The sequence below is a fragment of the Cheilinus undulatus genome, linkage group 13 (genome assembly GCF_018320785.1).
Source record: "Cheilinus undulatus linkage group 13, ASM1832078v1, whole genome shotgun sequence".
Lineage (NCBI taxonomy): Eukaryota > Metazoa > Chordata > Actinopteri > Labriformes > Labridae > Cheilinus > Cheilinus undulatus.
Genome location: NC_054877.1, coordinates 11,588,745 through 11,732,923, shown reverse-complemented (window position 1 = coordinate 11,732,923; position 144,179 = coordinate 11,588,745). Strand labels below are relative to the sequence as shown.

Here is a 144,179-nt window from a genome sequence, read left to right as displayed (position 1 = left end):
CTAATCCAGGGAGCATCTTTAAAGCAAAATTGTATGTCCATTTTGCAATAAAATGGTTAAATATATGATGAGAGTGTTCCTGACTGTTCAAATGACTAACTTTAACTTTAAAATGATGTTTTCCCCTGAAATATAACACATACGGCAAATCTGGAAATTAAAGGGACCAAAAAACAGGAGTGTTGGCAGGTACACTTTGAGTGACTCCAAAATACAGACTGAAGGTTCTATACTGTGGCAATTTATACTCTGGATATTACAGTAAAAGAAGCTTAAAGTCCTGCCAGAGTACTCAGCAAGATTGGACACATGCATGGGGGTAACATGCAAACATTAGCAAGGCGTTGTCTGGTGGGGACTGGAACCAGGAACCTTCCTGCTGAGAGAAGACAGTGCTAACTACTGTAAGACCTTGGTAATAAGATCAAATGGAGCAACTGGAGCTAAGCAATAATAGTCCAAGTAGACGTCATTCATATTTATCTAATAGATTGTAATTTTCTGATTTTAAAGAAAAATGACTGCTCTGTGTGTACACTGTATATCTTATTTGTATTCTTTAGTTGATGTTGTTTAAAAATGTCGTAATTTGATTGATAATGTGAAACTGTTTGCAGAATTGTTTTGTTAGCTTGTCACAACAGGTGACATAAAGAAATTGAGTGTTACTTGATCGTAGTCAAACATTTACAGCCTCAGCAGCCTACATTCATATAAATCTTAACACACTATGTTTTTCTTATAAATAACAAAGTGCCTGCTCCATATCGACACAACATATCTGTATCTTCTTATCTACATATCTGTACACAGCTCTGCAAACAGCCCTGATAGTAGAGGAATGCCCGACATCTTATCATCCTTTGGCTGCTGCACATTGAAATTATCCCATTACTCACTCTGTGATTAACCGTGCAATTAGCAAACACCATGTGGGTGCCAAAGGTCTGCTCCATGACTTCCTGTGAAGTGTCCTGAACTTGGTCTGAGGACACAGCCGAGCTCAGCGCGAGGACCGTGACCTCCCAGGCAGTGTTTGCTCTCTGGTGTAGCACGGACATGTTTTCACTGTGGATCCTTGGCTCATAAAGCGCACTAATTAGAGGGCATCTTTAAGCAAGTGCAGCTATCAGTCACTCATTTTATGTTTATGGCTGGTTTTTTCTGTCGCTATAAAATCTTGTAGCCAAAGTGGTGTAAAGCTGACTCGAGGAGCCAGAGGCAGAGATAAGACACCTATAATGTCTCCGTATCAGCAATGGGGTAAAAAGTGTCTCCATCCTGCTATAACCCTTGGTCGCACTCCGATACATGGCGGTGACAGTCGCCCACACAAGTTTCCAAAGTCAAGAACTGTGTGTGCTTGTGCAGAAGTGAGTGAATTATCCCTGCTCTCCAAAAGTAAAGGACATCTTCGTCTTGCATGTGCAGATTTCAGGATAAAAGAGTAGAGTGACACGCAAGATGCAGATTTCAACAAAAGACAGAGTTAGAGCGGGGCGTTTTGTTGGCTTTGAGATATATGTGAGCATGTTAGCATGCAAAAAACGCATAGGAATACCTTACAAAAGCTCAAGTCAAACAGATAGTCTACTTAAGGCATGAGAAAAGATCTACAGTCCCGGTCCCATCCAGAAAGCACGCAGTGAGTCACGGCAGCTTGAGCAAACAACGTTGTCTGGTGTGACTCATAACCACTGACACATGGGGATGCAGAACACGTGGATGGGCACACAACAGACAAGCCCAGGCAGAAGAGTTGCATCCAGTCTTACTGCCATTTACACCCGGCTTAATCCTACGACTTATCTTGCACCGAATCATCCTCTTTATCCTACGAATGTAAGGGTGTATTTGCACGTGACGTTTTGCAGGTATTGCATGCTTTTTCTCTGCATCTCGATTGGTCTTTAACTTACCTGCAGCAAATATCTGGCTTCTCCACCCGCTCACATGGCCTTATTCTCTTGTGATTAATAACCAAGTGCAAACAGCAACAATCCTTAAGTGAGTCACTAAGTCAACACGAAAGTTGTCGTCTTGTCGGCTCTTAAAATTCCTATCTAAGTCTCTGTGCAGCACCTCAGAAAGACTGGCAGAGTTATTAGTGCAAAAGTATGTAAAACATGCACAAAGCCTGTTGAAATAAATGTTTTTTTAATCAGTTTTGTCTTGTCTTTGAGTTTGAAGTCAAATTTCCAAAGCAAACACGCACACCTGTCAACCCTGGCAGTTACGCAGGCTTTGCATATCCTGTCTTCTTTTTCAAACAGGATTTAAAGATTAATATTTCACAATGAGTACAGTAACCAACATCATCGGCAAATTTTATGCAACACTATATTTGTTCAGCTGGAACATGCAGCTCTTGCAGCGTAGTATTGTAAAGGCTTCTGTTTAGACTGCCTTCGTCTTTTTTTTTTTTTTTTTTTGGTGCATGCTGCGACCACAAAAAGAAGCAGAACGAGCTTTCTTCAGCCCGACATTAGACAGGACTTGGTGCCAAACATGAATGGCTTGGGAACGTTCAGTCCTCCTGGTTAGAGCTCTTTGTTGTATTATGTTTGCCTGCAAAGCTGGTTGATTCTTTCGGTGGAATGTGGCAAATCCTGCTGGTGCCTTCAGGGGAATAAAAGAAAACCACCTGACAAACCATCAAAGTTTTTCATTTTATATTCTTACGAATTCAGATTGGCAACGAGGAAGAGAATCTTCTAATGGTGGTATAAAGTTTGATGTTTGCTTTTAGAGGTTAATTTTAACTTATGTCTCAAAATCAGAAGAGCTGTAACAACAAGAGCAACAGTCCTGATATAAAGTCATGTTCCTGTTGAAGTAAGCCAGTAAGAAGGTTCTCTTTTTGCTCTGCAAAGGAGCAAGCTTGTCTTATTTTGCATGTGCAGGTTTGTCATATTACAAAGCAGAGTACTTTATGTTTCTGTGGACTAGCTCCATATGAAACTAATAAAGCATTCCTCTATACTTGATTTGATAACAGTGCAATAGCTATTACAAAAAGTATGCAAGATAAAACATAGATAATCTTCTACAATCATTATTTTCATTGTTCATTGTTTCTGGCCGATATTTGAACCTTGATAAAGTCAATCTTTCTATTTTTTGATAACTGATAAACATGTTGTATATAATCCATATCATGACTCTCGTTGGTCACTCTAAGTTTGGCATGCTGTTTTATAGCATTGAGTCATATTAAGTGTGAAATGGAAAGAATAATTTAATTTCTGGAGGACAGAAACTTAAAGCCAAACTAGATCTCAACCTACCAGGCACCTTTCATTAGCCGGGTATAGCAGGTAAGAGAGTGTAGAGCTAAATGACCTGGCCTATTCCAGGTAAATGAGCAGTTTTAGTTGCTGCTTTGTAAGCAATGAGTAGGATTTTGAATTTGACGTGAGCCGCAAATGGAAGCCAGAGTAGAGACATAACCACTGGAGTGACGTGCTGTCTTAGGTTGGTTAAAGACCAGGGGTCTCATTTATACAGAACATAACATTGTTTTTATGTCCTTTTTTGTAAAATGTGTGCAAGATATCATGCTGCTGTCTTGCACTCCCTCGTAAAAGAGATTTTTGTATCTCAGTGAAAAAATACAATAGTACATAGAATCCAGAGTAACTGTGCATGTACCCAAACATCAGAAATTATTCAGATTTATACATCATTCCCAGTGCATATCTTAACACGATTCTTTCTCTGTAAATACCAATCCGCCTGGAACTATGCACAAAGACCTGCCTCCTGTTCCACCAATATTTAACCTTAAACTTCATTGGCAATAAAAAAACACAGTGCCATAAGATCAAAAGATTTTGATGGTGAATCACAGCAGCAACCAGAATAGCATTGAAGGAAATAAACTTTCTGTCACCAAAACTGCTAGTGAATGAAAGTGTGGTTAGAAAACATTCATTGTTATCCATAATTTAGGGTTAGGGTGAATGGTGAAGCGATTTGCTCTGCAGTTCATTTCACTGGCAGATCCTGGTAAAGCCATTTATGTACACAGTTAACCATGTCTTTTACATTATTTTTATGCCATAATGTTGCTGATTTGTTCACAAAATGTTAGATCTGTCTTCTAGGAGAGAATATTGTTAAATAATTGTGGTTGATCATGACGGGATATTGATTTTTAAAAAGTTAAATGAAGTACAAAGGCTCATATTTATTTACTTTATGCTGTTCTAGCAAGCTTAGCACAAGTATGACTGATATGATCATTTATGATGGTTGTGTTAGAGCTGCCCAAGCCTTATTTTCAAACTAAGCTCAATTGTATGGTGAAATACATGCAGGTATAAAGATGTGCTCAATTTCCCCCTGCCTCCAAAATTTTCATACGTATGGGTCATAGTCTGCTTACAGGTGCACACATTTCACCGTCAGGTCTGTTTTTTTTATAGATGATTATGCTCTTCAGGAGTAAAGTGGTGCACACCAACTCAGACCCTGTTTTGTGCGTATGCAACATTTATAAATGAGATCCCAGAGCTGCTGTAGCCGATGTCCAGTATTTCAAGAGCCTGTACCAGGAGCTGTGTTGCTCTAGTCAAGTAGCATCTGATCCTCCTGTATTATAGAGGGTAAATTGGCATGACCGAGCAATCAAGGCAACATGAACCTTAAAGATAAGCTGGCCATTAATAATGACATCCAGATTCAAGGCAGACTCAGCTTTTTAGATCCAAGCTTAGTATTGATCCTAGGTTGTAAGGTGGGACTGGCCAGGTTGAAGCTTAGGTACAAGTACAAGTTGTACAGGATAAAGTTCAAATGTTTCTGAGCAGTGATGCTCACAACACAGCTGCTCCATGTTAAAGCCATGCTCGACAGAAATGTCAGCTGTGTTGAGCCAAGAAGTTCAGTAATAAAATTTATGCAGCTGATAAAGGGAAATTCTAATCATGAACACATGTTTTACCACAAATGAACCAGAAAAGCAGCTGCCAGTGACATGTGCAATGAGAAGTCTTTATCCAAAGGAATCTGACAGGATGACTTAAGATATTTCATGTTATTTTGTCCCTTATAGCTCTGGTTTAGTATACATTTTTCATCTGTTGTACTCTCCACAGAAATCCACCCCGCAGCCACAAACTCTCTGCAGCCGGTCACTCGGGGTCTTAAGAGGAAGACGAGGTCCCTGGGGTCCTGATGTGGGTGCTACACTGGACACCACAGCTCAGAGGCCTCCGCAAAGAATAGGAACCAACTTTTCCCTTTCTCCTTTTTTTTCAAACTCCAGGGTCGCGTAAACACGAGCGCCAGACCTGAGTGGGATCAAAGTGCTCATTAAAGAAGCCCACAACCCTGAGAAATGGCAGACCAAATAGCAGCCCATGGTGGCGGGCAAAAACTAAATTTGGAACAAGGGCACACATTCATTTCCCAGGAATGGGGTGTCTTAGGCAATTGCCATTGAGCAACAACAGTGTTTGAAACAGTCGTTTTTTTTAAGGCTACAGTCACAAACAGCTGGGTTTGATGCAAAAATTAGGAAAGAGTTAAACTATAATGATATAAAGACAAAGATAACAGTCATACAGGTGAAATTCTGTTTTTCAAAGTGATGCTTTAAAGCGCTTTATGCAAAACTTCTGGAAATTTTTCATGATGAGCTGCACATGTGCATGCAAGCAGACAAAATTTTCATCCTGGTCTTTTTCCTGCAAACTCCTAGTAAATTTCCGTATAAGGTCGGGTAAACCGATGTGAGACGGAGAAGGAAATGTTCGGGAATATTCACCATGAGTGAGAGGGACAAAGTGATGACATTTATACCCTGCAACTGACACAAGACCATAGACTGTATGCACACTATTGCTGCAGAATTAATGCACATGATGAAACTGTTATATGTTTTATGGTCTCTGGTATGCAAGGCCACCCATAAGGAGGGAAAGGGGAACACTTTCTGGGGCCCAGAGTTATAAAGGGGCGCATTGAGGTTAGCGAAGATATGGTCCATCCTAAATTTAAGCAGTAATTGCCTTTTTTGAGCTAAATGCCCATCATTACTAAATAAAGCAACCAAAAATACTATTTTTATGTATTGCTGCCTGTGCCAAAATGTAAACCCCTTCTTTCTGTAATGTTCAGAGCAATTATTTTTGTAAAGCTAACATTGTAGATGGGCCCACTGGAGCAGGACATTACACAATACTGTTAGTTATTATACCCATGCTAACACCTGCAACATTTTTTCTAGATTGCTCCAAATCTGACTGAAGGCAGGCCCAGAGCGCAAATGTTAACCAGGGCACTAAAGCTAACACTGCAGATCAAATGTGCATGCTTTGCTATTATTAAATTGCATCTGGGAAGGGCCCATTGACAGGGCCTTTCAGGCGCCCAGCCATTACTGTGGGCCAGCCTGCTGGTATGGCTTTCTTCTCTGTTTTGTTGATACTCTGAATGTGTAGAACTACAGGAAGCATTGATATTAAGGTAAAAATCTCATTAACCCTCTAAGACCAACATTGTTGTATACAAAATGTTAGAAAAAGTTAAATAACTTTCATGCCTTTGTAACATTTACTGATGCTTCACTAGGGAGCCTGGAACTTGGGTGACTTTTTGGGGTCTTCAAAGCAACATTTTTGAATCCAAGCAACATTTTTTTTTTATCTATGCCGTGTAAAGCCTTCAAAAGCAACAAAATAAGCGGGGCAAAAAGTGGCATAAATGGGTTCAAAGTGGAAAAAAGCTTTAAAAATATGGGCAAAGATTGGCAAAATGGGTGAAAAGTAGCTAAAAAGTTTAATTTGAAGGTAGAACAGTGGCAAAAACGTGGTTAAATATGGCAAATTATGACAGAAATTGGCAAAAAAAAAACTGCAAAAGTTGGTAAAAATGGTTTAGAAAAGGTGAAATAGGAATAAAAATTGGGTCAAACAAGGCAAAAATGAGTAAACAGCATACTCAGTCACTTAGCATATCTTAACCTATGTTAGATTGGTTTTACTATCTTTAATATCCTCAAGACAAGGTGTATGCAAGCTGCCCCACCACTGTCCTACATCATTTGATATTTCATAAACAGTACCTTAAATCAGTAAATTCAGCCTAGGTCCAGAGTACTGAGAAATTTTACATGACTTTCATTTTTGACTGTGCGCTGCAAAAAAGGTGGCAGACATTTTTCCAGTACAAGTCTTGAAAATGTCTTATATCAGATTTTTAAAGTGTATAGGAACCCTGTGTTAAATAAATCTGATCAGTCCAGAAATCTGTGTCACAGTTTCTTCATAATGAGTGGATGCTGGGTCCTGAGGAGTGTACAGTTGAGAACCACTGATGGATGGCATGTTGCCCAGGTGGATCTGAAACAGTCTATCTGGTGTGCTATATTAATGTTGCTTTGTATCTAAAACAGCCGTAGCAGTGAAAGGAAATTAAAGGTTTATGTCAGAATGCGTCATTAAGAGGCTAAATGGTCCAAATAAAGAGAAAACTCAGCCAGCTATTCATTCTTCAGGTCAGAGCAGCTCGTGCATGATCAACAAGTCTATAAACAGGTGACAGAACTGGTTAAAATAACACTCACCTCTATGGAAAGAAAAAAGTGCAATTTTCACCCATGGAGGTGTCATAGTTTCTGCTCATTTAACGGTTTCCGCCAGCTGCTCTGAAATAGTGGAAATGCATGTGCAGAGCAGAAACACACTGAGGCATGTGTTGTGAGCCGTGAATACAGGAGCGTGATTCAGGGTTTTTTTTTCTTTGGGTGATGATCAGAATCAAACTGCCTTCTTCTATCGACACAGAAAAACAGCTTTGATGTGGCTTCTGGGTGAAAGTAAATACACAAAAGCACAATTGCATGTCACTGCTTACAGGCTTCTTAAAGGCTCAATCAAAGAAATGTTAACAATTGCACCAGGGACAATAGGCTCTCAAAGTCGTACGTAAATCAAGATGGCCTTGTGTAAACAGAGGGAACGAGTCAATCTGGAATAATCTGTTGATTCAGATTTCTATTTGAGTCTTTGTGATTATGGCTTCCCCACCATGGCTCTGTAATTATAGGCCTGCTCTCCTCAGCAGTAAGGTTCACATTACAAGTGCGGTTATCGACATGTGTGTGAGAGCGAGTGAGAATGTGTGAGAGTGAGTGTACGTGACGGGCTGTCAGAGCAGCCTGAGCGTGCCTGTGGTTGACCTGTTAGCCTTAATGTCCACTGTGGACGCTTCATTATCAGGAATAATGCCCCTGCTGAGAGTTTGGAGTGAATCATGAGCAAGCTGATGACAGGAGAGTGGGAGCTCAGTGTTGGAAATAAACATGTTTACACGAGGGCTGCTGAAGCCCACTTTGGACATAGTTGTTGTTCACTTTAGTGATTATTTTGGGGCTGTTGTGTGCTGAATATCAAAGGTTGCTTAACTCATTGAGTGCCATTGATGTATATATACATCTAAGTGTTTTTTCAGTGGCTGGCACAAGGGGGCGCTCTAACACTCCCTGTGAGTAATTTTGGGGCTTCTGGGATACGTAGTCGGAACACTACAGTCGGAGGTGACGGTAGATCAAACATCAGAGGTGGAGACCCTGGGGTCAAAGAGCAGAGCAATCGTTACAGAGGTAATCTAAGCTAAAAGTTCTAACTTAGACGCTGGAAGAAACTTTAAACTTTTGCCTGAGAAATCGTTTACTCACTGAAACCTGCCTTGGCCGGCAAAGAGGCTAAAGATGCCTAAAGGTCTTCCCCGTGCATCGGAGAAATAAGGCAGCCTCTCGACAGCTGGATGCATACAGTGACAAGCAGGAGAGGGTGTGGGCGTATAGGGAGGTCCCATGGAGGCCATCCAGTTCCAGAGTGTGAATGACAGTAACTGGAAGCATTGTCATTTATTTTACAATAAAATAACATGTGTAATACAATTTTCAGATGTCTTTTATGTCATTGAAGGCAAACTTATAACATTCAAATCATTGTTCTGCTTGACAGACTCTCTTTCACAAAAATGCATTTTTCTCAGCTTTCTAGAAAAAAAGTGGTCTTTTTGGTGAAACTAGCCTTTATTCAACTTAAGATAAATCAAGAACAGAACAAGCTACAAAGAAATGGCTTTTTCCCATGATGAAATAAAGAGTTTCTTCTTTCATCTGAGCTATTTGGTGTTTTCAGAGTCATAGTACAAAATATTCTGTGGGTCTTGAAAGATGACTCAAAATGGCCAAAAACGCTGGCACAAGCCACTTTCCATTTTATAAAAGGGCTGGCACTCAATGAGTTAACTATTTTTACTGAGGGTCACATACTAACAAATACAGATGGCTGGGTCACTTTGATATACCTCATATTTAATGTTTTGAAATTGTTTTGAATTTATATTTCTTAACATGAGATCTTGCTTTGGGGCACTATTTTGACAGTGCTGAGCACATTGTCTGAAGTTTGTGATACAGTGTGATTTGGGGCACGGCTGTTGGTATCAATATTGTTTCTTTCATAGCCTGAACTCTAGCCGGCTCTCTAAACTTCACTCCTTTTGTCATGCTATAAACACAAAACAACAATGTATGAAATATGTTATATTTTACTGAAACGTTCCCACAACATCAGAAACAATAAAAAAAGACAGTGAACATTTAGGCATTATGCATAAATGCATAACCTCATCAATTATTCCAGTCTCCAGACATGGATAGGATATATGTTCATTACTCAAGCTGAGTATCTAATAAAGGTAGGCTGTAAGAAACATATTTTCTCTGCTGGAATCCCTGGCTGTATTGATAGCTTTAAGTCATGTGACCATGGGCCAAAAGAAGCTTGGAACAGTGGTAGCCAACCTCCAAAATCATTACGTTGTAGCCCCAGCATTCTAGTCTCAAAATATGTTTCAAAAGCAGCATATTTACAATGATCACAGACAAGATTTTATCAATCGATCAGTTGGTCATTATTTGTATAATGCCAATTCATGATTGAAGTTTTCTCGAGATACTTTACAAAGAGGGCAGGCATTATTATGAAGACCCAGCGCAAGGAAAACCTTCCCTTTAGGGGGCAGGAACCTCAATCATTGTACTTCATAGTTTCAGCACAAGACAGTGCCTCCCCGCTTATTCTGGAAAACAAACATCTCAACAAGAAGAATTTAATCATTTGTGTTTTGTGACTAAACTGAGGCAATACTGTACATGGTAAAAAATATTGGCAATCAAAATAATACCATCTTATTTCCTAACTCCCTGATGAGTTTCAGCAGCAAATAGCAGTACCAGCAATATTCCAGGGGCTGAGCCAATGGCAGCTATGGCCAAACAGGCCCCTCTAAAATCTGACTGGCATCCCCAAAAACCTGGAATTGATTGTCTATTTGCCATGTCAGCCATTAAATCAAACATTTAGTGTTAGTTCAAGAAGGCCACAGAGTCAAGCTCTGCTCCAATCAGCTGATCTAATGCAAGCCCAAATCAGCTGACAGCCAGCTGATTTGCTGTAAGCATGCTATTGACCAATCACTCTCATGCTGCCTTATTTGAACTGCTCTTGCCTGGCTACGCTCTGCCGCTCTCTCTGCAATCTGCTTTTCCTCCACCCCAGCTCCTCCTTTATTCTGCTTCTGACTTTGTCAATGTCATATATCTCATCTTCTGAATATCAAAGTGGCCTCAACATCCTTATACATTTCTGTATGTGACCTTCAGTGTTAGAAGTCTGGACACCCCTGAGTCAGAGCATCAATTTGCACAACAAGTTACAGGTTAAAGCACACAAGCTGCAACCAAGACTGTCAACTTTGCAGTAGTTGGAACCTTTTATTACGTGCCAGTGTGCAGTTCCATGTGAGTGTGTGACGTCACATTGCAGCTACTAAATCTCAAACTTGTTTATAATGGACACTTGACTGCACAAAGATGTTGAAAACATGTTGTTTTCTGTACAATTTCTGTCATTTTTGCTAATTTAATAAAGACATTACCCAATATTAAGGGCCTATGGGCTATATGGTATGAAAGCAGGAATCAGTATCATTGGAATTTCACTGGCAGTATTATTTTCAACTTTAAAATTCCAGTGTTGTGACCGCCCTATACGGACAGGATTTACTCCTGGCCCAAACATTCAATCTGCATTTGATAAATGCCTGGAGTTAAAGACAAATATTCATGTATTTTTCACTTTCTAAAGAATATTTTACATGGTATTATTTCATGATTCCCTGGTTTAAGAATCTGGCTTCTCATTTCTGTAAATGCAGCCAAAAATCTGAAGGCTTAAACAAAATGCTGTTCCCCCGTCAGGCAGAAAGACTTAAGAGGAGAAAGTGAGGCTCTCTGCTTTCAGGGATAAAACCCACTTTAACTGTGGAATTTTGATTCTCCAGAGAAGTCATCAGTCAAACCCAGGACAGGACTGAGTAGTAGTTTCTCTAAGCTCAAGAGACAGCGCCAACAGTCCCGCTTTTTCAGCCTAGATAGAGATATTCCCCGATGAGGCTTAGACAGGCCGAACCCCAAATGATGAATTAGGCTATTCACCTCTCCCAAATCCACACAGACCTCTGTGTGTTTTGTCACATGAAAACACAAGGTTGCCTCTTGTACCCCAGGTCCAAGTATGTAAAAACAGAGGAAATAGCTGAAAGAAAAGGTGTCATTTTTCTTCATCTGAAAGAGTCCATGTGTGTGTATGCGTAGGGCTCAGAGAGTGAGAAAAAGTGAGAGGCTGCATGCGTGAGAAGCACACGCAGGAAAAGTGAGAGTGCGAATAGGAGAAAAAGAAAGCGGCCTCTAATTCGCTGATCTCAGCTGATTACATTTTCCCGTCCAGACGGTAGACATTCCTCCAACCTGCGGCCGAAACCATCGGGCCCCTCGGTTTTCACTCCACAGCAGAGTCCCATTAGAGGTAAACAAGCTTGAGCCTATGCAGGCTGCAGAAACAGGTGGGCGTGAGGGGTGAGACTGGTCACTGTAACCCTGGTGGATGTCAGTGGACCGAAAAACACCGAAAACTTTACCATGAGAATCCAAACCTCAACGATTTTTCACTTTATTTACGTCTGATTTCTCACGGGCATCAAACTGGAGGAAAAAACATCTCAGTGTGGTTTCAGTTTGTTGACATGGCTGTGAAAACACAACATCAGGGCCACAAAGAGTTAAACATCGGATCTGTTTGCTGCTCTAAATACAGCTCTGGACCGTGAGTTGATCAGAGTGAAGTTGTCATTCCCACAGGGAGGGAACCACTTCAGATCTCAACGTTTGCATGTAAACACGAGGATCTGCCGTCAGCCCCGATCAGTGACACTGGGAAGACGTGACATGGCAGGAGTTCATAGTAAATCCATGATGTGTGAGCATGGATCTCATAGCACCAGGACTGTGTCAGGGCACTAAAATTATAGAGGAACTACTCAGATCACATGCTAAACAAATACTAAGAACACAATCAAAACAAGGTGGCTCATGGGAGTAAAACATTTGTGTTTAGCTTGATTCATCAGTTTGTAAGCAGCTCTGTATTGAGTTAGTTAACCCAGAGGTGAATTTCTTTTTAAAGGACACAATCAGGAGGAGCGCTGGCTCACACTGAAGGGTCTTTGGTTGGGAACTGGAGAGTTGACGACTCAAGACACAGACTGAACAGACTATTCCTCTTGGTTTGAAGGAAAATCATAGCACTGACAGCTCTTTTAAAGGTTCTTAATGATTTGTTTTTAGCAGCAGACAATGGAGACTGTGCCATTTTAATCCTTTTAGACTTAAGCGCCGCCTTCGACACAGTCGATCACAAGCTGCTCATTGCTAGACTCGAAGGCTGGGTTGGGATACAGGGGCTGGCTCTTAACTTTTTTAAATCTTACCTGAACAACAGAAGTTTTAATGTGACCTGGAAAAATAAATTTTCCCTGTCGCTGTCCATTTTAAAATTTTATTACTTGTTTTTAAATCACTCCATGGTTCAGCTCCTTCCTATTTATCTGACCTTTTAACCCCCTACACTCCAACACGACCCCTCCGGTCCTCTGATCAGTCTCTCCTGGTCATCCCTCAGACTTTAAGGAAAATTTAGAGGTGACTATTCTTTTTCAGTTGCAGGCCCTCGTCTATAGAATCAACTGCCTCCTCACATTAGATCTGCCAACTCACTGTGTTCCTTTAAGGCACAGCTAAAAACACATCTTTTTTTCCTTGGCCTTAGAGTCAAATTACATCGCTCTCTCATATCCCTTTTCTGTTAAACCAACACTCCCGGTATTAACGTCTCTTCACACTTCGTGTTTATTGTCTATTGTTCATTGCTCTTTTGTCTATGTGGTTATTTGTATCTTGCCTCTCTCTGTACAGCACTTTGGTCAGCTCGTGCTTTTTTTAAATGTGCTATATAAATAAATTTGACTTGACTTGACTCTTGAGCAAGGCACTGAACCCTAACATCTTAATAGTGCCAATCCCTCTGCAGCCTCTTAACTATGCCATCTCTCCATGGTTCCATGTTAACACTTTCAGGTCCTGTTTGTGCTTGTGATTAATTTGAGACTATTTGTGATTAGCATGTCTCACAATAACAGAATGAAAGGTTGAATTACCCCTCTGAGGATATTATGGTAAATTCCATTGTAACATAGCCCCTTTTGCCACTTTTGAAACAAAACTGACACTTTTTTTTTCACAAAAAAAGCCACAAGCATTGCACTCCTAAAATCATCCAATAGTCAGGTCACACAAAATGATCAGGATAGCTGCATGTTTGAATGATAGAGTTAACTTCTCAATGTCTCAAGAAAACCCCTGAAATTCTTCTGTTATCAGGAGGAAAACAGACTTATTTAACCTAAGATAAATGCGTCCATATCTCAAGAAATGCACTTGTCATCACAGAAAAGCTGAGTTAGACAAACTCAATAGATGTCCTTTTAGGGCCTCCATACTTGCAGCAATGTAGGACATCATAGATATAAATCTGAGGACTCAGGGGATGCTTAACAAAGTCAGAGAAAATATGTGCTACATAGAGATATGATTCTTTTTTTTATTAATTTTCTGCCCTTCTGCCTTTAGAACAGCTGAAGTAAGACAGCAAACACAGGGACAGATAGTGGAGGAAGAAATGCACCAAACAGCCCAGTGACCAACGTGTCAAGGACTGTAGCCTCTGTCTGTGTACTCTAAGATGAGCAAAACCAGCCCTATACAGGTTCTGTTATAATCCTAAAAGCAGTAGAGGGGTCTGGCTGCAGACCACAGATCTCAGATGCCTCCTCTTGCTGACCACTAATATAAAACACTGCATCTATCAGAACAGAAGGGATGTAATTTGCCGGTACAATTTTAAGGAGGTTTTTTTTTTTAAATTCAACTTTATTCATGATCAAGGTCTATCAGTTACATTCATGGCATAACCACATTGCAAACACTACAGACTAAGCACTATCTCATAAATAAAACAGGTTAAAAGGTCAGAGCTCCATACTGATTAAATTATGTTAAGACTTGTTTTAGAAGTATTTATGTGAATGGTTGCTTGCTTTAGCTTCCTGTGCTTTAGCTGAAGCTAACAGAGCTTTGCAAGCTATGTAGTTAACTGCTATATAAGTCAAGGTAGCTACATTAGATTTAGCTGATGCTAACAAAGCTAAAAAGAACCACCATTCACACAACTAGGTCTGAAATGGGTCTAACTTCAGCAAACTTAGCACTATCTGATGTAGCTAATGTAGCATAATTTGATTTTGCTACATTAGTTATGTTGCTGCATTAGCTATGCTGTTTACATTGTTAGCTGTTAATTTAATTATGTGACTACATTACCTACATAACCTACATAGCTAATGTAGCTTTGTTAGCTTTAGATGTAGCTACATAGCTATATAAACTATGTATCTCACATAGCTTTGTTAGCTTTGAATTTGGCTATGTAGCTATGTAATCTATGTAGCTAACATAGTTTTGTAACCTTTAAATATTGCTATGAAGCCATGTAATCTACATAGCTAACATAGCTTTGTAAGCTTTACATTTACTACATACTAATGTAATATCACTTTTGATTTAGCTACCTTAGCTTTGTTAGCATTAGATTTACCATGTAGTTATGTAATATCACTTTTGATTTAGCTACTTTTAGCTAAGGTAGCTTTAAATTTGCTATGTAGTTATGTAATATCACTTTTGATTCAGCTACCTTAGCTTTGTTACCTTTAGATTTACTACGTAGTTATGTAAATCACTTTTGATTTAGCTACCTTAGCTGCATATCTTTGTAATCTACATAGCTAACACAGCTTTGTTAGCTTTAGCCTTAGCTTCATTTGCTACAGTAGAGTGTTTTGATGGAGGACAAGCCTTTTTTCCTGTAATCAGACTGTTTACTCTGCTTTATTAAATGTTTTATAATTATGTTTTGTAGGTCAGGTTTTTAACTTTTAACATTTGGTATCCTAACTGTCACCTTAACTTTTACCATAACCTTAACCAGAAGTTTAATCCAATTTTATTTTGAGCGTTTAAGTGTGTATATCCGTTCTGACAGATGCAATGTCTCACAGCAGTGGTCTGCAAGGGGTTGTCTAAGATCTGCTTCTGCAGTTAGACTGTCTTGAAAAAAATGGCTTCTATTTTGAAGTTAAATACAAATGTCTGGCAAATCCGTGCTGAGGACATTGACCACAGAAAAAAAAAAAACTCACAAAGGATTATTAAGTAAGAGAGGACTTATGGTGTTTGACTCATTCATGTAAGTGGGAATGGTACTCTTCCTTGGTCCTGGAATAGAGGGAAAATGTGGGCTTTGACACAATACAATCACTCACCCATGCACATAAGCCCAAGTCTCCAACTTGTATGTGGTGTATAATTGATACCGCCATACCTCTAGACAATCATTAAAAGCAATAGCAGTGTTAGACTGTCATATCTGACTAAATCTACCCAAAATAAGCCACAAAGTCAGTAAAGTTGCTCTCACTGTCTGTGTATTTCTCCACTGGGCTGAATCGTTTAGAGCTTATATCTTGTCAACAGTGTGTGTCATCTCTACATGATGACAAATCCACTCTCAGGCTCTGTTGGGCTCAGAGCAATGTGAGCACAGGCCAGTGGAGGACTAGGGGGGACAAGTGTGCTTCAGCATGGTACAGGGGATCTGGGCCTAGTGTGAATGCATCCCAAATAAAATAGGTAAAAAGGTGAATGTTTGATGTCACAAAGCTGGATGATAAGTTTTTTTGAATGGAAGTGATGATGATGTGCTTTTTACTTTGGACACCTGGGGATACTGTTATGACCCGGAGTACACAAAGGAACTATTTGTGCCCATGGAGATTTAGTGGATAGAATCAGAACCTGTTACCTGGTGGTGTAGGTGTGCAAACTGTGAGCCCATGTCTAAGAACTCGGAGAGCTACTGCTTTCATGAGTGGGATGTAGTCACAAATCTTCTTCTGGATATTTCAGATCAAAGGATAGAGGCTCAGAGATGCCTGCAGCCTGCATCACTCCCCAACCAGAGTTCAGGGTTTTACCAACCCTCCTAGACTTTCTGAAGATAAATTGGACAAACCAACCCTGACTAGAAAAGTCGAATGAAAAATTGTCTTCCAAGTAAGTTTATGGCGGTTGCTTTATTCCTATAATGGCTGATAACTACAAGCTACAGTCAGGGCGATATGTTTACTTTATGAAAACATTTTGTCAGCTGATGAAGTTGAAAACTGAGCTGAAATACCTAGTTTAAGTTTAGTTTGTTGTTGTCTCTGACAAAGCCTGCAGACTCCAAAAGCTGATCAGGTGACAAAACGCTGAGCCAGAAGAATATATGCAAATTAGTGCCAAACAGCAGCTTTTCTGGGTGAAAAATAAGCTCTTTAAAAAATTCATTATGGGTGTGCAGATGGCCTAGCAGTGTAAATCACTAGCCATGTAGCGGGCGGCCCGGGATCGAATCCGGCCTGTGATCCTTTGCCGCACGTCTCTCCCTACTCTCATCCCATTTCTGACTCTATCCACTGTCCTCCTCTGTCCAATAAAGGCACTAAAAGGCCCAAAAATAAATATTTAAAAACAAACAAACAAAAAAAAATCATTAGCAGGTAAAATTGAGCCAAAATTGTTTTTGGCAAATTTTTCCCTAAAATTTACAAAAATAGGCAGAGCAACTGTACCTGTCTGAACTGCTGTACAGCCAATAGCTCCCTGTACACTCTCCTTAAAGGGGCATGTACACTGAAATCTCTGGAGGCTAAATTAAAATGTTTGAGTGTGTAGGCTTGAACCAACGTTGTTTTTCAGGCCCATTTTTACCCAAAACTACATGGAGCGTCTCCTGTCTGCACTGCTGTACGGCTTAGCTTCCTTGCTGATGCCCCCAGTGCGCTGTCCTTAAAAGAGCATTGCACACTTAGCAAACTTAGCTTTATCTGATGTAGCTAACATAGCTTCATTTGCTTTTGCTACATTAGTTATGTAGTTACATTAGCTTTGCAGTTTAGATTGTTAGCTGTAAATTATGTTATGTGACTGCATAACCTAAATAGCTAATGTAGCTCATATAGCTTTGTTAGCTTTAGATTTAGCTACATAGCTATGCAAACTATGTAACTAACATAGCTTTGTCAGCTTTAAATTTTGCTAAATAGCTATGTAATCTGTGTAGCTAACATAGCGTTGTTAGCTTTAAATGTTGTTACATAGCCATGTAATCTGTGTAGCTAATGCAGCTTTGTTAGCTTTAGATTTGCTACATAGATATGCAATCTATGTAGCTTAATTTTTTCTATGTAGCTATGTAATCTATGTAGCTTGGTTAGCTTTCAATTTATCTTAGCTGCATAGCTTTGCTATCTACATAGCTAACACAGCTAAGTTAGCTTTAGCCATAGCTATATCTATTGTTAGCTTTAAGGGGATAAAACAGCATTGAATGAGAGGGATATTTCAGGTTTTTTGAAGTTAGGCTGTAAAGTGTATTATGTAATAGAGGTGGAATTAGGCTTCAGAGATCCCAGTGTGCATCAGCCCTTAAAGAGCACACTAGGGGACAATGACAAGGAAGCTAGGCAGTGCTGAAATAGCTAATGCCACTACTATTGCTAAATCCTTTAGCAACTCTTTAAAGAGTACAGAAATATTCCATATAATGCATTAATTAAGGACCTTCAACACTGATAACTCTCATTTCCTTTGATTAGACTGTAATTTACAACCATGTGTGCAAGTTTAAAGTGGACTTTTGCCTTTTTTTGAACTGCTGAAGGCTCCATCAAACCAGGTAGTCTGCCAGTTGGCTTTTCCTGCACCTTTCCAAAGTCCAGATACTGTATTCGATCATTTCTTCGTCTTTTAGAACCTCATGGTCCAACTTTATCTCACTTTAAGCAATGACTGACAAGATAGGAGCGACTTGAACATCTTTCTTTGGCTCACTCTGGCTTTTATAATCCTCAGTACAACTATTTCTGTCATGTTTCCCACGCACAAAACAAACTCATACTTGATTAAACATACTCAGTTACTTTCCAGCACCGCTGCTCACCCGCCAACACATCCACTCAGTCAAAACACACCTCAGCCAACGACAGCATCAGTTTTTCCGCCATGAGGGCCACGAAGGTCAGGGATACACTGGCGGCATTTCAACAAGCCCCCCCCCCCCACTCCACAGCCCCCCTCTCTTTCTCTGTTCCTCAGCAGGCCACACGTTTACTATCAACAGGAAACATCTTTCACGGCAGAGGAAGTGTTACACTCTAATTGGCCTGATGTGATTCAATGACCGGTCCAAGCTCAGCCAATGGGAGGGGGCTTATTTTAAGAGGAGGTATAAAAGGGAACTGCGGCCCTTTCAGAAAGCTTAGACGGCACAAAGTTCTCACACTGACTACATGGTGTGCTCTCTCCTCTCCACTTCTGCAAAAAAAGAGACTGTACAGAGACACATTACTAAGCACATCTGGTTTCATTGTTGTTTCATGGATCCCATAACACATCGTGAAACCACAGTCTAAGCAAAAGAAGATGGGGAAACCCAGAGTGTAAAAAAACTGACACATTATTATTCCCCACACTTGGCGGGTGCGTTTGTCTTGTGCTTTTTATGAGCAGAGAAAAACGATCCATGCATACAGTAGCCTGAAATATTCTAACCATTAATCATAAAGGAGCTATAAAGGTGAGAAAAAGTCCAGTCAAGAGGAATTTAATGTTATTTTTCTACCCTCTAAACTCCCATAATTTCATTTTTAGTCCCTGCAATCCTAATGCCAATTGTTCAACTTTGACATTTTTCTCCCCCTTCAGTGGACTGCAAGAGGGATGACAGCAGAGCCAAAAATACCATAACACAGAGGGTGACATTAAGGGGGGGAGCACAGCCCAGCGACGGGGAGCTATGACGGAGTTCCCTGATTAGTGAGTGAGCACGCAGAGACAAAGGGCCTCTGAAATCACAGGAAACAGAACAATCAAAGGGCCAGCACACATTCCAAGAAAAGCAGAAACACAACATGATCCAGGACGTCGCTGCGCCTCAGCATCTGATGAAAGCTTCAGCACAGCGAGTGTGGCGAATTATTAAAGAATGACGACAAAAGGACGGGGCTGAAACCTTAACTTGCTGGAACGCAAACATCAGATGCTATCTTCTTGCTGAGAGAGTGAAAATCAAAAAGAGGCAGGAGAATGAGCAAGCGTTACCACAATTATAACTTTTAACCATTGGTATCCGTCTTACAACATCACTGACAGGTATATTCATATACTTCCTATCCCAAAAAACCCTCAGAAATGTGAGGTCCTCGCCCCCGTCAGGCCCACACAGCCTCCCCAGGATCCATTAGATCTCGGCCTGAACTCAGGAAATAACTGGCTCCCTCTTTTTCTCCCGCTCTGTTTCCGCAGCATTGGTTTTCTGGATTAGAACAATTCCCCCACCAGCCCATAATTTGTGGGATTCTCATAACACGCCACACCCTGTCATACGTTTCCATTATAACCCCATTTTGTACCCCAATGAGGGTATTTCGAGAGTAAAGAGGGCATCTAATCCGCTCTGGTGAAGGAGTCTTTGGGGTGCTGCTACAAGGATGAGCTCTCTGCCTCCCTCTCAGTTTCTCAGCAGCAGGTAACAACAGGGTTTCAGTGGAGAGCCCTCAATGTGGGAGCACAAATTCTAGGTCAAGCAGACATGAAGGGGATCTATTTTGAGCCAAATGTGCTGTTTATCTCTGTGTGTAAAACCAGCAAGGAACCTCTTCCCCCACAAGTCAGGCCCACTTCTCTAACTTGTGGCAAGTGTGGCTACCTGTGTAGCGGTCGCTAGATTATCTGTTTTCTTCTTCTCTTCAGTGAGATCCGTTCCATGTGTGATACAAACAGCAGCAAAGATTAATAATAATGCATTGGTGTTCATGATAAACACATCACAAGACTCTGAACTTCAAAAAGCTGACTATCACCTTCCCTCAGATACTGATTTAGACCACAGATTTACTTCCTTTTTCACCTTGTATTCACATGTGTCCGACTGCATCAGGAGTGTTCTTGTATACTATGTGTGTTACTGAAGGCTACTACTAAGATGTCAAAATTTCACTTAAAGTGGCAAAAATGGGCAGTCAAAATGGCAAAAAAGCAGGTAAAAAGTGGCAGAAATAGGTTGAAAGGGGCAAAATTGTATTAAAAGTTGCACCAGAGAACTACTGTGTGGGATGTAAACTACAAACATGGTGACACTCAAGAATGCTACTATAATGTAAATTCAGGGATCAGAACTCAATAGTGGCATTAATAATCAATTGTAAAAGCAGATCAGCTCAAATTGATGAGCACACAGCAAAGAAAATGGCAGAGTGGTTCAGTTAAGGACATGTTTAGATGCTGTAATGTAACTAAGTAATGTAACATATTCAAGGCCACCCATATGAGGGGATAAAGGGGAGAACTTTCTGCTGAAGTACAATATTACCTTTTTCAAAATGTAATATCTTTGTTCGTTTCTTTGTTTCTTTGTTTGTATGTGTACAAGATAACTCAAGAACGGAAAGTCGGATCTTCACCAAACTTTCAAGGAATATTGGGATAGTGACAGGGAAGAGTTGATTCGATTTTGATGATGATCCGCGCACCCGTTCGATTTTTCTTGGACTTCAAAATTTTGAACACCATAGTAATCAATGGGAGCGTAAGTTCCTCGGTGGCGCTGCTTAGGCGTGGGTCTGCCGCCTCAGACGGCCATTCTAGTTTTGTAATGCTAACAATGTGGATGAGCACATTGATCTAAATAGTTTGGAAAGTAATGTTCCTAATATTTTTTCCTTTGAGCCTCCTCTACTTGTATCTAAGCACTAATTCTTTTACCCAAAAACATTGTATGAATTATTTAGAAGTGCTATACCATGATTTCTGTTAATATGTGCACATCTAATTTTAACAACCTCAAGGCAGATAGAGCCTCGCGCCCCCTCTGAGATCTCTGGCGCTGCCCAAGGGGGGGAACCTAGGGCCTATACACACACATGCAGTGCACATACAGTATGTCACCACATCAGGTAATAAAATAGTTTAATTTGAGATAGCTTTGAGAGGGAAAAAATTGTTAATAATGACTAAAAAAGGACAAAAATGGGCTAAAAGTTGCAAAAATAGCTTAAGGTGTTAACCCCTTAATGCCTGTTGTCGCATATTTCATACATACTTTTATGATACCTCTATCTAATCAATATGCTCAATAAATTACTCAAAAAAACTTATGAATACAATCTGATAAATGATAAAAAATGCCCTCAAGTGGAATATCAGTTACCAAAAACACCTAATGAATGAAATGAGATACTAAAAATATAATTGTTACATTTTATGGAAATTTGGATTTTTTTTAAATTTCAGTAGAAAGTTAAATGAACATTTCAGTTCCAAAAGATTAGAATTTGCTGGCTATTATTTGTGTATTCAGGCTTTAAGGTGTTAAAGTACAAAAGGCAGTTAAAAAGTGGCAAAAAAATTGCTAAGAGTGGCAAAATTTTAGGAAAAGTAGCAATAACTGGCTACAAGTGGTAAAAAAATGGAAGCAAAAAGGGTAAAAAGTGGCAAAAATTGGTTAAAAGTGGCAAAGATGTCTTGTAAGTTGGACAACTTGCTACAAAGTGCAAAAAATGAGCAGTAAAATGGTTACAATGTTATAATGTTATTTTGGTGAAATGGTGAAAAACTGTTAAAAAATGGCCACAGAGAAAAGATGCAAAATGAGTGGCTAAAGTAGAGAAAAGGTTTACAATTAGCAAAAAATGGCTAAAAGTGGCAAAAATTGGTTTAATGTTGGAGCAGTTTGGGCAAAATGGGCAGAAACAGTGATGAAAAGGGGTTAAAATGGCATGAATAAATAATTCGAACATCAGAAGCCAGTGAAAGCTTGGCACAGCTCCAAAATGAAGAAACTGCTAGCCAGGATGCTAGCACCAATGTGACTGATCCAGCACACGTGCATCGATAATATCAATAAAATAAAACACAACTGGGACGGCCCACTCACAGGGGCCCAGCCAACCCTGTGGGTGGGCCTGAACATATTACAGACAAGGGCCTAACCCATCAGTCTGTGAGATGTCAGAGGCTAACTGTCTGCATTGATCAGATAGGTATTTAATGTCAAACTAATACAGAATGATAAATAAAGCCATGGTCACACTTGACTGAAAACTATTAGTGTGAATGGTCACTGTTGAACTGTCTGAATTTATTTTTTTAACAGGTTTAAAAATCCGCTCTAAAACAGAATTCCTCTGTCTCCAGCTGGTTTGACAGAAGTTTGTCTCTTTGTGATGTAACAATGCATTGTTCAGAGGTGCACAACTGTGGGCCTGGTTTATCAATTTGTCTTTAAAACTTTCAGGTGTTCAGCTTTTGGTGGATTTCAAGTAAAGCCAAATGAAAGAAAACTTAAGGTAGCATTTCATAATGCATTTTGAACAGTTCAAAAGATATTGAGGTGGATGAGTGCAGTAATTTGCTCATGATAAACTTAAAAACAGGGAGCCTGATTTACAAAGAATTGACTGCAAACAGCTACAAAAATTGTGCATCATCTGCTCCTGCCACCTGTTAAATCAAAGTTTGATTCATAAAGCAAACAGTGCTAGGGTTATTCAGGATTAGAGCTGTGATGCTCCATGTTCTAGTTCAGGAGCAAATTATTTGGGTCTAAAATTTAAATAATAAAATAAGAGGCTCCATTTAGCCCAAATCAAGTTTCACACAGTACTCAAGTTGATAAGAAAGTAAGGTAAGTAAGCCCTTGATGGAGAGTTTCCACATCCCCTGAGTATTTCTGTGGATTCAAAACATAATTTCTTACATCTCATCCATCATCTGCAGCTGTGAGATCTCTTAGCGTTTTCAAGCCAACAGCATATCATTCAAGCTTGTGCAACCCAATGGGGCAAGGCATGTAAAACACCAGAGGAGTATAAATCTCGTCACCCTCAGAGTCTGTGAAAACAAATAAGAACAGTAACAGTCCTGTGGCCCACTCAAAGACAGTTACAATGTAAACACAACCGGTTTGCATGTGTTTCTGTTAATCGCTGATTTTAGAGACAACATTCGGCTCAGAGCTAAGCTCAGACAGGAATGTTGTATCTCTAAAGGTCTGGGCTGCTGAGCTGATTGCAGACAAAGCACAAGAGCAGAGCTGCAGAGAAGAAGAAATGATCAGTGTGTGGAGATGCACAATCAAGTCAAGCCATGGTTAGGGCTCTATAACCTTTCCTTGGACTGTTGTCCTTCTTCCGTTACACAAGCACAGGGGGAGAATCAATGTAAAGTATGTCCGCCTCTGGCAGTGGTGTTGATGTGCATTCTTTAAGCCTGTTATTGACAAGTAGCAGAGAGCAACAGGTTGTATGTTGGACAGTGAACACATGGACATCTCTGCTTTCTTTTGGTATAAATGTGATGCATGCTATTCCTTGGGGTTAAGTTGATATCCAAAGGCAGACGACAACTCAACTTCTGCAGTGCTTTTGACTTCTGGGTCAAAGCCAATGCAAGTTAAGCATCTACCATGCAAAAACAAAAAACAAAAAAAAAAAACACACATATCACCAACAACCAGAGGAGCTGCCAACTCCTCTGAGCCCGAGTTCTACTAAGATGGACTGACCTGGAGTTGAAAGGTATTCTGTGGTCTGATGTGTCCAATTTTCAAATTGTTTTTGGATTTATTAACCATCCAGTCCCCTGGATAAAGACATAAAGGAACTTTCAGACTGATATTAAGGACAAGTTGAAAAATCAGCATCTGTGATGGTGTGGGGGTGTATCATGGCATGGGTTACTTGCACATCTGTGGTTGCACCATTAATGCTTGGAGGCACATACAGGTTTTGAAGCAGCATGCTTCCATCCAGATGATGTCTTTTGCAGGGACAATCCCAAGCCACATTCTGCAAGAGTTACAACAGCATGGCTTCACAATGAAACAGAATGGGTACCAGACCAGCCTGCATACATGTATATCTTATTTAAGATGTACAGCTCCTGTCCACACTTTTTTGGGACATATTGCAGGTTCAGAATATGTGTATATTTTCAAGAACAATAAAGTTTATCTTTTGAACATTTAACATCTTGTCTTTGTGCTGAAATCAACTAGTGGTAGGTTGAAAAGAATTTACAAATCACTGTATTCTGTTTCCATTTTTATTTTACACATTGTCTTAGAATCTGGGTTTGTTTTAACACAATAAATCGACATTTTCCAACTGTAATTGTTTTGAATGTAAATGCAGCTCTCTCATGTTGCTCTTCAGCTGAGCAGGAAGATTGCACTATGAAGCCACAATAGAGGATGATGCATCAGTTTCCTGAAAGACAAAAAGACTTCAAAACATGCCAGTCAGGCAAAAAGGGGCATACATGTATTTTATTTTACCACACTATCCCTCCAGAAATACCTGCAGATGAAGCTCCACTTGCCTTCATATTTGCATGGCAGCACACACAGAAATCAACACTTAAACCAGCAGGTGTTTCAGTGCTTTATTGGCAGAAAATTCTAGTGAAAAGAAAGATTGTGTATGCAGCTCATAAAGATGCACAGCGTAGAGTAGAGAGGAACTGTGATTGTTCACTGCAAACACTGCACGCCGTCTCAGTTTGCGTTAACCCACAACACACACGAACGCCCGCGCTTACACACACGAAACACACTTCAGGAAATTATGGCCAAACTGTGAGAAGATTCACTGTTCCAAAAACAGGAAGTGGTTACCAGCTGCATTAAAACCCATGCACACCTCTGAAATACTAAAACACCCAAATACGCTGACGAGCTGCTGTATCTGACTGCTCTAAAAGTTTAAAGCAGAACCGAGAGACAAAACTGTTACAACCACAGCTTCAATTTTAATTTTTATCAGCTTATTTGCATTTGAGACCTACGTTAAAAAGTGTCTTATTCATTTGGAGTTTCTCAAAGAAGCAGACACATCATTAAAAAGTCAGACTCATTCACATGCATGCAGACTTTTGTCAAAGACCATCTCTATCCCTTTAACAAAAGAATGCCTGAATTGTATAATATGCCAGCCAGGTAGATTAGCAGAGGCTTATTCTCCTGCAACCATGTCTGTGCCTCAGGTTAAACAGAGCAGCTGCTTTTAAGAATGTCACCCAGAGCTGCAGGGCTCTCCTTCCTAATGAGCACACATGCATTTATGGATCAAGTGTGTTTATCCCCTCAGCCTGCCGCAGGTTGAAGTACACGACCTGAGAAGTGCCCGGGCACGCTGACAACTGTGGGGGCTTACACCGCAAGAAACACAAGGTGGGAATTAATCGAGCCAGGAGTCATTATCTGTGAGGTTAGTGTCAGCGGCGACAGGCTGCAGGTTACGTGAATAACAGGTTCTGACAAACAAGATGGGCCTGATAAGAGCTGAAGAGAGGGCTCAGGTGAGTTTTAAGTGGTCAGTCAAGGTTGAGAGGGTGGAGACCTTAAGCTCTTCAGAGGTCATGGACTCAGAGGAGCAGCCACTTAGACCTCTGACCCCTTCAAGAGGCCTATGGGTATGTCCCAAATTATCCAAAACTAGCTACAGAAAGCATTATAGAGTGAATGCTGTGTAAAATATAATTTTGGGAGCATTTAATTTGGTTTCAGGTATTTGGCACTAAAGCTGCAGAGGAAACAGAGAACATCGGAAGAGAGAGTTATGCTCCAAACAGTGACAGGGTCAGAACCAAAACCTGCAACTAGAGTGACAAATGGTGCTGACATATTGTTTGCCATTTGAGAATGGAATACTTAACATTCCCATTTAGGCTCATTTATGCTCCACAGTCTAGACTCTGGGGTATTTAGGTGGTTTGTGCTGTGGTCATACTGTTCATTTTGTAGATTGTAGTCATTTAAGAATTGCCAGTAGGCCAACACTGCTCGTACTAAGAAACAAGTTCTATGACTTTATAAGTCAGGGTTTTTAAAGAACCATCTTTATTGACTTAAATATAGTAGGACTTTGACTCTAATATAGCCAATCGCAATGAGTCATGCCATCATACCAGTGAATGGCATATCATTTTGTATAACATCACTGGCAGATGCAGGACCCCAAGCACATCTAGTATCTTCACTGGCAGGGTGGAACACCAATGTGCATGTGCAAATCATATGGCTCATTTATGCTGCCTTTATGTACAAAAATGGATCAATGTGCTTTCAAGCACTCCTTTAAGTTGGGATTAGAAGATGAATCTACTACACCTGCACTACCCCTATGTTTCTGCTCTGTCCATCCTCCGTCCAGCTTTTCTGTTGTAGAAGGTAAGCTGACATCACATATCTTTGTAGTAAACGGCGAAATGCTGCTGAGGACTCCAGCCTCTACAAAAAGGATGCTCACTACACCAACCAAGCCAAAAAAAAAAATTGGCCTATGAGTTGGAATTTTTATATTATATTCAATATAGTATGCTCATTGTATCCCACAATGCATTTAGAAAAGAAAGAAGTGCACAACCAATGCTCACCACTTAAGCAGTACGTACCACCATACACTGGGGGCAACACTTTTGCAAGTGCCTTTGGTTGGGCAGTTCTCATCCATTGAGGGTGACTGTGGCTCAGTAGATAGAGTCTGTTGTCTGCCGATCAGGCAGACCAGTTTGCTCCAACTGCTTTGTCAGTGTAAATGGGTATTGGTAAGTTTGAATGGGATTAGCTAATACTAAAGGCCAGTTCTCCACAGCAAACTCTGCCATCAGTGTGTGAATGTGTAAATGGGTAGATGTGATCTGCGGTGAAAAAGCACTTTGAGTAGTCAGGCGACAACCATTCCATTTACCACTAGGTATGACAAGTAGAGCATGAAACACAGGATAGTTTATCTTTGGTGGCAAATGTATTTTGATTCTGTTTTAACAAAGAATAGAGGATTTTAAATGGATCAGCTGTTTTAAAATTGTAGTGACAAGCATGATGCTATATTCTGTATGTTCAGATAATCAGGTTTTGGCATAGAAATACAGCACTGCGCAGGCCATGCTCTGGATATCCTTACATATAACCAATGCCGCCCATGAGGGGGGATAAAGGGAGCGCTTTCTGGAGCCCAGCCAAACTGAGAGGCCCATGGAGGTCAGCAAAATCATGGTCCACCATAAAGTTAAGCTGTGATAACCATAATTTTTATTTGACCTAAATAAAAACCGCTCTAATCAAAGCAACAAAAATTATATTTTTAAATTACATATATACAAAATATAATCATATTGCCTTTTTCAAAATTGAAACCCCTTTTCTTGAAACAGAACTACTTTTTTTGCTGGTGATGATAACAATGTGGACGGGCATATAGAACTAAACAATTTAAAACCTTGTATAAAGTCACACTTTATAGCTAAGCCATGATGTGAACAAATGTAAGGATGCCAGAATATAAAGCAGAAAAAACTGGGTCAACTTTAATAGAGAATATTTACTTAATTGTGAAAAGAGGCTTTGCCGTAGGAGGAAAAGTGGCAAAAATGGGTTAAAACGAGCAAAAAGAAGTGGCAAACATGGGCGAAAAGGGACGGGGTGAAAGTGGTGAAAACAGACAAAAAGCAGGTTTGAAATGGCAAAACAGTGGCAAGAATGGGCAAAAAGGGACACAAATTGGAAAAAAACTGTGGTAGAAAGAAATGAAATAGGGCAAAAAGAGGCTAAAAAGGTGAAATTGTCATAAAAGGCATAAAACAACAAAACTGGGTTAAATGTAGCAAAAAAAGAGACAAAAACCAGCAAAAATTGGTTGTAAGTGGCAATTAAGTTGCAAAACAGTGTCAAATTTGTTCAGAGGTGGCAAAAAAGAAGTAGCTCAAGTTGACAGAATCGTGCTGAAAAGGGTTTAAATATTTCACTGGTAAGTTTGACCCACATTTCAGGTCCAAAAGGAGGGAGCCAGCACGCTAGCAACAATGCTTCTGATTGGATCCAACACACATGCTTTGATGTCATCAGTAAATTACAAATGAGGAGAGCCTTTTCCCTGGGTTCTTCATGGGCACAGCCAATTTTGTGGGCAGCCCTGCGTAGATCTAGGGGGCATGTAAAAATAATGTGGCAATAAAAAATGAAGTCTGCACCTTTATGACAGAGTAAGGGGTGGATGTGGGGAGTAAGCATGGCCTAGGGGACTGTCCAGGTGACACCTCCACCACCCTGTTGCACGAGGTTCTATTACCAAACCCTGGCTTGTGTTGCTGCGTGTTTGAACTCTGACAGCATTGACACCTGTGCTGGTGCTCAGTGAGTAGTCATGTCTAACAGTATGTGTGGTTTTGTTTTTCCTAAATAATGTGAACACTACAGAAAAGGGAGTGATGAGTGGGTGTTTGGTTTGTGACACAGCCTGTGAGACTGTGTCACAGTCTCAGATGTTGAGGAAGAAGAGTTGCTCTGTTTAGGCTTTCCCCACTCTCTCAGCTGTTGCTAAGCACTGGGTGTGTGTGGTGTGTTACAGTCACTATAAAATGTGAAAGCACAACTTGATCGCATATTTTGGGAACAGTTGGTTGATGAATAAGAGACTCAGTCATTCAGAACTGCCGTGCGGTTACGTCAGCAGACCCTCCTTGTACTAATAACACTGGTCATTCACAAATAGACGTGACCCTGCTGTGACTTATTACCAAAATATGCACTGAGGCCTGAGCTGAGCATACATGGTGAATATATAGGCATGTAATAATTGTCATTTTGATGTCAGACTGTGTTATCTTCTTAAATTTCCCCTCATTCATCACTCCTCTGCATTTCAGCTATGATAAGAACCAGCCCCCGTTTATTTTCCCCCTACAGAGAGCCCATAAATTACAGCCTGATCAATGGTGGGCCTCATTCAGGAAGCAAGAGAGGAGGCACAGATGATACGAGAGATACAGGTTATTAAAGAGCAGGGGGAAGAAGCTGGGGGGGAGTTTGAAGTTAACCAGTCGGGTGAGGCCCCTGAGCCATTACAGCAGGTTAATTACACCTCAGTTGAAGTGTTAAAGAGTCCAGTAACCTGCGCTTTGTGCAGTTTATTGAAGCCAGGTGTGGTAAATAAATCAACTAGGTATGTGGGCTCAGGAGTAATTTGACTCACTCTACATTTTGGAGGAGATTTTGAAGCTTTCTTTGACTTTATGTTGTGCAATGTGTGGGTGTTTTAGCTCTACTACAGCGGTAAAGCACAGTCCTGTTTAAATATACCCAAGCTCTCCATGGAGCTGGGAAATGTAAGGAGTTTTAGAGATGTATATGCATATATTCAAATAAGATGAGGGATAAGATTGTATTGTTCATAGATATATATAAAAATATGATGCATATGACTACTCAAAGTGCTTTTAACATCACAGGTCACACCATTCATGCCTATTCACTCAATATTCACACAATGAAGGCGAGACCTGCTATATAGAGGGGCCATCCGTGTTGACTAATCCCAGACACATTCATACACCACTGATGTAGCAGAGGGAGAAATTTGGGCATAAATGTCCAAGGAAACAAAGACTTAGGACTGTATAAATTGGGGTTATAACTCCAAAAGTTCCAGTTGAGAGACAACCAACTCTACCCACTGAGTCAGTCATCCTACAGAGGGTTTATGCCAACTAGAAGATTGCACTTGCTGACCAGGGGAACTATAGTAGTGGGTCAAGAATTGGGGCTGTGGTGTTTTCTGTGGTAGAAATGTTATAATCAGTGTATGCACATGACCTTTGACCTGTTGCTTCCAAAATCAAATTTGTTTAGTCTCGGGTCACAGTGGACATTAGTGCAAAAAGTTTGATGAACTTTTGATGAAAATCCGTCAATGCGTTCTTGAGATATCTTATTTTACCTGAATGGGTAGCAGTTGCAGCATCATGCTGTGGGGATGCTTCTCAGCAGCTGGCCCTGAAAGGCTGGTAAAGGTAGAGGGTAAATGAATATAGGAAAATGCTGAAGGACAATCTTATTCAGTATGTAAGAGAACTACAGCTTGGAAGAAGATTTATATTCCACCAAAACAATGACCTGAATCATACAGCGCAAGCTACAAAGAAATGGTTTAAAAACAACAAGGTGAATGTTCTGGAGTGGCCGAGTCAAAGCCTCAATCCGATAGAACATTTGTGACTGGACCTGAAAAGGGATGTTCATGCCTGATTCCCTTGCAAACTGTCAGAGCTTGAGAAGCTTTGCAAAGAAGAATGGAGTAAAATTGCAGTCTAGATGTGTCCAGATGTGACAGTGCTGTGAATGCAACCAAAGGTGCATCTACTAAATATTGACTTGAAAGGGGGTGAGTATTCATGCAGTAGTTTATTTTACATTACATATTTCTATTAATTTGACATTACTTATTAGGATTCACTTTGACATCAAGGAAGTTAACTTGTAATTTTGTCTTTGACAAAAAGGCCAAACTATATTGACACGTTTCATTTATAAAATCAATAAAAGGATAAAACCTTTAAAGGGTTGAATCCTTCTTATAGGCTCTGTGAGGTAAGCAGGTCGTGCGAAGGTGTATGAGTAAAAAGCAGCAGAATTAAGTGCTTACAATGTGTCACTGTTATGACTGTTACTGCAGACTCATTGACAGATTTCTCATAAAGTCAGATGTTACTGTTTACTGCATTGTCTAAGAGCAGTGTGATCTGGTCTGTGGAGGAGTTGACAGCAATGGCTAAATAAAGTTTGGACCGTCTTGTTCATGCAGTGTTGATGTTTTCTTTATATTTATATAGTTTCAGCACAACTAATAATCCTCTGTTACATTATAATTTCTTTTTATTTTACTCAGAACTCAGGTTTGAAGGAGTGATCAGAGGTGTACCACAGAAAACAAAGTGGGCAACCAGTAGCTCTGTGTGCAACATCTTTGTGCTTTACTTAGAGAGTCCTGGAAAGTTGGAAAGTTATGAAATTACAGTGAATTCACATTCACACATCCCTGCTTTGTAGGGTGCAACCAAACCGCTGGGCTATCTGTGCCCCAGTAATTTAGATTTGATCTTTGGATTTAGGAGCAGGCCTGTCCATGGAGTTGGCTGGGCCCCTAAAAACTCAGAGAATGGGCTCTACCCAGTTGTCATGTATTGATGATGTCAGTGCATGTGTGTTGGATCAGTAGTATTAGCACTAACACCCTGGTTAACAGTTCATTCATTTTGGAGTTGAAAAGGGTGTCAAGCTATTACTGGGTTCTGATGTTCGACTAACATATTCATCCCACTTTTAGACCCCTTTCCATCACTGTTTCTGTCTGTTTTTGCCTGTTTTTCATATTTTTGCCTCTGTAATCCATTCTTGCCACTATTCAATCCTTTAAGGCACTTTTTTGCCGCTTTTCACAATTTTTTCCCATCCATATTTAACCCTTTTTCACTTTTCTTAGCCCATGTTTGCTGCCATTATCCAATTCTTTGCCTCTTATAACCCACTGTTGCTGCTTTTTGCCTATTTTTGCCACATTTAATCCTTTTTAGGCACTTTTTAACTGCTTTTCACCATTTTCTGCCAACCATGTTTGCCCCCTTTGGCCTTTCTTAGACCATTTTTGCCACTGTAATGCCATTTTCCTCTTTTTTTAAGCCATTTTTTGTCCTTATTCAACTGCTTTCCACCAAATTTTTCCCACCTATATTTACCCCCCTCCACTTTTTTAGCCTATTTTTGCCACTGTTATTCCATTTTTGCCCTTTAACCCATTTTTTTGCAACTGTTTTGACTTTTTATGGCATGTATCCCACGTGTGCCTTTTTTTAACTACATTTAACCATTTTTCCCACCCATGTTTAACCCTTTTTGCCTTTTCTTGGCCCATTTTTGCCGATTTTATCCCATTGTTGCACATTTTAACCCACTGTTGCCACATTTGTTTTGAATTCTTTTAAGGCACTTTTTAACTGTTTTTCCATCATTTTCTCCTACCAATGTTTGCCTCTTTTTGCCTTTCTAAGCCCATTTTTGCCACTGTAATGCCATTTTTTCTCTCTTTTTCAGCCATTTTTGCCCCTAATCAACTGCTTTCCACCAAATTTTCCCCACCTATATTCACCCCTTTTTGCCCTTCTTAGCCCATTTTTTGCAGCTGTTCCGTTATTGTCTTTTAACCCTTTTTACCCCAACAATCCTCATTTGCCACTTTTTACTGCTTTCCACAATTTTCCCCTGCCTATTATTGCCCCTTCTTGTCTTTTCTTAGCCCATATTTGCTGCTGTTGTGCCATTTTGTCCCTTTTAACCCATTTTTTGCCATGCTGTGACCAATTTTTACCACTTTTTCCACCAGTTTTTGAAAGCTGCCATTTATCCCATCTTATAGCTGGCCTTGTTAAAGAGATTTTTGGACACTTCAGTATTGGCCACCGTTTTTAGGAGTTTTTCTGCAGTTTTTGATGTATAAAAATGAAAAAAAATGGCCCAAAATTGTGTGTTTAGACTTCTACTGATGTTGCTTTGGTAGAAAACCGTTGTCAATATGATTTGATCTTTACAAGAATCACATCAAAGTTTATAATTATGGTTTTGTGACAAGGAATTGTTTTGGGGGGTTTTTTTACAGAAAAATATCATATAATTGTTGGTCATGCCTTGGTTCCCCTGCTGTTGACTATCAGTTTGTATCAGTGGATTGCACACAGCCACAAAAGAAACTGCTGAAAGTCGGAGAGGAAACCGACGTGCGGCTCTGCAAACCACTCTCTCCGTTGAGGTAGCACACTTCACACATGATGAGCTGAATATTTTGCATTGCAGACCCACCTGGTTAAACCACACTACAAACACCAGTTCCTGTCAGCAGGCTAAGAGTGAAAGAGGGACACATCAGAACCTGAATGCAACGCGTGCCAAATGGTCGGTACGCACCGGATCTCGTTTGTTTGTCAACCACAGAGTGTTATCTTCTCTGTCTTTATGGAACCAAACCCAAAAATCTAAATTACTCAGCTGTAGATACACCCTCAGCACCTGAACACTCCCTCCAACTGTTCTAACTGTCCAAAGTAGAAATACATTGATTTAGTACGGGTTACACCCATAAATCACTACACCAGCTGTGTTTTTCTCAATCTGAAACCAACATTTAAAGGATGATATTTCTCACAATCTCACTATTTAACTGCTGTTTTCCTGAGTCATCAATAAGGAAACTACACGAGACAGTATCTGTCAGCATCTTTCTCACCCCTCACCCCCCTTAGAAAGCAGGGTGTTTTATGACAGTTTAACTCTGGGTTAATGTCCCTGAGCTCCTTTGAGATAGCATCTAAAATGTGCCGGAGAACCTGTCTGACCTCTGAGCGCCAGGGTCTGATGAGTTATTGACTAAGAGAGTGTCGGACGGCTTTAAGGCAGACCCCTGGCTCATCCTGGCCTTGAGACAAGGAAGGGAAAAGTCATCACCTGCGTGGATTTGTTCTTACTAAAACCTGCAACATGACATATTTTAAAAAGACTTTCTTCAAATAAAGGTCTTGTTAATTTGACTGTTTCACCACAAGGCATGGTAGAAATCTGCCTAGGGCTCCATGCCCCAAGGAGCCTTGAAATATACCATAAAATCTGGACTATAAGTCCCACAAGCAGAGTCCCCAAAGGGGTAAAAAGGTTTAAACTGTCATCTTTCCATTTTGCTCAGCAATGTCCACAATGTGCAGTTCCTGTGCAGCTGTGTGGCTCTTTCAGTTTTTGCCTTATGGAGTTTGTGCATCTTTGAGCTATAATAGATTAATTCGGCTCTCAGCCTTTGGTGATTGTTGTGGCAGACTTAAAGATAACTGCCCTCCACTGCCGGTCACTTGTCCATAACTGAGGATTATTTTCAACCGAACCAGCACTCCATATTCAAACCATATCCTGCTTTCTTTAAATGCATGGTGAAAGCCTAAAAGAGAGAAAAGTGGTTAAAAAGTGGCCGCCTATTATGTTCTAGCATGACTAAACTCATTTAAAAGCCATATTATTGCAGCTGTGGCAAAGCTTTAACATGAGAGTCATCACCTGAATCAGCAGCTCCCCTCAGCTTTATGAAGCTTTTCTGCAAGTTTCAGATCATTATTTAGATGCCGTTAGATTTTTCCTGTTTCTGTTCACACCTTGTTCTCTTGCTGCTGCAGCAGACTGCTGTTTTCTGCTTTTACCACTGGCCCAGCATCAAACACAAGTACATGGGATGTATTTCACATTTTCTTTGGTAGAAACCTTCCTCTACAAAATGTTTTGTCAGGACTTTACAAAAAAAAAAGAAAAAAAATCTCGTAAAATGATTAGACAAAAGTTCTATTTGTCACATTCATAATGGGGCAATTAGAGCAACAAGACAAAATGAGGTTGTAGGCAGTGTTAATTTAGTCGACTAAAACTATGACTAAAAATGTTTGTCAACAGCCTTTTCTTTCATGACAAAAACTAGACTAAGACTAATAATAATAGATCTTTGATGACTAAAACTGGAAAAAAGTAAGTCTAGTTTCCATCAAGATGACTAAAACTACACTAAAATGTAGTGTAGTTTTCATCGGACATTCAATATTCATGATATTTCTCCTCTGTGGGTAAATCTGTAAAAAAAAAAAACAATACATCTGTATCTATTCTGCCTCTCAGCTGTAGAAAGCAGGGACCCCCGGTCTGGTAGAGTGCCTAGAGCACACTACCATGACTTGGTACCAGATTTAGGCAAGAAAATAAATGCTCTGACCAAAAGTTAAGACTAAAATGTGAGAACTTTTTATGGACTAAAACTAGACTAAAATGTTTTTGAGTTTTCATAGACTAAAACTAGACTAAAGTGTGACTAAAACTAAAAGACATGCAGTCAAATGACTAAGACTAAAACTAAAATTAAAAATAGCTGTCAAAATTAACACCGGCTCCAGGCATGCACATTCCAGTAAGTAATGTGGGATCAGCAGGAAGGTGGTGTTGTGGTTTACCAGTGGTGTGTCTTGTTGTTGGATAAAACTCATGCTGAAATCAGTAGAGCAAAAACATCTTCCCTGCCAAGAAGAGCTTACAGTGTGGTTCTTTGCTCATGTTTTAATAAAGAAATGCAATCCAGATCTGATCAAAACTGCCAAAGCGGGGCACACACAAGGATTTTCTAAATCTTAAGAGAGTTTTTATCTGTTAGAGACCCCACACATGAAGATAAAAAATCAGGCATTGAACAGTTTTGATAGTACTGTGTGCGGTGTGCTCCGATAATCTCAAAACAGCACACCACACACATCATGATTCTGTCCCACCACCGATCTAGAATCTCGTCCTCCAAGCCAGAAATCTCGCGTGATCACACGTGATCTAACAAAAAAGAAGAAGAAACATAGCAACAACCGGACAAAACAACACGCAACATGGAAGAGGACATACAAGAAGAGGGAATGATGGTGTTCTTGGGACGATTTTGAATGGAAAATCCCGAACTGAAAAAGGAAAAGCCTGTGGAGAAAATCCTGGAGACAGTGCGAACACTGACTTTTTTTCTACTGGGCAAGCTAGGGATGAGTTGTTGTCAAATGATGCTAATGTCTGGTGTTATTAGCCTAGTAACACTAAAGCCTACACGTAGCTTAGCTAAATAAATCTAAATGATGCTTCAGCAGGTCAGCCATGCTTGTTTTTATTTACGCCTCCTTCCTTGTTCCTCAGTCAGCTCGGTTCTTGATTGGCTACATTCCGTTCCATGTCACAATTCGTGAGGTTTCACAAACCACTTCTAAAAATACACCGACTTACAGCCAATCACAATGTGCCACGTCATCATACCAGCATAAAGCCAATTATATTACAGCGTCACTGATACAGGACCCCGTAAAGATCTGGTACCTGCGCTAGCTTCAGCTGTCACGGTGTTGATTTTTAATGTCTTGTGTTTCTGAGTTAGATTTGTTTCCTGTTTTATTGTCTTGCAGGCATTCTCCCCTCCTTGTGTTCCTTGTGTGTTTCTATGTTTTTATGCTGTCATTTAACCCTCTTGTTTTCCAATTTTCTCTGTGTTTCTAGTATTTAATGGGTTCTTTTGTCATCTTTCTCTCACAGTGTTGTGAGTTTCTTGAATTTCTTTTTTAGTGTTGTAATCCTCGTCTGTCATGTTTCATACGTTTTACTTCCTTGTGTTTCCCTCCACTGTGATTGTGTAGTAAGTACATTTTTTTGTTATTTTTGTCACTTTGACTTTTGTTATATAAACACACGTGTCTTACTTTTGCAGTTGGGTCCTTTTCCTCTGTTTTAACCTTTAACTTTATGTTGTATATTACCATTGTCTTCCCCCATGACATCAGTCCATGGCTGATCAGTTGTAGGAGGACTCCACCCCACTATTTCACCACTAAATATCCCATCTTCAACCAGCAATGTGTAAAGGGCTAAAAACAACAACTAGATAGTGAATATATTGCTACTTTTACCAAATAAATACACTTATATTTCCATCTGGAGTTAATTGAGATTAAAAAAAAAAATGACTTAAAAGAAAATATACTCAGACCTTAAGATACAGGTGACCAAATTACGTCTAGCAAGAATGTTTTTATTGTGTCATTCCATCTAGATTTTATATATAAAGATAAAAACCCTGAAATAAGGTATTTGGTAGCAGAAGCAGGAGATATCTGCAAACCATCCCTTTAAAAAAAAATTACGAATCAACAACTGACAACCTTCAATGCCCTACCTTGGGACTGAGAAGCTTGTCACGTTCACCTCTGCCTTTACTCACACTGACAAATCCAGACCTTTTGACCCCTAGTCATGACACAAGAGCTGAGAACAGCCTCCCACCTATTTCCATACACAGTGACCTTTACTCACTCTTTACGTCCATTCATTTCACCATTTCACTCATACTCACTAATTTCCCCAGAACCTCACCGATAAGCTCATAACAGTTTGTGAGGAAATGGCGTCAAGCTTTGGCCTCACGTGTTTTCAATGTCATCCATTTAAGAAAACACAACACCATTCACGAGTACAGGATCAATATCCACTCTCTGAAAGACTGTGGTTCTGTGAAAACAGACGAGTGCACTCAAGGAATAGTAACCAGGTGTAGGAGAGGAAATACCTGGTGCATTCCTTGCTGGAGGAATGTTTTTATTAGCCTTTTTACAAATGTCGCCATTTCGAGGTGTGTACACTATAAAGTGCACTGCAGGCTGGATCACTCCATCAAGCGGAGCGTGGCTTCAATGGGGAACCTGTGTCGAGGCCGGGGTTATGCTATTTGAACAGCTGGCACAGTTTAGTTCGGCATGTTCAAATGCGCGCAGGTCTGAGGCTGTTGTACCACACAGAGGAGAAAAACACAGGCCTCCTCCAGCTTTCAGCAGGATAGACTCTGCTTTGTACAGTGTCATCTTTCTGAAAGTGAAACAGTTGAGTTAACCTGCTGACATTAGAAGAATCACAAATCAGAGCAAAAGAAAAGGCTTTAAAATGACTTAAACTCTTATCTGAACAAAACTAGTTAGATTACAAGTTTTAAAAAGGAGAAGTTACGCATTTTTGAAGCACAGTTGTTCACTTTTTTCCAAAAAGGCACAGCAGGATATCTGAGTATTTGGCATCATCCATTAACTAAAGTTAGCATGGAGGCACCCAGTCTAACTGCTTCAAAACTAAATATCTTCCAATGTATTCTTTGATCTTAGAAAAACAAAAAACATCTACTGGGCATCTTCACATTTCAATCCCAAGATCTTGGGTCCATACTTAATTTCTTCAAAAGCATAAGATGGGATAGAAACACATTTTTAGCAAAGGATAGGGGCTGCTAGCTAGAGCTAGCTTAACCTCTACTGTTTACACTCAGCACTAATAAGTTAGTGGTTTCCAGGATAAAACAGTATATTAACCTAAGTTGTTAAGGAAACAGAACTACAACATTGTAGGTCACTGTCTTATTTTTCTTTCCAGAAGGTTAGATGAGAAGGTTAGCACCTCTAAGCCTACTCAGTTTTTTTTTGCCCTAAACTTCGTAGCATTAATTTAGCGAAAAGTTTCAGGAAACAGCTAGCCTGGAAGAGTAAACAGAAAATTAAATAATTTTCAATGCTGTTTATTTCCTGTTTGTTTTACAGTTTTTCTCAGTCGCTTTGGTACATTTCTCAGATCAGAATTGAAATTCTCGAAACTACTTGTTCAGTCTTCACATCATTGTGTCACTTTTACACATCAAAAAAGCAGCTCCTCATTTCTTTGAACAAGTTGCAAATGCTTTGGTACATCTATGTACCAATTCTCTGCCGTTTCCTACATTATCAGTTGCTTATGTCATGTTGAACAAAATGTATTATAATGGGTCTCTGCTGAATAGTCTCACCTCCCACAACATTTGGGCATTAGTTCATCTCATAAGTCTTTACATGCAAAATAGTTGAACATGGTGTCATGATATGTCAAGCGTATTTCTATACATTTCCATTAGACTTTTTTTCCTAAGTCTGTCCTGAATTGGTAAATTGCTCCCAGGTGAATCTTGACTTTCTCTAACAAAGGGAAATGTGTGAAGCATTAGATCAACCAATGATCAAGGAATTTGACTGAGGAGAATTTGATGATTGAGGAATTTTCTCTGCATGGAGATGGAAAGAATATGATCGCCAGCCACATACACAGATGACCCTTCTGGCTGCCATGGGTGCAGCGTGTGATGACGTCACAGCAGATACCTGCAGAGGCTGGATAAGACACTCTAAAAGATTCCTTCCACGCTGCATCGCAGGAGAAGATATTTGTTGTGATGTGGATGAGAATTTGTGGCCCAACAGACAGGAACGTCAGGGGGTGAAGGAAGACTGCACTGTAATTCCTACAGGAGTACATGTACAGTTTTCTCTAAGAAGATTGTCCTATGTTCACATTTCTACTTTTGTTTTTTGGGGTTTTTTTCTTTGTGCTATGCAGTGCTGTCTTTTCCTTTCTGTATCGCAATGACAGTCTGTCAACAAATTACAGTACAAACAGTAAAAGCGTAAATGTGAATCTTTCCAGTCTCTTGCAATCAATCTCCCACATACACTGAGGTGTAACTTACAATTTACAATAAGTGTCATCAAAACTTTAGCCCTAGTTTACATCAGAACATCCCCTCCAGAATACACTGTTATACTGACTAAGCAATACATGACTAGGCAATCTGACTGTCTTATCTGTAAACAATGACACAAGCACTTGTCATTCTGACATGTTCTTTGGCACAGATATTTACTTTTGAGAGATGAACTAAGGATTTTGAGCAAGAGGCTGGCTTTTGCAGATAATCCATGGTGTTTTGCTATTTGTACGAATTGTTTTGAGAAATGCAATTACTGTTTTGCAAATGTCGAGGATGATTCAAGAAATGTACCAAAGCGGCGGAGTAAAACTGTATTACTAATCATAACAGTATATTTAAAAAGTAGAAAAGCTAGCTTGAAATTTGACATCTTGGCTTCCTGTTTCTTTTTCTTTGTGCTTTTCCACAATGTGGTTTGAGTTCAACTCTACTTGGTGGTTCTGTGTTTGTTTTTGTTTGTTTCTCATCACTTTTGGCAAACTAAGCATGATAAGCGAAAATTAAAATGTGACATGAGGAGACTTGGTTTGTCGGTAAATTGAGTACTTGTTTAGGTATATTGTATTACAGTACACTTAAATGCCTTTGTCTTGATTGAAATGTGCTGCTGTTACTAATAACACATTAACTAGCTAAAGGATGCTAACATTAGCTAGGACATTTGCATGCTAACAGTGCAACATCTGTTACATTACCAAAATGGCAATCATTTAGGGTACAAAGCATCCATCGTTACACACTCACCTCTGAATGTTTTAAATGGAAAATAAAGTGACTGGTTCAAAAAGCAAGTAGATTCAAGCCAAGCCAAGCCAGTACCACAGGTAGAAATGGCCCATAAGTCTACACAAGTCTACCCTGAAAACAAAGCAGTGGTATTGGTCTTTATAATCTAAGAAAGCAAATGAGAGTATCAAACTAGAGTTCTACTTATGAAGTTAGAAGAAAAAAAGCCCTTCCAATTGGGAAATGTTCTGTATTTCATAAGTATCCCTGAGCCATGGCCTGCACCTTGAATCATCGTGTGACCAAAGACAAGTCTGAAACGTTCCAGTCTTTCTCGTAGCAGCCCACTTCTAGATCCCGAGAGCCTGTCTATTCTCATTTATCAAATAGAAAGCACCTTTCTTAGCACTTTGGAGGGAAAAAACAACATTTTCATAGCCAGTGAAGCCATGTGTGTGTGGTATGACGAGTGGGACCGGTATGATTCCTGGTGTTAACAGCTAATAAATTGAGGCCCATCCCCCCGGTGCTCTTCTGGCTCAATTATATCCACATGTAGCCATTATTCCTGCCATGTTAGCCCGAGTGAGCTGCATATTTTTAAAAGGTGGGTTTCCATAACACTTGCTGAAAGCTACATTGGTTGTCGAGACACATGTTTGGGTTCTGTTGAAGCCAGACGCTGGCTGTTTTAAAGCAGAGGTACTGTGGAGCACAGCAGGGGCTGGTATGAACCCTTTGTTTTCCAAATGCTCACCTTTTTTATTTGTGTAGAAGCAGGTTTATGACCTGGAGAATTTCTCCACAGAATTGTACCTATCAGTAACAGACTGTCCGTAAGTTTCCTCCAGTCCTAACATTGACACAACAATACAGCAAGAAATAGCCTACCTTGAAAAGGACGATAAAACGTTTTTATTGTTTCTGAAAGATGATAAGCAGGGAAGTGCTTGCATCCATCTATCCTCATGAATAAAAAGATAAAGGGACATTATTTGTGTTTGTGTCCACCTAGCTAAGTTAAGTGGGCCAGTACAACATGTAGCCAGAAATAAGTCTCTTGTAACATAAAAGCTGAACTTGGTTGTCATTTTTGCAGTTTTATAGTTTGTTTACTGTATGACAATTTACTTAAATGTGTTTTATATTGGCTAAGTCTATCGCCTGATATCATGTAACAACGGCCGCTAGCTTTTAGCCCACATAGCTAAAACCAAATCTGGCTAATACAACAATGCTGCTAAAAACATCAGTCCTTCTAACATTTGTGAATCTAAACTTTATTTTCATTTTTTTAGTTTGTAGTGTATTTGAACTGCATCAGAATTAACAAAAGTGTTTCACATATATCAAATCTGTTTGTATAAAATAGTAATAGTGTTTGCTAGCTAGAGCAGACAAAACTTAGCTAACACTGAATAGACTTGTTTAACTATCTTGCTACACATCCTACCTTTGGTAAATGTACAAAAGCTTAACTTCATGGACTATTCCAGTTTTTGGTGCTCTTTAACAGTGAAACTACAATGGAAAGAGTTCCTGTTTTCCATACTCAGTGGAGCTAGAGCATTATTACATGTATGTAAGAAAGAAATTAATCCTGTTTCTTTACAACGTGCTAGTAAAACTGCCAGTTTCCAGTCCCCTCACGTTGTCTGCTTGTTTGTGTTCAAGACAACATGGCGACTAAAACCAAGCAGATTATGATGGAGCTAATGAACACTGTGAGCAGTTGATTAAACTGTTTTATTGTAAAGCGAAAGATAAAAAGAGGAGATATTAAGGGATGCTAAATAAGATAGGCAGAAGAGGGGGTATTTTTCATGCCTGTTCTGAAAACAAGAGACAAGGACGAGGAGATGCACTTCTGATATTTATGTATATAGCAAGCAGATTTGACTAATTGTTAACATCTACAGACATAGAGCAAAGTAAAATCCTATTGAATTTCTCCGTAACAAATTTGATTATTAGCAATTATATATAAACTATATAGATAGACTTAACATGTCTGAGTTTGAGACTCAGCCGTTTATAAATCTTTATATCCATTAATATAAGTAAAATACTCCATAAAAGTTGTTTTTTGGTGTATCTTTACATAATTAATGACAAAAACACTATAAAATACTCTTTGTCTGATGCCAGAACTGTAAAGAGTTAAATTTGCGCCTCTTTAGTTACCATCTTGTATTCTTCTACAGCTTAACAATGTAAACAACCAGGCAGTGTCATTCAACACGTTATTCAAATGAGCTCAGCACAATTAGTGAGAATCCTCTGTGGGTTACTGGCAGCTCTGTTTGGTGACAGTTATCTTTAACAGTGAAACTCAACTGATCTTTGGTTATGCTAATTCACAGAAACCTGGCTGAATGCTGTGCTTCAGGTAAAAAATTCCGGCCTGTCTGCCCTGTCCGTGTGCTGTTATTTTAACAAATGTTTGAGGTTTTCTGAAATTGGAGTGGGACAAGAGCCAGCGCTTTGAACGTCAAGCTGATGGCGCGTGCCAAACTTTTCTGCTGAACATTTCTCTCCCCACCTTGTCCCGCTCCCCCCTTCTTTTTCCAACAGGGGGGTTGGAGAGCCTCAATGCTATCTTTCTTTGATTCTGTTTGAATCTGGCCGCATGTGAGCAGGAAAAGGAGCCAAACGTGCTTCCTGAGTGGTCGAGGGGGGGGGGGCGACTCTGTAATAAGCAAAGGGGTGGGAGTTTAAAAATAACTGGGGTATATAAGCATGGAGCAGGATCCCACTCACTCTCAAACTCTCCTCGACTCGGGCTCGGGCAGGACGTCCCGTGCAGGCCCGCCACTACTTCTCACACTCACACACTTTTTCCATGGACGTTAGTGGAGTGTGCCACATGAGGCAGAGCTGATGTGTCCAAAATCCTCACCACAGTGACGAAACACTCTCAGGCCTGACACAGACATAATGCACACTTGTTTTCATGACAGCGGCTTAAATATTTATTAATGACAACACCAGTTTCATCATGGAGAAAATGAGACACCAATGTTTATGAAAGGCCAAGTAATCCAACCTCTGTGCTGGGTTTTGGCAGGAAAAGTAAGAAAATAGGAAAATCTCAGGAGATTCACTGTAATTTTTTGACTTGTAAGCTTGTAAGTGGTTCTCTAATTTGAATAAAATATAGTCATATGAGCTCTTCTTACTTTCTTTGGCTTATTTTCATTGTCCTATTATCTTATTACTTTAATGCCTCCATGCTGGTGATAGCTAAGGTCAGAGGCATTATGTTTCTGATTGTCAAGCCCTTTTTTTGTGAACACGACACCTCAAAAACACTTTGAGTGATTTTCTTTAAAGTTTACACAAACATCCACTCCGACTCAAGGATGAACTGACTAGATTTTGAACTTTTAGAGTTCACATTCTGTATGAGATTTCTATGAAATGAACTACCACAGAAACCACCCCTGCCCTTCTTCTTTAGGACTTTCTCTCTCTGGCAATTGTATATCTTGAAGAGGCAGTTTATATCCAGGTGGCTGTTCCAGATCTAGCCTCAGGCCTCTTTGGAAAGTGCCCTCTTGGTTCTGTTTTAGGTGGGTTGTGATTAGTACCTTAAAATTCAAAATATAAGTCTTTTTTTTTTTTTTTTTTAAAGAGAAAAATAATCTGACATCCATTGCATGGACATATTTCACATTCATCAGGGAAATTTCCCATTTTTGTTTCAAATACATGGACCAGACATGGCCATCGAACAGGCCGGGTGGATCTGGCACCTTGTACTTCCTAGAGCACCTCGTCTTCTTTTTTTTTTTTTTTTTTTTGCATTCTTCGTATGGGATGGAAATAAAGTAACGTTGATTTAGCACGTCGATCAAAGGTTGGTAATTGTAAAGCAGAAAGCCTTCTACAATAAGGATGTGAGTCTCCCCCCTCCTCAGTGTCAGACTTTGGGATGATCTCAGTGTCCAGGGTGTTTTTAACACCATGAGATTTCTCAAACTTCACCAGGTTCTCCAACCACGCATAGATCGTACTCTTCATGGCATCCATGTCAAGAGCAGTGATGACATCATACTGCTTAAAGCCATCTTTACCAACTTCAATCTGATCATGGGGCTTGAAGAAGTCATCCTGATGGACCACACAACAATTTGGCAGGTTTTTGATCAGTCAGTCATTCTGTCATATAACAGGCCAATCACAGTAACAAGACAAAATGAGGTAGCTGACATGGGCAGCTCCACTGCTAATCCGATCAATATATAGAGTGTTTGAACAGCAAAGCATGCTAGTGGCTAAAATTTATGCCAAAGCCTATCTGAAGACATGCAAAAACGTTGTCTCTGCCAAGTGGAGCTTTCGGCATGGGTTTTTGCTCTTGTTTTAAAGGGATATCAGCATTAGCATTGCTCCTTTAGGTAGGACTCGCTGGTTATACTGGCCAGGAAGCTAGGCTATACAGCGTATCAGATGGGTACAGTTTCTCCACGGAATTTAGCTTTAAAACTTTTTGAAGCATCTTATTTTTCACCCAGAAACCCTCTGTGTTTTTGTCTCTATTTTGCAATGCAAGAGCATGTAACAGGTAACCAAAGCCTGCTTTGCAAAATACTGACAAAAACACAGAGGCTTTCTGGGTAACAAATGTACCACATCAAAAATTTTCAACGGTGTGTACGACATTGTTTTGTGGCCCATTTTTACTAATCGCTAAATTCCGTGAAGAAACAAAACTGTACCCATGTGTTACAATGCTTCGCTTCCTAGCCAGTATAACCAGGAGTTCTTCTTAAAGAAGCAATGCTCACTGAAATCACTGGAGGCTAACGCCACCTCCACTGCTCATTCTCTCAGCCTTCAATGATTGCTGTGAGACAGACTCACCGCCTTTAAACGCATGATTATGACTGAACAGGGAAGAAAGCGGTTAAAAAAACCAGCAGTCTGCTCTGTGTAGTTATATATTCCAGCACATTCTGAGCATTGCTGCAGCTGCCTGCAAAACACAACAACTGGGGTGAATTTTCAGTCTCAATAGGTCTCATGTATTGTATGCAATGTATTGTGGGAATGACTTTTTGTCTCTCAGTACTTTATACTGGGATGTAGGCTGTATATAAGCTTTACATTTTACATGTATTTATTTTAATCTATTTAGCCTTTATTTAACCAGGTAGTCCACTGAGATCAAGATCTCTTTAACTAAGGAGACCTGACGAAGATAGCACACCAGTCACAACAAAAGGAACATCAAGATACAACAAATATGTCGAACAAACACGGGAAACAGAGAAAAGAATAAAACCAGCTAAATGGAGCAATCTTTCTTCTTTTTTTCTAGATAAACAGCCGGTCAACTTAGTTTAAAATGATGCAATGGGACTAGATTTTTTCCAATGTAGGCTCTGCAAATTATGCCAGGTCCAGGGTACAAAGTAAGCATGGACCTTTTTTTACCCAGCTCAGACCAAACCTTTAGAACTGGGTAAGAAATCCACCTGGAAGAACAAAGCTGAGAAGATCTGGAGGTTAATACATGTTTTGGGCATTCAGATATCAAGTGACTATGCATTAACAATATGCCATCAATGACCACCTGATACTGGAACTCATTTGCCCACCTCTAATGTAAACAACAGCCAATATATTTGTGGCTTTCTTACCGTGGCTTGTCATCTCTGCATGCTGTGTGCAGTGAAGCTGGTGCGTTTTAAAACAGGACAACATGGTTAGACTGAAATAATAATCAGTCTAAGGCAACAAATTACAGATGTGTTGTGATGTGTCGTTCGTTGACTAACTGGTTGTCAGAGTTGGTTCGTTTAAGAGGGGATTGCAGTGTTTTCCATTTTTGTTGTCATTTTGAAGATGCAAAAAAAGGCAAAATAAAGAGCTGTCAGGGAGCTGAAAGCCCAGCTCTTATTCCTGAGTTGAGCTGAATAATTCAAATCTCTACATAAAGTCAGTAAAGTCATGCTTTTTCTTTACTAGTGGAATACAGCAGATCACATCAGTTCACAGATTGGTCTTTAATGCGTGCCAGTATGTTGTCTCTACACTAACAATCCAGTTCAAATGAAGGCCTTCCAGACCGCCTCCATGCAGTCTGAGCTATCTGATATCAAATCGTTTCCAGTGTGTTCATCAACACAAAGCATTGGTACAGTGTGTGAATGGAACTGGGTTTAAATCCCTGTTAAAGCGCTGTCTAAACAGGATAAAGGATTAAAACAGAGTCTTAAAGTTGTATCATTGTTTTAAATTCTGATGAAAAGCATCTGTAAGAACAAGTGCACAAAGACAACAGAATATCTGTGAGTCCAGCAGCAATCTGACAACCTGTTGATAACTTGGCTGCTTTAAGGCACTGATAAGTCAGAAAACCAACAGTTCAGGACTTACAATTGTGAAATGACATGCCGGTTGCCCAATTTACATGATTGTGCAAATCTCATTTCAGGGAAGGACATATCCTGAGGCTTCTGTGGAAATTCTTCTCATCTACATTCATTTTTTTCCCCCGATACATCTTAAGTGGTTCCTCTTCTGCAGGGAAAGTTTGATGTGTGGCTCACTTTGTGGCTGCAGACGTATTTTTGACCTCTGATCTCAAAAGGAGAACTCTTTCAGGGATCACTAAGTTTCGGCTTTCTATGAACATTTTTAGAAATGACTTTAACATCCACAGAGGAATGTTTTAAACTTGGCCGCTGCAGTCAAAGCGTGTCCCACCCATTGTAAGCGAGCTCCTGTAGTTAATTTGCTGAAATGAAATTCTCTCGGCGGGTACGTACACTTCCCCACAGGAAGTGACGGATTTGAGTGAAATACAAACCTGTCTCTTAAGCGTCGTTCGAATTAGTGAGGGCTGCCTACGGGGAAACACCGGACTTGCCAGCTACAGCTCTCTTGTTTGGCTTTCTCATCCCTTTGCTGCACGTCATGGAGCAGAGCCCTGCTGTGTTGCAGTTTCACATGATTTCAGGGTACTCAAGTGCAAAGTTTTCAGTTCTGTCTGGCTGACATTTGAATCCACCAGGTGCACAGTTTGTCTAGTAAAGTTTTTATGTAGTTGAGTTGAAAATCATCTGTTAACAAGGTCTGCTTGAATCATGGCACTGAACTCAGTGAACTGCAAATAAAGCTGAAACATCCAAGCTGAAATACTATTTCCAAATGTTGGTTCAAGGAACAAAATGATCTTTCTTCTTAATTTAGTTAAATGCTGGTTCTGCAAAGCTGAAGGCAATTATACATAAATTCAGCAGCTGGTGCAGACAGTTGATGCTTCATCTCTGACCATTTTTGTATCAACATGGAATAAAATCTGTTGTTTTGTTATCACATGTTAAATTCAGGGGATAGTGGTATTATGACTATTGTGGAGCTCTAAAAGTTGCAGTTTTCTTGTCATATCCTTGAGTAAGACATTAAACTCCAAATGTTACAGCCAGTGGTGTATGCATGCCATCATTGTATGAACATGTGTGTGAATGGTAAGTGTAATGTAATGTAATATACTTAATACCCATTTACACAGTGCATAAACAGTGATTTATATCCGTGTTCTGATAAAATCTGTTAATCCTTTATGCATGAAGTGGACCCGCCGCAATGCATAATGACAATAAATGAATATTTGAGAGCTCAGACTGCTTACAAAGGTGGTCTGAGATGTTTCATATGGATTGGATCAGTGTGTGGATGCTAAAGCTGTTAAAGAGCTACATAGATAATGTAGCTGGAGCTAAGCTCACAAAGCAGTGATGTAAGCTACATAGATGTTATCCACATAGCTACATTAGCTTTAGCTATGTTTGCTAAAGCTCACATTGCTAGAGCAAAATTAGCTATAAATAACAGAGCTACGTAGTTAACATAGCTAAAGATAAGCTCACAAAGCAGATATGTAAGCTATGTAGCTACATTATCCACTTAGCCACATTAGCTATAGCCATGTCTGCCAGAGTCAAATGTAATCTCACAAAGCAGCTATGTAAGCTATATATCTCCATTGTCTACATAGCTATGTTCACTCTAGGTATGTACTAAAGCTCATGGTGCTAAAGCTTAGTTAGATAAAATAAGGGAGCTCCGTAGCAAATGTTGTAAACAAAGCTAAAACTAAGCTCACAAAGCAGCTATGTAAGCTAAGTAGATATGTTATCCACACAGCTATGTTAGCTTTGTTTGCTAAAGCTTACGTTGCTAAAGATAAGCTCAGAAAGCAACCATGTAAGCTACATGTCTATGTTATCAACATAGCTATGTTTGCTTTGGCTTTGTTTGCTACAGGTCTTGCTACTAAAGATAACTACCTATAATGGAGCCAAATAGCTAATGTAGCTAAAGCTAAGCTCACAAAGCAGCTATATAAGATTTGTATCTATGTTAACTACGTAGCTATGTTAGCTTTAGCTATGATTGCTAAAGCTTACACAACAAAGAGAAGCTTAGTTTTATATATGGTAAATATATATATGTAGCAACATAGCTATATAAGCTAAAGCTAAGCTCACAAAGCAGCTATGTTAGCTATGTAGCTACATTATCTACACATCTAAGTTCACTTTTGCCATGTTTTCAAAAGCTCACCTTGCCAAAGTTCACTTAGCTATATAAATGTAGCTAATGTAGCTAAAGCTAAGCTCACAAAGCATCAATGTAAGCTACATAGATATGTTCTTCATTTAACTACATTTGCTTGGGCTCATGTTGCTATCTTGGCTATATTGGTTCATGTTGTATTGTGTATTATGTAGCTAGCATAGCTGTGGTAGCTTTAGCTAACGCCAACAAAGTTAAAGCTAGCTGCTGTTCGTTTATCCACTTCTAAAACAAATCTATAGATAATTTAATCCCAGTTTTATTGATTTTATTTGTTGTAAACATTGCTTAGTCTGTTGTGTTTGCAATGTGGTTGTTTCATGAATGTAACTGACAGACTTTGTTGATTTATAAAGTTGAACTTTAAAAATGAATCTAAAACAATTAACAAATTAAGGCATATGCGTATTGTGTCTGAGATGAACAGTCTGGAAACGTGGCAGCCAGACTGTCTTATTTATCTCAGCAGCAAGAGTTGGGCTTTGGTTAACAAGCATCTCTCTTCATTTGCCACTTTTTCGATTCTGATGTCCTCAAACATCAAAAATAGAAATGAAGATACCATCTGTCAAATGGGAGTAAACTACTAAAAATGCCAGCTCTTAGAACTGGCTCATCTGCGAATGACGTGTCATAATTTTCTTGTAATGTGTTGCCTTGAATTGAGTTGTCATTTCAATTTAACCAGACCTAATAGGATTTATTTCCTAAAAATAGTGTATTACTTAAAGCATGTCCATGATGAACTGAAATTTAAAAAAGCTGTCAGCTGTGGCCTTTTGGCTCCTGGCTTATTCGCTCCCATTCATTCTTATTGGCAGTGGCTTCACTGCATACAGCATGTTGGATACCAAGCCATAGTAAGAGAGTCATAGAGGTCTGTATGCAAAACAGGCTGGCATTTGAACTCAGATACCAGGTCATCACTGATCAGGTAATGTTAATGAATAGTATGGACTCAAGTACTAAAGTGCAGTCATTTGGTATTTGAATGCCCTAAAGACATTGTTGAGTCAGTGGCTAGGACAAGAAAAGAACAGTACTATTTACAGGTTGCAGTTTTGCCTTTAAGTTTCCTTTGCACTACATTTACACCATGTCTTAATTCTAACGTAGTACATCCTATGTAGCATCATGGTCCTAGAAACAACTGATGAAATTTCATTGCTTACAGTGGTTCAGGACATATTTAAAGCACTGAGGTCCAAAAATCCTGAATAGATAAAACACTCTGTAAACAAATTAGGGAACAAACTCTTATAACCCATCTAGAAATACCCACCAACTTTTCCCATTTGCACTTTTGTATAAATGCAAATCAAGATAAGCTATAAACTATTTATTAAGTGTTTTCTACAGTTAATAGTATAATATAATAGTGAACCAGTGAGAGCTTCTTCGCCATCAGGGAGTGAAAAATGTTGCAAAATGCTTCTGATGCAACAAAAAAAAAAAAAAAGTTTTTTCAGGGTAATTTTTGAGATTTGACAGTGACTCCGCAGTGGATAAAGTTCCCTAAACTGAAGCTATGGATCATTACAGAGCATTAAAGGTAGCTGGGTAACGTGGAAGTGAGAGTGCTCTCCCTGGCAGCAGAGCAGAGGCCACACAGAGCCGGGGGTCAGAGTCAGTGGTCAGGGGTTCAGACATCAGGCTGGCGTCTCTGTCCGCTGCCACTGAAAACACACTTCCTCTCCAGCACTTACTGGACTGCTGCCATGTGACGCACTTTCCAGGGACGAGGATGTGGAAACCTCTCAGCTCCACTCACAGAGTTTAGCGGTGGACGTGACAAGCTGAGGAGAGCCGATGAGTCTGTCATGTGTCTCTGAGTTCACAGCTTGTGTTCACTTGTCATCGTCGTCACACTGAAGGCTTTTACTTGTTTTCACGGCACCTAGTACAGAGGAGGAGTGATTTTCTTGTCTTCAGCATTACACAGCAAGAGTGTAGTTCTAGGAAATCTATGTACTCATATTCTAGTTTAGAAACAGTACAAGCTTTGTCAGAACTCACTGCACGACACATTAACTCATTAACTACACCGTTAGGCAACTTTATGACAACAATGAAATACAAGTCATGAGGCACTCGCTGTACAACACAGTTCTTAAAAAGTCTAAGCTAAAATGTATGTAAAAGTAAGCCCTTATTTAGACATTACATAGCATGTCAAAATCTTTTAATGAAATGTTTCAGTTTCTCCATGTTGTCTTCATGCTATTTTCAGTTAAATGTGGAGTCTGTGTCCTGCAAATCATTTCATTCCAGTTTTATTTACATTATGCGCACTGTTCTGGTTTTAGTCTATTGGTGACGGATACGTATTACCAGTTGGAGTAAGATAAAAGCTTTACACTGTATAAAATATTTGACAAATTCCAAGTGACTTCCCCATTAGTTACTGAAGACGTCTTTTGAAGCCAGTCCACAGCGGTCACCATTGGAAACACTGTCTCAGGTAAACTTACAGTTAACCAGGAGAGGAGACAAAGAGCCGGAGCTGAGCCAGGCAGTAAGCCTCCTGAAAATCATTGTATTAGCTTGTAGTCGTGTCTGCCATGCCCATAACTGTGCATAACTGTATCTCTCTTAAAACCAAAACAGCTACGTTAAAATAAATATCTACCCTTTTTTGTGTGTGCCTATGAAAACATGAGCCATCTCTACCAAAACTACTCTGAAACAGGCTGTAATCATGCTTATTTCTGCTGTAAAAACTAGGCACTTTAACATGCAGCATTTGTGACTTGTAGCACTTTCACAAACTGCCTCAACTGGACACTTGAGGGGCTGCAGTGCTGCATCAGTAAACATAATCATTCTCAATATCATTAAATAATAATAATAATTATGCTATTAAACTACAGTAATAATGTTAAAGCTGGGCTTTTGTTGAGTATTTTCACTGAGGATAGCACCAGAAGTGTCAGATACTCTGGGTTTAGTCCAAACTTGGGAAAGTCTGAGGACACAGAAGAGTTTTGTTAATCAGACTGTTGTATGTGCACTTCTTCTATGCCATTTATAGTGATTTAGATTTAAATTCTAACCAACCTATTCATCATCCAGGAAAAGTGATAGACTTCAAACAGTCTTAAGAGCAGTGATACTCACCACTTGGCTCTTGAGCCACATGCGGCTCTTCTGTGATGATTTGTGGCTCTGTGTCTTAATTTGGCATATTATTCCCCAGAAAACCTTAAAAATGAAAACTCTGACCTCAGAAATTATCCATTGCAAGTCACACTAATCAGTTTATTTCCCACACTTGTACAGTAGTTTTTAATGGTCAGACTTAATTGTCAACCTTTGTTTTTCTCTATATATTTCCATTGCCCTTATTTGCAATTTTTGCCCCCTTTTTACATTTTTTGCCACTTTTAATCAATTTCTGTGGCTTTTAGCACATTTTTACCACTTCTTTTAGCCACTTTTGCCCATTTTTGCCACTTTTATCCCCTTTTGCCCTTTTTCACCAGTTGTAGCCACTTTCATCCTGCTTTTATTTTGCATTTTTTCCCTCATTTTGCCACTTTTGGCCCATTTAAGCTGCCCTTTTCCATTTAATGCCATTTTCCCCCATTTTCCCACCTCCTTACAGCTTTCTTGCCCATTTAGTCACTTTTCGCTCATTTTTTGCTGCTTTTTGACAATCTATAACTCAATTTTTTGTGACTTTGCACCCATTTTTGCCACTTTTCACACTTTTATCTATTGTATACCTATTTTGACCCCTTTCCACCCATTTTTGCCTGTATTTACCGTGTTTTGACCATTTTTGTCACCTTTCACTTACTTTTATTGTCACTTTCACTATTTAGATTGTGGCTCTTGCAAAGGCATTTTTCAACAATTTGGCTTTTTGGTTGAGCAGGATTAAGTAACACTGCTTTAGAGCCAACATCATTTTTATAGCAGTTGTTTTCAGAGTGCCCTCATCATCATTTTGAAACCACACGTTTAAGAGCAATAGTTTTCACCTCTCTATCCATCCATTATCTACATCATTGCTTATCTTATTCATTTTCACTTCTACCTCCTATAAAAGGGAAGAACTTGTTTTTGTTTGTTTTTCCCTTATTAGTTGCATAACACTGGGAGGTTAACTTTAGTATAAAAGTTCATAACAGGCTGTTTTCATTTTTAAGGAACATAGAGCAAACTTCTTCACATGTAGATTTAGATGGAAATGCAGAAATGGTTCCTATCTGGTAAAATGTTAATAGCACTTTTAAAGGGGCCAGTTTGTGTATAAAATCTTAGAAATAAAAAATGGTTTGATTTGGTTTGGTTGGTTATGGGAATGAAACTTCCATGTTGTTATTATCAGAATCCATTTCTGTATTTATTACCATCTATTTCTTTTTGGATTTATCTATTATGCACACAACACTTAGCAGAAACGGACATTTTACCAACATGAGAGATTTGAGGAAACTTTCAGGGCTTTAGCCGTGTACAATTGCCTCTGGTTTTATCTTCTATGATATTTGTTAAGTGGGCAAAAGTTCCTGTTCTGTCACAATTGTTAAGGGTTGTGAAATGTCATGACATTTTGACCCACGGCCATCTATGTTATGAAAATAATGACTCAAATTTCTTTCTTTTTCTTAAAGATATGTTTTGGCCTTTCTTATAACTTTATTTTAAGAGGCAGACAGTGGGTAGAGTTGGAGATAAGCATGAGAGATTGGGGAAGAGACATGCAGGAAAGGAGCGACAGGCCAGACTTGAACCTGGGCCGCCCGGGAAAACGGGGCTCAACCTAACCACTGGGACACCTCTGCCCCACCCAGGACTCAAATTTCTGAACATTTTCAGCCAATCAGAGTTATTCAGTTAGAAATGTCGAGGTTGAATCCTGATTGAATAAAACACAACTAAGTGCATCATTGCAGAAGCCCTCCGAAGACATGCATGCATACATTTTATTTTACATAATTTCCAATGTTAACATTTTAATTTTGGCTGTCTAGAAATGTTGAGAAATTCAGAAAACTTTGTTGTCTGTCGTAACAGAAAATTGCCTTAGGCGTGGCTCAACTATCAGCATTAGAACCAAAGACAATGACGTGTAAAGAGTAAAATGTCTGCCACATTAGAGTAGACTGGATGAAAAGATATATTCAAAATACTTTGTGCAAATGTGCTTTGTTTATTTATTGATAGCAGTAGATGTAGGGGGAATAATTATTGCTTATTCAAGCTATTTATGGCTGTACAGAATAATCAACACATAACAATGGGATAAACTGTTTTTTATTCTAAAATAAGGGATAAAGAAGTTAAAATCTTAAGAAGACAACCAAAATGTATTAGAGTAAAATAAAATACATGGATGTATGTCTGCTTTGGGCTTCCTTACATCATGGGATTTTGGACCCTTTTTTTTCCAGGCACAAATTTGTGACCCATTTTTCGGTCCCGATCCACCAACTGAGAACCACTGAGATGTTTTTAAAGATATTTTGTATCTATAAGAGACTTCATACATGACTTAAAGGCTGACACTCAAAAAGGAATAAGCGATTTTAGACCCATTTTTTTGGAAGCTCAAGCACACAGGAAAGATGTAAATATTTTCTTTAGAGTAACTATGTAGGGATGTGCTATTGCTGTAAAAGTCCTGCATTTTAAATTGTATTGATTTATTAGTATTACTGTATAGTGTTGGAATATGGCTCAATAATAAACAGAATACCTTTTGCAAAACTGCATATTAGGGCTTTCTTGCAAACTATTGTGTAGCATAAACTCCCATTATAACAGGTTTCTTTCCTGTTAATATAATATCCCTATGTAAAAAATTATTAGTCTGGCCTATCAGAAGGACTTTAACCATGCTCAGAATTCTACATGTGACTTATTTTTAGGAGCCGAGTCCCTCTACAAGTCTGATCCTAAAAACACCCCTTCAAGAGGGCCTTAAAATGTAGGATTTCATGTATTTTTACCTGCTGCTTAAATCAAGACATCAAACCTTCATTCAGGTTTGCATGTCTGTTTTCACATGTATGTACTGCAAGCTTTCTAAGCAGGACCACAGTGCAGTGTTACAGTTGGCCCTCATGACCTCAGGAGTCAGAGGAGTCCTGCTGAGAAAACAGACCGACTGTCTTCACGTCAGAAACCAGATCCCTTCAGCAGAAACAGCAACAAGCCCATCCGAGTTGTGATGTAAATTTGAGCTCCAATCGACACCGCGGCCTCCCCCCTCCGTCCGCCATTTCCACCTGAATGGGATGTTACCTGAAATCATGTTTACATCACCAGCGGTTAGAGCGTTAAAACGCGTTTCAGACGAGCCTGGCGCCTGTTTGGACAAGCCTGCTGAGAGGGAACAAAAGCATCATGTATTCATGAGAATGAGCCGAGAGCGAGACGCGCCAAGCAGGTGGAGGAGGCAGCAGCACGCGCAGCTTCATCTGCATGTACAGTCAGTGATGGCTCTCATCGAGAGTAGGACCATCGCTACTAACTTCACATAGAAAGAGACCGACGACAACACGGAGATGTTTCTTTCTTATCACAGAAAAAAAAAATCATCTTTAGGTCTCACAAAATGATGCAGCTTATAAAGAACTTAAGCTAACATGTCGTGCAGAATCCCTCATATCAGTCATGATGTTTGTGGGCAGATTTTGTCCTGCTCAGTAAGATTTACGCGCCAAAATCTCCATTTATGAAATGTTATTGTCTTATTTCTCTGCCTGGCTTTACAGCTTTCCAATCCAAATGTTAAGATATATTGGGATATTTTTGAATAAGATAAAAGGTAAGACTACATTACTGACAACTATATAGTTTAGTTCAGGATGCCATGCGTAATACTCAGTGAAAGTACTGTTTACAGTAAGAACCACCATGCTTATTGGCCACTTAATAATCTGTTTTAAACTGTCTATTTATTCAGAATATGATCACATAAATTATTATTAAAAATCTAACCATAATGATGCCCATTTGTTAACATAGCTGCGTTAATAAAAGTCAGAAACACTAGTGATGGGAATCCTGGCTCTTTGATTAATCTGGATCATTGAGCTCAGCTCAGCATGAAGATCCAGCACCCATTCTGGCTTTTCATTTGCCAGTTTCATCAGAACAGCTACATTTAGCAGTAGGCATATGATTAGCATTAGTGCTTGTGTTTTTCTCTAATTATGCTTTTTTAAATTGAAGGAAAATCTCATGCAATCATATCCTGGAATAAATGGTCTGTCCAAAATGCCTTGCAGGCTAGATGAAGCCTTCTAATTTGCTGATCAGTATGATCCCGCCTTTAATGCAACTGTCAAAGATCATATCTGTTCTGTCAACCAAATTTTAGAAAGAAAAGAAAACAGCTATCAAACACGATCTGGATCCCTTCAGTCACATAAAAGATCCACTCATTCACAAACAATCACTACTAAACACCCAGTACCAGGTGATTTATTGGTTCAGATGATCAGAAATTGCAGGTAAACTCCTACACTGTGTTTAAATTGTGCTAAAAATGACCTGTCCAGTGTCAGGGATTTCAGTGTCAGCTTTTTAGTTGCAGTGCTAACAGTGGACTGGTGCAGCATCAGCAGTACTGCAGATGTACGAGACAGGGAAGCCAAAGCTTTCAATTTACCTGTTGATTTTTATTCCAACCCTCACCTACGGTCATGAGCTTTAGGTAGTGATCAAAAGACAAATGAGATTTCTCAGGAGGGTATCTGGGCTCAGCTTTAAGAGACAGGGCGAGGAGCTCGGACATTCAGAGAGATCTCGAAGTAGAGCCACTCTAAAGGTGCCAGTTGAGGAGGTTCGGACATCTGATTAGGATCACCTCCTTGTGGAGGTCTTCCAGGTGCGTCCAAATGGGAGGAGACCTCAGGGTACACCCAGAATGTATACACTGGCTTTGGAACGCCTCAGAATCCCTCAGGAAGAGAGGAGTTAAGGGGAAGTTAAGACAAGTTAAGGGGCTCAACTCAATACACTATGTTGTCACTGCTGACGTAACATGCTCATAGCAAGAAAGGTTGAGTTGGTAGAAATGTTTTCATTAAAAATGTATAAAACAGTTGGCTGCACTTAAATCTATGTTCACTTGGCATATAGCTTGCATGGTTTAAGATACTCAGTATAATGTGTTGTAATTTGTTCTCTCAGCATTAATCAAGCTGGATTTTTTACAGTGTGTCTGCGCTGACCTGCTTAGCCTGCTGACATGATAAGCAGATGAAAATGGATGGATGGATGTACAAACAGCACTCTCAGCTGAAACAGGTTCAGATTTTGGAACAGTGCTACAGCATCAATGTCGCTTTCCCCTCACTGACCAATCAAAATGAAGAAGGGGCGGGACTTCTGATGATAGGGAAAGATAATCTGGTTTGACTCCTTTTTCTTTCAAGGGTAAAGTTTCCAGGTTGACAGCTGCTGCCTCTGTCAGAACGGGATTCGTTTACAATGTTTTCATATTTTCTTGTTAATATTTCATAAAAATGGAAATATGATGCATACAGATCTATTTTTAAACATGACAGATAGTACTGAGGAAAAGCAGAAGACAATGTTTGTTACCTAGCAATAAAAAAGCAATAAACCCTGGTGAAAAATGCTCTAAAACTGAAGTCAGTGCTAAAAACAGTGGCTGTGGATGTGGACAGGATTTGGAAATGTTGTTTAAAGGAGGATTAAATGAGTTTCACACACTTTTCCAAATGTTGCTAACAGATTTGTGCAATTTAGACAGTGATGTCACGTTCCTTTGGTTAAAAACATAACTGAAGATGAACAAGTTTCTGTACTTTTTTGATATTCCAAGCCGGGGGTGTAGCTGGGGATTATGGGCCCCCAGGAAGGATATTACACAGGCTCCCCTTAACCGGCTAGCCAAGCAACAAATGTTGCATCATTTTTACACATACCTCTGCATTTTAATATATTTTTGAATCATAATTTCCCCATTCATGAGCAATAATTGGTTAAATTAAATTTACTTGCATCATTTTGCAGTGCTGGACATTTGGACATTTTTAAGGGAGGAGCAGGAGCCCCCTGTATTTGACTCTATTTGATATAAATTTCAGTCTGTTGATCAGTTTTTGTAGTTGCCTTTGATTCAATAATGACTCTCATTACTAAGAAAGAATAAATAAAAACACACTTTTCATTGCAGGCTTCTCACAGGTCCCAGCTACCCTTTTCCCCTTTGTGCTACACCCATATTCCAAGCAACAATGATAAAGATTTCACCATTTTCAAAGACAAGCTATATAGAAGTAGAGAGTGCAGATGTTAATCTGCCATATTTTGATAATAATAAATAATAAATAATAAATGAGCCTGTGTTGGGTGTCTAGGACTTAACTGACTTGGTATCAAACAGGTTTGAATATCATTTGAGTTCCACTACAATCAAATCAAAGCTGACAATTCTGGATTTTTGACAACCGTTTTTGTTATTTTTTTTTTACAGTAAAAAAAATTCTGTGCTCTGCCCTTGATTAAAAAAAAGTTTGAGAGAAGATTTCTGGCTCAGCCCTCTGCCTCACCCTCACTCATCTGACTGGTATTACAGTTTTATTAGTGGCAATCAAAAAGCCCTATCTGCTCAGATTAAATGAGGCGCTGACAGCCTCTGATATTAAAGAGCTGTTGTGGCTTAGCCTGCAGCAGTTTCTGTCATTAGGCTCGTTCTTTTCACAGTATTACGTAAGAATCTATGGTTGCTATATTGTCGGTGTGTTTGTGATTTGCCAGCAACTTGCAACAGAGTAGAAAAAAAACTCAAACTTCAGTGGGCGTGTCTTTTGGTTTCTGCGTCATCACATGAAGGCGGTCCTACTCTTTATAGGCTCCTCTGCGCTGCTCTGCCTGTCATACAGCGAACTGAGCGGCTCTGACTGCACAATCCGCTTTATAAAGAGCTAAATTTACCGAACTTTACGTTGTTTCCTGAGCTCTCACAATTGGCCGAGCGCGGAGGGCTCAGACAGTTATAAGGTTTGAGGGACCTCCTACCACTTACAAACTTGTTCATGTCTTGTGAGCGCAGCTGTGGAGAGGCACAGACGGTCAGATAGGCGCACGGACCCGCGCGGCTGACGCTCAACACCACGAGACTTTAACGAGAGATAACTTATTCTTATTTCATCCAACGATGGCCTTATCCGGAGTGATGCTACCGTCATTTTCCACATTCTCAACCCAAAGAGAGAAACCCTGGGAAAATGTAAGTTAAAAACATCTTATCTGGTAAAATGTGAGAGTTTTGTGCCACTTTGTTTCACCTGTAGATTGGAATGTAAAACTGCTGTACCTGACTTACTCGCTTTAGTGCAACAAGACAAGCAAATATATCTCTTTGTTAAAGTTAATAAAACATTTTAGACAGGATTACCTGTCCAGGAGAATGTCATCTGCAGCTTTCTTGCAACTTTTCCTAAAAGTTTTTTTACGCATCATATCTGACAGTATGTTGTCTTTTCTTTCAGAGGTGGAAAGGAGACACGGACAAACTGATCTCCAGCAGCTGCTCCATGCTTGAAATGGTACACAACCTGGACAATTACACCAAAAAGGACGACGAGGATCTGAGCAATTATTTGGATCTGGATTTTATTCTCTCTAACACGACTGGCTCTGAGAGCACGCCGGACTTTGCTGGCACAGTTGACCCCAGCATGTACACGCCGGGACACTCAGTACCATCCTTCCCAGCAGAGGAGCACCGCTCCCCGCCGCCCCCATACGCCAGCCTCATGACAGAGCTGCTCCGCTCAGATGGACCAAACAGCTATGGCATTACGCGCAACCAAGGCGTTCAGGGGAGATTTTACGTCAACACGGTGCCTTTTCCCCGCCAGGAAATCAAAGTTGAGCCCCCCATGGACGGTTACGGCCCCGTGATGGGCATGGTGCCCCAAAGCTGCAGCAAAATCAAGCAGGAAGGGAACGTTTCGTGCATGATGTCCTTCGAGCAGCCCCGGGTTGCTATCTCTCCGCGGGCAGCGAGCAACATGACCCCTCCTCTCAGCCCCGACGACCAGGGAGCTTCGGACTGCCAGGCACAGCTGTGCCAGCCCATGAACTTCTCCCAGAAATATCACACACCGACGGCTTTCCCGCACCACCCTCAGGCTCCGCAGATGCAGATGCCCTACCACGCTCCACACACTGCCTTTGGCATGTACGATGAAGGTCTCAGCCTGCAGCCAGGCGCGCAGAGGGTGATGCTCACACCGCCCTCTTCTCCCCTTGAGCTGATGGAGTCAAAACCAAAGAGAGGGCGACGCACCTGGCCGCGCAAGCGCACTGCCACGCACACCTGCACCTTCGCTGGCTGCGGGAAAACTTACACCAAAAGTTCCCACCTAAAGGCACATCTCAGAACTCACACTGGTAAGTTTAAGCCTATTTCAAACATAATGGGAAGGTGATGGCTGTGCGTAATTACGCACAATCTCTCTTAGCTTTGAATCCTTTTCCCCTTAAACAAAGTCTGATGATCTTGTATTTCTCTGTCCACGCAGGTGAGAAGCCCTATCACTGCAGCTGGGAAGGCTGTGGATGGAAATTCGCCCGCAGTGATGAGCTCACTCGTCATTTCCGGAAACACACAGGTCACAGGCCCTTTCAGTGCCACCTGTGCGAGCGCGCCTTCTCCAGGTCTGACCACCTGGCTCTCCACATGAAGAGGCACATGTGAAGGAAGCCCACATGCAGACTGAGGGTTCATGGGGGGGTTGTGTTATTTTTTATTGTGATTAACTGATGTATTTTTATTTAAATTGTTCTCCACCTGACCAAAGTCTTTTTTATATAATATTGAATTTAAAGTTTTAGTGTTATTATTTTCTAATAATGTAGCTGGTACTACTTTGGTTGTATGAAAGCTTTAGAAAAGCTTTGTTTGCTTTCGAGCAGGCAGACCAAGAAGGGGCTGGCCCTGTACATACTACTCTTCTTTGACAGAACTGGAATGCTGTGTTTGACACAAAGTGCCTTTCTATGACTGTGCTACTGTAAAACTCTTCGTGACAGAACGACAGGGCCACAAAACAGAACATGTCCTTGTTGACAGGAGTGAGGTGCACATACAGTTGCCTAACATGTGCAAAGACAATGTTTTATTTAAACTGCCTCAATGTCTGAATGGCCTGTGCTTTTCCTGTTTCTCACTCTTTGGAGTTGATTTTGTCTCCTTGTGTGTGAAACTCTCAGATCCAGCTCCTCTGTTCACTATCAGGGCTTGATGTCCTGTGCATTATTTTCACTTAAATTTATATAAATATGTACATGGATTTTATACTGTCAAATGTATTTATTGTAAATATTAAAAACAATGAAATTGAACTCTTTGACTGTGGGGATTCTTTACTTTTCATGCATGCTTAGTCATTGCAGATACATCTTGTTCACACTTTTAGTTCAATGAACCACATCCACCCACCCATCAAAAGGCTCTTAGACTGTGTTTACAGCCAGTGTAAGTAGAAGCAGCAGACCTGCACACCATCAGATCAGTTCAACTAAATAGGTTATACATGTTGCCATAGTATACCCAATTTAATTCAAAACATGGGCACTTGATTTCCACTGTGATGTCTTGCAGCTGCACGACAGAGAAGGGCAGCCGCTTGTGGGCTTAGCCTATAAATACAAACACTCCATTTCCATAATTACAGAGTGAGCCCGGAGCCGTCTGGACAGAGGGGCACAGCAAAAACCCTCATCAGGGAGCCCTTAGACTCCCTTTCTGATGGGTAGAAATTATAGCAGGACATCAAAGAGCCTTAATACTACAATTACACAGAGTAACTCTGCTCTGCAGTTTCAAAGTATCTCAGTCCGTGCATATTATGTCTGCGTGTTGTCACTGAGCATTTGTTTCCAGTGCATCAAAGCCAACAGCACATGTAGAGTCCATGTACCAAACCCATTTAAAAAAATAAATTCATCATCTTTCTCACTGTTCTGATGCATTCTGCTTAGTGGGAGTGGTGCCTCACAGTTTGAGACTTATCTTAAAGTACATCATTTAAACAAAGTACATGCTGAGTGTGACTTGGATGTGTCAACACTTTACTAGAATTTATCATCATATTTTTAAAAAAGAGGAAGTGCAAATGAGGTAAAAATATCTGCAGTGGTTGATGCAAATGTATCACTCTCATTTCACCATTTTTGTTCTAATATTACTACAGAGCTTCAAGATGTAAACAATAGATTTTAAGGTACTTTTTTGGTGTGGGCGAGGTCAGGTAAAACACAGACGTGTAGTGTATTACCTGTGTGTGGGTAGTCAAGTATGAAAACATACATCCTTGGTAAAAAGGAACAGCATCTCAGTGAGTGCACACAATATTTTCTGTCAAAATAATAACTAAATAAGCACATAAGTGCATGGATGTGTTAAGAGACAGTGTGCTGCTTATAAGATCATTTGAAAAACATGATTATCTGGAGCAGCTGAATAAACTGGGAAATAACTGATCGCTAAGTCAGGCACTGAATAATTCATGAGTGGCATGTCACATACGTCATAAGCATATCAGTAGATTTAGTTGGAGGAAAGTGTGAATATGCTCAACACAGAGGAGGAAATTTTGATGTCAGTGATTGAGATTTTGTATGGAACTTATAGAATCAGAACTGAACTTGGAAAAAGGGCCTTAAGATATGCTGCTCCTCCTGACTGAAATGATAGACTTGGTTAGCTGGTCTCATTGGATGCTTTTAGGAGGAGGTTGGTTGATTTGGAGGCAGAGACGTCTGGCTGCGGATGTTTTGAAAGATGTATTTAAATACTTGCTGTTTCTCTTGTTAAGTCATACTTTATCAATCTTAAAGGTGTGTAAAATTTACAGTTCACACTCTATTGTTGAGCATGCTACACACATAAGCTGAATTACATGCAAAAACAATCCCCATGGACATGCACCAATGGAGAGATGCCAGAGTTATGGCCATGCTGCTAGTGTTGAAGTGCTGCTGTGAGCTGTTAGGGGTTCAGTGCCTTGCTCAGTGGCACTTTAACAGTACTCAGATGACCTGACACCTAACTAGATATGCTCAGACCGGGACCCTTCAATTCCCAGCCCAAGTCCTTCCAGACTGAGCTACTGCCGCCCCAAACTTGTCCTTCAGTGTATTGACTGTTTCTGACATTTTGTTTGTGTGGCTGCTCATTGTTTGTCTCTTTAACTTTGTAGTTTTAACTGTGCTGCTGCCTGTCCTGGCCAGGATTTCCTTGAAAAAGAGACTTTTAATCTCAATTAGTTATTTCTACGTTAAAAACACAGACTTAATGCTGCCTCAGCATTTATTTTTGGTTAATAAATCATCCTTGCACTGAGAATACCATCTTTGAGAAATCAGCTCATTACGACATTGAACTAAAAGAGTTCACCAGTCTTTACTTCAAGGATTCAAGAAGCGTCATTCTGCAACATGAAGCACAAGAGGAGAACAAAATTTGCTACCCAGGTCCTGAACGAGAGTTCTGTTGTGCACTCCTACTGTTCCCTGAAGTCATCTATCTGACATCTTTAAAGAACTGAGGTGAAACATGAGTAACTCCTCACTTCTTTCTGTTGTAAATGTAATTAAAAAAGACTTACCTTACTCCAGGAATTTCAAAAATCACTTTTATTTCGTTAAAAGTTACAACAGTTCTGAGCAGGTCAAAGCTCAGAAGGTATTTTTAGAATCACATACATACTGTGCAATATTTTATAAACGTTACAATGCTGATATGTTGATAAATAAGGCGCCACCACTTTGTACATGTCCAGTAAGCTCTGGAATATACAAGTGTATACATTATGTGCCAAATAAACCTGATTAGTGTTAAGATACAAAATCTTAAGGCTTTTAAAGAAATGTCCTCCAACTGGATCATAAGACATTGCTGAACAGAAACAATAATCCAACATTGAAAAGGAAAGATCCACTGGTTGATTTGAGAGCCGAGGCAAAGAGTTGGACGCAGGAGTAACCATGCGTCAGTGGAAGTAAAGGATGAGCAGCGCCTAACAGCACCAGAAAAACACAGGTTTACACTAAGTCCATTTTATAGAGGCTTTAGTTTTATGGGAGTGCAAGTTGTTGTTGGGCGTGATGATTAAGTAACCAATGATAAACAACATGACAGACACAAGAGAGAGATGGTGCAACAGCGCTGCAGGTGGGCTGAACTTTGTTCAGAGAGGAAGACATTAATGATTATCACAAGCATTTGAGCTGACAAGAATAAGGCAGAAATTCTATTTTACTACATTTATGAACGGGCTAAAATGCATTTAAGGCTACATAAAGCAACAATTTCTACTTGGAATTATACTTATCCAGGTTAAGGGTTTGATAATGGTCTCACTAGTTGACTTTAAGGCCAAAAATAGTTGATAAAGTCAGCACGAATGGTTAAAAACACATTGGAAATAAATACTAAATCCTAGCATTGATTAACTGATCACTCAGCATTGGTCCTCTAAGGCAGGTTTTGCTTTAAAAACTGCAAAAGGCATTTTTAAAGGTTTTAAACCATCATCTATCAGTATTTATAGAGTTACAGGAGTTCTTTAAAACCGTTGAATTTGGGCAACAAAGTAGTAAGCCTGACATTCAATGTGATTTTTAGGCAAAATTCAAGGTTATATAAAAGAGTTTATACATTCCATTTACAAAGTCCTTCTTACACAACAGAACTGTTGCTTTTGCATATAAATAAAATCGTAGAACATTCTTAAAGGCTATTTTTTCAAAGTGGAAGGCTTTCAGATATTCATGGTGATGAGACATGAAGATATAGTTAGAAAGGCTATAGTAGAGCACCCAAGATTGCATTAACTGGCTACTGTTTTGCAGGATGAGCGGAGCTTGAATAAAGCTTGCCATGTATTGTCCCTGATTATAGTCGTCTTGCAGTTTTGGAGCTTTAAATTTAAACCATTTGCTAAATGTGGAGTTGTTTGACAGGAGTCCAGTCGGGGCTGAGAACCACTGGTCTCTTACACGCATTGGTAACAGAAGCTGCTAGTCATATTGGGCCAGTGTGGGTTTGAGTTGTCATGAGCCTGAGGACTGAGGGACTGTAAGGCAGAGCTAAAAGCTGTTTTATGGGGGTATGCCTGGTCAGGAACTGGGCATGTCAGCCTTGCTCAGAGCGATGGCCAGCTCCAGGTCCTGCTGCTCCTGGAGCCGCAGCCTCCTCAGCCTCTCCTGCTCTTCACGCTCGCTCTCACGCTTGGCCCACTCCAACTGCTGGTTCTCACTTCCAAACTGCAGCAGAAAAACAAGCATTAGACATGAAAAAAAGGGCAGAAATACAGGCTGAAATGCAACACAGAGAGGACGTCATTAGGCGTAGGAAAGACGTAAAAGTAACACTGAATGCAAATTTTAAATCATGATTCTACTTCAGGAAATATACTTTAAATGACAGATAGTTGATGGCTGTAAATTTAGAAGATTTATAACAATTTAGATGTTTCAATTTAGCTTGGACATCACAAAAAAGCAGAAAAAAGCAACACTAAAAGCTTCACAGAAAGCTTCCTATACACAATATGCAGATATACTCTAGTGCCACAATTACTACTTACATATTACCCATAAACATCCAGCACGTGAATCACTGTGACTGTGGATATACATGTGAAAAAGTCATGCTCATGAATCAGCGGACTCAGATTACGCAGTGCGGACAGGTTTTTCACATGCAAAAGACTGACCACCACACCCTTTTATAGACTTACCTCGCCATATTCGTTTCCTGGCAGAAAAACAAAAATTACAATACAGAGCTCCATATAAAAAAGAACCCACAAATCCCTTTCACAGCTCTCATGCTGGCATGAGGGATAACATAAATGCATGTCATGTCAAATGAGATGAACTAGACACAAAAAGCTGCCAAGCATGCATCATCCTTCCAAATTCAGGCTATACACGAAGGCAAAGAAGCGGAAGATGTGGGACAAAGAGAAAGATTTACTCTGTTGTGCTCTGCTTTGAGGCATATCATGCTTGACAGCAAATAAGCCTTTAGCTTGTACTTCCAAGACTTGAAAAATGCTCCTCCAGTGCTACCTGACCAGACAAGTTCACTAAATTGCTGATTCAGAGTTGAATCAATCCTGCAAGCATGCAAAAGCCCCTCTACCAAGACAGACGATCGACTTAATGGACACAAGTACGGGGATGTCAATTAAGCCGGTAAACATTTAACTTCCGTTCTCAACAAGCTTTAAAGGAGCTCTCAGATGTTCTGTCAGTTGTTAGTTGACAGCCAGTAAGCATGACATCTTGTGATCGGTTGCTGTGTGAGGCGAAGTTAACAGAAAGTGGCCCCGTGACAAAACTGTCACCTCCGAGCCTTCAGCACGGTTATCTGAAGAGTGACATCATACGGTCAGCAGCTCATGCAGACAAAACTACCAACAGAAAACTGTAACCTGACTAAACTTACAGAGACAAAATCTGCAAAACCCACAGCACTGTCTTTGGATTTGCTACTCAAGTGAGTTGTAAGAAACGAGGCCGTATGGTCTGCTGTAGAGTCAGCGCTCGGGAACGGATCTGAGGCCGTCAAATTGAGCATACCTACCAAAAAAGGGAAACATTAACATGAATTCACTAAAGATAATCGATTTCTGCTTTACTAATGATACAATCTTTTTGATAAAAAGTACAGAACAGATAAAGAACAACAGCTCTCCTGTCGTTTTTTTTTTTTTTAACCACAAGCCAGAGAAAAGAATTTCAACGTATCTTGGTTGCCTGAGACCTCTATTTTTGTTGCTGTGGTATCACAACAAGTATTCAAGTCACTGGATTTAACTAGAAGTTTAAAATTCTCATATTGTGACAACTCAACTGCAGATGCCAACAGCTGATAGTCTCTTGGGAGAACAATGTCACACTTTAAAAGGCTGGTGTGTAATATTTTGTGGCAAAACTGTAACAGGAAGCCAGCAGCTTCAGCCTGATGGTGTGCACAGCGCTTACCAAAGGGAAAGCGATATTGATTTGAAAAAAGGTGTTAACCACTGCTTTGAGTAAGACTCAGCGATGCATTGAAGCTTAACAAGCAAAGTGCGGCTCTTTTGGAAATATGATGATTATAAAAGAAGGGCACACCCTTGTATACAGCATGAGCACATGCCCTATAATTCACAGCTTTGTAATGTGTTTATAATTATTTACGCATCAACATTTGCGGAAAAAGCCACACTGGCTGGATCTGCACTCAGAATTAGAAATATTTAATAAATAGCAGTGAGGAATATAGGTTTATAAATAGAATATGGATGAAATAAGAAGTATGCATTAAGTATAAAAAGCACAGGTAATTGGCAAAGTAAGCAGTGTAAGAGGGGTAGTATTACAGAATAAGCTATGCACAAAAATGCAAATTGAAGGGCTTAAAGAAATTAAAGAGTATGGTACATTTTAATATTTTTAAAAAAAATTTAAACTACACAGTATTACAGTAAACCAAAAGCCACCTTACACCTACTAGACTAAAATGATTGTGCAATTGTCCCTTAGATGCAGACTTTCAGATCAGCCTGTGACTCCCACAGAGGGCCTCTCACTTATCACATACGAAGCACATCTCTGCAGCTGGCCAGCTGCTTCACTTGTGCCACTTATCTCTTCTCTTCTCTGTGCGGTAAAGCAAAGAGGAACACTGACTTTCTCACGCTGTGGTTCCTGCCTACAAATAAGTGTAAGGTCACAGAGGAAGGGCACATGTTGGGCATGGCCTGTGGGTGGTGGTTGAGTGTGCGAACGTGCACCCACACTAAGAAAAAAAAAACTGAACATGAGGCTTAATGAACCCGAGGCAGAGAGGTGTTCTAAATGTTCTTCCTATACTGAACAAGTTTAACCTACACTGCTGTAACTACATTAATGCTCATTAGAAAGAACACATCACTGTGAAAACTGACAGTATATCTCACCCCTGCCAGTTTCTTTCCTGTTTACAAGTTCAAAAGGGAAAAAAAGTTTCTTTTCAACTTCACACCTCAACAGGGAAGTTATTTGTTTCTGTAAAACATCAGGGCACACACGTTTTTAAATAGACAACATCACTAGTCGACTCAGATGGGAAGCACTCACCCACACTGGTGAAATCATGTTTGAAAAACTGTGCAAGTGCCCTCTTGGATGCTGACATAGTAGAGAGACATAATAAAGTGCCCTCTAAGGAGCTGACCCAGTAGACAAAATGTGGTAAATTGCCCTCTTGGATGCCCTTACAGTGGATCGTTTATGGCTTCTATCCAGTGGAAAATACGTTTTATAGTGACCTTACAGTGCCCTTCCAGTTGGTCAAATGCTGTAAAGTGCACCCAGGGATGCCCTCTACATTGACAAAATGTGGTAAACTGCCCCTAGGTGCCCTTCCAATGGATCAAGCATGGTGAAATGTCACTACGGTACCCATCCAGTGGAAACAATGTGGTAAAGTGCCCCCTAGGGCGCCCTTCTAGTAGACAAAATATAGTAAATAGTCCTCTAGGGCAGTGGTTCTCAACTGGTGGGTCGGGACCCAAAGGTGGGTCGCAGAGCAGTTTTCAGTGGGTTGAAACTAGGTGTCTGAAAAAAAGGTGGCAAAAGTCATGAAGTCCTTATTGGACATGCATTGATACCCTTTATTTTACCCTGTTTTACTGTGAAATTGGGTAAATTTAAATGTTTGATCACTATTTTGACTAATTTATCTCCTCTTCTTGCAAGAAAATGGCTACTTTTCCCATGAAAATGAAGTAATTTCACAAGTTCTCTGAAAAATTGGCAAAAATTGAAACATAATGATGGGGAAAAGGGTGTAACATTTGTCAGTTTTGTCCATTTTCTTTTTACATCAGGCATTTTGTTCCAATCATGCCCCAAACTGCTACATATTCAATTAACGAAACATGCACTGTTGAAAATTGTTTGAAAACTTGGGTCGCGATCTGACGTAAGGCAGACTGGTGGGTCCTGAGGCCAGACCAGTTGAGAACCACTGCTCTAAGGTGCCCTTCCAGTGGATCAAGCATGGTAGTGCCATCTAAGTTGCCCTTCTATTGGAAAATATGTGTTAAATTTCCCCCAGGGTGCGCTTCCAGTGGATCAGTCATAGGAAAGTGCCATCTGTGGTGCCTTTCCAGTAGAAATAATGTGGTAAAGTTCTCTTAGGTATGACGTTCTAGTGAATCAATTGTGGCAAAGTGTCCCCAGAGATGCCCTTTAAGTGGACAAAACAAGGAAAAACGTCTTCTAGGTTGCCTTTCCAGTGGATCAAATGTGATGAAGTGCCTTCTATGGCACCTGTCCAGCGGGAAAAAAGGTAAAGTGCCCTCTAGGGGCCCTTCTAGTAGAGAAATGTGGTAAAGTGCCCCCAAGAATGCCCTTACATAAGACCAAATGTGACAAAGTGCTCTCTAAGGTGCCATCTGAATGGACGAAACCTAATGAAGTGCATCCCAGAGGGCACTATACAAGCTCAAGTCTGTTTACATGCGGTAATACAAAATATTAATTCTTACCCAGGTTTGACAGTCAGCGCATGGCAACCTTTTGTGCCCAGAGACATATGCCTGTACAATATTACTGTTTCTGTCCCTGCCTTCAAACATCTTGAGTCTGCTACAGGACAATGGTTCTTTACAATGACTGTCATTACATTAATGTGACACGTAAAGTGGCAAAAATCTAAATAAAGGTCTTTTTAAAATAGAGCAGATGATATTAGCACAATAGACGGTATCTATTTGAACTGGACTGAACCAACATAACATAGCAAACATAAATGTAACTGAAAGATTAATGTCAAGTTGAGTTGCAAGCTCAGTCATGTTCAAGCTCACTCACACACATGTATAAAATTAGGGCTTACCATAGGGAGGCGCCGGCCGATTAGGCACATTTTTCTTTGATGGGAGCACGGGGTTGTCCGACTTCTGTTCACACACAAGGGAGAGGACAAGAAAAAAAAAATCCTTCAGCTATCGCACAAAATGATGACCCTGACAGAAATGTGAGCCAAGAGCTAAAGTCCTTGGCTTCATTCCAGAGAGATTGTTTTCATAGAGGTGATAAATTGGCAGAAAAGCAAGAAATCACTCATGATGAGAGTAAAAATAACAACACAGCTTTCTACAGCATAAGTGGAAAATGATGCTTTATGGCAGAACTGATTCAGAACTCCAGAGCGTACCTTTGACATCTGACTAAAGTCAGCAAATCCTCCCCCCTTACTTCCAAAAGAGTTGCTTCCAAAAGGGTCCGTTGTCCCAAATACATCTGTGACGAGTACATTGAAATACATTAGGAACATTTGAGTGTTTATGGAAAAAGCCAGAAACTATAATACAGTTCAGTCCCAAACCACACATTCAAAGTCATCTCTGCATCTTGCTTACACTGACAGGGTCTGTGTGCTATTTTTAGGGAGGAGAATGTGGCATGACCATTTAATTTTCCGTGACATTTCTCAAAAACCTGGAAAGCAGAGGTTTTGTTAGACCTGACGTATGCATCTGATCAGCTAATTAAAGGCGTCACTTAGCGCACTGTTAACCAGAACTGTGCCCGGGTTGTTTTTAAGCTCAGTTGATATGCAGCTTAATGAAAAAAAATGGCCTTGCTGTAGATGGTTACAGTGGAAAAACAAAACATTGTAATAGAATATGTTTGTTGTGAGTGTGCAATCACAAGAGACCCCATTCATGTGAAGTACGTGGTGTTTTCTTTTACGCACAGTAACTCAGCTCAGGGCCTACAGTTGCCTCTGTGTTCCTCTGAAGGTGTGTAGCATGGCAGAGCACTGACCAGAAGTAGCCACTAACTTAAAACAACTTCCGTAACGAATGAGGCAGAGCATTTCAATAGCTGCAGATATAAAGAAAGGACAGAGGCAGCAAGCTGAGGACTGGTTAAAGGAGTGGCAGTGTATTCTAGTAGAGCAGGACCAACAGACACAAAGTTTCTGTTATGTTTGGCTCCTGCAGGCCTCCTGTTTTTCCAGGGTAGGGGGAGTATTTTTAGTTGGCCAGTAGTTAAATGCGTAGGTACTGGACTAAAAATAGCTTCAAACCACAGGAAAAATTGAAGCCACAGTAAGTAAAAATTGTTTGCCCTTGATGCTCCCCCAAAATAAAATCTAAATCTAAAACGTCACCCAAAATGGCAAAGAATGACTCTTTGAGATGTGTTTCCCAACTAAAACGTTCTTCTTTCATTAATAGAAACACCTTCTGGGAAATCTGCAAGGAACATCTACACATGCTGTTTTAGGTACAGGGATACGTTTGTGCTTGTTTCTTAAAACTGAAATCACACGAAGTAAAAAGATGTTTACACAGTTATGGTTTGTAGCTTAATGAGTAGATCGTCTTTATCCTTTACAGCTGTTGTGTTGTCTATTTTTCAAATATTTTGACACCTTATATCTTGTTTATAACATGAAATTCCTGTTATCTTAGTAATTAATGGCATTGAAATGTATGTACCAAATCATTTAAACTTTAGCTCTGAAGTAATACTTTTTTTTTTTTAAGATTTATTTTTGGGCCTTTTCATGCCTTTATTGGATAGAGGAAGGACAGTGGATAGGAGAGTGGAACAGGGAAGAGAGTGGGGAGAGATATGCGGTGAAGGGGCCACAGGCTGGATTCGAACCCGGGCATGGGTACATGGGTAGCACCTTAAACCACTTGACCTTAAGTAATACTTTTAGCTAAATACTGCTGCAAGGGAAAGAGAGAGTGCTATCTAAATTCCACAAACACAACTACATCTAAAAAAATAGAATATTTTTCCTGTGATTTAATTCAAGAAGTGAACCTCCCATATAATCTGGATTCATCTCAAACAAAGAAATTTTTTCAAGACGTCTCTTGCTTAAATCTCAATGAATACAGCTTACAGTTCATAAAAATAAAAAATCCATTATCTCAGAATATTAGAATATCACAAAACATCAGTCCAAAAAATGATTTATAATACAGAAATGTCAGCCTTTTGGAAAATTATGCTCATTTATGCACTCAGCAATTGGTTTGAGCTCCTTTTCCACAAATTACCATACCTATGCAACGTGGCATGGAGCCAGTCAATCCATGTCACTGTTTGGGTGTTATGAAGCTCAGGTTGCTTTGATAGCTGCCTTAAGATTGTCTGTATTTTTGAGTCCAGTGTCTCTCATCCTTTTAACAACAAGCGCAGTAAAACCATGGTCAGCAAACCAGGTTTTCATGTTTTGGCTTCACTGTATGCAGGCGCCAAGTCCTGCTGTAAATAGAAATCTCCATAAAGCTTCTCAGTAGATGGAAGCATGAAGTGCTCTAAAATCTCCTGGTAGATGGATGACAGTGTTAACTCTGGACTTGACAAAGCACAGAGGACCAACAGCAGCAGATGGCATGGCACCTCAAACCATCATTGACCGTGGAAACTGAAAACACTGGACTTCAAGCACATTGGATTCTGTGCCTCTCTCATCTTCCTCCAGACTCTGGGACCTTGATTTACAAATAAAATTAGAAACTTGCTTTCATCTGAAACAGGACTTTGGACAGCTGAGCAACCATCCAGTTCTTTTTCTCCTTGGCCCAGGTGAGACACTTATGATCTTGTCTGCGGTTCAGGAGTGACTCGACACTGAGAACATGACACTTGTAGTCCAGTTCCTTGACCTGTCTGTGTGGTGGCTCTTGATCCACTGACTCCAGCCTCAGTCCACTACTTGTGAAGCTCCCCTAAATTCTTGAATCTGCTTTGTTTAACAATCCTCTAAAGGCTGAGCTCATCCCTGTTGCTTGTGCACCTTTTCTTACCATATTTTTCCCTTCTAGTCAACTTTCTATGAATATGCTTTATTAAGCCTCTGAGAACAGCCTACTCTTTCAGTGACCTTCTGTGGCTTACCCTCCTTGTGGAGGGTGTCAATGATTGTCCTCTGGACAACAGTCATGTCAGCAGTCTTCCCCATGATTGCAGCTGTGTGCCGAACCAGAGTGAGAGAATGAAGGCTCCGGAAACCTTTGCAAATTGGACTTTTCCACAATATTCTAATAATTTTAAATTGTGGGCTTTTTAATTTTTTTGAGCTGTACACCGTAATCATTAAGATTAAAACAAAAAAGCCTTGAAATATTTCACTTTTTATGAGATGAATCCAGAATTTTAAAAAGTTTAACTTTTTGAAGTAAATCACAGGAACAAAATAAACTTTTACATGACTCCTTGTAAGTGAGCTACTTAAGTTTAATCTTGTCATTTTCAACATGGATTTCAACATGTGGTTCATATTTTTAACTAAGAGGACTTAAATCAAAGCTTGGGTGTGTTTACTACGGCTGCTTTGAGCGAGGATAGCGAAGAGGAATGTCCTCCAGCTGTAGCCAGTATTATGAGTCTGAATGTTACTACTACCAGAAAGCAGAGTTGAGTTTTTTCAACTAGGTACAGCATCTTGGTTTAACTTGATACAACTATTACCCAAAGCATACACAGAAGAGCCACAAATACCACCTCCTAACAGCTCATGCTTTCTCACAGACACATGCACTCCTTCTGCTTTCTAACCCCATCTCTGCTTCTGTTTTGACAGATTATACACAACGTGGAGAAATATCATTGATTATGAGCGTCTAACAGTCTAGCAATAACAGTTAGTCTTACTCAGTCTCTTTGACGGAAACTAAACTAAGTTTATCAGTTTTAATGATCAAAGACCTATTTTTAGCTTGTTATTGTCTGTCTACCTCTTGGAAAAAAAAGGCTGCCAATAACCACTTTTAGACAAGAAAATTAACACAACTCCACACAAGGGTTATTCAAATACGAAAAAGAAATACACCTGATACATCCACACTGACTTAAAAAAAAAACTTCATTTCTATGTTTTTATTTTCTAAATTTATTGGAAGAGTTTGTGTGTACCTTTGCACAGAAAACTGGATATAACCGACTGCTGTGAAAGGATATAAAGAAGAGCTCAGACGTACCAGGGTCCTTTGGTTTGGGGCTGTTTGATTTGAAAGGGTCGCCACTACTGAAGGCACTTGGCTGAGAGAGACAAAGGCAAAAAGCAAAAGGACAGCAGACAAGCCATTCAAAAGATCTTATTTGAAAAACACACAATGACAACGTCAGCAAAACCACCAAAAATCTCTTTGTGTAGATGTAGACAATGGTGAGAAGAGTTCAGAGATGATCCTGTCAGCATCCACAACTACAGCAAACTATGAACCCAGAATAGAAAGAATCATTTTGATCCTTTGACTAAACAGCATTGATTGTTCCACTATAATATATCACAAAACTATGATAAGTACTTCAACAAATATAGCTGAGTAAAAGAAAAAAAGAGGGTTTGATACCTTTGCTGGTGGTGTTGGTTTTCTACCAAATGGGTCTGAGGATCCAAACATGTTTGACTTGTCTGTACTCCTAAAAAAATCATCGGATGTGGTGCCTTTGAAGGGATCACTTTCTTTGAAAGGATCTCCAAACGGGTCTAAAAAAACAACAATGAGAATACAGTGACTTTTATGGTTATGTTTGGACTTCACAATGATATTCTGCCTATTAAGATGAATCATTAGAGCTTTTACTTTTTTATCAGCACAAAGACAGACATCATTTCCCATTAATAAAACAAAAACTCAAAAGTAGAAACATATACCCATACACAGGGCTTGACATTTACACTCACCAACTAGCCAAATGCGGGTGGATATCGGCCACGACGGGCAGCAGCGTGACTCTAACTTGCCATGATGGCGGGTTGAATTTATCAGTGTGACAACCAATGCTTCACTCTGACCGTGCTTGTCTGTTAGCTATTATGATGTGGGCTTACAGAGAGCCCGTTCGGCACACAAAGGCTCAAATTTCCCTCCAAAATAATTAAAAAGGATGGTCTCTTCATCCATTCGTGCGTTTTTACGCAGCACCGAGGGCTTTGATGCTGCATGACAAACATATACTGATACACACTTGCACTGACGTGTTGGTAATGTAGACTGAAGGCTTCTATCTGTTTAAGGAAAATGTTTCAGAATGTTGGAGGATGAGCTCAGACCTGAACTTTCTCCTTCTGCTTTAAAGCTTCTCTCTGTCCATGGAGGATCAGTGCATCAGTACCATTTGTGCATGTGTGTGCTCCAGCTGTGTGTATCTGTCACTTGTGCGAGCCAGGGTGTGTAGTGTGTCTGAACACTGTTTGATTAATGTTCTCCATCTATATTCTTTGTTTGTTAAGGGCGGTCTAAATGATAAAACCTCTGAAAATGCGAGCATAATTTAAATGTTATTAAAACCTTTGATATGTTTGTATAATGATATGTCATATATCGATAATTAACGGATATAAAAGACGAGAGAAACTCCAAAACTTTAAATCAGTTCACTGAGGCAGTGAGAAACTGAGACAGAAGGATAAAAGTCTGTAACTGTTCACTTGGGAGTCAAACAGAATTCAGCTTAACAGGGATTGTTTTTGCTTCTAATATTAAACAACAGACAGTACAGTTGATTAATGTTCTCCAAATGTGACCTTCATGCACAAAATGTAAGTCATCTATTAATTAAACAGATATTTTAATTAATTTTAGAGACTTATGAAGACATTTCCACCATATAGTTTAAAGGAGAATAGAGCAGAGGACAGGAGAAGTTTGACACTTAACATTCTCTGGAAGAGATTTGTCAGAGTGAAAATTAGAAATGTTCTTCTAATCTGCTGTAGTTTTTTCCTAATAAACAGCCAATTAACAGTATTTTAATATTAGCATAAACTTAATATCCATTGAAGAAAATACAAATCTAAGAGTCCTGACTCTTAGATGACTGTCTCTAACAGTGAAGTATGACATCTCTGTAGTGTGCTGTGTACAGGGAGAGGTGCTTTATTAAGAGGAGAGCTGATAAATTTGGCATATAGCTCATAGTTTCCAAATAATAATATTGTGGCTAGTGGAAATACAGAGTGGCTAGTAAGTTTGCAAAACCACTAGCCACTGTGGCTGGTGAGCAAAAAGTTAATCTCAAGCCCTGCCCATACAGATGACTGCCAATTGTGAAAACTGTATGATTCTTGCAGAAAAGGAGTGGAGAATAAAAAGGGAGCTTACAAACCTTTGAAAGGGTCGCTCTTAAAGGGGTCTTCTGTCTGGAAGGGGTCTACCGGCTGCTCTTTAGCACTGTTGTTGTTGAACATGGCTAACTTTGATTTAAAAGACTCATCCTGATGAATGGATCCAGAAAAAAACAATCAGTACAGTGGAAAAACTATCATCATTTATCATTTACAAGCCTCTGGGTCACAGCAGAACACAGTGGGACAGTTGTAAGCAAAAACAAACAAAAAAAAAGACTCAACGAAAAGACCTTTAAAACATGGAAATGCATGTCAAAAGGTCTCTTTCACCATAATAGGTGGAAAAATATCAGTCTAAAAACTTCAGAGACCATGAAAATGAGAAAAAAAAATAAGGTAATGAGCACATCAGAGCTTCAGTCCTTCAGGTATTTGAATAATCATGAAACAGGCATATTAGCACTAGATGGTTTTACATATGAGTGCTGCATTACTGCATTTTTATTCATTGCAATAACTAGGTTTTGAATGGAAAATGCTTTATTCTAATTTCAGATATCCAAGCAAGATCTTCATTCTATATTGTATGGTCTTTTTCAGTTCTTGTTTGTGTTTCCTTGCATCCCTAACTTGCATCTTTTGGTTGCATCTTAGCTTTGCCCAGTTTGCCCAGTCAAGACTCAAAAGAGAGATGTTGGAAGAGACATGAGTACAGAAGAGGATTATTTACCAAAAGAAAAATCCTTGGCCTGACAGCACTGATCTGAGCAACATCATATACCACAACACCTCAGTTAAAAAAGTATTTCACAACATTTCAGGTTAATTCACAAAAATATGATATTATTTTCTTTTTTTAAAGATAATTTTTGTTTGGTTTTTTTTGCCTTGAACTTAAGATAGACAGCTGTTCTATCTACTTCCTGTGAACACTGGGAGAGAGAGTGGGGGAAGACATGCACCAAACGTGTGCTGAGACCAGGAATTCGTCCCGGGACCAGTCTGTCAAGGACTACATCCTCAGATAAAGGGGGCCTGCTCTACCAACAGAGCTAAACTTGTACCCATTATATCAATTTTTAGTCATAAATTATCTCAAACAAGAAACGATTATCTATTTCTTATTCTATTGATTTTAATAGTGGGTCGCAAACAACTTTAAGTTGCATACCAGCATTATTATTTGTTTACATGAAGCACTTATTTTCATTTACATTGCTTGTTATCAGTGGTATTCAGCGCCAGACTAGGAAGAAAATTTGGCCTAAGCATCTTTAGGTGTGAACACGACATAACTACACTGTTTTCTCACTACTTTTCTAGCAGATCAATACCCCAACTACTGGAGGGCTGAGCTGTAAATGGCACAGACTAATAAAATTATGTGTATTATCTCTTTCAATTGTTTAATCTTCCTTTGAATTTTCTTCCTGTTTGTTATTAGGTATGATATATGAGGCTTTTTATGTTATTTATATTCTTTTGATCTGCACAATAACCGGAACTTTGTGAGTTAATACTGATGCTGTTGTTAAAGAAAGTCAAAGAAATTACACAGTTGCCTCCTTATATTGATGCAGGGTACTCTGAGATATTTCATCATCTTCAGCAGCTCAGTGCTATGAGGCGCCTCTGAACCAATCATTTTGTAAATGGTCAAAAGATTTCAGCAGAGGAAACACTGGCGCCATGATGTCTTCCTCTATCCTCGCCTCCTCCAGGTGCATTTAAGAATAAGAAGATCCTTCCTCATGGTAGAAGGAGAATGATTTCAGGGTCAGTTGAGATAGGATGCAAGAATACACTAAGTAATGAAACAAGAAGCTCCTATAGTTTTTATCAGTAATTAGGAGGGCATAAATGATAAAGTCTCTGGATTTTATTGAGATTCTTCTGGTTTAAAAAGAAAAAAACAGCAAATATAGTGTGCATGATCTCCTCACCGGACTTCTGAAGCCTCCGTTCTGCTTCTCAGTGAACCCTTCGCTTAAATCCGGTAGGTTGCTGAGGTTTCCTGCGTTGATGTCACTCAAAGCGCTGTTGTACTGCTCGATGGTCTTGGTCACCTCCTTTTGGTTCTCCTGGATCAGTGACAGCTTGCTGCGAGCCTGAACAGACAAAATATTAAATCAGTATCTAATTCCATACAGCATTTTAACATGACTTCCTTCACTGACACTGTTGTGAGTATAATTTGACAGCATTCATCCCATTTTTGCAATATTAGAATAATTTTTGCTACACAATTGTATTTATGGTTGGTTAGTTTTGATATTATTTCCACCAGTTCTGTTACTGTTGTTGTATTTTTACACTGTTTACCTTATCTAAATGTATTTATTTTTCTTTTGTTATTTCTTGCCTTTTGCTATGTGATTAAATGTAACAATTGGGGCTTGAATTGCCTTCATGATCAATAAAGTATTAATCTATCCGTCTTGCTCTTATGTTTCATGCTGTAAAGATTGGAAAACTTTAAATCTGTCATCATTGGATAAGCCATAATGATTTCAGGCAACAGTTTCAAATAACAATGTTCCTTAGGCCAGAGATGACGTGACACACTCGTACATAAATAGACATTTATTTGAAGGAAGTTTGTCATGGGTTCACATTTGTTATTTATGTAATTTGCAGTTAGGGGGTAGGGCTGATGAAATAAATAAAACTTAACCACTGTGTCGTGACAGTTTCACTTCAGTGTGAGCACACCCAAAGCTTGCCAAAAACTTCAACAAAATGGAAGTAAAAATGAAACAAAATTTGAAAGCTGCACAGAAGAATTAGTATCATTATTTTTGAATAATCAGAGCTTCTTCCACTCAAAATTCTGTCCAACATCTCACTCCACACCATTATGATCCCAATGACACCCCTATGTGGTCACTGACCTGGTTGAGCTCTTCCTGAGTGGTTGTGAGTGACTTGATGATGCTGTCCAGCTGCACACGACCAGTCAGTAGGCTCTGCTCCAGCTGGGCCTCCTCCTCCTGCAGCCTGCTCAGGTCCATCTTCGTGCGGCTCATTTCATCCTCCTGACTCCGCAGCTCTGTCTCTTGAGAGCGGATTTGGCTCTGCAGTGACGAGATCTGGATGGGAAATTAGAGTAATGCTTCTAAGCCTTTTTTTATACCAAGGAGATACACAATTAAAGTGATTGCTATTTTTAGAAAGGGGTTGGTTATTGAGCTTTCTCTGAAAGAAGATGTCAGGAAAATATGAAGTTTGTCATGACAGCTAGACAGTGATCCTTGGTAAACTTGCATTAAAAATGTGCTTCAGAAGAAACTGAACAATATTTTTCTTTGGACAACAATTAAGATTAGCCTGTGTTATTTGATTGTAATATGACTGTAATATTGTACTTCTCTCTAGGAATACCAAAGACTGAAATGCTTAATAAAAAGGCTGCACCATTTTGCACAACAACAAGAAACTGCCAAACACCATGCTACCAGTGGCACAACACAAAATGTGAAACAGCAGCTTTCTTAGTTTGACTATATTTGCACGTTTTGAACCAAACAAGTCTCGAACCAGCTGGGACTCTTCCTGGCACTTCTGCTTGACATCATTGAGCATCCCCTCCAGCTTGGAGCGCTGCTGATCCATCTCCTCCAGACGCTCCTGGGCATCCTGTTTCTGTGACTCCAAATCCTGCAGGCTGCTGCTCTCCCTGTCCAAACCATTCTGCATGTCCTAAGGATCAAACACACATGCACAATGTTTCCATAATACAGTAACTCACTTACATCTTAATCCACTAATTAACTCTGCAGCCAATTGACCTAAAATGTGCTTATTTTGATGAGAAGCTGGTAAGGGGAAGTTGTCGCTTTCCATAACACAAAGAGAAATTTCATATTATTTAAAATCATACATTTTATCTGTTATTTTAAAAAATGTTAAAATTAGTTCAAATTGAAATCAAAATTTGTTATTAAGTGGTTTCTGTGCTTAAATGGAAGTAAAGGTTATAAAAACTACTTAAGATGCAAATTTTGTACATGATGCTTTGTGCAATATCATGGGCTTTATCCCCCTCAAAGGAAGATCGGGTTCCCCAATCTCAGATGCTGTTTTGGGGTGGGCATGGGCTGAATAGTTTGAGAACCCCTGGACTACAGTGATGTATTTTACATGAATGCCCCTGCTCAGAGTCTTGGTGTGCAGGGTGTGAATTTCTGGGTCGAATGAGGGGCTTCTGGTATCCTGCCCTTTGATGATAAATTTCATCTTTGGGGGAGGGATGTTTTATCCTCGCCTCTGTTCAGACTTAAATGAGCAGAATACAGCATCTAAACATTGTCTGACATATCACTCACTAAAAATGCAGGGGTAAACGGGTTAAAGGTTTCTTCATCAGCCTGAAAGAGGAACTATAAAATAGAACAATATGCTTGTGATAATAGTATTTGTGTAAAATTTGCCAAATAATGTGCATTTGTAATGTACTTCTTGAAAGCTCTTGCTTGAGTGATTTACTGAATTGATAATATCTTACTAATTTTTTATCCTTGTCTGAGTCATTTTATTCACACCCACATGAACCATAAATGACCTAAATATTTTTTACTTATTCAGAGTTCAAAGCTGCAGCCTGATAGTGGAGGATTTGGCAGGCCAACTAGGGTTTTGAGCTTTGATACATTACTGGGAAAATTCAAATATTACTGATACCAGTCTCAATGCTATGGTAACAATCATTTAAGCAAACAGGATATAAATTCTGCACTGGAATGTTTTTTTTTTTTTAGCCGATTTTCTCCTTAATAACCTGAAATATATCCCTGAAACCTAAATATTGATTTACTCTTTAGCACATGAAATATATGGAGTGCAGTGTCTTATGTACAATTCAAACAAGAACTACGCCTCAGAGGTTGTCACGCTGAGCAGTGGGCCTGGTCTCTACTGGACCTAGGAATGGGCGGTAAAACGGTAATACGGTATACCATTAAAAAACAGCCACGGTATTGCTTTAATTACCGTCATTAAGACAGTGATGAGAAATGAGTGAAAGGTGTGAAAGGTACATTATATCCTTGCCACTGCTCAGACTGAACAGTGGTGGTCTAATCTCAGCATTCACTGTGCGGTTAAAACATTGATGACACATGACCAAAACTCATAATTTATGTGATCACGGCCTGGGTTCTCACGCTGATAAGTGAAAACAGGCACAGCACCAGGGTAACAACTTTGGCTTGGCCTAATAATATCAAATGTTTAAGCAGTTTCCCCTTCTTTTTTAAAAATAAAAATGCTGAGGATGTGTGAAACACTTGGCCCATGATAGAAACAGGCTTTTGTTTATTTGACAGCTGGAGTCATATTAATTTATTTACTGGTGCTAGTAAAGCATGCAGTTCTTACTGCCGGATAGAAAAATATGATTTTGTTCATTATCTGCTGTGCTAAAGACCCATAAAACAGTCATCAGAAGACTGTCCTTTAACTTCTATGAAGAAAAATATATTTTTTTCAATGATAAGCATGAATTATTTGTTTATTGATCATGGAAAGAAAGAGAGAGAGTCAATGGGAAAAGAGTGGCTTTGTCAGTCAGAGCTTTGATCAGAAACAGTTTGATTTTTGCTTTAAGACAATATAAAGACAATCAGATCAGATCAGAAAGGAACATTCAGCTCTAACTCCTCTTTCCTTCCTTGTTTTGTCAGTTATTGTCATCATGTCATAAAGAAACGTTAATCTAATAGTGAAACTGCAAACTCAGCAGGTGATTAGTGACTGTGAATGAGATTGATTGGGTGGTGAAACCCTGAGAAGTTTTCTGACTTTTACCTGTTGAGACTTGAGTTTCCCTCCTTCACATGTAGCTCTCTCTCTGTCCCTCATGGATCATCTGCTGCTCAGCTGAGGAAAGTTTATACAGGAAAAAATGCCCTGATGTTTGGGAATCTGCTCGTAGCTTTTTTCTCATGTGTTTACCTCAGAAAATCATCCATGTCAGGGGTTGTTGATTAAACGGAGGTCGGCCGTTGTGCCCCCACACACTATGCGCCATTAACTAGTTGCAGGACTTGAAAACCAGGTCAAAATAGACTTGAAAGTGCAAATTTTATGCCTGGGTATAGAATAAACCTCTGAGTCCTATGGTATTTCTTTACCATTGTGTCTCGTCTGCACTTTTTGTCTTGAAAAGCTTGTAAAAAATTCAACCCTGTTGTGCGCAGGCAAGCTCTAAGCATTCCTATTTTCAGTACAACCTGGGCTTTAAGATTATGTGTGCTGCAGCAACGTCACTTACACTTACTCACTTATTAAACACTGTAACAAAAATGACCTAGGTTTTTTTTTTGCCGAAACTTGTTCTCCCATTTCTTGACCAAAAGGCAAAAGAAAAAAAGATTCTGTGACAAAAAGACTTCAAAATTTCACATTTTTACAAAAACAGTCCTTGCGCTTTTGGGAATTTCAGTCGTAATTCAAAGAAGCTCCTGTCAGCAGTGACCTTGAGGACTACATCACAGCCTCTCTGTGTCTGTTTCTCTCCATTAGGAGTGATTCAGGCTCTCTTCTCTAGTTTCCAAGTCTGTGCACATGCGCTGTTCAGCATGACGTGATGATAGAACATCCTGGTTGTACAGCTTAGACACAATGCATCCTGGGATACAAGCAGACAATATGGCAGTGGGCTAAGCCGCTGGCTGCAGAAATGTTTGAAAAATTGATTTTAAATGGATAAAAAGATGTTCAATATCGAAGTTACTGGTGTGGATTTAATCCTTAAAGACCCCAGAAAGTCAGCCAAGTTTCATGCTTGCTAGAAAATGTTCTGAAAGAGCTAGGAAGGGGTCGTTATTGTCATTAGAACAGCACAACAGAGGGCTTTTGGAGGATAAAACCAGCAAGAGGCTATGATTTATGGTTTAAATGTTATTTAACTTTGAATGACACGTGCCTCTTCTTGTTGTATATGCCAACGCCAGTTTGGAGGGTTAAAGGCCAGTTGCAAGAAGCCCTTTTTTATATTTTTCCCCCAATGTGTACAGTATGTATCATGGAGCCATGAGATTTTTAACTAACTGTTGATTTCTTACCCACCATTGTACTTTATATTCTAAAGTCAGCTGGACTGCTTTCAGGTACACATCGTCTTGAACATCGGTACGTCTTCATCTAGTAAGCCATTCATACACCATTTAGAAAGCCTGGGCAAAATTGTGGACTATCTTTCTCTCTTTTAACCTTGAAGGACAGACTGAACAACCTGCATTCGTTGTTCCCAAAGTCCAAACTGAGATGGGAAAGAAGGTTTTCAGGTTTTCTGCACCTTTTGCTCTGACTGATCTGCAGATTGAATTGAGTGTATTGGCTTTTGAAACTGTGTGTTGCTGCCATTCTTGGTCAGGTCTCCTCTGAAAAGGAGATCTCTGATCTCAAACAGACTAACCTGGTACAAAAAAAAAAAAAAAAAAAAAAATTGCTTGGATTGTGAGCATCAGTTGTTCACTACTTTTTGATGAGGGCACTATATCGAGATAACGATGAATTCAGACATCACTACAAAACGGTGTAAAATAGGTGGTAAATGGGGTGCGACTTCAGAACCACAGATAAACTACTTCGTTTGCAAACATTCATCTACATGTTTTAGTTTATCATGAAACAAGCAGAAGTACTGTTGTTGTGTTGAGCCATTCTGAGGTACAATAATATACTGACGCTCTCATACGTTGAGAAAATTGACTAAAGATTTAGCTGGTGTGACTCAGTACACAAAGAATAATGAGCCTTACCTGAACTTCACTGTTTTGTTGTCTGATGGCTTCCTCCTTTTCTCTGATCTCTTGCTCCAAAATGAATTTCTCTCTGTGGGTGAACAAAGTAAAAGAGCAATGTTAAGTAATATGCGCCTACCTCATGACAAAGCTTTTGTTGTGATCGAGAAGACAAGGCTGACTTTATTAATTAAACATCCCCTAGTATCTAAAACATGCTTATAAAATAGACTGATGGGGCTTCCTTGAAACAATATCATGAGTGGCAAAAACATTAGTAAATTGCCATAAAGCTAATCGCCACTTTATGGCTATTTTACTTCACATAAACTGTCCTGATGTGGAAAACTTGAACGTGCGTGGGCAACAAAAACAAAGATTCATGGTTAGCTTATATAGCTTTTGGCATAGCATGGAGACAGAGGGATTTCCAAAGGAATAAACACTAGGAAGCAGTTAAAGATGTGGCATCTGTTGCACCAATTGATCAGTATTCTTTCCATGACCCTTCAGACAACAGCAGCCTATAAGCATTGGCAAATATAAAGAACTTCTTTGCTGGCGCTTAGTTCTTATGGGATTAGAAGGCTGATAAGAGCACCAGGTTAAAGAAATGTTAACATTACTTAGTAGAAATATATGAGATAGTTTTAAAGAACTTTGATCCTGAACATCCTTTCAGTATAACCTCCTCTCCTCTGTCTCAAGGGGAGGAAGAGAAACAAAGCAGTCCTCCTGCTACTCAGAGTTCAGGGGCTCACCTCTGCAGCTGAGCTATTTCCTGGCTGAGGTCATCCAGCTCTTTGATGCCTGTCAGCTCAGCAGACCCCGCAGAGCTGGTGCTATCCTGAGGCGAGAGACAGAGACGGACGAGAGCGAGAAAGGGGGGGAGAGGGGTAAGAAAATATGATGAATCAAGTAACTGGAGGACAGAGACAATAAGAGTGAGAAAGGAAGGCAGGAGAGGAAGAAGAGAGACAAAAGGGAGGCGAGCAGACAGAAAGGATACAAGAGGAGCTCCTGCTGATATAGAAAACAAAACAAACTCCTCTCACAGCTAGGGAGAGTGTGAAGTTTCCAGACTATACATGAAAAACGAGAAATACATAGAGAGAAGAGAAAACCAAAAATGTGTTTCATATTGAGTGCAATTAGACTGTTGATATCGTCGCCCATTTTATTAGAACTTAAATGAACAACATACTTTATAAGCTTTTAAAACATCTGAGCATTAGCCTAACATATCATTCACTAAAAATGTATGGGGTAAATGAGTTAAAGGTTTCTTCATCAGACTTAAAAAGGAACTATAAAATAGAGCAATTTGTTTGTGATAATGGTAATTGTGTAAAAGTTGCAAAATAGTGTGCATTTGTAATATACTTCTTGAAAGCTCTTGCTTAAGTGATTTACTGAATTGATAATATCTTGCTAATTTTTCATCCTGTTTTGTCCTTGCCTGAGTCATTTCATTCACACCCAAATGAACAATGAATTTATTCAGAGTTAAAAGCTGCAGCCTGATAGTTGAAGTTTGACAAACCAACTAAGGTTGTTAGGTTGTAAGGTTGTATCATTTTTAAACATGTTGTATTAAAAAGCAAGGGGGGGTGTAACTAATTACATTTAATCAAATGACTATGATTAAGTAGCTTTTTGTGTGTTTAAACTTTTTCAGTGCATTTTAAAATCAGTAATTTTACTTTTTGGGGGGTAAGTACTGCTCTTCACTGCATTTTAAAAGGGATCAATTACTGGGTAAAAAACTAACAGTCAAAACACGGAGGTTCTAGCTTTATATCAGCGACAGAAATCTCGACTGTTGTTTGGCTTCCACTACACCTAAAGGTTAGAAGCACATAGCAAGGGAATGGTTCCACAGTGCATCCCAAAACAGCTGTTGCATTTACCTCAGTTAAAAACAATGTGACTTTGACTTTACCTTAACCGCCTGGTCAGAGATGCATATTCTCATCTTATTACTTCCAATAAGAACAGATCATATTTTGCTGCGCAACTCCTAGAGCAGTAGTTTTACTTTCCTTAAATACATTTTAACCAAAGTAACTGTGCTTTTACCAGAGTACAGTGGCCATGTATTTTTTCACTGCATTTGAAAAGTATCAAAATATCCAATAGAACCAGCACAAATAAACGTGATCAAAATGATCATCTGACAACCTGAAAATTGCTCCTAATGCCTGATACCATTTGGCCTCAGAAAGACACATATATTAAAATATTTTTGAAACGTGAAAAGCATACTGATCATTGTCTGGCAAGGGCAGACTGGTTTTACACCTTGATATTCTATAGATATGGTATTTTCATTTCAATACATCATTTTTTTTGGAAATTAATCTTTAAGGCTTTTATGCCTACAGAGAAGGAACGTGGATATAGCTGGAAACAGGGATAAGAGAGTGAGGACTGACATGCAGGACAGGAGCCACAGGCTTGACTTGGACCTGGGCTTCTTGTTAATTTCAAATTAGATCAATCTAGAGCAACTAATTAAAAGCTGAAATTTGGTTATACTCTCGGACTATTGATGGTGTAACAGCAGGTGGCAGTGTTTGCATTTGGGATATTCTGTATAAAGTTTAAAACAGACAATTCAGCCTAAATCAATACCAAGATTAAAGACAAAACATCATTATGCAGAAGGAAAGATATGCTCCACTTTTGAGGCAGCTAAGTTAAAAGATAAAAGGCAAATGTTTCATAGCAACATAAAGCTTCAGACTAAAGCAGAAGGATAACAGAACAACAGCACCACCTTGTGACAGAGTGGTCCATTACTCACTCTGCGCATATGAGAAAGTGAAGCAAGTTCAGGTCTCACAGCTGGCAGAAACCCCACACAGCTCTGTTTGAAAGGATGGAAGAAAGCTCAAACAAGCAAAAGCACAGAACAGTTTTGCAGGGCAAAGCAAGGCTGAAAAGTCAGAAAGCAGCTCTCTTCATCTAAAATGCATATCATCTTAGGAGGACTGAATAAACAGGGCTTTTCATAGATGAAGCGTATGCTGCAGAGGACTTAAGTCAGGACTCACAGGACCAGCTGCTGAGGCTGCAGTCCTCTCTGATGGAGGAATCATGTCAGGGGTTAGACTGGAGGGAGGATCTACACCTTTAGTGGTCTTTTGCTGGATCAGATACATGGCCAGAGAGAACTGTTCCCGGTTCAGCTTTCCTGTCTGTTTAGTGTCAGCAAGTCCCCTGATGAGAGAGGATAGTCAACAGAAATGGTCATGCATTTATGTGAGACATAAGCAGTCTGGTATCTCTCTTAAATCTCTTCTTAAAACAAACTTATACAGATGAGCACATCCTGATGTTACCTGTATTTTATTAAGTTTTTAGAATTCTTTTAACCCATTCAGGCCTGATGTAGCGTTTTTGTTCTTTGACCCTAAAGGCCGGATGCAAAGTTGGTGCGGTCTGGATGATCTTTGATCAGAGTTTTTAAAGTTGAGCAGTGACAGGGAAGATGGCTACCCAGTACGATGGAGACCCGCTAGCCAAGAGTCAGTGGATGGGGGACATGTTTGAAGAGGAGGATGGTGAGGATTTCAATTTGACTATTTGATGACTGTAAAATGTTAAACTTTAGGAAAACCAAGGCTCTAAATTTTCTGAATGTTTTGATTTCATATCTATATCTGCAATTATGGCTGAAAAATATTTCTTTTTGTAAATGTTGAAATCCTGCGAAGTTTTTCAGAAAACCCAAAAGGTTTAAAAAGTGTTTTTCAAACAAATCTTAGGTTTTAGAGGGTGCAGGTTTATGTCTAAATGGGTTAAAGAACTGCATCCACTTGAGAGTCATTTTAAAAGAATTTAATGTCTTAGAATGCATGCAGTGTTTTAATTTTTGGATTTTATTGCACATGTTTTTTTTGTCTCATTATTATGTCCTTATAAACAGGATATATGCAGACAATCTGAAATGAGATTTAATACTTTCTAAGACCTTTTTAAAGACCCTCTTCAATACATTTTAAAATCTTTTGCATCTCTAATTTGTAAACAGTTCAATAAACGACAGTTACATATATATTTTGGGCTGATAGTAGGACAAAAATGTGACAAAAGAAAATGTCAGGAGTATTTTACTTAGACTTTCTTAGAGCATTTTTTAGATAAGACTATGAGGAAAACACAGATACCATACAGATAAATGGAAGGTCTTATTTTTTTACATAACTGCCCTAAACGTAGTAATACTACAACCTAGAACTACCTTTTACAAGCACAATGGTTAAAACTAAAAGGCTGCCCACAATAAGGTTTTAAGAAAAAAAAGGTATGATTACCAATTCCATGGTTAATTATAATCTTTAGTTCAGATTTTAAAGCACTGATGTGTCAATGACCACTTAACTGTTGCAGCTTATCAGCCGTAAGTCACAATAATTGAGTTGTATATTATTCTAAGTAATTTATCTCCATAGGTCTGGGAAGAATTCAGGTCATATCAGATGGAGTTCCTAAAAAATTGATGTGTGATTAAATCTAAATATAAAAAAACAAATGCAGAAAAACTAGCCTACAGCCTCTCGGAGAAATAGGCTATGAAAATTATGATTCAAAAATCATTTTAAAAAATTAAGACTCTATTGTCTTGAATTTAAGACTTTTTAAAAGTCCTAATTTTCACTGACTTGACTAATCAACTTTTAATACTTTTAAGACCCTATGGACACCCTGTGTAAAGCACTTTGTAACTTTGGTTCTAAAAAGCGCTCTATACATAAAAGGTGAATAGTTTATAATATCATCATCTGAGAGGGAAATATTTTCAAATGACCAGTTTTTGATTCTCTGTCCTTGCACATTTTTGCAACTAATGATTCCAATCCCTGATAGCCGTCTCACTGTCCACGCATTTTCTGAGATTCAGACTGAGCTGCATTTGTGAATGAAAACTAACACCTTTGAGCCCTTAAGTGAGAATGCAGAAAGTAGAATTTATGAAAATGTAATGCAAGTACACAGGCGGTGATGTTTATATATTCTGTAACCAGCGCTTGACCAGTGCAATGTCCATCCACTTTATGAAAATGCATCACACTCTCTTTCTGCTCACTAATGTGCTCTTTTGTTGATATTGTGAATATATCCACTTATGGCTAAGTCTGCAAGTATTTGGACAGTGACACAAGTTTTATTTTGCTTCTATTTACCACCATAATGGACATGAAACAATCAAGACGTGACCAAGGTGTAGACTTGCAGGTTAACTTCAGGGGTTTCAGAAAAAATTATATTCAACATTTAAGAATTACAGCCATTTTATTCTGATAGTACCTTCATTATCAAGAGCTCAAAGTATTTGGACACGTGATCAAGGAGCAGTTTTATGGCCATCTGTGGTCAGTTCTCTTATAACTTACAGACAACTGAAGTAGATAAAAGCCTCCCTCCATCTTTTTCTCTTTCAGGGAAGTTGTCCTGCTGAGAAAGAGCGACTCAGGAGGATTCAAGGTTCAAGAAAAGGTCTTTGAAAAAAAATGAACCCTCCAACCCTCCACTAGATGGAGCCAAGGTTAAAGCCATTGCCTTAACCTGTTTGTACAGCAGGTTTGGATGATTCTACTCTACTTAGATATGAGGAAAGACTTTAATAATATTGGTTATATAAGATGTGATTTTGTCTTGATAATAGAAATCAGGTCATGCAATGTAAAACTGGTGCACGTTTCCTGTTTCCCCCCTTGTGATGTATGAAGGTGTAATTAAATTCACTTGTCCAATTTATTCTCCTCATGTATAAAGTGTGCTGTGGAAGACTCACCAGATCTGTGCCAGCATAGTCTGTGAGAGGCTGGACTGCATGAAGATCTCAATGACTTCAGTTCCATTAACGAGGCCGTCATTATCTGTGTCTGTTTTCTTAAAAATCTCGTCATATCTTTCCCTGTCGGCCACCGGTACCACCCAGTTTACAGCTGCCTGCAATGAACAAAACAAAATGTGATTCTGGAAGAGGGCAGCAATGTCTAGCTATAACTTAAGCTCAATAGTTTGTGTGCAAAATGTATGTACTTTGATTATTGAAATAAAAATGAATAAGAACGGGTTAAGACATTTATCATAACAATTGGTAATATTAGGGATGCACCGCTGCAACAGTTAAACATGGGCCGATATTAGCCCCATTTATAAACATCAACCATCAGCCAAAAGATTTTGCATGAACAGATATCAGTTACTAGTGTTTATCTGTTGTGTCCAATCAATTTCATGCTTGCATAAAACTGACTGGACACATCTAGCTGCTGAATCAAATAAGAGGTTTTATTCCAGGGCAGAAAAAGTGACCAGTTAGGAAAACTATGATCTGTTGTCATGGTCAAATTTGTGAGAACATGTTACCACAGTCAGAGTCTCACATCAAAAAGAGATGAAAATTTGACATTGGCATCTGCTAAACTGAAATGTCGAACACCAATATCCGCATCAGCCTCGATTTCATAACTTAAACATATCTAGGTACTATTATATATAAATGAGAAGCCAATGCTGTGTTAAAAATGACTGAATTTTAGGGATACACACATTATCGGTATTGGCAGATATTAGCTCAAAAATTCAGTTATTAGTATCTATAGATTTCAAAATATCTGCAGATATTTACAGCCAATATTTTGGCCAAACATATCAGCAGGTTCTTACAAATTTGTGCAGTTTCAAGTAAAATGGATGGCACTACCACAGTTTGTTTCTTTCTTCATCCTCATTCCATGAACTTAAAAATGTGTTCTAGGGACGGACATTTTAGTCCTGAACTACAACTCGATTATTTTCTTGCGGCTCAGAAGGTGTTTTTACCTAAGCACTTTGTCGGGATTGTCTTAGGAAATCGCTAAGCAAACCTACTATTTTGCAAGGAGAGTTAATTTCAATAACAGTTCAGTTCTATTACAGGCAAAGACTTGGCCTTTTCATCATAAAAAGTTGTGTATTAATTGTATTCAGTATTGGCTAAAATGCATTTGGATGCATATCAGATATCCGCAAAAATCCAATATTGTGCATCCTTACTGAACTCTTTTTCAGCTGTTCACGACAAATAGAGTGCTGAATTCTCAGAGCATGATAATACGAAACTTAAAAACAATCATATAAAATCTGAGATCTAATTTAACCAACTGCAAAAAATACACAAAACAGTTACAGACAGTCCTAATCTTTTCGGCCAAGGTTAAGTAACACTAAAAAGGTGAATTTAGTGAGATGGAAGAATGACAGCTAACACAACAAAAGACAGGTGGAGCATCACAACAACAAGCCCAGCGGGTGATCATGGCACAACTGTGAACAGAGTTTTGATTCCCTTCCCTCTCAGGAAAACCTGTTCCTCCAAAAGTCACGGATGAAAAATCCCTGCAGCTACAACGAGGTAAAGAGACACAAGCCTGGCTGTGCACAATGCTCAAAACAATGTGGAAAAACAAGTCCACCCGTCACAGGAAAGGATAGAATCAATACATGTGATGCAGGTTTCTTTAAAAGGCTGGACTCTCTTACAGAGGAAGGAGCAAGGAAAAATCTTATGTATGTAAGGTTTTTTTTTTTCACATTAAAACACCCTAAAATAACTGACCATGTTTAGAGAGTGCATGGCACTGCACTCACATTACGTCTTAATGTTTTTTAAACAAATACAAGCAGGCAGCTGTGTGAAACTAGTACTGAAAGTTCGCAGGCCTAACATCCTCTAACTGTTTTTCTCCCTAAGGACAGAAGCATGACTGGTGAAAAAACAGCTGGTATATGGTATTAAAGTGATGCAGAACATTTGAACCAAGTGTGTGGCTTGATGGTAAGCCATTAGTAACATACAATAACTTTCAGCAGAATTTATAAAATTTTTATGATATGCTTTAACTAGATTCCTACTGAATTTGGATATTTGTGGCTGACGCTTCCTTAAAAGGGGAAAAATCTGTACTTGTGGTAGTACATTAACAGACTTTATGAGCTCAAAGGAAATGGCCTTTCCTTTGCATTTTTGGCAGTCAATGTGTAACAATTTTACTGTGAAAAGATGCTTAAGTATGATTTTTTTAAAAATAGGTTATTTTGTGGACCACTGTCTGCATAGCTGTAATTCTCTGCTACATATGCTGCAGGCAGCACTGGGGCTTTTTAAAAATATGGAGCCAAAGGGTGCTCCAATAAACAAACTATGCGATTACACAATCTTCAAATCACCACAGGCATTTTTGCTCAGTTTTATGTTCGTGATAAATATTTTACGTATCCATGTACATATCTAAAAACATTTACACATAGGTAGAAATGTGTTCATAGCCCTATGTCAGCTGGATACTATTCCCCAACTTATATACAGTATATCCTAGAAAAAATTCAGTTTAAATCAAACATTCTGTGTGAGTCATAATTGTAGTCTTCCTAACATTAATACACAGCCACTGTGCCTGCATCAGCACCTCAAAAGTCTGATCAAAATCCATTTAACTTACCGGTGTGCTGGATTTAAAAGAGTGTTTTGGTGAGAGGTTGACAGTACTGTTGCTAAGGAGAGCTGAGCTGCCCAGAGGAGGAGTGCTTCTCAGTGAATCTTTTAGAAGAGCAGAGCCAGCTGTAAGCCCAGATAGAGCAGGTAGAACAGCCACAGCACCTGGAAGTGCTCCTGCAGTTTTCTTCCTTTTAGAAGGGGGTATGAGGTTTGAGGGTAAGGTAGTTGGGACAGGCTCCTTCTCCATGGCACGATACACAAGATGCATTGCCTGGAGGATGGGACATTACATCATTAGATAGTGTTTAACACTGTAACTACTGAAAAACGTTGAATTTTAGAGAACCTTAAGTAAAGCAAAGGGCATACACTTACCACTGTGAATTCATCTCTATCCAACTGTCCATCTTTGTCAACGTCACTCAGATCCCAAATCTACAAAAAACATTTAGTTAATAACAAATGAACAGGACAGAAGTGCTTTAAAGTACACTATGGTATTGTACATAAATGAACAAATCTGTCATGAAATAGTCACCTTCCCTAACACATCCAGAGGTAGCTTGGAGTTTATTAAAATTGGTCTGACTTTGTCACCTGGGAGGAGACCATTTACTGGGGACAGACTCTCAAAAATACCCTCAAACTTCCCTTTTTCATCCGCCTGAGGAAGAAATAAATATGATATCACAAGCTTGATCTTGTATATCTGCAATAATGTTCTTTACAACATGATTTCAGCTCACCCTTATTGCCCACTGAGAGTCATGTCCTGCCGTTGAAACACTTACTAATGGGCTGCTTGTGTCTCTCTGCACAAGAGATGAAACATATATTGGGAAAAGAAAAATGTTAAGGATGCCAGAGCTTTCAGTGAGCTTCATAACACATGACTGAATGTTACAAGTGTCTGACAATCACTTACAAATTTGGGTGCAGCTAAGTTTTGGTTGAGGTTGTGAAGGCTGATGTCATTTCCACTCTGTGCTGACGCCACCAGTCTCAGAGCAATGAAGAAACCCTTGGAAAGAGGAAGAAAGCAGGGAGAATCCGGTACATTATGCACACATCAGCAGCATCAGCAACCAACCACAGCAAATGTCTGATAATCTTTTACCCTCTTATCCAAATAGCCTTTTCTTTCGGAATCTGCCAAATCCCAAATCTAATAAAATGAAAACATCATAGAAGAGTTCAGATGCTGAATACACAGGTGTGTTTAGTGTATACACGAGTAAGTACTGTGTCTTACCTTTCCCAATGTACTGTCTGACAGCCCTGACTTTTTAAGGAACTGAGCTGCGTCGCCTGCTGAAATTTTGCCTGTGTTTCCTGGATCCAGCTACAAAGAATAAGAGACAGAAAACTGTGTTAATTCATGGATATAATGTATACAACTCAAAGGAGCTGAAGAGGTAACAACAGCATTAGATTGGACCTTACCTGTCTGTAGTAGCTGTCATAAGCTGGGTTTCCACTTGATAGCTATACGTGAAGAAAGGGAATACACATTAGACTAGCTAAGGTAAACTAACACCGTGCACTGCTGAGAAATGAGTGTAAATGTTCCCATCATTACATAAGGTTAGTTTGTAAGCGAGAAAAGTAGGAACCCATTTGTACAGCTAACGTTTGCGGTCTACATGTTTATTTTTGCCAAGTTTAAGCTCTTTAATAGATTTATTGTTCTTTTCCACTAGTATACCCCTGGTGGCTAACTTTACTTCTTTCTTAACCTTAACAGCTTCTTTCTCCAGGTAAAACGTTGACTAACTTTGCTATCCTTACTTAACCTAGCTAACCAAGTTAACTTTACAGTCAGCGAAAGGACGCTAATGCGGCTAAACAGACTCACGTTTACCACTGTTTACAGAACAATAATATAGCTATAACACAAATAGACTATCGTAGTCAATTAGTTCTGATTAGCATTCAATTTTAAGACTTATATCGAGCTGTTGAGAGTTGTTACCTGGCTGAGAGTCATGAGCGCCGCCATATTTCCTGGTGACTCGGGAGCGCGCACACGCCCCTTAACCGTACGGACACGAGCGGCGACACATCGGACGGGACGTGGGTTCCGGTTGGTTAGTATACCAACTCTGTCAGCACACCAGGGCCAGAGGAGTTTCTCAACAGCAGCCAGGATGCAGAATAATTAAAGACTGTGAAATTATTACCCAAGTATTTGGTCTTGGCTGGATAAGTCGCCGTCTCATCTCTGGTGAAAAGCACATAATATAACCACACAGCACTAGAGGACATCATGCTATGGTATAAGTAGGATACATTTTCTTGAAAAAGACCCACTTGGTTGATCCAAGGTTATGATAGCTTTTAATCACTCTTTGTTTTTGATTTCAATTTAGTTTTAATCAATTCTACTGCTAGTTTGTTGAGTTCTTATTAGTTTTAGTGTTAGTTTTAGGTTTTTCAGTAATATGAGTCCGGACCTTTTTGGGCGAGACCAAAAAGGTCCAGAAAAAGTAAACATATAATTTTAAAAATACTTTTAAGTAGGCTACTCTTCACTCCTCATTTTATTTATTCAAATTTGAGGTTTGAATACAACTCAAGACCTAAAGTTACAATAGTGTGAAGTCCTCTTCAAACACATCAGGCCATTTTACACTCACTCCTCAGGCTTGGATGTATGCCACTCAGCATGCTGCTGCCAAAAACTAACATTAAAAATGATTTGTCCCTGAATTTATTTTGTTTCCGTTTATTTTTTAAATACCAGAGATGGAAAGAGCACAGGACTATTGTATTCAAGTAAACGTATAGTTTCTCTGGTTAAAATTTACTTCAGAAGTAAAATTAATGGTCTTTTTTAAGTTGAAGTAAGTAGTAATCCATTTAAAGTCTATCAAAGTATTGAGTAGCTTCTTCTGATGAAGTTTAACAGTAAAATATTATCTTCACTTTATGTACAATAAATAATCCAAACCACCCGGGATGTTTAGGTAAAGTCACATTTTTATAATAAAGTAAAATGCAAAAGCTGATTTTGGATATAATTCAACAAAGTTTTCTTACAATCAGCTAGGCATACTCCTGTAGGCTTCCAGGTTTAAAAAAAAAACATTTACTTTCCCCAGTACATGCCCATCCTATCATGCTTGCCCATAATATAGAAGTTACTTAGTGCAATAACTTCTAGATCTATCAAAATAAAGGCATTATTTAACACTCAAATACTCTAAACATTAACACCAGTGATATCAAACTTAATCTTTATCTTCCACAAACAAAATAGTAATAAATAAATAAATGTTAAATTATCAGGTGATATAATGTCATTTAGATTATTGACTTATAGTTTCATTTCTTTTAACCCTTATTCTGTACATAGAGATTCTTTCTGGTCTAAATATGCAATTTTATTGTTTTTCCCAACTTTGCTCCGCACAGATTTTGTTTGAAAGTCATTGAAAGCCTGATGTCATTGACTGTCTGAAGTTGACATCTTTCCCAAATAAAGGCAGGTTGACTTCAGAAACTGAAGAAAACCAACCCATTATGGTATGTTTGATATCCAAGTACTGATACGTTTGTAGTGGAGAATTTTAAGATTAATTGCATTAGTCTTGATTGTTAGATCCACAATTTGTGCATTTTTAATCACAATTAATCGCATGTTTTATTGCCCCTTTTAGCAGACTTTGGTGAAGCCAATGCAGTATCTCCCTAGCCAGAGTGTTGTAAAATCAGTCCACCACTGCTCCTTGATGTCTCACTTTAACTTTAGAATCACAGACAGCTCAGTGTCAAATGTTAAAGTCATTTAAACGTCACGACACCAAACATTTCCCCTTTTACAGTCCTCTTATTTCCTTCTCAATCCATGACAAGTCCCTTTTCTGTAGTTAAGTTCATGTTAGTCCTGTTCTACCTATAAAAGCAGGTCTGTATCCAAACAGGAAGTCATTTTCCCTCAGTTTAGGAAAGTATACCAATCAAAAATAACACAAAAACAGTTTTAAATGCAAAAAAAGTAGAATTTTAAAATGCAACCAAAACACTGTATAAATCACAATTAACTACAGAAATTCTGAGATGAATTATGCCTAGAAATGTGTAATCATCTGACAGCCCTAGTTTACAGTGATTTATCCTGCTTTTGTCTTCTATGCGAAACATTTAATGAGTGTGAGGAAGGTACCATAGGCCATCATATCTATATCATAAGGTTATATATTGCAATAAATGTATATATTACATATTATCTCAGGGACCCAAGATATGTTTGAATTGTGTAAGAACAGACACATAAAATTCTTCCTTTGCAAAAAAACTGTAATTAGTTTCTGCCAAGAGATAAAATTATTTCTGAATAGGAATAGGAATATGTTTTAGGAGTTCAAAGGAGGGGGGTTGACTGGCTGCTCAGTGTGACCAAGGTGCTTCAGTAGTAAACCAAAGTATTAAAAAGCCTTTATTATAATGGCCCAATCATTAAAAAGCTAACATGTTTCAACAAAACCAGTCTTTTCAATATTTCCTTTCCCATTTGCATTGTTTTTGTGTTTGGAGTACCTGGTTTTCTCCCTTTTTTGGACATGTTTTAGGAGTTCTTCTACATTCTTTTAATCCTCATTACTTAAACTTTAAAGTGTGCTTTAGTTTTTAGTTTGGTTGATGTATTTTGACACTCCTAAAAACATTTTTTTGGTCATAAAATGAGCACTTTGTCAGGATTGCCTCAGCAAACTGAGAACACTGTTAAACCTGCTGTTAAATAAGGAGATTTAATTTAAATTGTAAGGTATGCTAAATTGGCTTGGTGGGTGGAGCAGGCACCCATATGCAGAGGTTGTAGTCCTCACTGCACTGGTCACGTGATCGATTCCTGGTCTCAAATGCTGTTCGACAGATGTCTTCCCCCACTCTTGTCACCCATGTTTCCTGTCTTTCTTTTGCTGTCCTGTCCAAATAAAGGCAAAATGCCCATAAAATCACCTTTTAAAAAAGGGGTCATATTTTTATTTAGTGCTCTACAAAGCACAATATCTGTCAGCGACTTGTTCCAGTACTTTATACAGCTCTCAAAACAGTACATGATGCTTGGTTTTAGTTTTAAAAAATTCCATTTGACTTTAATGAAAGGAATGGCTTTCAGTTCTTTATCACTCATACTTAATTCTTTTTTAATGTAGAATCAAATGTTTGTCTTGTTTTACCCGTTTCAAAAACAAGATTGTCTAATAAGAAACAGATCAATTGTAGAACAGGAGACTTTATGTTCTTTTTGATAAGGAGAAAGTATGTTTGCATCATCTAAAACAAAATGTGAAAACACCATCTTATCAGAAATTGGCACAATTCTGGTAACCTGCAACCCTATTTCACACTTTAAGATTCAATTTTTCTGACAACTAAACTAAGAATCAATTGTTATTCAGTGTTGCATATACAGAATTAAAAAGAGACAGCAATAAAGTTATAATCTTTTTAATAAAAACTTTGGTATCAATAACATTCTGTCCAATAAAAATAATCCCTCAATAATGTCACGAGTCACTTCAGGGGCTACCCATCTTTCTCCAGACTTCCAGGATATAATGGCTGTTTTATCAAATTACCATTAAGACATTTTCAATTTATACTGTTTCATGTAGAAAAACATTTTGATTTGCACTTAAATTACTGATTTAAACCTAAACACTTCATTCAATCATACCTTAAAGAGTTTAGGAGGGACCTAGAAAGTCAGTGCAACAGACATAACCTAAATAAGTTATATAACAAACTTGATTTATCTGTATTAAGAGATTGTTTTGCATTTAGTTGGTCTATACATTTCATTTGCATGTATGCATTTTTACTTCACATGAATGAAAGGGAAATTCCTCTATTTTGGGAAAATTCAATTTCTTTTTAAATATTTGCCACTTTTTCACACCAGCTTTTGGTAAATTTATGCAATCTGTGAGAGGAAATATGCAAAATAAGGAGATGTTAAGACAGAAAAGTAGACATCAGTGCCTCCTTATTTTCTGGTATTACAAAATGAGGAATGAGACTTTGCTGAAGGAAAATACAATCATCTCAGCAGTTTAAGGGTAACAGGGAAATATGACCGAAATGAAAGAGAAACTAAATCCATTGAAACCCAACTTCACTACATTTGCACCCTAAATTGGGTTGTGTCCAAATCTCAGGGAAAGGATGCACAGCAGCCAAAATACCCCTGGGAAATTCAGGACAGAGTTTCTAAAGGAGGGGCATACACAATCTATAGCAACACCTCCTCAAAGTTCATCTTTAATATTTTGTTCCTCTTCATCCATTTCTGAAAGTGCCTCCTCCAGTTCGTCCTTTGCTTCTTCCTCACTCATGTCTTCATCATCCTCATCTCCATCCTCATCCTCATCATCTTCAGTGTCTTGTTCTTTGTTCTTCTCCTCCTCTTCTTTTCGTTTCAGGTCATCTTGCTCTTGTTTCATTTTCTTTTCTGGTTCCTGTGGGGAAAGTTTAAAAAATTCACAAATCATGTCTCTGAATCTATTCAGAATTCCCCTTTATATGTGTTGTATAAATGACACTAGCCTACCTTTGTTGCACCCCACGTCTCCTTTCCAACTGTTTCAGCCTCTGTCACATCATCGGTGATCAAGAAGTTGTCAAAGATGGTTCCTGATTTTACCTGATAAACATTAAAAAGTGTTGGAATTTACTTTTTTTTAATGACCGAAGTGTTAAGATTATTTTTCAAATACGATATCTTTATCACCCATACCTGCCAAAGATCCAGACCTAATACACCAATGTTGTCAAACTTGTAGATGTTTGAGTCAGGGCTGTATTCAGGGTTATCGATTTCTGGATGCACCCAGGCTCCTTTGTAGTTGGGGTTGTCAATCTGTTTGGGTTTCCATTCTCCCTGCAAAACAGAAAGGGCAAATTTTAAGCATTGAGCAATTCTAAGGTAGGGTGGATCACCAAAAGAACAAGTCCATCCAGCATTAGCATACCTTGTACTCTGGGTTAGGGATCATGGGTGGCTCCCATTCTCCATCCATATCTTCGTCCCAGTCCTCAGGCTTTTTAGCATCTGGGTCAGGAATGTTTTCAGGTTTGTCCCAGTCCTAAAGAAACACCAACAATACCCCCAAAAATCAAGATTAAAATAGCAGAAATGTGATTTAAAGTAAACTGGTGTGTGTATAAAAGAATAAGTGCTCAGTGAAAGAATCCCTAAACCCAGTTATGCTCTCAATATCAGCTCCCACAAGTCAGCCATGTAGATCGATGGGCAGCAAAAAGCCAGCATATCGCCAGGGTTGACAAATTGTAATCCTCTGTTGTCAGTGTTTCATTCAGTAAAATAAAAGAATGTAATTTAAGCCCTTAAAAGTCCATGACTGCAGTGAAATATTAGAGGTGAGTAAATTAAAAAAAAAAACACTCATCAACTTATCAGTATTCATTTTAAAATATTAATGCTGAAGGAGGTTATCAACTTAATTTCAATCACCTCAGGCTTGGTGTCATCAGCATCATCGATCTTTGCGCGATCATCCCAGTCAGCTGGCTTCTTTGCTTCAGGGTCTTTGATTTTCTTAGGTGGCAGGAAGTCCCAGTCTTCCTCCAGACTGCCAGATTCTACCTTCTCGTTATCAATCTTCACTTCGTAAGTCTGATCCGGATTCAGGATCAGCGTGTACAGATGGGACAGCTCATCATCCTAGAAGGAAAATCAGTGCTTGGATTAATCCACTATTAAAAAGGCAGAAAATCTACCCTTTGTAAAATATTTAATATCATAATTACCTTGCACTTAATCTCTTTCTTGATCAGGTGATTCTTGCCCTTGTAGTTGAAGATGACATGGACTTTCTTGGTGCTGTAGCCACAGATATCAGGGCCTGGTTGAAAGGAAATTTATTAATAAATGTTTCAGAAACTACCACTGACTTAGAGTTAAATAATACTGAATTAAAACAAATAGTCACTTACCAAACATAACATAGTATGAGGATTCTCCATGCATGTCAGTCTGGTCCAGTTCTGTGGGGAAAACTTTCACATAGCCACCACCACAGTCAATCTTCTGCTCATGCTTGACTGTGAACTGAATGACCAAAGGTTTGCCCTCGTTGCTAAAAGGCTCGAAACGGGCAGAAGTTGCATAGAAGCGAGCATCCTGGCTTGTTTGCAGTCCTGAAAATGAAAGTGAAAGAAAGAAATAAAAAATATCTATATGGAGCAAGGCAAACTCAACAAGTATAGAAACTATAAAACAAAATAAAGATGCCAAGGTCTTTTACACTGTATTTATTAACTATTATGGTTAAGAAGAAAGCAGATTTTTTTCATGGATTAATCTGAGATCAATGCAAGCATCATAGGCAAGATATATCTAGCCAGAATCAGCAAAAGAGTCAGGTTAACTGACAAGTATATTTACAAAGCATTTGACTTCATGTTTTTTGGTGCAAAACAATGAAAGCAGAAGTAGAATGCTTTCAGGCTGCATTTGTCTTACTGTCCAGGAACTAAAATGTAAAAATCCACATTTAAAAGAATTGCCACAATTAAAACACAATGCTTCAACGTTTTGTTGCAGAGTTGTGCATAATTAAGGCTGAGTGCATATATATTTAAATATAAAAAGACACACAATGTATGGTGCAAGTTTACAATAGTTCGGGATGTTTTTATCATTATTTTTTGTATTTTTAATTTGGTTTTACTTTTTGTTTCTAATTTTAGTATCTTTTTAAAAAGCTTTGTTTTAGTTTAGTTTTAATCATGTTAGTGTTAGTTGAGGAATAGTTAGAGAATACTTGCCAGGGATGAAACCCACAACGGTCAGAAAAAGTGAACATCATACAATTTAAAACCTCTGTATAAACTGGTTACTCTTTACTTTTTTTTTCATGTATTCTAGTCTAATGTTTGAATACAACTGTTGAGATTTAATGCACATTTTTTTAATATTTCAGTTAGTTTTGCAAACACACAATAGGGTTTTAATTTTTTTTTTTGGTAAAGCTTATTTAGTTTCAGTTTACTAAAATTATTTTCACAGTTTCAGTTATTTAGTTAGTTTTAGTTTACTATAATAACCTTGGTGTGGTATAAAGAGTTATTATCAAAGCCCAGTGTGCTAATGTGATTTAAAAAAAAATCAGATTCAGATATGATTTAGCCTTATATAATGTTATTCAGAATTTTCTACGTCTCTATATTAGGGTTAAATGAAAAATCTATGACATCTATCTGTACACTTCAAGAAAAAAATAGGAAAAGGGGACAGTGCAAAAAAATGAATATAAAATAGTAAATAGAAAACAACAGTAGTTATAATTTAACAAGTAAAATGTGTACCTGTGACAATTTCCAGAAATGTATATAAAGAACTAGGATGTTTTACAGGAGCAGTAGGGTTAGGTGCTAGTACAGGTGGTAATAAGAAAGTTTAATCTGGCTCTGAAATTAGCATTTTTTGTATACTGTGATGACAGCCCACAGGGAGGAGGAAAGGGATCAGTTTTAGTGTATGCTGTGTGTTAGTTTCATAGTTTCTGTAGTTCTGGTGGGGTGAGAGAGTGATGGAGGCCATTAAAGTAACAAATAATGATGCTTACAGCTCCCACCCTTCACATTGTTAACTTATATATACAACATACACAAGAGAAAGACACTTCATAAGCAAGAGTCTATTCAACATGATTAGAAATGCATGATCAGCGCTGGTTACGTGTTAAATCAGGTGATGTTTGCCCTGTACTGAGTGGCTTGAACGGCAATACGTTACCTTTGTCTTTCTCAGCATCTCCATAGAAGTTGCCAGCCGTCAGTTTCCACTCTCCGTAGTCAGATTTGTGTTTGGAGTTCACCCAACGACTTCTCCATTCATCTGGATAAAAAAAGTACCTCAAGTTAGCTGGGGTGTAACCCTTGAGGTTCCACGTTCAAATACATCAAAATACTTCCCCAAAATCCTACAGTTATACCCAACAGCCCATCAACTTGTGTTGTCCTTTGAAACTGCCTAACGGACGAATGGTTTATATCTTGACAGCATCCTCATAATTGTGCTGCTAGTTAAGCTACAATTAGCAACTCTGGTTTTAGTGGGGGGAATTTTACGTTTGCAAGCTGAGGGGCCTTGCTAAAGTCAGCCGGCTAAAAACCAAGTGGCAGAAAAGAAACTAAACGAGAAAGTAATTTCACCGAATCCAAGAAGGAATATCGCAGTAACCGTTAAAGATAACTCGTGGTGTTTGTAAGAGAAAGGCACCAAGTTAATTGCTGCTACAGTCAAGCTAACATGCAATGAATCAACATCTTACAGTACAGGAGTTATTTGTAAAGACAAACTTACCACCGTCCGTAAACTCCTCCCGAAAGTAAATCGTTGCATGTACATTGTACACTGCTAATAACACCACAACTACACCAAAGACTTGCATTTTTACCAAACTTAACAAAGCTGACCACGTCTTTGCTGAGCAGTAACTACCTGATGAAGAAGGAAGAGAGAATATTTTAGAGTCGCTCAAGCGAACAGATGTCTGCCTGTCATTGGTCAACAGGATGGTGTGCCTGGACCAATAACAGTAGACCACGAAACATATGTTCCGACCGGAGTCTGATCCAGGATCAGTTTGAAAATAATTATTTCAACGTTGTCGTTCTATCAACGCCCCTGTGGAGGGTGCTAAACACTAGATGGAGAAAAGAAGAAGAGGTTAGGCTCACTACTCCTGGAGGTTTTTCAGGTATCATGAACAGTTTGGTCTGCAAAGTGCAGGTGAGGTCACGTCGAGTGAAAAATACTAGTTTTATCAGTTCACAAACCAAAAATTATATTAGTGGAAGAGTAATCATGAAATATTTTGACGGGCCGTCAAATTAATAAAATGCATCTTTCATGGAGGTAATATCCCACCAAACCAACCATAGATAAAGTAACGTGTTCAACCACGAATATCTCTGGCAATAACGGTCAGCGCCTGACGTATCTCAATAATCAACGGTTGACAACGGTTACAGATAAAGGCGTTTAACGTCTGAAATCGATTTAAAACCTTTGAGGACGCGGGGGTACCAGTTGATTTTTTCCCAGAGAGACAGCAGAGAAAGGCGTTCATAAAATGTGTCCAGGAGACATCAATATCATCTAGTAAGGCTTGTAAGGCATTTTTTATTGTAATGTCAAGCAATCGAAGGCTAAATTACTCAATAGCCAGCAGCCAACGGTATGCTAACCGTTGTTAGTTTACTTTTTAGCAGCGTCACGGTTACATTTAGTCAGGTTTATCATATTGCAAATAAGGCAGAAATAAGTAACCAAAATGAGGAAACGTAATGCTATTAGTTTCTAATTATATATTTGCAGTTATTTAACCTTACATTATTCATGTGTCGAATAAACTTACTGGCGGTGCAACTTTATATTAGCTTAACAGTTAACCGTTAGTAGCCAATTCGGCCATTAATTTATTTTAGCTAGCTAAGTTTTACTATGACACTCGATGCAGTAAGTCAGTTAAAGAAGAATTCAGTTGTGGTAGCTGGCTGAATTGCCTCTTTTCATTTAATATAGTGAGAATTAAAGGAAGAAACAAATTTTTTTCAAAGTTTTTCTGTGCAACAATCGATATTGCACCGTTAACCAGCCAAGCAGACAATTCGGTCAGTCATTTGTATTAGCAAGCCAAGTTTTGCTACTATACTTGATAGAGAGAGTTCAGAAGAAATCAGTTTTGGTTCTTGATTGTCCTTGTGGTTTTCTTGTGCAGCAAATGATGATGGATACTCATGATCAAAAGGCAACCAGACATGGATGTCAGGTAATGGTATTCAACAACTTAACATCACATAACAAAAAATGTACTGGTAATTTGTTTTATGGTACAGTGTATATGGGTGCAAAAGTACAATAACTACCTTTTCCAACCAAATTCCTCCTCAGGCAAAATACAAGCAGGCAAGAGAGGAGCGGAAGATGCGCCTCACATCTGCACACAAGTACATGATTGAACTCCTGGCAAACGGACTGTACTTGGAGCCAACAGCAGTAGAGGAATTTATTTTAGATTCACCATCTGTGAGTTTTACCAGTGCTTTCCCTTCTTTACAAACAGTGCTGTGGGCATTTAACACTTTGGCCATGTAATTAAATTCTCTCAAGTAGCTGAAATGTCAATCAGATTTAGCTTTTTGTTTGGCCACACACCAAACACGTGTTCATGTTCCACGATACTTGATTTACTAAAACAAAAGCAGGTTTTCATACCATAATTTCTTTTTTTTATTTAGGATTACTTTGATTCTCTATATAAAATTAACAGTAAAATTTGTGCATTTCATTATATTAGGCTATAACAGGAGGTTTTTGTTAAATATTTTGATATCTGTCTTTTGTTTTCTTGTCAAATAGCTGGCTGCTTTCGATGATTTCTTTGCTGAAGGAGGTTGTAAAATTATTTCCTTCGTATATCAAGAAGCTGAAGTTCCAGGAATAGGTAGGCAGGAAGCGAGCAAGAGTCTGTTTTTGGATTGTTAACAACCTAGGCAAGCTTGTCAATAGAATGTTTTATTGTAGTATTTGATGTTGGCAGATACTTGTGTACAGAAGAAACATTCAAAGTGAGTAAAAAGTATCCCCTACCCCTAAGAAATCTAAAGTTAAATTGAAAAATCCATCTACTACATATCTGAAAGATATTCTGATACCATCGGAGAAAACAAAACATCAAGTTTGAATTATTTTAACTCAAACAGAACAGATTGAAACAATTATGCAAAAGGTTCTGGGTTAAAGAAAGTATAACCTGTAGTTCCAACAATCAAGTTTACATTTAATTTCAACTCTAATGGTACTATTTGGGAAAAATCTAGTTTTTTGATGGCATGTATTTGTCATCATCATCATCATGGTTTAGATCAATACTTTATGACAACAAAAGGATTTCTGGATTTAATAATCTATAAATCCCATCCAGTGATTTGTCTCAAAACAATTTTGTTTTTTAGAATGTGGACGCTCATATCCTGGACATACCAAAGGAGAAAAAGTTTTAAGGCTGTTTATAGCCAATTTGTCTCAGATCTGCCTTACTGGTGTTTGTGGCTTCTTCACAAGGACAAGAGTTGACTGTCCTGTGGATGTAGAAAACATACGTGAGGTAAAATCAATAGTTTATTTACTCATGATTATTCCTTGTTTTTGTATTAAAACATGTTTGTGAATTGTTTTGGGCACAGTTATGATCAAAATACTGTTAAGTTATTTTTCACCTGCCAAGACAAAAAGTGCTGTACATTTCTGTAAAACAATCACAAGTCATTGTAAATGTTGATTATCTACGGTATTTGTAAAGGCTGTGGTAGGAAACCATGTATGCATGTTATTTTTAGGAAATTAGATTTAAAAACACAGAATATGTTTATTTTTTTGATGTTTTGTAGGAAATCTTCTTTTCAATGATTGATGCCAGAGGTGGCCTTCTGAAAGGAATAAGGGATAATTTCAGCTACTTGCTACCAGCTCTTGAGGCACAGAACTGGGGTGTCTTAGATAAGACTACTCGTGGAAATAAAGTTGTGGAGAACTACAAGAGCACTGTAAGACATTGTCTCGACTCCTTATTAGGTAAGTCAGTTTTAAGTTGTTGTTACTTGTGTTAATTTATTCATTTACCGTTTTATTGTAATGATATGATAAATGGTCTGTTAAAGTTGTGATGACTTTGAACCTGTATGCCCTAGCTACACAGAGGCGCAATGAAAGTATTGTTCATCTGAAATCAGTTACGGACATTGACTTGTCTAAATTGGCCACCTTTGAGGATATCACAGTTGCAGCTGCTGATGTGGAGTTGGTAGATCAACTGAAAGAAATTCTAATGCAGTGGTATAAGCAAATAGAGCAGGTTGGTTGAACTAAGATTGCACTATATTTCACTTTCTGATTAGTCATGCTTTTGATCAGTTATTTCAATTTCTGCCCTGTGACATTTAATTTTTGTTTCTACCCATTTCCACTAGATACTGATAGAAAATGATTCACCAAGGACAGTGGTTGATACCGAAGGTCCACTGACCGAGTTAGAGCACTGGAAAAAAATGTCTCTACAGTTCAACTCCATTTTGAATCACATCAGAAGTCCTCAGTGTGAGACAGTATCAAAGGTGCTCCTTATCAGCTTTTACAAGAACATGGAGGTACAGACTCTTGAGCACGAAACTTCACTAATAAAAAAAATTTCTTTGTCAGAATTTTTAACAAGGTTTCCTAATAAGCCAGTTTAGGTTTTTGGGTAAGATGCAGTGTAACATTGATTTATTATAGTATAAATAAGACATACTGCTGCTTCACTTAAATTAAGAGGTATAAAATCTCATTGCAGAAAGAAAAGTACTTATCAAACAAACATCCAGCAGTATTTCCATTTAAGAAGAATGCCTGTGGAAATGTTCTATTATTTTTGAATTTTGCCCCACTGGAGTTTTTTTTAATACTGTTAAACCTTCCCAAAATTTACCCACAGTAAAGAGCTGGAGTGCCAGGTATTTAAAGACGTGATTGTCAAGAAGCAGAGTCAGACCAAGCAGCTGCTAGTGTGCAGGGTGCACGCCTTTGTATGAACGTGTTTATTACAGGGGCACTGGATGCATTCAAAGTTGCAGCACCACTTTCATATTTCACTATAAAATTAAGTTACATCAGGACAGATGGTCAAATCACATTTGTCTCTTTTTTTTCCTCTCCTTCTGTGGGCAATGGCACATGCACTTTTGTCTTTACTCACTAAGGCTATTTGAGAAATAATAATCAAAAACAAATTACGCCCCAGATTACAAAAAAGCACTGATTAACCTCATCCATGTATCCCATAAAAGGGGATTAATGTTAGTTTGTATAAAACATTTTTCAAAAAACTGGTTAAAACTTGAGATAATTTCTCATTACTTATTCACCCCCACAAAAAAATTAAACTTTTAAACTTGTATTGTTGTGAATCATAACGAGCAATCCAAGTTTTACAGTTTGACTTGAGAAGACTGTAGAGTGGTGCAGTTGCGTGGTGACATCTTGTGATGTGCGAGTATGAGCTTGTAGAAATAGCAAGTTCTTTTTTGACATGTTTGTAGTTTTACAAATGAGGCCTACATCATTAACAGGAGTTCTGTCATCACTTTTATAGTATCTTCACACAGACAGTGGTGCTTCTGCTGGAAACAAATGCACACTTGCTATTTTGAGATGCTCTGGGACACTGTTTACCATTCAACCTCAATAAGTCATAGGACATTCTGTGTCTGTTTTTTAATCAGCATGACATTGACAGCGTATTTTTTTAACCTTGACAAACTCCGTTTAAGAAATTTAAGATTTTTCAAAATTTGCCCAACTTTGACTTCATAAATAGTCTTGTGGGGATTTTTTTTTTTTTTTTTTTTTTTTTGTGAAAAATTGAGCAGTGTGCTTTTTCAAAACATAATTTTGTTAATGGTGCAGTTTGATTTATATAAACCTTAGAGTTGATGCAATCAGAATTATACCTTTCTTTTCTGGGGAGCAGGTGGCCTAATGGTTAAAGGCGCTCCCCATGTACGTGGGCGGCCCGGGTTCGAATCTAGCCTGAGGCCCTTTACCGCATGTCTCACCCCCACTCTTGACCCTGTTTCTGACTCTATCCACTGTCCTCCTCTATCTAATAAAGGCATAAAAAGCCCAAAAATAAATCTTTAAAAAAAAAAAAAAGGGATTGTACCTTTCTAACCTTTTAATGTTTACAAGCAGATGTGGAAGGAGATGTGTGCCAGAATAATATATCGCACCAATGAAGCAAAAGACAACGTGAAATTCCTGAGCACGCTGGAGGAAGTTTGTCAACCTTTGTACCATGCTGATCCGGTATGGAAAATCAAATATTTGATGTCATGATGATGACTTCTGTCAAAGGAAAAGGGGAATGATCTAGTTGGAACCTTTGTATTACATTTTGTATTTTTTGCATACAGTGGTATGAGCAGAGATAAAGAGTATAATTAAAAGACACCTTATTTGTTGATCAAGGGTTGGAAAATCTATTTACAGTGTTCAAAATGATCTTTTACTTTTAACAGTGCTCAAGGTGGTCATTCTACTGCCACAAAAGGGTGCAAAGTGTGATAAGAGATTGTAACAGTGCATTCTGTAGATGTAGAATTCTCCTTACATTCAACAGCAGAATAACTTTAGATGTGTTATGCCTAACCAGAGGTTGTATGATATCATGTTGTAATCTGGTCATTTTTAAGAACAGCAACTAAAGACTAACCTTGTAAAGCCAATGGACTGGCCACATTTCATGTCTGTCATCAGGCAGATCCATCTTGCAGAGCTCCAATCTGAAATGATTGGGCCTGGACTGAAAATGGACCAGTCCAGTCAGTGCCATTTGAGGGAAATGAGTAGCTGGCTATGGGTGGGGTTTAGTTGTCCTTCACATAAACTGTGGTGACCAGTGTATTAGCTAGGATGTAGCTACGTATAGGATAATGGCAGCTTTTATCAGAATCTGACCACATTTGTTTATTAAAAGAAGAGAAAAGAACTGCGCTGATGGCTGTTGGTGTGGAAAACAGACTTTTGTTCTTCTCCTGACTGGCTTCAGCATGAGTTTGAGCTAGTTATAGGCAGGTTTTTGTTATACTGCAAGCCAGTATACCATAGCTACTGGTAGAATGATTAACTTTAAAGTAGCTACAGTGGCATTTTTATAAGCTCTGGACATTTATTTATTAAAAGAAGAACAAGAAACCCCACTGTAAGCTTCTCTTGGTGGAAATGATGTTTTTTGCTCTTCTCCTGACTGGCTTTAGCACAAGTTTGTTTCTCCAGCTGGCTACAATAGTAACTGACAACGATAGCTACTGTATTGAGCTCACTCTCTGGAACTGTGTATGCCCACTAAATCCTCCGCTATATTACTCTGATTGGCCTGTAGAATAATAAGATGGACAGAACTTTCATCCAGTCACCCTCTGATTTTTTTTTCAAAGGTTCTGCCCTTCCCAAACACAGATTATGAGTTCTTGCATAGATGGATCTGAGACATATAGACCAGAGCAACTCATCGGGGTTCTTTTCCCAAATGATGCCAACCCCAACCCTTTCTGTGGGAAAATGTTCTTAAAAATGAACTGCATTCAATAGAAAAGATTAGGTCATTAAGGATTTAAAAGCTTAAGATATGAAAACCTTACAGTTAAATGGTTATCAGGAGCCAAATTCGTATGGCCCGTGAGATGTACATATAATGTAGGCCATTTATGAGAAAACACTTGCATCGTAACAATATGAAATAAACAGTTATAGATGTACATGAGGGTTTGTTCATGCTCCTTTTGTCAACAACTGGTCCCATCTCTCATAACATACCTTATGTGTGTTTAATTTTAACACTTGAATGTGGTTAATAAGGTAGTTAATGTGTGAAGTTAACGTTTGCACAGAACTGTGCCAGAAACTGGTGAATGTCACTTCCCACACAAATTGTGTGATCCATGAAACCAAACATAATGGTAGAGTTTGCACCTGTAAGCAAAATCTGACCCTGAACATTTATATGGACATAATGTCATGGTGTATGATTTCAGGTCACCATGATGAAAAGTGTGCGTGACATCGTTGATGCCATTCAGGCTATTAACAGGGATTCACTGTACTTTAATTCAAGTGACAAGATATCTGTACTGTTCTCAAAGGTAAGTGTATTTAAATTAGTTTAAGAAAATGTGATTGACTTTCAGTTTTTAGATACAGATTGTAATCACATTCTTGAAAATGTTTCCAGGTCACAAACCAGATGGTTACATCATGCAGATCCTATATTACAGACAATGGAAAACTCTTAGTATGGGATCAAGGTGCTGATGATGTCCTCAGAAAAATGCAGGTAATAGCCACAGTTACCTTTATGGGGCCTTTGTGGTATCGTTGCAGAGGCTTAAAAAAATAATACAAGTTGACATCTGCCTCTAATTGCTTCATCCATCCTTTGGACAGAACTGTATCCAACTGTATCAGGAATATCAGTATTGTGTCCAGAAAACAAAGAAGCAAACAACAGACCAGCCTGGAGAGAAGTCATTAGATGTCTCTGAGACCCAGATTTTTTGCCGCTTTGGTGGATTTTGCAAGCAACTTGAAATGGTGCAGTCCATGTTATTTAAAAAAAAAAAAATCTGATATAATTTCATTCTTACCATAAATTGTGGTCTACTAACTGTAAACAATTTCTTTTACAGATCAGACAAATATTTACAGTGTCCAAGAAGTTTGAACCTCTGGAGAAATCAAATATAGAGGGCATTGAGAGTCTGGCCCAAAAGTTTCACACAATGTTGATGAACCTGAAAAAAAAACAGTATGACATGCTGACCCCAGGCTTAGCTGAATTTGAGACAGATTTTTCTAAGTTAATGACTCAAATCAGCCACTTTGAGGTATGTATAACCTCTCTTTGTTTACACTCTGTGATGTGAGTAGCCCTTATAATTAAGAAATTATTTAGATTAAGGTAACAATTTTTTATCTACAGAAGCAGCTGTGTGCATTCATGACCAGCTGCTTCTCAAACATCATCTCATCCCAGCAAGCTCTGTCCCTACTACAGCGGTTAGTGAGCTATAATAAGATACTTTGAATATTGAAGTTTATTAAGTTAGTGTAACTGGACAATTTACATTACAGTGATAAAAGGTTTCATCATGTTTTTTCATTTGTAGTTTTCAGAGGCTAAATATTCCCTGTCTGGACACAGAAGTTTCAAGTGTCTTGAGCATAATTCTTCAGCATTATGCCAATGAACTAGAATTTGTGAAACAGGTATCACACCTTGCATGAGAACTCACTTAGAATAAATACTATATTGTCAATATGGACATTTTTTATTGAATTAAAGGTAAACTTTACTATTTTTGCAGCACTATGACAGACAGAAAGGTAACCCACCGCTAGCTAGAAATATGCCTCCTGTGGCTGGAAGGATCAGTTGGGCCAGACACCTCTTCGAAAACATTGAATATCCCATTAGATACATACAGGTAGGCCTACATTTCTTCCACCAGAAAACCTAAACACATGCTCATTCTTTAAAACATTTTGACCTTGAATGTATCTTTGGTCAGCATCATGACAGGTCTGGCATCCTGTCCAGTCCTGAGGGTAAAGATGTGATGAAAACTTTTAATCAAACTGCCCATGCCTTAACGGAGTTTGAAGTTGTTCACCATGAAGCATGGATGAAGGAAGTGTCAAAACTACGATCTGGTTTGTTCTCTAACTGTGAGTTTTGATGCCCTAGAGCAGTGGTTCTCAACGTAGGGGTCGCAACCCTCATTGGGTCGTTTTTGCCACTTAAACCCATTTTTGCCATATTTTGCTTTTTGTTTTGGAACATTATCTAATTTCTGCCACTTCTAACCCATTTCTGCTACTTCAAAATCCCATTGCACCACCTTTTTTTTTAAATCATTTTCAGCAATTTTAGCCATTTTTAACCCATTTTAATTCTGGTTTTAAAAAACGGGATTCACACGTTTAAGAAGGCTATTTCCTACAACACAGAAGAATAAAAAATGTCTATTTAATAAGAGCTGTTATTATTCAGGTTAAATATATAATATGGATATCACAGCTTAACTTTACAATGGACCAATAATTTGCCAACCTCCATGGTCCCCCAGTTCAGCTGGGCCCCAGAAAGCTATTCCATTTATTCCCCCTTATGGGCAGCCTTGTCTCCACATGACTCTTCTTGTTTGTGCATGGCTGTGTTCAACCACCTTCAGGTATGGTTGGGGTCCCTGGTCTCTGGCACCTTTATTTTGGGGGTCGTGGGCTGGACCCACCAATATCTTTGATGACAAATTGCGACCCGGATGTCCAAAAAATATCAGCAATGCGCGTTTAGTAAATAAAAATGTTGCACTTAAAATGTTCGAGGAACCGAATTTATGATAGGAAAAAGACATGGGACAAAACTGACATGTTTTACACCTCCTCTCCCCATGTTAAATATTTTCTAGGTTTTCCAGAGATTTTGAGAAATTATTTCATTCTCTTTGGTAAAAGCAACTTTATTTTTGCAAGAAAAAGAGATAAATGAGTCTAAATATCAATAAAACATTTACATGTACCCATTTTACAATCAGAGTGAAATAAAAGGTATGGATGCATGTTCTTTGCCATCATTTTTTTCCAGGCACACATTTGGGACCCATGAAAAACTGCTCTGCAACCCACTTTTGGGTCCCGACCCACCAGTTGAGAACCACTGCTCTAGGGGGATCACAATGCAATTTATTTTGGATACATCATAAGATTAGCTTTTTAAAATACTTTCTTCCCATTCTAATTTGTAACAGTCTTGAATTGTCAGCTGCTAATTCGTCATCCAACGAACAGAAAATTCCTGATCAGTCTTAATCCGAAAGTGAGAGAGATTATTCGGGAGGCTAAGTGTTTGTTGAAGATGCATCTAAAGGTTCCACTGGCAGCATTGGATTTGGTGAAGATGGAAAGTCAAATAAATGCCACTAGTCTAAGACTACAGGTAATTAATAAAAAGTCCCAAATCGATAGGCCACTTAATACTATTACTTGATTGTCTTATCTGTTCATTAATAGACTATTTTGGAAGATTACGCTGCAACTTGTGAGAGCATTCCTGCAGAATTAACCAGCTTGATGGCATCAAAAATTAAAAATGTAAGCAGCTTGAAAAATTTTTGGTCTTTTACTTAGTTACTTGAAATAATAAAATGTTACTTTTTACCTTACAGATACATACGTCTCAATAGGTTTTACACCCTAACAATGTAATTTGTTAATCTATTGATTACAAGGTGGAATCTGCTCTTGAAGAAGGGTCACTGCTTTTCTGGTCATCATGTCCTTCCTCATTCGACAAGTTCTTCCAAAATGCTGACAGTGCTTTGTTTGAGCTCCAGCATCTTGTTAAGAGGGTATTGTACTGGATTAAAATTCAAAGCTAAACAAGAACTCTTTTTTTTATATCTTTATCATCATTCTAATTTATCATTATTGTCATTATCATACCTAAATAGTATTACAGTTCAAATAATATGTCTTCTTAAGAGTTTTCTGCCTTGTAATGCAATTTCCAGGTGCAGGATATTTGCAAAATACACATTGAGGATGTCCTTGAAGACATCTCTGAGACATTGCTGATTGAACTCCCAAAAGATCAAGCATCTTCAGTACAGTGCCTCATCAATAATAATAAGGTATGGTCTGTACGGACTAGGGATGGGCGATATGGACTAAAAAAATTATCATATTTTGCTGTATTTATTGCGATAACAATAAATCACGGTAAAAAATAGCACCATTCAACACAACCTTTTTGGCTAGGTAAAATGTATCAAATGGGCTGCTTAACTACACCTGCTACATGTAAATTAGTGCTTGGTATTGCCACTGATTACCTGAATCGATGCAATTCCGATTCTTTCTCAAGCCCCCAATTTGATTCAGTTCTCAACTCGATTCAAATTGTTTCATGTCGGGATATTTTAGTAAAAAAATAAAAAAATAAATAAATTGCTTCTACATTTAAGAGATTCAAAGAGAAATTTAGTTGGAAATAGTACAAAGAATGTTCCAACTTGGCACATTATTAAAAATTTCAGGGTTTGCATTAGAAATTGACCCTAAACTAGAAGTAATTACATCACTATTTTACCTCCATGTGGCCCATCCTGGATATGGCCTCTTTTGTCCAGTTTGCCTGTCTTTGTAGTGTTTAAATCCAAAATGCAGTCTGATATCCTCTTTTAAGTCTGGAGGTTCCTTCAGTGGAGCAGAGCTGCCAGGCTCCACCATGTTTGTTTTTACACAGATAAGTCACTTGCTGCAAGTCCAAGTTGAAACTCTTGTTGTTAAATTAATAAAAATAAGTAAATGTAGTAAATTATTTTTAACTAAGTTTGATTAAGTTCATGATGTATAATTACACTGAAGCTTATAGTGTGGTAGTAGCAGTAATGGTCACATTTTGAGATACAGGGCATATACTAGTAGTGTGGTGCTTTAATGTTTATCTGTCCCTCCATCATACACTTCTGTCTACTGTCTGTGAGGTGTTTACTATAGATAGAGACCTATGCACCTAAAAGACAGAACCCACAGCGCTGATAAAAAGAAACATGCATCACGTTATCTATCATATTATCTACATTGTATATTGTTGTAAATGTTATATTATTCTAACTTTATAGAAAATCTACATGAGAAGAGAGTTTATTACCCATATCTTTCTAGATATAAGACTAAGCGCTCCATCATTTCCTTGTGTAAACTGTGGGGCCGTGTGTAATTTGTAATTTGTTTTGAAACTAAACCATTTCCAGATCATGGAGGTAGCTCCTCGTTTAGCAACAAGCTCATCTTCTGTTTCAACTCCGCCTTCCGCCATGTTTGTTGTGCTTCTGCATGTGAGTTACTAGTGCGTTTCAGATGATGACGTATGAGTACATGACGGTTGCAGACACATACGTCATTGACCATAGTTTATCGTTACTATCGTTGAATGCCGTTTTCTCATGGAAAGTTTTTTTTCGCGGTATATAGCAAACAATAAGATATTGCCCATATGTAGTGCGAACTCACTTCTTGCTCCATTTTTATCTTAAAATGAAGACACTAAGTATAGCCAAATAATTTATCTTCTTTCATCAGATAAATCCTTAAATGATGTAATCAGTACTGAATTAATAAAGATGTGTCCTACTACTATGTCAAATCATTGTATCAAGGTGTTGGCCAAAAGCATAACTCGAAAATGAATGATAATGTTTCTTTTTAAAGGCTTGATGTGTAGGTAGTTTACCATTGACATATTTACAAAAGGTAAGACATTTGTTTTCAGATTTGTCATTGCCACTCTCAGGTTGCTAGAAAACAAAGGATTAGATTTAACAAATTTTGTTTTGTTTTATTGACAGTCATTTTTTTCTTTTTTATTGTTTATTTTCACAGAATTGTTGATTTAATATCTTATTCACCAATCCACTTGTTATATTTTCTAAAGCGTCACTGTAAGGAGCTTGCAAAGAGAATTAACAACAAATGTGATCGAATAAAGGGAGCGATAAAGGAGCTGAGGATTGTGTTGAGTGCTAGTTATGAATCAAAAACCATCATGAAGGCTGATGAAAAACCAGTTCCAGGTGCTTGATAAGTCACATCTTTAATGTTGTACAAAATGTTAAATCATAAAATTGTTCTAAATAACAATTATAAATCATCCAAAGATGACAAACATTAAATTGTGTGTACTTTTAATATCCCTTAACTTTTAGGATTGAGAGATGTGACATTCTCAGGAGAGAGCCAGACGATAAATGATGAGGATGAGGCAGTGTCTTTGGAAGGTCCAGAGGAAGCAAAGGAAAGCACATTTGAAAGAGTGGGCTTGCTTTCCAATACTAATGCATTGCTCTCATATACAATATACAACAACATATAGAGTGTGCAAACAGCTATGTTAATTTAAAAAAAATCTCATTTCAGGAGTTTATAAAGCTTTATAAATGCTTCACTGGAAGAGTATTAAATGCACTGGTCAGAGCAACCAAGTTATCCCTTCAAACCTTGAGCAGAAGAATATTTCAAAGGTAAGAATGTTTTTTTTTTTTTTTTTGTGAGTGTGTTAAAAAAGGCAAATATCTGACCTTAACAGTATGATCTCTTTTAACAGTTCAAGTATTCACAAGCAGCCAAAGTCTGCATCTGAGACAGCTCCACTAATAAAATCTGAAGTCAAGCTGTTTTTTTGTGACATGGTGAGTTTATTCCAGTCATTAGCAGTTTTACCAGCTCTCTTCAACCTGCTTTTGGGAGAATTATAATGTTAAATTTGTTACCAATCTAAACAGAAAATATGAATTCTCTTTTATGAAATTGTTTTTGTCAGGCAATGGTTCCCACTCTCGTTGAGATCCAACGGGGCATATGTCTTTTGATTGACTTGGTGCTGGAAGTAAGCAAAGGTGTAGTATGGCAGAGGGAATACAGTCATGATTCAAAAAACAATGGAGGTTAGTCGCCTTTCTTAAAGGCCGGTTAAAAAATTAAGTCATAAAATTTTTATACACTTCTTTATCTTTACCAGTGATAGTATGCTAGTGATGGAATGATTTTAGTCAAAGTTTGTCACCTTGACAGTTGTCATCTACATCAATTCGTAATGTTTGATTGAATAATCAAATGTGCTTTTTTCATGATCTTTTAGACAAAGAATGCAACAACTTCCATTCTGAAGTTATGGAAAACACAGAAATCAGACAGATTATGGACACTCTGAAATCAGAATTAAGCTCCCAAAAACAACAAGAAAGTGATGTTCTGAAGCAGTTTAGTCATTTCAGCACGGTCCTTGATAAAGACAGAAATCTGAAAGTTCAGGTTGACTTGCACACTTAATATGAAATTGTTTTGATGTTTAATCATATTTTTGTATACTGATAACAGCGTAGTTTTCTTAACATTTCAAGGAATTCATGGACAGTCATCCATCTTTAAGCCACTTCGAATCTGAAATCCAGCACTATGACTCAGTTGAGAAAGAAATTTCTGCTATTACGCCCAACCATGTTTGGGGGTGTACTGAATTGTCAACAGGTGAGGAAGCTGCATGTGTTCAGATGGCAACCAGATAATTTTCCTCCACCTTATGTAATTTTTATACATTTTTCATTGTAGCTGTACACACCCAGATTCCACTAAAGAATTGACAAGACTAGTTTGGGTGGTTTAGCCAGTCAGTAGATGGAGCTAAAACCTAAGTTTTCCCACTACTGCAATTGGAAATGTTACGGCAAAGCTGTATTTTGGCTCAGTGTTTGGATGTAAATACTAACTTGCCTAAAAGTTTTTCTAATTAATGATAGTGTAAAACAAAGACATCTTCATTTTTGTAGATATTTATTATCTAATCATACCCTGTTGGTTGATTTTTATTACAGTTAGTTTGTAGATTTGATTGTTGCTTTTATGTACCAACAACCTTCTTCCTAATTTTGGTTGTTTTAATTTGTGTCTCTAAAACAGAATATTTTCTTTCTGGTACTTGTCATCACCTTTGTGTATCACCACGTTATCTGAAAGCTTTTTTCAAATTATGTCTTTTGTATTTAGAGCCATTAAAAAAGTCATTGACAGCAGAGGCCAAAGCTTGGAAGGAACTGCTGTGTAAATACTTGAAGGACGAGCACAAGAAGAAAATATATGACACTGTTTTACACATCAAGAAATACCTTGCTCAACTCTCTCATCCTGTGACTAATCTGGAAGATGTGCGCGGTGCCATGAGGGCTCTGTCTCAGCTTCGGGATTCTGAAATACATACAGATATGACACTGATTTCCATTGAAGTATGAATCACACCATGATTTACATTGAATGATAGAGCTAAGGTATTAAAAAGCTGCAGAAATGAGGGGAAAATGAGATCATAATGAGTAAATGTTTTGTTTGTAGCTCTTTAGTGCATTTAACAGTCAAAGAAATCAGAGACTGCTCACAGATATTGTGATCTCAATCAGACTTGTGGCTCTGTTTTAGATTTAAAAGGTTATAAAGATTCAAATTTTGATAATTGTCATTTGTAGTTGATTTGTAGTTAAAAGCTGTAAAAGGTTGTTTATAACCATCTTGTGATGATGCTGTTTATGACAGGGAGCCTTTGAGATTTTAAGAAAATATGAAGCAGAGATTACTGAAACGGAGGCAGAGAGGGTGTCAAACCTGAGAAATTTCTTCAGTAAACTTCAGACTACAGCTGTTAGTATCCTTGCCAAATAAATTGATTTAGCTATTGTTATTTACAAATGTTTTCCTGTAACTTAACTGTGTTTGTGGCTTTTGGATTTCTTAGATATCAGTGCAAGATGATCTTGTTCGTAAGCAGCCCATGTTCAAACAAAACCTTCTGGAGGGTGTAACCATTTTCCAAAATGACTGTGGCAATTATATGGAGCGATATAATTCGGTATGTGCTTAGATTTTTTTTCTCTATTTTTATGAAATAGTGTTATCTAATTTGATTTATTAACCAGTTTTTATGCACTTTTCTTTTTTTTTTTAGGAAGGCCCCCTGGCCGAGGGAATTGCTCCCCAAGAAGCCAGTCGCAGGCTTCAAGTCTTTAAGGTAATATGGTCATGAACTTTAAGCAATTTGTGATATTGATTCATGCTACAGTTATGAAAAGATTATATTTTCTCACACATTTAAGACATTACAATGTGAGGTTATCATGTATCCAAATACATTTTAGAAAATATATACACAGTGCTACTCTTAGCCTATCATTAGACCAAAAACTATGAATATAGAAACTGTAATATGTTATTATAGTAATATTAAATTCGCACCTCTTTGGCTTGGATTCTGTTTTGTATTCAACACCTACCTTTTTTTTTATTACTTTAGGCTGACTTTGAGGAACTTTGGAAGAATTTCAGCATATATAACTCTGGAGAGCAGCTTCTAGGTTTGCCAGTAACAGAGTATGACTGTCTACACAAGAAAAAGTGTGTTGGTATTCTGCTGCTAAGATTTTACCTCACGTTACTAGAACTATGACTTGTATCTGCGATCTTAGCTACTGTCATTATCTTTGTGATAATTTGGATCGTATTAATTCTAATAAATAGTTGTTTTTCTGTGCCTACTTTAGAAAAGAGCTCGACCTACTACAGAAACTTTATGGCCTTTATGATGCAGTGATGGCCAAGATTGGTGGGTACTACGAAATTCTGTGGAAAGATGTGGATATTGAGAAGATCAATGCAGAGCTTCTGGAGTTTCAGAATAGGTAATCCTGATATTTGTATGCCACATGTCTTAAATATTTGCACTGATTGCATTTTACTTTATATAAAAAAGAGAACTAGGATAGTAACATTTATTTAGTGGAACAAACTTGGCAAAAATGTAACTTAGTATTTATAATCAGACCTGCATTAATCACTCTTCAATCACTAGAGTATGTAAATTATTTTATTTACATCAAGTCTTTTATTCATACATAACAAGGGTCCCCTGCACTGCCTCTTTCATCTTGGATTTTTGCATCTTTCATGTTTCTACAGTACCAGAGAAGGGACAAAATAACAGATATGCAGTGTTTAAAATTCCACTTACCACCACATGTGAGCATCACAAACTAGAATACCACTGTTAGATGTTAATGATATTCCCAGTTTTACACACTGTGCCTTTAAAAGAGCCACAATTCTATCCAAATGTAAAAATCTGATGAGATCTGATTGATCTCTAAATATTGTAAATAGTGGAGGTTTTTTCAGTGAAAAAACAACCAAAAATAACCATTGGTCTATTTTTCTTAGATATGCATAATTGAACCATTTATTTCTAGATGCCGTAAATTACCCAAAGGACTGAAGAGCTGGCAAGCTTTTCTTGACCTGAAGAAGACCATTGATGATTTTAGTGAGTCATGCCCTCTACTTGAGATGATGGCAAGCAAATCTATGATGAGGAGACACTGGGACAGGATCACAGACCTGACTGGGCACCATTTTGAGGTGGAGTCTGAGTTCTTTATGCTGCAGAATATCATGGAAGCCCCTCTGTTGAAGTACAAGGAAGACATTGAGGTCTGTTGAGTGCTGGAAATGACATATATCCTGCCCTAATTTATGGCCACATTATATTCTACCGTGCTTTTTCTTTCACCTTCCTAAGCATAACTTTTTGTATTTACACTGAAGGACATCTGCACAACAGCTGTGAAAGAGAAGGATATTGAGGCAAAGTTGTCACAGGTGAAAGAGGTGTGGTCTGGACAGACCCTGAGTTTAAATACATTTAAGGACAGGGGAGAACTGATGCTGAAAGGTGGTGAGACAGCAGAGATCCTCACCATCCTTGAGGATAGTCTAATGGTTCTGGGGTCACTGCTGAGCAACAGGTACAGATCAAGACTTAATCTAGGAGTTATTTCATAATTCCCACATTGTGGTTGTCTTCAGTAAATGAAATCCTTCTTTGTGCCTCACAGGTACAGCGCCTACTACAAAGCAGAGATCCAGGACTGGGTGTCCAAACTTTCAACATCATCTGATGTCATTGAGCAGTGGGTTATTGTGCAAAACCTTTGGATCTATTTGGAGGCTGTATTTGTTGGGGGGGACATCGCCAAAGACCTTCCACAGGTAAATCTATGCATTGTATTACTGCATCCATCAAAATCGGAATGCTGAGCACTGTCATAGTAAAATACTGACATACTTTCCTCCTGGCAGGAAGCAAAACGCTTTGAAAACATTGATAAGTCATGGATTACAATCATGCAGCGAGCACAAAAGGTCCCTCATGTGGTGGAGTGCTGTGTTGGTGATCCAATTCTGGGACAGCTGCTGCCAGATCTTCAGAAACAGTTGGAGTTTTGTCAAAAATCTCTTGCAGGGTAAAGCCTTGATAACTTTTTTATTCTAGCAAGAAACATCAAAGGGTTAAAACTATTGCTCAACTCTTGAAGTAGTTTTATAATATGAACTGTCTTATTCTTAAACACCATCCCTAGTCACTGACAAATTGGTTCCTTTTTTTACACTGAAATGCTGTTACATGAAAGATTCAAATAATATTCAAGAGTACAATTATTTGAAAAACAATTAATTTTCTTGAGAATCAAGCTAAAGCCCAGTTCAGACCAAAAGTTTGTGACAAGACAAGTTGAAACTTGCAACTGCTTGCAGCGAGCCTCTCTACAACTTTCTAAGTCTGCAGGATTGCAGGAGTGAACTGAAGGAGTCGATGTATTGTTTCCTCTGCAGTTACTCTCACACTCACTCAATTTAAAGTGATTTAACCTTTTCAAGTTACAGTGCAATAAATCTGTCTCTACAAGTAGGATAGTGCTGCACCTTAACGTTTTTTTCCAGTATCTTTATCATCTTCATAATGCATACCATCAAGCTGTATGATTCCTGCTCATCACTAATTCTATATCACCATCGTAGTATGACAATAAAATTTCATAGCACATATAAATACAAATGCTTCCCTTACTCAGTCTTGTCTCATTCACTAAGATTTTTGCTGGTAATATTCTTTGCATGGATAAATTTAGCTTGAATTTCTCATGTATTAGCTAGTACAGTGCTGCATGTCTGCTTACAGCTGATGGAGGGGACAAGAGTGTTTACTGGGCTGAAGTTTGCATGCTAGAATTTGAAAAAATATGTATGTAAACAACTCTAAAGAGACACATCATGATTTTATCAAGGGAAATTTTCTACTTAAATATTTGTTGGTGTTTATGGCCCATCAAAACAAGACTTCCCGTTTCCTGTTTAAAATTTATCTGCTTGCAATTTCCAAGACCGGTGTAGAAGATTTGGTAAATGGTAGATGGATTTGAGCTTGACAAACTGAATTGCAGGACACATCACTAGCTTATCTGATTCCAGCTGTGAAAGCTCTGTACAGACTGCTGTAAGTTCCGCCAGCAATACTCTGAAACAAACTTGTTGCAATGCCAATCTTTGGTCTGAACTGGTGTTCGTTCCTACATAACAACTGGGTATAAAAGAGGTGAAGATTATATTTACGCTGGAAATGATGTGATATCACTAAACAGATACCTTGAGAAAAAGAGGCTGCTATTTCCCCGGTTCTTCTTTGTGTCTGATCCGGCTCTCTTGGAAATTCTGGGACAAGCCAGTGATTCTCACACAATCCAGGTTAGGACATGAGTGGAAACCATAAAAGAGCTGACATTAATTACTGGCTATCTTTGTAGTTATCTGTCAGATTTGCTCACTGAAAAAACACCAGGATATTTATACTATTGTGCGGTATGCTTTGCTTGCAGTCACATCTACTTGGAGTGTTTGACAACGTCAATGAAGCAGAGTTTCATTCAACAGAGTATGACAAGATTTTATCCGTTATTTCACAGGAGGGAGAGAAATTACCAGTATGTGTTTTTAATTTTCTAATGCTGCTTATGCATTATATAAATAGAATGTTAAACTGTACATTTTTTGGTACACAGCACTGTTTATATGAGGCTGATTAATTTATGTCTTATTTGTTGAATTGTTATCATTGCATCATACTGCTAAAATTTGTTGCATGTTATGACTGAAATCTTCTGGTAACTTTAAACTTCACATGAGTTAAGGGAAATGGCTGAAGCTACAAGAGGTGCCTCTCTAATTGGTTGGCCAGTTGACCTGTCAATGAGCCAACAAACTGTTAATTATTGTGTGATTTATTTGTGGTTTCAGCTGAACAGGCCTGTAATGGCACAGGGACCAGTGGAGCTTTGGCTTGGAGAGCTGTTGAAACAACAACAGGCTTCCTTACACACTGTAATCAGAGCTTCAGATCAAGAGATCAACGATGAAGACTTTGATCTTCTCTCCTTCCTCAACACATTCCAGGCGCAGGTCAGAAGAAAGAAGCTTACTGTAGTATTCATGAAGATACCTGATAACTTGACATATGTCATGCCTGTTTGCACAATAACATTAGATTTGAATATAACTTGTAGAGGACATGACTGGATACGATTAGATTGTTTTTCCACATTAATTGAGTCCCACCAAGAGCAAGTTGCAGAAGGCCAGAACCTCATTAAAAAACAACTAAACACCCTTTGACCTAAACTCCATACTGATTCTTGCTTAAAAAAGGCAAGAATGTCTTAATCAAAATACTATGCACTGAACACTTTATTTTGGGGTTTTTCTTTGCCTGGCCTGATTTTTTTAATCACTTTCTGTATTTATTTTCTCAGGTTGGCTTGTTGGGAATCCAGATGCTTTGGACAAGAGATGCGCAGGAGGCACTACAGAATGCTGAAGATGACCCCGAGATGATGCCTTTAACCAAAAAGAAATTCCTAGATCTACTCACCACTCTCATTAAACAAACTACCTATGACCTGAGCAAATTTGACAGAGTCAAATATGAGACGCTTGTAACAATCCATGTGCACCAAAGTGACATATTTAATGACCTAGTAGGTTTTGTTGGATCTTCATACTTTTACTGTCCACATATGGTCAGTTTTATAAATACTCAATATCTGTGTTTATTCTCAGGTCAAAAAGCGTGTCAGATCTGTCAGTGACTTTGAATGGCTGAAGCAGAGCAGATTTTACTTCAAGGATGATCAGGATATGGTCATCGTGTCTATTACTAATGTCGACTTCATTTATCAAAATGAGTTCCTCGGCTGTACTGATCGTTTGGTCATCACTCCCCTAACTGACAGGCAAGACATGTAAAATTTGAATTTGTGTATTAAATTGAATCAACTCTTTATACATTTTGTGCCTCATATCTACAGGTGTTATATCACACTGTCCCAGGCCTTGGGCATGAGTATGGGTGGAGCCCCTGCTGGACCAGCTGGCACTGGGAAAACAGAAACCACTAAAGACATGGGTCGTTGTCTCGGCAAGTATGTTGTTGTATTTAACTGCTCGGATCAAATGGACTTCAGAGGACTGGGAAGAATATACAAAGGTATTCCAGACAATGCAATCATTCATCTAGCTGTGTGGTAAGAGTGTTTGTCACTTCATGATACGCTCTGTTGTAGGCCTTGCACAGTCAGGGTCTTGGGGCTGCTTTGATGAGTTCAACAGAATCGACCTGCCAGTGCTTTCTGTTGCTGCTCAGCAGATCTATATTGTTCTGCAGGCACGCAAGAAACACAAAAGCACTTTCATCTTTACTGATGGAGACTGCGTGGATCTAAATCCAGAGTTTGGCTTGTTTATTACTATGGTAGGATACGCAAATTTGAAAAGTCTTTAAACTATGAAGAAGACTTCGAGTATACAGGAGTTTATGTTTCAACACTTTATATCTAGAACCCTGGATATGCAGGTCGTCAAGAACTTCCTGAAAACTTAAAAGTGCAGTTCAGGACGGTGTCCATGATGGTACCAGACAGGCAGGTTGGTAAAGGCTACATTTCCGGAAAATACATCACTATTGCTTTAGCTTCAGTCTTACCATACAGCTTTTCTTCATTGCTGTCTTTTGCAGATCATCATGAGAGTTAAACTGGCCAGTTGTGGATTCAATGACAATGTCATCTTAGCCCAGAAATTCTTTGTTCTTTATAAACTGTGTGAAGAACAGCTTACAAAACAGGTGATAACTTGTCGCCAACAGCTTATCAATATTGTGAAATAACTGAAACCCTACTCACTTAAGATCCTGTTCTTTTTCAGGTCCACTATGATTTCGGCTTAAGGAACATCCTCTCAGTTTTAAGAACACTGGGGGCCTGTAAGAGAGCGCGGCCTGATGACACAGAGTCCAGCATTGTCATGAGAGTGCTTCGTGACATGAATCTTTCTAAACTGGTATCTCACTTCTTTTTTTTTGTAGAATAATTTTTATTTGGAAATATACAAGCACAGAGTTTTAATATGCTTACAATACACATTTCCAGTTTTTCTTTTAAATTGAACAAAAGAGAACACCCCCCCACCCCCCAACAACGGAACAAGGACACATAGCTCCATGTATAAGGTTTACCATAAAATTATGGTATCTCACTTCTGACCAACTTAATGTTGGAGGTTTTTCACTGTGTCAGCAGATACTGTGTATTTCAGTCTTTCTCTGTCTTTGACAGGTGGATGAGGATGAGCCCCTCTTCAAAAGTTTGATCAATGACCTGTTCCCTGGTATCCAGCTGGATGGGAGCACATATGTTGAACTTCAAGCTGCTGTTGACCATCAAGTTAAGCTTTCTGGCCTCGTCAACCACCCACCATGGAACCTCAAGCTGGTTCAGGTAGTGCAAACCTTTTTGTTGTGACACTGATCAATATCTGGAGTTATTGGTTGGAAAATGTGCTATGGTTTTGTTACTGTTATGTTATGTCAGCTTTATGAGGCTTCACGAGTACGTCATGGCCTGATGACTTTGGGCCCGAGTGGAGCAGGGAAGACAACGGTTATCAACACTTTGATGAAAGCTATGACTGAATGTGGGAGTCCACACAGAGAGATGCGCATGAACCCCAAAGCAATCACTGCACCACAGATGTTTGGTCGTCTTGATGCAGCCACAAACGATTGGACGGACGGGATCTTTTCCACTCTTTGGAGGAGGACACTTAAAGCCAAGAAAGGTCTATAACAAAGGTTGATGCGCATTCAAACTAAAACGACTTAATGTGACACACGTTCTTGTAAATGCTGTTGTGCAACCAAGAGACATAATTGAATTATGTTTTAATTTATCATTTAAAAGGACAATGAAGCCTGTTGCATTTAGTTGATGGTATTTATACTAAATATTCTACCCGTATCACTAATTGACATTTCAGAGGAGTTCATATGGATTGTACTGGATGGCCCTGTAGATGCCATATGGATTGAGAACCTCAACTCTGTGTTGGATGATAACAAAACGCTGACCCTCGCTAATGGGGACCGTATAACTATGTCTCCATCCTGCAAGCTGGTGTTTGAGGTACACAACATGGATAATGCTTCTCCTGCTACTGTGTCTCGTGTGGGTATGGTCTTCATGAGTTCCTCAGCTCTCAGCTGGCGACCCATTCTTCAGGTACAACTGTGTTGTTGAATTAGCAGGATGAGAGTGTTGGAAGACAATAAGGTATGTTTCTGTAACAGTGAAGTGTTTTACATGCAGCATTGGTTAAATGTTGTAGGGATGGGCTAACAAGCGTAATGCTGAAGAGGCAGAAAGCATCATGGGTTTGTATCTCAAAATATTTGAGGATTCCTACCTCTACGTGAAGCAGAACCTTAAACCCAAAATGGAGCTTTTGGAGTGCAACTACATAATGCAGGTATGTTTTGTGAAAAATCCTGAAGCTAAACAGAGATTAAATATTTGCTCTGAAGTTTCTTTATGAAAATGCTGATTTATTTGAGTATCATCTACTCTCAGTCTGTCAATTTGCTGGAGGGCCTCATTACAACTAAGGAGAAAGGGGGTTTGGCTGGTAGCAAACACCTTGAACGCCTTTTCGTCTTCTGCCTAATGTGGAGCCTGGGAGCCCTTTTGGAGTTGGAAGACAGGGACAAACTAGAGGCGTATATAAGAGCTCACAACAACAAAGTTGATGTACCCAGAACAAAGTCTGGAGAGACCATGTTTGAGTATATGGTCAGCTCAGATGGTATATACATTTTGAACTAAATACTTCTTTTCTGCTCTTCTATTATTTAGGTAATTGTTTTGGGTATAAATTTTCTGAGGCCTGTTACTATATGACAAATATAAAATTGCTTCTGTTTCAGGTGAATGGTGCCATTGGAATAACCATGTTGGGGAGTATGTCTATCCAACTGACCACGTGCCAGACTATGCCTCCATACTCGTGCCAAATGTAGATAACACTAGAACCTCTTTCTTGCTGGAGACTATTGCTAAACAACGCAAGGTGACCATGTTGCATATTTTAAAATTAACAGCAGTTTTCTTAACTAAACATTGATACTTTTTTGGTTGGAAGTTTTCGTTGAATTATAAGTTCTGTGTTTGTATAGGCTGTGTTGCTTATTGGTGAACAAGGGACAGCCAAGACAGTAATGATACAAGGTTACGCCAAGAAATATGACCCTGAGACTGACCTGTTTAAATCCCTGAACTTCTCTTCTGCAACAGAACCCATAATGTATCAGGTACATTATTTATCATGATCTGTATGCCTTGCTTTTTGGGTTCAGGAGTTATAATTGAAAAGCCTATAATTCCCTTTTCAGAGAACAATTGAAAGCTACATTGAGAAAAGAATTGGCAGCACCTATGGACCTCCAGGAGGACGCAGAATGACAGTCTTCATTGATGACATCAACATGCCAATTGTCAATGAATGGGGAGATCAGGTGTTTATATTGATAAAGATTTATATAAATGTATATGTAAACTATATCATCTTCAGTCTTTGTAATTTCTGTGTGTAACCGTCCCTGTCAGATCACCAATGAGATTGTACGGCAGATGATGGAAATGAGTGGAATGTACAACCTGGACAAACCTGGAGACTTCACCAAAGTTGTGGATGTACAGATACTGGCTGCCATGATTCACCCTGGTGGTGGGAGAAACGACATCCCTCAAAGGCTGAAAAGACAATTTACAGTCTTTAACTGCACTCTGCCATCTAACACTTCCATTGATAAGATCTTTGGTAACTCAACCTAAAGTTAATTATCTTATCTGCTTATATCTTTTTTTGTCAAAACATTTTTAATTTGTGCTCTCTCTGTCTGCAGGTGTGATTGGCTATGGATATTTCCATTCATGCAGGAATTTTCCAGCTGAAATATCTGAGATGGTGAAATGTCTTGTATCTGTTGGGAGGATTTTATGGCAGCGAACGAAGGTATTAATGAACATGATGTGAAACTGTTTATTTGTACAGATTTGATTGATAAGAGACTTGACCTGCCGTAATAATTTTACTTCAAAGGCAAAAATGCTCCCCACACCATCAAAGTTCCACTACATCTTCAATTTGAGAGACTTGTCCAGGATCTGGCAAGGAATGTTAAACATTAAGGCAGAGGAGTGTAACGATATCCCCACTCTCTTGGCTCTCTTCAAGTGTGAATGCACAAGGGTGATTGCAGACAGGTACTGTACTATATTATAGTAACTTCTTTTTCAAGTACAATAAAATTTGAATAAGGCTGACTTTTTTTTTTGTTTGTTTGTTTGTTTTTGCCAAAGATTCATTTGTGCAGAGGACAGAGAATGGTTTGAGAAGGCCATAACTCGTGTGTTTCAAGAGCATGTTGACCCTAGCCTTGTCCAAAAATTGCATCCAGAGCCGTACTTTGTCGACTTTTTACGGGATGCTCCTGAGCCAACTGGAGAAGAAGATGATGATGCCTGTTTCGATGCCCCCAAAATATATGAAATGGTATGCACTTGCTATGAAGACCATGGTGATATCTGTATTAAATGTGCAGAAATCTGTTAATGTCATCTGATAAAACTAACACTCTCCTAGGTGCCAAATTTTGAGTTCTTATCAGAGAAGCTGATAATGTACCAGGCTCAGCACAATGAAGTTATTAAAGGCTCCAGCCTAGATCTGGTTTTCTTCAAGGATGCCATGACTCATCTCATCAAGGTAAATCTAAGAACAAATCCAACTGATAGCTAGCCGTTAAAGTAAGCAACAGATAATTCTGATGTCTTTCAAATTTGCCTTTGTATAGATTTCAAGAATCATTCGAACTGACAACGGTAATGCCCTGCTTGTGGGAGTCGGAGGATCAGGAAAACAGAGCCTGACTCGCTTGGCATCATACATAGCTGGATACAACATTTTCCAGATAACTCTGACCAGGTAAAACTGGAAGAAATGAAATTAGTGAACCAACTTGGAAGAAAAATTTTTATGCAGTAAAGTATTAGATGGTAAATAGAGGAGTGTTTTCATTGCTGCTGTCATGCATCAACTCTGTTTCCCTTCTCAAATGTATCTCTACACCGCGTTCCAAATTATTATCTTTTGTTTTTCAGTTAAACTCGTGGATGGTATTGTATCTCAGGGCTCTTTAGATCATTGGAATCAATCTCAGACACCTGTCATAATTAGTTTGCCAGGTGAACCCAATTACAGGAAAACTACTTAAAAAGGACGTTCCACATTATTAAGTATGCCACAGGTTTCAAGCAATATGGGGAAAGATAAAGGATCCTTCTACTGCTGAAAGCGTCTTTTGCGCAATTCCTTGGACAAACATCAGATATTTCACAAAAACTTAAGCTTGATCATCATACCGTGAAGAAATTTGTGGCTGATTCAGAGCACAGACAAATTCGTGCAGATAAAGGCACAATGAGGAAGGTTTCTGCCAGACAAATTCATTGGATTAAGAGAGCAGCTGCTAAAATGCCATTACAAAGCAGCGAACAGGTATTTGAAGCTGCTGGTGCCTCTGGAGTCCTCAAGGTGAAGGATTCTCTGGAGGTATGCGGTCGTGCATAAACCTACTATTCGGCTGCCCCTAACCAATGCTCACAAGCAGAAACAGTGGTCCCAGGAATACGTGAAGACTAATTTTAAAACGGTCTTGTTTACTGGTGAGTGCTGTGCAACTCTGGATGTTCCAGATGAATGGAGTAGTGGATGGTTGGTGGATGGCCACCATGTCCCATCAAGGCTGTGATGTCAGCATGGAGGTGGCAGAGTCATGTTTTGGGCCGTTATCATGGGGAGAGAGCTGGTTGGCCCCTTTAGGTCCCTGAAGGTGTGAAAATGACATTGACAAAGTATATAGAATTTCTGGTAGACCACTTTCTTTCATGGTAGAAAAAGAGCAAAATTATCCACATGCATGACAAAGCACCTTCTCATGCTGCAAAGAATACGTCTGTGTCACTGGCTGCTATTGTCTTCACTGGTCAGACAATGTATTTATAGTAAGATGTTGTTTTGATAGAATTTGATGTCATCCAACTGGATCACTTTGCCACCATTCTTATTTTTAAAACTTTGATAACATGTTGGGAATTGGGGTGGAAATTTGTCCTATACTTTACATCCTTAAAATTTAGGACACATATGGCCTGTTCATTTGACAAGCAATAAAAAGGAATGTCTCATAAAAGGTTTTTTTTCTGTCACTGTTTTGTCTTCCTTTTTAGAACGTACAACATAAGTAATTTTATGGATGACCTGAAAGTGTTGTATAAGACGGCTGGAGCTGATGGACAAGGCATCACCTTCATCTTTACAGACAACGAAATAAAAGATGAAGCCTTCCTTGAGTATCTCAACAATGTTCTTTCTTCTGGAGAGGTGAGAACATCACTCAACTTTAGTCGTCCGTAAACATTTGATGTCTTTGAAGCAGCATTCCACCAAAACTAGTGGACTTTTCATGTAGACAATGTGTCAATTAAATGTCTGCAGGTCTCAAACCTTTTTGCAAAGGATGAAATTCAAGAGATTGCCCAGAACCTGATCCCTGTAATGAAAAAGGAGTTCCCTCGTATTCCACCAACTTTTGACAATCTTTATGACTACTTCATATCCAGATCCAGAAAGAATTTGCATGTTGTTCTTTGCTTCTCACCGGTGGGTTTTAAGATGGTGTATAAATTAGCCAAAACGATTAACTTAATAACTTACTTGTGTCCTTTAAATATCATCCAGCGTTAGTTGGTTGCATCCATGCCCATTTATTCCTTTTACTTTACCATGAACTAATTAAGCTTAACAACATCCGTGATTAGGCTGTTTTGGATGACATGGTGCTCTTCTTGACAGGTGGGGCAGAAGTTTCGCTCCAGATCCCTGAAGTTTCCAGGGTTAATATCTGGGTGTACAATGGACTGGTTCACTCCTTGGCCCAATGAGGCACTCGTGGCAGTTTCCAGTCATTTTTTGTCCGATTTTCCAATGGTTTGCACTACTAGTGTGAAAGCTTCGGTTGTGACTACCATGGGTACATATCATGACAAAGTATCTGATGCCTGTGAAACCTACTTTGAAAGGTATACCATACCAATCCTATCAAGGATTGCTCTGTTACTTTGTAACTATTCCATTCCAAAAGTCCCTACATTTTTGTCCAGATATGTCTTAAATGAAACTAATGTTGTGCTGTTTTCAACCTCAGGTTCAGAAGAAGAACTCATGTCACCCCAAAATCCTACCTTTCCTTCATAAATAGTTATAAAAAGCTGTACACGGAAAAGCATAACTTTATCAACACGCTGGCAGAGCGCATGAATGTTGGTAAGAAAAATCAGCAACAAGACTAGATTTAAAAAACAAAGATGTCATGTGAACAACGTTTTAAATATGAGGAAAATGATTACCAAAGTTGCTACTTCCAGGGTTGGCAAAACTTATGGAGGCCAGTGAGTCTGTGGCTCAATTATCTGTACAACTTGAAGTCAAGGAAAAAGAACTTGCTGTGGCATCTGTCAAAGCTGACAAGGTTAGGAAATAAAAGAAAATCCCGGCTTCTGTTAGCCATAGATACAGTATATCTAGATAACTGATGGATGGGTGGATTTGATCTATTGTTTTTGTTGAACAATGTTTTTGTTGTTACCTTCTAAAAGGTGGTGGCAGAGGTGACAGTCATGACTGAAGCTGCAACAGTTGTAAAGAATGAAGTCCAGGTTGTGAAGGATAAAGCTCAGAAAATCGTGGATGAAATTGGAGCAGAGAAGGCAATTGCAGAGGAAAAGCTAAAGGCCGCCGAGCCAGCTTTGGCAGAGGCTGAAGCTGCACTTAATGTAAGATTTGAATAACTTCTTTGAACATAATTTAAAGAACATGTGTACACCATGCATGTTATATTGCCTTATATTCTGCTGCATTTGCTGAACTTTAAAAAATAATTTCAATTTGTTAAACATTTTACAGACTATTAAGCCTGCTGACATTGCCACTGTAAGAAAATTGGCCAAGCCTCCTCATCTTATCATGAGAATTATGGATTGCTGCCTGATTTTATTTCAAAAGAGGGTGGACACTGTGACTGTTGATCCAGAGCGATCCTGTGTTAAGCCATCATGGGGAGAGGCACAGAAGGTGAAAATAATACAGTTTAATTGTCTAGATTTTCCCACCAGTCAATCAGTCCTTTAAGACAGAACCAGTATGTATGTTCTTTAGAGTTGTTGTACCTCTTAATAGTTAATAACATTATAAAACAACTGAACTTTTACATTGATTTTCAATTTTTTTCTTTAGCTTTTTAGCTCTGCTGGTTTCTTGCTGTCCCTCCAGCAGTTTCCAAAAGACAAAATTAATGAGGAGGCAGTAGAATTCTTGCAACCATACTTTGATATGGAAGATTACACAATGGAAAATGCTAAGAAAGTGTGCGGAAATGTAGCTGGACTGCTAGCATGGACCAGGGCCATGGCCACATTCTTTGGCATCAACAAAGAAGTGCTACCACTCAAGGTAAAGTCAATCTTTAGCCTTTATGCTTTTTATTTATTTATTGGAGTGTAGATAAAGCACAATAGAATACTGAAGTACATGTATAATTCTTTAAACCTACTATCGAAGTAAAGGAATCTGAACTTTTGATTCACAGTCCAATCTGCATTTATCAGACTGTAAAAATGACTGTGATGTGGAGCAAAGTTATTATATAATAATATAAATACTTTTGATATTAAGCTCCCTGCTTTGGGATTTGTGGTTTGTCAGCTTCAGTGTCACTTTCATATACCCAGGCTAACCTCACCATTCAAGAAGGCAGGTTAGGAGTGGCGAATTCTGAGCTAGCCAAGGCCGAGGCCCAGCTGGCTGAGAAGCAGGCAGAGCTGAACATAGTCCAGGCCAAATGTGATGCTGCAATGAAAGAGAAACAAGTGAGTTCAAACTTAAGATTTTCTTTTCCCTGCATGTCATTTCTAGATCAATTTAATCCGTGACAGCCTCCTCATTGCACCCTGCTGGTAGTGAGAAGAACCCAAAATTTAAAATAACAAGCTATAGGAAGCATTATTAATTATTTTTAGCCTCATTATATTGTACTGAAGTAATATTTGACTCAAAGCTGGCTAGTGTTCACCTGCTTATAATCGTAATCTATAATTTCTGTGATCACAGCAGGATAACTATTCAGAAATATATGAGCATTTATCAGACAGCATGCAGTGTTTATTTACTGAGATCAAGTGAAAAAAGCCTGCAGTTTAGGACCAGGAGGCTTTCTGTCTGTGACAGAAACTAATGATAATGTGTACATTTTAATGAGATGATAACAGGAATTACAGCCTACAGCAGTTTAACTTGACAAGCTAAGTTTTCATAACGCTTTTCCAGTTCTTCAGTTTGCCCCTAATATATCTCAATTGTGGCCTCAGCAGAAGAAATGTGCTTGCAGATATCAGATAAAGTAGTTTGTGGCATGTAATGGAGCTGTTAAGCTGAGCGAACTTCTTGTTGACTTCTGTGTATTAATTGCTGTTAAGATGACCTGAATTATAACAGTAGCACCAGCTGTATTAGCCATGGTAGTGTTAGCTTTAGCTTCTCCCACTGACCTGGAGAAATTTTTGCCCGACTCATCCTCTCCAGAGCTGTTTTCTGTTTTTTCCCCTCTTTTTCTAGTGTTGCTCACTTGGTGCAACCTCCCTTTATGTTGAAAGAAGTCTGTTCTTAATGTCTGTTTAGTGAGGGCTAAGGTGAAGTTAAGGTATAACTCCCCCTAAACGCTTCTTCTCCATATTAAAGCAAGTCCTCCAGATTTTATTTTCTTAAGCATAATACTTCAATCTAAGGTAAAGTTTGTGTCACTTGAATCATCATGCTTTTTCAGGACTTGCTTGATGATGCTGAAATGTGTAAAAACAAAATGCAAGCTGCATCTGCACTCATTGATGGGCTGAGTGGAGAAAAAATTCGCTGGACAGAGCAAAGCAAAGAATTCCAGTCACAGATCAACAGGTGGGTTATAAAAAGACTTTCAAGGAGATATTATGGATTGATATTATTGTTGTAATTAGACATGTTCGATTAGCTGAACAAAAAAATGACTAAAGTTAAAACCAGAATTACTTGTTGGTTAAAAAAAAACTTAGATAATTTATTCATAGGCCCATAATCCCTTTCAGGTGCAGCCCCCTGCAACTAGTAGCCACTGTAGCTCCATTTAATGGCTACTGCAGTAGTGATTGTGAAGTGATAGGGAAGCAAACAAGCACACTGAGTAGATGGTATCAATAGCAGCTTGTTGGAGCAGTGCTTCAGGCAGTATTTTGACTGAGGAAATGTGTTAGCGCAAACTGGTGTATGACCACTCAGCTGAGGTAGAATGTTAACACATTCAGCACTGGTATCCGGATGTTAACCAACAAAGTGATTTGAAGGTGCCAGTTGTTGCTAATGTTGGCATTACTTGACAAGACTATTACAAATTATTTACCCATGCAGTTTATATCAGATTTGAAATTAGTTGCAGTGAAACAAAACTGATCATAGTGAGTTCTAATAATAAAAATAAATAAGTAATTGAGAAGGACTGTTTTTTTGCTTGTTTTTGCAAGTATTTTAAATTGTGTTATTCTGTTTTTCATTTCAGACTTGTTGGTGATGTGCTCCAGCTCACTGGCTTTCTGTCTTACTGTGGGCCATTTAACCAGAGTTTCCGTGACATGCTGTTGAATGAAATATGGAAAAAGGAGCTAAAAAGAAATCAAATTCCTTTTTCAGGAGACCTCAACCTCATTTCAGCCTTAGTAGATCCCCCTACAGTAAGAAAAACTCAAACATATATATGTGAATATATATTGCTTAACAAATTTATTAGACCACCCTAACCCTAACCAAAGTAAGGTTTATGCCACAGCTGCCCTAAATTAACTCAGTGAGCGCTGTTGACATGTATATACGTCAAAGTGTTTTTTTCCGTGGCTGGCACAAGGGGGCGCTCTCACACTCCCTGAGAGTAATTTTTGGGCTTCTGGGATACGTGGTCAAATGTCTATGGCCGGAACACGGAAGAGACAGTAGATCAAAGCTACAGAGACAAGAGGTGGAGACCCTGGGCTCAAAGAGCAGAGCAATCGGAAGTAATCTAAGCTAAAAGTAGACGCTGGAAGAAACTTTAAACTTTTGCCTGAGGAATCGCTTACTCACTGAAACCGACACTGAACTTAACGACAGCGAATCCAGGGATCAGCGCGATCATTGATCTTGATGACTCAAAATGGCCAAAAATGCTTGGCACAAGCCACATTCCATTTTATAAAAGGGCTGGCACTCAATGAGTTAACAGCATTGGTAATTACCAAAATCATTTTTAATGTTTCTGCAATGGTTAATGCACCAATATGTAGAAGTTCTTTAACTGAAATGTTATTTTTAATGGTAAAATATAATTATTATTGTTATCCGTGAATTTTCAAATTTACTGATTTACAAAAAAACTAAAAAAAATAGTAAGCATATTGATATTTCTTGATTAATATGTCAAATTATAGTTACTTACTTGCATTCCTGAACAGAAAAATGAATTTTAGTGGTTGAATGTTATGCTTGATTAATTTCTGACTTCTTAGAGAAGCCCAGTGAGTCGGCTCAAATTTGGGTGAATTCAGTTTGAAATCCCTCATTCCTGTTTAAAATGGTAAAATGTGAAGAGCTCACTGAAAATGAAAGAGCCCGCATTAAAGCACTTTATGATGCTGGATGGTCTTTGAGACAAATATGACAGGTGGTGTAATAAATTTGTTAAGCACTGTATGTAAATATATATATATGTATATATTTTTTTTTTTTTTCTCTTGTTTTTGTTTTCAGATAAGTGAGTGGAACCTTCAAGGACTCCCAGGAGATGATTTGTCCGTACAGAATGGCATAATTGTCACAAAAGCAACAAGATACCCCCTCCTCATTGATCCCCAGACTCAGGGAAAGGCTTGGATTAAAAAGAAAGAAAAGTCGAACTCATTACAAGTATGAATTAAAATGCCTGACAAGAATTCCTCTAACTTATTCTTCAAGTGACATGTTATGGAGGATAACATTTATTTCTCTGTCAGGTGACATCACTCAACCACAAGTTCTTTCGCTCTCATTTGGAAGACTGTCTTTCTCTGGGACATCCATTGCTTATCGAGGATATATGTGAAGAGCTTGACCCTGCTCTTGACAATGTCCTTGAGAAAAACTTTATAAAATCAGGGCGAAGTTTCAAGGTAGTATGGTGTGATACCCCCCTCAAGTTAACAAAACTGCAGAACAAAACAATTCCTGTCTTAAATTCTTTGATTTGTCTTTCACAGGTTAAAGTGGGGGACAAGGAGTGTAATGTGACAGAAGGGTTTCAGCTTTATATAACCACCAAGCTACCTAATCCAGCATACAGCCCAGAAGTCAGTGCCAAGACATCAATTATTGATTTCACTGTAAACATGAAGGGCCTGGAGAACCAGCTTCTCGGTCGTGTCATTCTTCAAGAGAAATATGCAAGTTTTTCATCCTCAACAAAGATGTTTACCATATAGAATTGTAACAGATCTATTGTAAATAATGACAAATTTGATGAAGAAAACACCAGCAACCCTTGAAACCCATGTGTTACAGATTTTATGATTCATATTGTTGGGAAGCCTCCACACTTCAAAAAATGTGTTTGGTGGTATAGATTATGTTCTATCATCTTACCCTTCAACCAAAATATTTAGCCCCAAAGATGGGTTTTGTATTCAGCAGCATGCAAATTTTTTTTTCACTAAGACTTATTTGTTATTTTATCTAATTTATCAGGAACTAGAGGCAGAAAGATTGAAGCTAATTGAGGATGTAACAGCAAATAAGAGAAAGATGCAGGAGTTGGAGGACAACTTACTGTTCAAATTAAGCAGCACAGAAGGTATAAACGTTCATTGTGTATATTGTATATTTCCTTGTAGCTGTATACTTGTATTATTTAAGCAAAGGTTTTCTGTTTGTATGATCAAAGGTTCCTTGGTTGATGATGACTCCATGATCAGCATTCTAAGTACAACCAAGCAAACCGCTGCTGAAGTTAGTGCAAAGCTGGAGGTTGCAGCAGAAGCAGAGACAAAGATCAATATTGCTCAAGCAGAATATCGTCCTGTTGCCTCTCGAGGCAGCATCCTTTACTTCCTTATCACAGAGATGAGCATGGTCAATGTCATGTACCAGACCTCCTTGGCTCAGTTCCTCAAACTTTTTGACTTGTCGCTGGAAAGGTACAGTACCGCAAAAACAAGTGTAAGAAGAATGTAGCAATAATTTTTTTTGTCCTGAGTATTACAAATTAAGTCGCAACTGCAGTTGTATTGAAGATATCTCACAGATATAGTCAGCATTGCATTATGGATGTCCTTTGGGGGAAAAGAATCCTTTCCCTTGCTTGTGATACTTAAAGTGTGGATTTTAAACTCTGACACTACAGCAAATAATTGATAATGTTCTACCTTGACCATTTGGGTAAAGTTAACATAATGTTTAAGTTGCATGAAATGAAGTGCAGTCTAGCAACATGCATTGGGATTTTGGACGGACAGACAGTTTGCTCTCCTTCTGCATGTCAGGTAGCCACAGTATTCTTCTAATTCCGTCTTGTGCATCAGTTTGATAAAATATGAAACTTAAACACAAAAAAAATCATTTATAATGTTTATTTGTAAAGCAGAAGGCATTCAGGCAGTGCTTAAGCATTGGAGTTAACAGTTGGTCTTCCCACACAGGGCGTAGTGGATGAGACCTTTTTTCGGGCGTTCCCTTTGATGCCAACTGTATCTATAACAGAACACATGTTGCACAGTCTTCGTCTTTGTCTCCTCTCTGTTTACTGTCTTCACTCTGATGATTATATCTCTGCAGGTCAGAGAAGTCCACTAAAACTAAGAGGCGGATTGAAAACATCATTGATTATCTGACCTTTGAAGTGTTCAGGTATACAGTGAGAGGCCTGTATGAAAACCACAAGTTCATCTTCACACTCTTGCTGGCCCTGAAGATTGACTTACAGAATAACAAAATAGAACCTAACAAATTTCAAATACTCATTAAAGGTAAGATAATAAGCACTGCTGGAAAAATATAATGCACTTTCATGTTATGGCATCAAGGTAGTATGTTAACTTCTTACCATCAAGGGGGTGCAGCACTTGACCTGAAGACCTGTCCCCCAAAGCCATTCAACTGGGTTCTGGATATGGCATGGTTGAACTTGGTAGAACTCAGCAATTTACTACAGTTCAATAACATCTTAAACCAGGTGAGCCTAAGTTCCAGGGATCATTTAACTGAATCCTCCTGAAAGGGTCCATAAACAGTTGTTTCCAATGATATATTTTATAGGTTTCTCAAAATGGGAAAACCTGGAAAGCATGGGTCAACCTTGATGCTCCAGAGAATGGAGTCATCCCCGATGGATACAACTCTGTAGATGTGTTTGACAAACTTTTACTCATTAGGTCAGTCTTGCTACATTTACTCACATTGTTTATATACACAACATGATATTAAACACACTATTTCTCCTCAGGTCTTGGTGCCCTGACCGTACTTTGTCTCAGGCTAGAAAATATGTTGGAGAATCTTTGGGAACGAGGTTTGCTGAGCCAGTGCTTTTGAACCTTCATGGTACATGGGAGGAGAGTGACCCTCGCACTCCTCTCATTTGCTTTCTTTCTATGGGCTCAGATCCAACTGAACAAATTGAAGCACTTGCTAAGAAACGTAATCTTGGTGAGCTTTACTGAACTCTTAAACCTGTAAAAGCTTTTCATCTTTGAAATTGTTTATCATTCATGTGCTGCTTTCCATGATTTTTCTACATCTTTTTGTTGAATAGAATGCCGAGCCATATCCATGGGGCAAGGGCAAGAGGTGCATGCAAGGAAACTTGTTCAGATGTCAATGACACAGGTGTGTATTTAAGTTGAGGAAGTTTTATGTTGTGGTAACTGAGTATATTCATGGTGATTGACCTTATTGTCTCATGTCTGCCATCTGTATATGAATATTTTCAGGGAGGCTGGGTCCTGCTGCAAAATTGTCACCTTGGTCTGGAGTTCATGGATGAGTTGCTGGAAACTATCTTAACAGCAGAGACAATGCATGATACGTTTAGGGTGTGGATCACCACAGAACCACATGATCGATTCTCCATCACACTCTTGCAGGTGGTTTTTGTGACTCAATATTAATTTATGACTTAGTGAATATCACTACTTCCTGACCTATACTCTAAAAATACTCTTACATACAACAAATGTTTAAGCCAAATTTAATGTCTCTTATTTCCTTACTTGTAGTCCTCTATTAAGTTTACCAACGATCCACCTCAGGGAGTGCGGGCTGGACTCAAACGAACATTTGCAGGAATATCACAAAACCAGTTGGAAGTTAGCAACCTTCCCATGTGGAAGCCTTTGCTGTACTGCGTGGCCTTCCTCCACACTGCTGTGCAGGTACTGTCATGTAGTAAAGACACACCTAACTGTATTTTATATCATCAATGCAAATATCTAACCCGAAAAAAATTCTCATTTGCATAAAAATCAACAAATAATAAACGCAGTTAAATTCCGGTCTTTTTTCACATTACTTGCTATCTTCTTTGGGGCTCTTTTCAATGCGTTTGCCCATTTTTTATACTAATGTAGTCTATTATGCCCAAGTTAGTCATGGTTTTAGATAACAAATATTAAGAACAATAAAACTTTGATTCAACAACACAAAATGCACTCAAGCACTTATTAATGCTCACTGATTTACTTTATATGTCATGACCTGCTTTTCATAATTAATATTTAGGAACGTCGAAAATTTGGACCATTGGGTTGGAACATCCCATATGAATTCAATTCTGCTGACTTCACTGCAAGTGTTGAATTTGTTGAGAGACACTTGGATGACTGTGGCCCCAGAAAGGTTATATTCTAAACAAAAACAGTGTAACTTCACAGGTTTTGGAAGTTTTAGTCTCTTTCTTTCTTTACATTTAATTTTTTTTTTTTTTTTTTTTTTTTTTTTTTTTTTTATCAGGATGTGTCATGGGTCACTGTGCGATACATGCTGGCTGAGGTCCAGTACGGTGGAAGGGTCACAGATGACTATGACAAACGACTGCTTAAGTGTTTTGCACGTGTAATAATCTTAAATTGTTCTTCATTTGTGAATTACATTTCTTTGATTTGTAGTTTCATAAAAAAAAGTTAATATGGTTCTTTTATTATTTCAGGTGTGGTTCAGTAAAAAGATGTTTGACCCAGCCTTTTGTTTCTACACCGGGTATAAGATACCAGTGTGTAAAACAGTTGAGAAGTACATGGAATATATTCAGAGCCTGCCTACTGTTGATACACCTCAAGTGTTAGGGCTGCATCCTAATGCTGATATCACGTGAGGAAACCCTATCAACTGTTTGTCATTTAGATTTGACATCTTATGTTACTGTTATCAAAGTGTTTATGCTGTCTTTAATGTGAAATAGGTATCAAACAAACACATCTGCTGAGGTGCTAGACACAATCACACATATCCAGCCAAAGGAGAGTGGGGGTGGATCAGGAGCAACTCGTGAGTCAGTTGTTTATGATATGGCTGAAGACATGCTGAACAAACTGCCACCTAATTATGTGCCACATGAGGTTGGTGTGCTTGATGATAAGGATTTTTTTGCAGCCGTTTTTCAAATTATTTGAATCTAAACCCAGCAACTTTTTGTACTCAGGTCAAGGCCAGACTGGAGAAGATGGGTGCTCTGAAACCAATGAATATCTTCTTACGCCAGGAGGTGGACAGAATGCAAAGAATCATCAGTGTGCTTTGCACTAGTCTGACTGACCTGAAACTGGCCATTGATGGTACTATCATAATGAGCGAGGTACAGACTTTTGGTTACATTTTAAAAGAAATTCTAACCAGAGTTAATTTTAACAGCTATTTTAAATGTAGTCCTAGTCTTATTTTTTTATATATTAAAATTTCTTTAGTTTTAGTCACGCTTCAGTCATTTTTAATCTTTACTGTTTTAGTCTAGTTTATGGTGATGAATACCCAAAAGTTTTTGTTCCAGTTTAGTCTATTAAAACTCATAGCATATTAGTCTTTACTTTTAGTCTGGGCATTTATTTACTTTGAACTTATTTAATAGGCCAAATTGTAAAATTGATATAAATTGAAAACACTTATATTAATGCACTATTAGTGCTTTAGTTGGTTAAAATGTACTGATGAAAATACTTGCATGCACAGTGGAGAAATGTCATGAATTTTGAATGTCGAACATTTTAGTCTCCTTCATTCCTTCAGAGTTTTTATGACCAAAGCTCCGTTTTTAGCTAGTATTTGTGTTGTCTTCCTCATGGAAAAAAAAAGGTTGTCAGCACATGTCTGTCATGGTTGTAGTTGACTAAATCAACATTGGTTCTTACAGTTAATTCCAAATTTAATACCAACTGAATTTTTATTGGAATACTGAAACATATTGTTTGAATTTTTAGTTCAAAGGAATTATTCCAAAATGTTTGCTGATTATCTTGTTAAATGCAACATAAACTTTAGGTCTTTAAAATTCTAGTAAAATAATAATTTGTGTTTTATCCCCAGAACCTTCGGGATGCCCTTGACAATATTTTTGATGCACGTGTGCCAAACTTGTGGAGGAAAATCTCCTGGGAATCATCCACACTCGGCTTTTGGTTCACAGAGCTTCTTGAGAGAAACAAACAGTTCCACAGTTGGGTATTTAAAGGAAGGCCCAAAACGTTCTGGATGACAGGATTTTTCAACCCTCAGGGTGAGTGACACTTTTTGTCTAGTACAATGAACTGCATAGACACTGGAATGATTGCATTACTATTAAGTAACTGTAAAAGCCCTTGACAAAAGAGTCTGTTTATTTTTTCCAAAATTGCAGTATTTTAAAAAAGGAAAAAAAACTCATGTTTTGTTGATCACTTTTTTTTTTACACTGAAGCTGAAACTTTTGTCTCATAGTTTTTTTTTTATTTGGGGGGGTAGTTTTGATTATTATTATTATTATTTATTTGGTTTTTGTTTGTTTGTTTGTTTGTTTTGCATTTTTCATTCCTGTGCAAGGCATTTAGATGTATGGTTGATTATTCAGAACAGCAGCTGCAGCTCCGTTCTGGTCACTCTCTCTCGCTCTCGCTCTTAAACCTCATTTAAAATGCTGTGATATGCTCGTGTATTGTATGATTATCAGCCATGGAACATCATAGGTAAAGGCCAAAATTTGTACGCACAGTAACAAAACAAAGAATTAAAAGTTGCACTCTATTTCTCCATCTTAGCGCAGCAATAAGATCCACAAGCTTGTGCCACATAAACATCTCTGGCAGGGTGAATAGACCACAGGATCATCTCCACTGCCTTTTTGGCTTTGCAGTAGAAAACCATTTGCCATGTTCTACAGATTCTACACATCAGACTTAGTATGCAGAGTTTGAGTGTGTGACGTTTTTATTGGACCACAGACCCAAAATCGAATAAGACTTTAAGTCTGAGGGCTCTGAAGAAAAAAAGGGTTAGATTAATAGTGTTTCCTGGCAGATTGATACTGGTTTATTAAACCATGTTCTGTTTTGTTGGTAATGTATGATGGAGCAAAACCTCTAAAGTGCACTTGTTGCATCGCACAGCATAAGAGTTATTGTACCTATTCTTGGGGGATGTTGTCAGGTTTCCTAACGGCTATGAGACAAGAAGTCACAAGGGCAAACAAAGGCTGGGCTCTGGACACTGTCACCCTGCACAACACTGTACTGAAGCAACATAAGGAGGAGATCACAGCGTCACCAACAGTATGTTTAAAAGCATGACCCTAACAGTGCCACAAATATAACAGTGTATCCTAAAATGATCATTTAAAGGTGCAGTGTGTAATATTTAGCCTAGTAGCATTTAGCTGAACAAACTTGGTAAAATAAAGCAAAACATTTCTAAGACGGTCTATCTAAATAAGTGTTTAGTCATCTAAAGTCAAAAATTGCTATTTTGAAAAAAACAACTCAGAATTAACCTTTAATTCATACATAGGGAGGGTCCCCCTCCGTGGATGCCCCCATCTTGGATTTTTACATGTTTCCATGGTAACATAGAGGATAACAGGGAAAAAAAAGGATAAATAAAGTTATTGTATTGGACTGTATTCACATTACAGATACACATTAAATTCAACTGGTTGCCACAGTCTCCAGCAGAGAAATGCAATCTAGAACCCACTTCTAGATGTTGATATTCAGTTTTACACACTGCATCTTTAATGCTTATTCCAACAAGACCTGTGTGTTTCTCTCTCGCTGATTTCTTTTTCCCAACATCAACAGGAGGGAGTCTATGTTTATGGGCTGTACCTAGATGGTGCTGGCTGGGACAGGAAGAACACCACTCTGATTGAATCCTCACCCAAAGTGCTCTTCACACCTTTGCCAGTCATTCACATGTTTGCTGTAAACTCCACTGCCCCTCCAGATCCCAAGCTTTATGTCTGCCCCATCTACAAGAAACCAAGGCGCACAGACCTGAATTACATCACATTTGTTGTGTTGCCTACTGTTCAGTCACCAGACCACTGGATCCTGCGTGGGGTTGCCCTGCTTTGTGACATAAAATAAAATGTTCTTGCATGTCCTCACTAGTATCTGATATTTCTTTAAAGGTCAATTAGCAATTATTGTCTAACAATATACTTCTGGGAACAATGGACATCTTCTTGGTATTTTAATGTAACCTTGATGTTACCAGCAGTTATTAAATGCTGCATCTACCAGCTTGAGAAGTGAAAGTACACGCTGTCATTTCTTGGTGCACTCAATTCCCCTGGATGAGCACCAGTTCATCATTTAAGGTGAGTCAAGAAACTATTTCCCTATGATTCACTTGCATTTCAAGGTCTCAGGTTTGACATTATGATGCATGATACGTATAAGCTTTGTTAAGTCTGTTCTTGAGCTGAGAGGAAAACAACTTTAAAATGCTCCTTTGTGGCCTGGAGGACAGATTGAGATTTTTTTCATGTTCAGATTATTGATAAAAGCACAGATTAGTTTCACTACATAGTCTCAAGATTTCTGATGTAGGATGACTCATTAGCTGCTCTTGCATGCAGATGTCAGTTTATCGAAATCGATAGATTGATAGATTGTTTTCAGAGGTAGACAGGAATCAATAAAAGAAGGAGGAACACTGGACCACAGAGCAGGTTAAAAACATTTATGTCTAGTAAACTTACACTGCAAAGCAACGATTGACAGTGTTCTTTGCACAGGATGCAGCTAGAAGGCTTTAATCACGATGTGGATGGATCAGCTCTACTTTTGTGATTCAAGCAAACCAAGAACGTATGGTGGAAGAAAGTAAATTCTCTTTTTGTGTCTAATACTTTTAATCAAATGAATGAGATGTTGATGCTTAAACTTGTTATATTTTATTTTCAGAGGGAGAGTACACATGCAGCCTGGG

General features: G+C 38.6%; 4 protein-coding genes and 1 pseudogene across 11 annotated transcripts; 2 read left to right on the top strand and 3 right to left on the bottom strand.

Moving 5' to 3' along the window:
- Window positions 1-12,747: 12,747 nt before the first annotated feature.
- On the bottom strand, window positions 12,748-44,433 carry LOC121519898 (annotated as a pseudogene).
- A 14,325-nt stretch (window positions 44,434-58,758) lies between these two features.
- Window positions 58,759-61,215, top strand: klf2b (Kruppel-like factor 2b). The gene is made up of 3 exons (XM_041802385.1): window positions 58,759-59,092; window positions 59,355-60,261; window positions 60,393-61,215. The coding sequence occupies exons 1-3, from the start codon at window positions 59,021-59,023 to the stop codon at window positions 60,566-60,568; spliced, it is 1,155 nt and encodes a 384-aa protein (XP_041658319.1). The 5' UTR covers window positions 58,759-59,020; the 3' UTR covers window positions 60,569-61,215.
- Window positions 61,216-63,495: 2,280 nt separating this feature from the next.
- LOC121519782 (epidermal growth factor receptor substrate 15-like 1) lies at window positions 63,496-94,225 on the bottom strand. Of its 8 annotated transcripts, none has more exons than XM_041802683.1 (25): window positions 94,173-94,225; window positions 93,644-93,685; window positions 93,453-93,542; window positions 93,318-93,365; window positions 93,126-93,221; window positions 92,947-93,012; window positions 92,739-92,864; window positions 92,576-92,635; window positions 92,205-92,471; window positions 89,510-89,667; window positions 86,766-86,931; window positions 86,516-86,578; window positions 84,471-84,556; window positions 83,728-83,800; window positions 79,502-79,663; window positions 78,856-79,053; window positions 77,908-78,072; window positions 76,003-76,111; window positions 74,244-74,380; window positions 73,869-73,929; window positions 70,076-70,161; window positions 69,755-69,818; window positions 66,332-66,465; window positions 65,619-65,635; window positions 63,496-65,142 (listed from the first exon to the last, which is right to left on the bottom strand). In XM_041802683.1, the coding sequence occupies exons 1-25, from the start codon at window positions 94,197-94,199 to the stop codon at window positions 65,073-65,075; spliced, it is 2,571 nt and encodes an 856-aa protein (XP_041658617.1). In that variant the 5' UTR covers window positions 94,200-94,225; the 3' UTR covers window positions 63,496-65,072. The 8 variants fall into 8 exon arrangements, 7 of the variants coding, with proteins under 7 accessions (XP_041658617.1, XP_041658616.1, XP_041658619.1 ...); XM_041802687.1 differs by lacking the exon at window positions 66,332-66,465 and adding an exon at window positions 65,466-65,503 and having other exon boundaries at window positions 65,061-65,142; XM_041802682.1 differs by lacking the exon at window positions 65,619-65,635.
- A 3,413-nt stretch (window positions 94,226-97,638) lies between these two features.
- On the bottom strand, window positions 97,639-102,699 carry calr3b (calreticulin 3b). The gene is made up of 9 exons (XM_041804323.1): window positions 102,537-102,699; window positions 101,967-102,068; window positions 100,163-100,366; window positions 99,977-100,071; window positions 99,681-99,890; window positions 99,178-99,291; window positions 98,943-99,086; window positions 98,757-98,849; window positions 97,639-98,664 (listed from the first exon to the last, which is right to left on the bottom strand). The coding sequence occupies exons 1-9, from the start codon at window positions 102,622-102,624 to the stop codon at window positions 98,455-98,457; spliced, it is 1,260 nt and encodes a 419-aa protein (XP_041660257.1). The 5' UTR covers window positions 102,625-102,699; the 3' UTR covers window positions 97,639-98,454.
- Window positions 102,700-102,903: 204 nt separating this feature from the next.
- Window positions 102,904-143,332, top strand: LOC121520686 (dynein heavy chain 8, axonemal-like). The gene is made up of 93 exons (XM_041804262.1): window positions 102,904-102,965; window positions 103,957-104,007; window positions 104,130-104,264; window positions 104,598-104,682; window positions 105,194-105,345; window positions 105,629-105,812; window positions 105,929-106,092; window positions 106,208-106,384; window positions 107,967-108,080; window positions 109,808-109,915; window positions 110,005-110,106; window positions 110,217-110,363; window positions 110,459-110,656; window positions 110,752-110,828; window positions 110,939-111,038; window positions 111,137-111,256; window positions 111,341-111,482; window positions 112,580-112,767; window positions 112,842-112,922; window positions 113,060-113,179; window positions 113,342-113,461; window positions 115,267-115,405; window positions 115,538-115,644; window positions 115,749-115,852; window positions 115,918-116,020; window positions 116,152-116,275; window positions 116,470-116,642; window positions 116,732-116,858; window positions 117,375-117,610; window positions 117,915-118,019; window positions 118,114-118,227; window positions 118,324-118,386; window positions 118,669-118,769; window positions 118,916-119,053; window positions 119,618-119,858; window positions 119,973-120,172; window positions 120,263-120,416; window positions 120,507-120,670; window positions 121,847-121,949; window positions 122,081-122,185; window positions 122,499-122,660; window positions 123,011-123,235; window positions 123,318-123,490; window positions 123,566-123,744; window positions 123,821-124,008; window positions 124,095-124,181; window positions 124,273-124,380; window positions 124,461-124,595; window positions 124,871-125,032; window positions 125,126-125,372; window positions 125,571-125,812; window positions 125,919-126,059; window positions 126,161-126,392; window positions 126,514-126,656; window positions 126,763-126,897; window positions 126,979-127,101; window positions 127,193-127,406; window positions 127,492-127,601; window positions 127,689-127,852; window positions 127,949-128,141; window positions 128,232-128,354; window positions 128,443-128,573; window positions 129,878-130,031; window positions 130,146-130,310; window positions 130,503-130,729; window positions 130,855-130,973; window positions 131,075-131,178; window positions 131,306-131,482; window positions 131,613-131,780; window positions 131,943-132,158; window positions 132,437-132,574; window positions 133,528-133,655; window positions 134,290-134,461; window positions 135,510-135,665; window positions 135,752-135,907; window positions 135,995-136,177; window positions 136,479-136,584; window positions 136,675-136,927; window positions 137,565-137,755; window positions 137,840-137,961; window positions 138,045-138,160; window positions 138,232-138,434; window positions 138,541-138,614; window positions 138,719-138,871; window positions 139,004-139,159; window positions 139,506-139,622; window positions 139,737-139,838; window positions 139,933-140,093; window positions 140,185-140,341; window positions 140,425-140,577; window positions 141,303-141,492; window positions 142,398-142,519; window positions 143,045-143,332. The coding sequence occupies exons 1-93, from the start codon at window positions 102,939-102,941 to the stop codon at window positions 143,330-143,332; spliced, it is 13,737 nt and encodes a 4,578-aa protein (XP_041660196.1). The 5' UTR covers window positions 102,904-102,938.
- The last annotated feature ends 847 nt before the right edge of the window (window positions 143,333-144,179 follow it).

Bases quoted from the DNA above. Each gene is read 5' to 3' on its own strand.
- calr3b (XM_041804323.1), bottom strand. From the start codon at position 102,624: ATGCAAGTCTTTGGTGTAGTTGTGGTGTTATTAGCAGTGTACAATGTA. The intron at 100,367-101,966 runs GTAACGTATTGC...TTTCATTTTCAG, and splicing joins AGATGCTGAGAAAGACAAAG to GACTGCAAACAAGCCAGGAT. The intron at 98,665-98,756 runs GTAGGCTAGTGT...CTTTCCCCACAG, and splicing joins AGACGTGGGGTGCAACAAAG to GAACCAGAAAAGAAAATGAA.
- LOC121520686 (XM_041804262.1), top strand. From the start codon at position 102,939: ATGAACAGTTTGGTCTGCAAAGTGCAG. The intron at 110,829-110,938 runs GTTAGTGAGCTA...TTTCATTTGTAG, and splicing joins GCTCTGTCCCTACTACAGCG to TTTTCAGAGGCTAAATATTC. The intron at 124,381-124,460 runs GTGATAACTTGT...GTTCTTTTTCAG, and splicing joins AAGAACAGCTTACAAAACAG to GTCCACTATGATTTCGGCTT.
- klf2b (XM_041802385.1), top strand. From the start codon at position 59,021: ATGGCCTTATCCGGAGTGATGCTACCGTCATTTTCCACATTCTCAACC. The intron at 59,093-59,354 runs GTAAGTTAAAAA...CTTTTCTTTCAG, and splicing joins GAGAGAAACCCTGGGAAAAT to AGGTGGAAAGGAGACACGGA. The intron at 60,262-60,392 runs GTAAGTTTAAGC...CTGTCCACGCAG, and splicing joins ACATCTCAGAACTCACACTG to GTGAGAAGCCCTATCACTGC.
- LOC121519782 (XM_041802682.1), bottom strand. From the start codon at position 94,199: ATGGCGGCGCTCATGACTCTCAGCCAG. The intron at 69,819-70,075 runs GTACGCTCTGGA...GTGTGTGAACAG, and splicing joins ACTTTAGTCAGATGTCAAAG to AAGTCGGACAACCCCGTGCT. The intron at 65,143-66,331 runs GTAAGTTTAGTC...TTTCTGCTGCAG, and splicing joins GTTTTGCAGATTTTGTCTCT to TTTGGAAGTGAGAACCAGCA.